At 40.1% G+C, this 144179-nt stretch overlaps 3 protein-coding genes across 13 annotated transcripts; 1 reads left to right on the forward strand and 2 right to left on the reverse strand.

Moving 5' to 3' along the window:
* Positions 1 to 38242: 38242 nt before the first annotated feature.
* TBC1D22B (TBC1 domain family member 22B) lies at positions 38243 to 81332 on the reverse strand. Of its 2 annotated transcripts, XM_058177452.1 has the most exons (13): positions 81022 to 81332; positions 75958 to 76014; positions 73049 to 73356; positions 71025 to 71204; positions 70512 to 70582; positions 69717 to 69845; positions 68384 to 68449; positions 64169 to 64283; positions 44678 to 44784; positions 43330 to 43405; positions 42258 to 42385; positions 41168 to 41263; positions 38247 to 40574 (listed from the first exon to the last, which is right to left on the reverse strand). In XM_058177452.1, the coding sequence occupies exons 1-13, from the start codon at positions 81075 to 81077 to the stop codon at positions 40446 to 40448; spliced, it is 1518 nt and encodes a 505-aa protein (XP_058033435.1). In that variant the 5' UTR covers positions 81078 to 81332; the 3' UTR covers positions 38247 to 40445. The 2 variants fall into 2 exon arrangements, with proteins under 2 accessions (XP_058033436.1, XP_058033435.1); XM_058177453.1 differs by lacking the exons at positions 75958 to 76014; positions 81022 to 81332 and adding an exon at positions 71708 to 71835 and having other exon boundaries at positions 38243 to 40574; positions 73049 to 73184.
* A 103-nt stretch (positions 81333 to 81435) lies between these two features.
* Positions 81436 to 106638, forward strand: TMEM217 (transmembrane protein 217). Of its 10 annotated transcripts, XR_009154600.1 has the most exons (7): positions 81436 to 81551; positions 82955 to 83104; positions 95830 to 95996; positions 96563 to 96679; positions 103024 to 103173; positions 104033 to 104117; positions 106499 to 106638. XR_009154600.1 is itself a non-coding variant. In XM_058178385.1 (5 exons), exons 4-5 carry the CDS (start codon positions 96677 to 96679, stop codon positions 104624 to 104626), a joined length of 597 nt encoding a protein of 198 aa, XP_058034368.1. In that variant the 5' UTR covers positions 81436 to 81551; positions 82955 to 83104; positions 95830 to 95996; positions 96563 to 96676; the 3' UTR covers positions 104627 to 104918. The 10 variants fall into 10 exon arrangements, 4 of the variants coding, with proteins under 4 accessions (XP_058034368.1, XP_058034365.1, XP_058034367.1 ...); XR_009154599.1 differs by lacking the exon at positions 95830 to 95996 and having other exon boundaries at positions 102932 to 103173; XR_009154597.1 differs by lacking the exon at positions 95830 to 95996.
* A 5464-nt stretch (positions 106639 to 112102) lies between these two features.
* Positions 112103 to 116756, reverse strand: PIM1 (Pim-1 proto-oncogene, serine/threonine kinase). The gene is made up of 6 exons (XM_058178185.1): positions 116466 to 116756; positions 116115 to 116221; positions 115897 to 115947; positions 115388 to 115754; positions 113798 to 113974; positions 112103 to 113413 (listed from the first exon to the last, which is right to left on the reverse strand). The coding sequence occupies exons 1-6, from the start codon at positions 116545 to 116547 to the stop codon at positions 113256 to 113258; spliced, it is 942 nt and encodes a 313-aa protein (XP_058034168.1). The 5' UTR covers positions 116548 to 116756; the 3' UTR covers positions 112103 to 113255.
* Between the last annotated feature and the right edge of the window lie 27423 nt (positions 116757 to 144179).

Genomic DNA, 144179 nt, shown 5'->3' on the forward strand with positions numbered 1-144179 from the left:
TTTCAGTGTTTAATATTTTAATACATTTGAGCTTGGTATTTAGTATATATGTGTGTATGACTTACAATCAATTGTAGATATTCCAATCACTAAATCTGCACTATTAATCTTCTCATCGTTCCCATCACCCATCTCCTTCCACTTATGACTGTATGACTGTAACTTTGTTGCTGATAATCCTTATGATAGTGATTGTTTCCTGATTGCTTATTTGTACCCTATGATTATCATTAAGTGTTGTATCATTAAATGTTAAATTTGTACCCTATGACCATCATTAAGTGTTGAATTTAACACTTAATTTAATTAATTGAATGTGTCCAGAAATATTTTACAAGAAGAGTTCTCCATTCCTCTGAAAACAACAAAATATCTTATCCCACCAGACTTGAAATCCTAGGCTTAGAAAACTTGGAACTCCGTCGCCTTCGACAAGACCTAAGTTTAACTCACAGAATCATCTATTGTAATGTCCTTCCTGTTAAAGACTACTTCAGCTTCAATTGCAATAATACTAGAGCAACCAATAGATTTAAACTTAATGTCAACCGCTTTAATCTAGATTGCAGAAAATATGACTTCTGTAACAGAATCATCAGTGCTTGGAATACTTTACCTGACTCTGTGGTCTCTTCCCATAATCCTAAAAGCTTTAACCAAAAACTCTCTACTATTGACCTCACCCCATTCCTAAGAGGACCATAAGGGGCGTGCATAAGCGCACAAATGTGCCTACCGTTCCTGTCCTATTGTTTTTCTTTTTTTCTTCCTATATACATATATGCTTATACCTCCTTATATTTACTCATATATGTGTTTATATATTATATAATCTTTTTGTATGATACCTACATATATTGTTATGACAAAATAAAAATAAATAAATACCTTGATGAAGGTATCTTTTCTTTTATGTACACTGAGAGTACACCAAGACAAATTCCTTGTCCAATCACACTTGGCCAATAAAAAATTCTATTCTATTCTATTCTACTTAGTTGATAAGATATAAAATAGCCTTGTGCTGATATCTGAAGAAGTAAAAAATAGAAGAAAGATAAATTATGCAAAGTATCAAGATCTACCTGGGGATGAGTTGAGTTGTCTACCTGACAATAAACATGCTAAAATGATATAAGTGACAATTTTGAGACAATGTAATGGCTTATTAAAGAGCACCTATGGAGTATTTTTAACTAGGATTTTATTGCACAGAATACTAGCTGAGCAATCAAATCTTCATTAAACATAGAAGCATGATCTCTCAACACTCTTGTAGTTCTATAATTTAAAACCTGGGCCTAATTTTCTGTTGGTGAGGGAGAACTTGTTAGATGGAAATATCTATTATGCTTTTGCTGAACAGGGCCTGAGACTTCTGCTCCTGTCCTAAACATATTCCTGCCTTTGAAAAATATTGTTCCTAGGAGAATGGTGTTTCAGACTACTATTTATTTAATTCACAGTTGCGAACTGCTTCCTCCTCTTCATCAGTATGTATGAAAACCTGAACTGCAATACTCTTCAAGTGATATACTATAGTAGTTAGGAATACTACTGGGCCTTGATTCTATCATTATCTGAGCTATAAATTCCCTGGCTATTAATTTGTTCTTCATTCGGTCATTTGTTCATTTTTTCCCCTCTAAAAAACAAAATAACCAAAAGCAGTTTATTGCGATAAAATATGTATTCCATAAAACTTAACCTGCAGAGTAGAAAAACAACAACAACAACCAACTTCAGAAAGTAAATAAAAAAACTGAAGATTACTGTAACAATAACCCATAGTCCACCTCTAACATATACAAAGGCAGAGATGAAGGAAAACAGCTGTAATGCACATATAATGAGACAAATGTGAATCAATGGAAGGCATTTTTCACAAACAGAACTTGGTCCCAAGTCTAAACATGAAACTTGATAAGGGTATAGTATAGGGTATAGTGGGGTGGCTGTCACAGGGCTATATTAGGTGCAGAAAGTGGATTCAAGTCCACCATCGACCATGGAATCACACTACATGACTTTGTCTCTTAATTCAACCTACTACATGAGATTTATGAATATGCAAAAATAATACTAGATGTACACTATTTTGAGATCCTGAAGGAAAAGTAAAAAGTAATCTAACGATTTGGCAAACAACTCTTTCCTCAGCCTTAGCTGAGTGTGTAGTTAGGCATGCAACATCTGGACTGCAAATGTTACATGGGTACTAAGGTGGCAGGATGCATAAGATTCTGGCTCATTGCTGCTACTAATAGACCTCAGATTAGCATCTGCCTACAAATAATGCTTTGTATACAGAGGCTTCTTTGTTAGAAAAAGAAGATTGTTGTTGCTGCTATTATGGACCAGAGACTAAACTAAACAACATATTGTTTTATATGGCATAGCTAGTGATTTGGATTATCTGGAAAAGTAACATTAGAAAGCAGGTACAGTAAATGTAGCTTTATGTCTCAGCATGTGGAAGCAGCTGGCTGATCTTTGTGGCTGAGCAGAATTCAGCTTGGTTGGTCTTGGCTGGGAGAGTCCTACAAAATGGAAGTAGAATGCATTTCTATATTGTTGTCCAGAAAAGCTGTAAACATGGCCATGAAATCATGAAAATCTAAGTTCAACCTGAAAGAGACTTTGCTTTAAATCAGTGTTTTTAAAATTTAACAACTTTAATATGTGTGGACTTCAATTCCCAGAATTCTCCAATCACATATCTAAAAGTTGCCAACTTTGAAAACACTGATTTAAATATAACTGGAGCTTCTCTTGATCTCTCCTAAACCCTGAAAACTATTGCACATTTCTCTAAGATTTATTAAAAATTTTGAACTTGGGTGAATAATGTTCAAGTCCTTGATGTGATCTCATCTGAAACTTGCTTTAGCTGCAAAATGGCAATATTAAGGAGATGCCTCATAAAATTGTTGTAAAAAAACCCAATGTTACATTTTGAGTCAAAATGAGTAGTAACAGCAATTCAAATCATGTATATCACTGCCCTCTGCTGCGAAAAAACCAGAACTGCTTTGTTGATCATTGGAAGAGGTGCTTGCCTTTTCTAGCATTTAGCTTTGTCATAACCTGAAAGAAAAAAATGTAGGTAGCATGCAGCATGCATATGATTTATCCTTTGGTTTAGCAAAACAAACACCACCAATCCCCCAATCATTCTGTTTGCCTAGAGTGGCAGCTGTTAGCAAGTGCCTAGTTCCCCTGCCAACCTAGCAGTTCGAAAGCATGCAAATGAGAGTAGATAAATAAGTACCGCTTTGTGGGAAGGCAACAGTGTTCCCTATGCCTTGGTGTAGGGTCATGCTGGCCACATGACAATGGAAGCATCTTTGGACAACGCTGACTCCCTTGGCTAAGAGATGGAAATGAGCACCACCCCTAGAGTTAGAGGTGACTGGACAGGGGAAATCTTTACCTTTAATTCCCCTACAGAAAGACCCCTGCATAGCAAGTAGAACAAAGAAGAGGACGCTTGATTTCAGTTTTATGAAATCTTACTTCCTTGTTGATATGTGGGGGTCCATGTCTTAAGATTTATTAAAATAAACCAGAAGCAACAGCACCCCAAACACTGGGTTGGGAGAGAAAGAAAGTGATTTGACCCATTATGACAATCCTGTCTGCTAGGGTTTGACATGTCCTTTTTCTGAACCTTTTGGAAGTGTCTAGCTAGCTGTTCCCAGAGGCAGAGTTTATTTTATTTATGAACGCTTTCCTTCAAGAAGGAATCAAAAGTTATAGCAAGTGTAAAAGTTACTGGTCTGGTAGGGATTCTTCCTGTATATATTTAAGAGAGAAGTTGAAGGCTTTCCATGCCTATCTTTCAAGCCACATTACAGAAATTCCTTTAGGTTTATAAGACAGAAATAATTGGCACCAGTTCAGGATCTGAGAAGCTGTCTGCTCAGCTGGTGTTCTACTGAGGTTGTCTTGCTGGCTTTTCATTGGCTTCCTGATGCTTAATATCCTTCATGGAGAAGGTTAGTCTAAGTCAGGGGTCGGCAGCCCACGGCTCTGGAGCCACATGTGGCTCTTTCATCCCTCTGCTCTGGCTCCCTGTTGCTGGTCGGCTCCACAATTGATAGGGCTTTCGGTTAAGACAGGTAGAGAAAAATGGACGCCACCCTAGGACGAGATTCTATGGTGGGGGAACCGGACTTCTGGTTGGCTCCAGAATTGAATGGGGGGCTTCTGGATAGGACCTTTGTGGCTTTTTGAATGTTTAAGGTTGCCGACCCCTGGTCTAAGTAGTGCCACCTACCCTATGAAATGAACTTTTTGGTAACACATGAGATTTCAGCATGAAGAGTTTCACCATCAACTGCACATTTGCCCATTATCCTTGACCAATGAATGGCCTCATGGAGGATAGTACAGGTAATCCTCGACTTATAGCAATTCATTTAGTGACTGTTCAAAGTTACAACGGCACTGAAAAAAGTGACTTATGACCACTTTTCTCACTTACAACCATTACAGCATCCCCATGGCCCACGTAATCAAAATTCAGATCCTTGGCACCTGGTTCATATTTGTTATGGTTGCACTATCCCAGGGGTGTCCAAACTTGGTCCCTTTAAGACTTTTGGACTTCAACTCCCAGAGTCCCTCAGCCAGCTTTGCTGGCTGAGGGACTCTGGGAGTTGAAGTCCAAAAGTCTTAAAGGGACCAAGTTTGGACACCCCTGCACTATCCCGTGGTCATGTGATCATCTTTTTTGACCTTCTGACAAGCACAGTCGATGGTGAAGCCAGATTCACTTAACAGCTTGGTTACTAATTTAACAACTGTGGTGATTTAGTTAACAACTGTGATAAGAAAGGTCGTAAAATGGGGCAAAACTCATTTAACAAATGTCTCGCTTAACAACAGAAAGGTTGGGCTCAATTGTGCTCGTAAGTCAAGGAGTACCTGTATTGTTTTCGTGGTCTATGGATTTTTATTAGCTTACTGAATTATTTGTGTATTTCTGGCTGTTTTCACTCTGAGGTTTTAAACAGGATGCAAAGCAGAGTATACATTTAAAAATAAATACTTTTTATTTATTTATTATTTATTTATTTATTTGATTTGATTTTTATACCGCCCTTCTCCCGAAGGACTCAGGGCGGTGTACAGGCATAATAAAAAACCGACAATACAATATACAGATTTAAAATACGATTTAAAAAACTTATTTAAATTAGCCCAGTGATTAAAATTTACCATACTAAAACCCCGTTTAAAATTAATAAATTTAAGATTAAAATCCCGATTTAAGCCAGCCCCGCGCGGATAAAAAGGTGAGTCTTGAGTTCGCGACGAAATGTCCGAAGGTCAGGTATTTGGCGTAAACCCGGGGGAAGCTCGTTCCAGAGTGTGGGAGCCCCCACAGAGAAGGCCTTCCCCTGGGGGCCGCCAGCCGACATTGTTTGGCGGACGGCACCCTGAGAAGTCCCTCTCTGTGGGAGCGTATGGGTCAGTGGGAGGCGTATGGTAACAGCAGGCGGTCCCGTAAGTACCCAGGTCCTAAGCCATTCCCAGAGAAAAGGAGAATTCAGAAAGCTTGTGTTACAACTTTGCACCGCATTTCAGGGAAATTATGCTTTAGCACTCATCACTGATTCCACCTGAGATGTTGAATTACATTTTGCAAGCTCTGAGAAACATAGCCTGGCGGAAAATAAGGAGCATCATCATTATCTCAGTAGAAAGAAAGATTATTTTTCCCCATCATCCCACTAAAAGCTACCTTGCTTGGGATCTCTTGTCTGCAACCAGGGAAGGGAAAGAGGCTGAGAGAATCAACCTGGAAGCGGTTGATAATAGCTTCCTTTCAGCAGAAACAAAATGGGAACTTAAAGACTATATTTGTTTTTGGGTTTTTTGTGGCATATAATTTTGTTAACTAGACTAGAGTAAATACATGGAGTCATGCATGTGCAAAATACAATGGGATAATTTTTTTGAAAAAAGCAATCAAACAAGTAAAAGGGAAAAACCATGAAATGGCAGCAGTAGCAATTAGAGAGCCTGATTTCCATGCCGAGCCTGAAGGGATAAGTCTGTCACATTGAAAGCTGTTTTGTAATAGCTTCATTTTACCATTATAATATCCCCAATGTAATGGACCTGGGTTTAGGAAGCTTTGGTTTCAGGGCAAAATTGACAGACAGTATGTTTTTGAACCTGCATAAAACTCCACTTACCATGTTACCTGTACAAAAAATGCATAAAATAGCATGCATAATATCCCATTCCCCTCTTTTGTATGCAAAAATACATAAAATGTGTGTTCTGTGCTGGCATAGAAATATGCAAAATATGGACTTAATGGACATTTTTGTGTGACCAATAGCCTTTGTTTCTATTTATCTGTTAAATAGTTCACCATACCACGGTGAGCTGATAGGTGTGATTTAAGAAACCTTGTAGCACTTAATTTTTGGCTAGGTAATCTAAAGTGTTAAATGTATGCTTGGAAGGCCAAATATTTTGGACTGTGTAGTTCAGTATACAATTCCCGAAGGCAGATGTACTGACAAAGGTAGACGTCCCAAAGCTATATTCATTCTTTCAAATATGGTGAATACATTAATTGCTTTTTAGGGCTGGCATTCTCCCAGTACAATTAAGATCCTAATAGATCAACAATTACAGCCATGCACTGTAGGGAAGGATTAAATTGATCTTAGTTAACCTCAAGGCTCTGAACTGCATCAAATTCTAATATCTTAGCTGTTTTGCTATTAATGGCTTGAAAAAGGCTTTGACTGAGGGGGCCTTTTTCTATCCTTTGCTGTGTCGGTTGTTTTCATCCATCCTGCAGGGTCTGAATGTCCATAACTCCAAGCGTCAACACACTTTCTTGCAACCTTCTCCAACCTGTATCCCCCATTCCAGATGTTCGAGGACAGCAGCTTCTAGATTTTCAAGTCATCCCAGGTAAAGTACACACTGGCTAAGAACTCTGACAATTGCCACCAAGAAAGTACTGTGAGTGAAGCTCTTAAGTTGTCTTTCCATCTTGATAGATCTGCCATTTGCTATTGTATCAACCAGTAGCCTTTCTTCAGAATTAGGCAAGATTGGATTTATTCCCCATAGCATTTGATCCTTGATCATGCTTCCAAAACAAAAACTGTGCACTCATTCTAGTGGCCCTCAGAAACAGCAGAAGTTGAGGTTGCTTAATATAATGGCTGGGTGTATTTTACTGTGTTAGACATAGACATAAAACAACTAGAAAGGGCTCCAGTGACGTCACCCTCCTGCTGGGTGCTCTAACAGAGCACTCCGTGTTAGAAGATTGTAAAAGTCAGTGAAACAGAAAATAAATCACTGTTCACTGAGCTTAGCATAATCTCTGGGTGAAAGAGGTTATCAGAATTGTGGAAGAGTGGCAGGTCTGACAGGGGGTTTGCTCTCAAGAGCGAATTTTCCTGGATTTATGACCCCACCGAATTCCACTCTTTCCAACTTCAGCACGCCCCTGTTTTTATCAGGGAAAAGGAGAGGAATGTCGCTTCTGCTCTAGAGGACTTATTAAATTGATTGATATTCCAAGCAGACGGGAATTTCACAAGTGTTCGATCTTTGATGCAGAATCAGCACGGCAAGTACCGACTCCCTTTTTGAAACTTGAAACCTTTCTTTGTCTTTGATTAATTGACTTTTAAAATGGCGTCTAAAAGTGAAAGTAAAAAATTTTTAGTACGATGAAGCAGCGTTACTTGTGGATTGTTACAAACGGAGGTTTTTAATCTGAAAGGAGGGAAGGAGAGTTATTAAGTTTGAATTCCTGATTTTTTTGAAGACAGAATGGCAGCTAAACCTTTAAAGCCTTCTGGAAGAAGGGGATCTGAACCAAGTCTTGAGGAAATATTGAAAGAACAATTAAAACTTTCTGAAGATAGGCAAAAAGAGATGATGGAGAATTTTAATGCAAAAATAAGAGAAGATATTCTTATGGCAGTTCAAGGACTGAGTAAAAAAATTGAAGGATTGGAAGTGGAAATGCAACAGATCTCTCAGTCAAATAAGCATTTAGAAGACAAATGAAAGGTGTTCAGAAAAAGTGGATCAAAATGAAGATCAGGTTGTGATATTACAATATAAACTTATGGAAGGAGCTCTTAGAATTCGTGGTATGCGAGAAGAGCGTGGAGAAGACTTAAGAAAAATTATATCAGAAGCATTGGCTGAATTTATTGAAGCGGACCCCCAAGAGGTAGCTTACCAAATTGATAAAATATATAGAGTTAATTCTTGGATTGCAAGACAGAGAAAGCTTCCTCGGGACATTGTGGTTTATTTTGTGAAAAGGACTATGAGAAATCAAATTCTGCAAGTTTCATATCAGACAACTTTAAAAATTGGAGAACAGGAGTTGAAGGTGTTGAAAGAGATTCCTTCAAAGATGTTAAGAGACAGGAAGGAATTTGCTTTTTTTACACAAGAACTTAAAAAACATCAGATTCAATTCGAAAATTTTTATAAGATGTTTTATAGATGGCACTTAGATCCCAAAAAATTATCATGTATGTATCCTAATATCCAAGCGAAATGTTGGAGATGTGATTGTGATGATGCTACATATTTTCATATTTGGTGGACTTGCAAGAAAATTAAGGTCTTTTGGATAAGAATTTGGTGGATTATTCAAAATGTACTGAAGAAGAAGATAAAGTTCCTGCCACAATTTTTCCTTTTGGGAATTATAACGGATTGTACAGGGATTGAGACTAAATTGATTTTGAACTTAATAACAGCAGCAAGACTATTGATTGGACAATACTGGAAGAAAGAAGAGATACCTACAATAGAAGAATGGATATTGAAAGTTATTAATTTGGCTGAGATGGCTAAAATCTCAGCGTTTTAAAAGACAATACGCAGGAAAGATATTTAATTGAATGGAAAAATGGATTGATTATCTACAAAATAGATATCAGATTAAGAAATATCAGATTGCCTTTGAATAATTAGAAAGTTATTTTATGTAATGGGGAGGGGGTTGGGAGACGAAAAGCTTTGGATGTGGTTATTTGGATTGGAAGGGAAAATTTTATTCTATGTTTGGTTTATGTATAACTTTACCTTGTGATTGACCCGGGAAGCCGGGGGGTGGGGGAGGGAGGGGGGTGTTTTGTTTTTGTTTTTTTGGGAGGGAGGGGGAAAAAAGGGGGAAAAATGTTTTTGTTTTTTTAAAACTCTTTCAATAAAAAAAAAAACAACAACAACTAGAAAGCTGTAATTGTATCACTTAGCCTTGCCAACTGCTCTCACTGCTGAGAAGTGACCAATACATAACAAAATAAAATATAAAATATAGTGGGTTCAAATAAGATAAATTTATACAACTGTTAAGTACATTGATATACTATAACAGAATTATGAGAATTAAGTCTATAAAATCAATATGACTAAACAGCAAAATCTAAGAGGATTTTTAACTGCACATGTTAAAACTAGTATTTATACTAAGATACATGAATACCTTGTTATAGTTCAAGCTGAAATATATAATGCTCCCCGTCCTCAAGATATATAAAAAAACTTGACCATCCAAAGTTGATTTCACCTTTCACATTTTGTAGGTTGCCTTCTATACACCTTATGGCTTCTTGTGGTACAAAATATTACTCCCACATACTTAAATAATTTGTTCAATGGCAGTTTAAGCCCATTTAGTATCCATATTTGGATTTTAGGGCACTTTGCAAAAATTATTTTCTTGGTCTTGTCATAATTGATCTCAGTAATTTGCTCTGAGAAGGAGTCCACAAGGAATACCAAGGATACAACACCATCTATGATGCCTATCTTGCATCCATAGATAAAGTATGTCCACTTCAACATATTAAACAGTTACACATATTGATATCAAGAGTTTCAGATATAGTAGAGTCTATTCTATTGCTGAAAAGGGACGCGGTGGCTTAGTGGGTAAGATGGTGAGCTTGTCGATCGAAAGGTTCAGCAGTTCGAATCCCTAGTGCCGCGTAATGGGGTGAGCTCCCGTTACTTGTCCCAGCTTCTGCCAACCTAGCAGTTCGAAACCACGGAAACATCTTCTGACAGCGCTGGCTCTTCGGCTTTGAAACGGAGATGAGCACCACCCCCTAGAGTCCGGAACAACTAGCACGTATGTGCGAGGGGAACCTTTACCTTTACCTTTTTATTCTATTGCTGCATTATCTGAAAATTACTGAGGTATCAAATATTCCAAAAGCAGTAGTTATATTTACATAATACATAATTCACAACAGGGATGAAATGCTCCCGGTGTGGACCGGATCGCCTGATCCGGTAGCAATGGCGGCGGGTGGTTCGGAGAACCAGTAGCAAAAATCCCTGCCCCCACTCCCTGCATGTCCAGCTGAGCTGCGCAATCATCAGAGGTTTGTGGGTTTTTTTACTTTTAAAAGCATTTTTTCTTTGGCCAAAAAAATGCTTTTAAAAGTTTTTTAAAAAAACCTCTGATGATTGCACAGCTCAGCTGGGATCATCTGAACCTTTTAAAAGCATTTTTTTCTCAACCTCTTCGGCCGAAGAGGCTGTAAAAAAATGCTTTTAAAGGGTTCTGGTGATCAGGCAACTCAGCTGGGATTGTCAGAACCCTTTAAAAGCATTTTTTTCTATGGCTGAAGAGGTTGTAGAAAAAATGCTTTTAAAAGTAAAAAAAAAAAGGTTGGGCACGCCCACCTTGTCACATTAAACCCCCCCATGTCCACAGAGCCAGTAGTAACAAATTTTACATTTCACCCTGATTCACAAGCAAGGAAGCATAATGTAGTCTTATCAGATGGCTGGTAGGACAATGCTTAAGTTTCCATCAGCAACAAGCTACTCACACTCACTTTAGCCAAGTTCAGTGTATTTTATAAACCTAGCCTATGTCAAACAATCTTCTGACCCATGTCACTCTTTTGTTCAAAAGCCAACAATGATTCAATATTGTTTCAAGGCAAAGTGAGAAAGACTGACTCAGTGAAGGAAATCCTGTAATGGTATGGTTTTTGTTCCATGACCAAACTGGTCCTTTTGCTCTCAGCTGACATACGTTTCATACTATTTAATGACTAAGTTTTTTCTGAGAAGGATCTTGTTGGTAAGACTCAGAGGAATGACAAGTAGCAATCTGAGCAGGTCTGCTTGCATGTATTTGAGCTATAGCTGCCCATGATATCGTGTTTGACTAAAGAACAAAAACATCTTTATCATGTGCAGCAGAGGTGGGTTTCAGCAGGTTCTGACCAGTTCTGGAGAACCAGTAGTGGAAACTTTGAGTAGTTCGGAGAACCGGTAGTAAAACTTCTGACTGGCCCCACCCCCATCTATTCTCGGCCTCCCAAGTCCCAGCTGATTGGGAGGAAATGGGGATTTTGCAGTATCCTTCCCCTGGATTGGGGAGGAAATGGAGATTTTATTTATTTATTTATTTATTTTATTTATTTGATTTCTATACCGCCCTTCTCCCGAAGGACTCAGGGCAGTGTACAGGCAAAAATAAAACAAACAGTGCAATATATAATTTAAAATGCAATTAAAAAACTTATTTTAAAATTGGCCTGAAAATTAAAATATACAGTGAGCTAAAAACCCCATTTAAAATTAATTAATAAGAATTTTAAAAATTTGATAAAATTCAATTTAAGACAGCCCCGCGCGAATAAAAAGATGTGTCTTCAGTTCGCGACGAAATGTCCGAAGGTCAGGTATTTGGCGTAAACCCGGGGGAAGTTCGTTCCAGAGTGTGGGAGCCCCCACAGAGAAGGACCTTCCCCTGGGGGCCGCCAGCCGACATTGCTTGGCGGATGGCACCCTGAGAAGTCCCTCTCTGTGCGAGCGTACGGGTCGGTGGGAGGCATATGGTAACAGCAGGCGGTCCCGTAAGTACCCAGGCCCTAAGCCATGGAGCGCTTTAAAGGTCGTAACTAGCACCTTAAAGTGCACTCGAAAGGCCACAGGCAGCCAGTGCAGTCTGCGCAGGAGCGGTGTTATATGGGAGCTACGCGGAGCTCCCTCTATCACCCGCGCAGCTGCATTCTGGACTAACTGAAGCCTCCGAGTGCACTTCAAGGGGAGCTCCATGTAGAGAGCATTACAATAATCCAAGCGAGAGGTAACGGGCGCATGAGTGACCGTGCACAAGGCATCCCGATCAAGGAAGGGGCGCAACTGCCGAACCAGGCGAACCTGGTGGAAGGCCCCCCTGGAGACGGCCATCAAATGATCTTCAAACGACAGCCGTTCATCCAGGAGGACACCTAAGTTGCGCACCCAATCCTTTGGGGCCAATAACTCGCCTCCAACAGTCAGCCGCGGCTGCAGCTGACTGAATCGGGGTGCCGGCATCCACAGCCACTCCGTCTTGGAGGGATTAAGCTTGAGCCTGTTTCTCCCCATCCAGACCCGTACGGCTTCCACGCACCAGGACAGCACTTCAACAGCTTCATTGGGGTGGCCTGGGGTGGAGAAGTACAGCTGGGTGTCATCAGCGTACAGCTGGTATCTCACCCCAAAGCCACTGATGATCTCACCCAACGGCTTCATATAGATGTTGAACAGAAGGCGAGAATCGACCCCTGCGGCACCCCACAAGTGAGGTCCCTCGCGGTCGACCTCTGCCCCCCTGTCAACACCGTCTGCGACCGGTCAGAGAGATAGGAGGAGAACCACCGATACACGGTGCCTCCCACTCCCAATCCCCCCAACCGGCGCAGCAGGATACCATGGTCGATAGTATCAAAAGCCGCTGAGAGGTCTAATAGGACCAGGGCAGAGGAATAATCCCTGTCCCTGGCCCTCCAGAGATCATCCACCAATTCGACCAAAGCTGTCTCCGTGCTGTACCCGGGTCGGAAGCCGGACTGGAACGGGTCTAGATAGACGGCTTCATCCAGGTATTGGGGTAGCTGTCGCGCCACAGCACTCTCTACAACCTTCGCAACAAAGCGAAGGTTGGAGACTGGACGATAATTACCCAAAATAGCTGGGTCCAGGGAGGGCTTCTTGAGGAGGGGTCTTTTACAGCATCCTTCTGCTGCCACTCCCACCAAGCCACTCCTACCAAGCCATGCCACACCCACCAAGCCACACCCATAGAACCAGTAGTAAAAAAATTTGAAACCCACCACTGATGTGCAGGGTCAACTACTTAAGGAAGTAATATATAAGATTCAGAAGAAATTAAGGGGAGGGGTTTTTTTTTTCATCCCATGGCAACACCCAGAAGAAGAAACAGATCATAGTGGGATCACAAAGTGGCTACCACAATTCTGTTTTCTGAAATGTAGCTGATACTGAGCTGGAAGATGCTGGGATGACTTTCATTCTTGCTTTTCTGTTATTGTTCATTTCCTAAAGACGACAAGCAACAGTCTGAGGGACCTGGGTGTCTGCCAGTTCTCATTCAATTCTTCACCCTGCTGCCTTCCAAATGTGCTTTACTATAGTTTCCACCAACCGTCTCAAAATCGTGGGTATGTTGACCCTGGAAGTTGGGAACTGTAGACCAATGCATCTGAAGAGCAGCAGATTAGGAAGTCTGGCTTAACTCAATAGGGAGCATAGATAATATACGTATGAAGGTGAGAAGCAGAAGGTTCGAGTGATAATACACTTTTCAAAACTGTTTTGGTTGGCAGATGTAGCTTCCAATATTAGTGGTAGCTGCTACAAAATGAAATGGGGTGTGTGTGTGTGTGTGGTAATTTTAAAGGGCAGCAAAAGATCCTTTTTGTGTTGCTCTTATTGACAGCCTAATTCCTTTTATATTGTCCAATGTCTATTATACAAATCATACTATGAACAAGGACTTTTTGTCATCAGTGTGAATAAGATAACCACAGTTTATTGAACAAGGAAGGATTAGATGCAGATAAAGAAGCCCTACTTAAATCATTGGAACTTTAAAGACATTTAAGTTAAATTGATTGATAGTGGTAAGTCTAACTCCATCAAGATTCAATCCATTTAAAATTGAAATGCTTAAAAATGGAAGCATTCTATGCAAAGTAGGTAATGCATACATATTCTATAGTCTTTGATCCGAACAGCTGTGCCTTAAATGGCCTCTAAGGACATTTTTATCATAGAGAAATATGAGAGCTGGACTTTCCTCCTTGAGGTGCTGTCTCTCCTGAACTGGCAAGTCTATAAAGTCATAATTTTTCACAAGGCAGAATGCCAACATTTGAACTTCTATAGTATGGATGTGTGTGATGTCATAGCACAATCATGGCATATTTTCAATATGTTTTTGCTTCTGAAAATGAACTTAATGTCTAAAGCCAGACTGCATTTCATCATTTTATTTGTATTATTACATGCTTTTCAATACCCTTTGGTAAGAAGCTGCACAATTTGCTAAACCAGCCAAAATATCTGTAATGATAGCTTTATGTCTAAATATAGTAGTATAGCAAAAGTGGAGGCAGAGATACTCTACATTTTTACTGATAATCCAATCAAAAAGATACCTTTTCTCCAGACATCAGTCCATATGTATTTAAAGCACTTCCAGCTTTCTCCTTCTTTTTCTGCCTCTTCAGAATAACAAAGTGCTGTTATTCAGATAACCACGTATACACATTTCAGCAGATGTCAACGCTCTTCTATATACAGTACATATTATACCACTGGAATGCCAAGTTTGCTGTTATCAGAAAATTATTTCCTAGCCTATTTTGAATTATCAACCAAATATTCTGGATTATTTTTTTATCTGTCGAAAAAAGGAATGGCCTTGTAAAAATATATTTGCTTGATAATATCGTGGGTGAATGGCTATAGGCTCAAAAGAACTTAGAAAATTAGCCTCTGTGCACTAACAAATGTTCAAAGTCCGCCCTCCCCCCCGTGGCAGAACAAAACTAACAGCGATGAGGACCATTTGGCTATAAATATATTTGATACAGGCTGTAGAAATTTTCCTCTGTGCTCTACTGTTGTAAATAAAAGCAGAGGAAATTAAAGATCTGTGCAGGGCACAACAGCAAAGTAGGTACTTCATCATAAAAAAACCTAGATTGCTTTGGGCATCCATTTTTTATCAAACACTTTTGGTGCTATCTTCTAGAGGTACAGCACCAAAATATAAGCAATTCCAAACCTAATCACACAAGGGAGCAGTATTTTGGGAAGAATTTTATTACTTAGTCACAAATGTGACAAAAATCCACCTCTAACATCAGCAGAAAACATACATTGCACTTTCAAAGATTTTTCTTTCAAGGAACACTCTTCATAGTATTCCGTAGTACTTTTTAATCAAAGCTGTTTGCAAAAATAACTTGATTTAAGCTATGTAAGCTAATTTCTGTGAGAATAGTATTCCCTCATGCCTTAAAAATTAAATGTATTCTCAGCGATTGCATTAATTTTGAAAATGTAATGTTGGTTCTCATATATTAACACAACTCTGAAAAGAGGATATGGAGAAATGAATAGAAGTCGTGGTGTCCAAGACAATACTCTCCCACAACACACACACACACTTAAAGGAAAGTAAAAACTAGGATAATTTATATTGCTCATTTCAAAATTTTCAAACTACCAGCTCATTTTATCAAGTGGGACCTGGACTTCCATGTTATCCCAATAGCATCAGTAACTAAATATCATGATAAATAGAAATATGAATAATTTTGAGTAAAGTTTATTGAATATCGAAATACAAGTGTTTTTGTGTGTGGGGGGGGGGCATTTGATGGTAATTGTCTTCAAAGAAGACAAATACTAAAGGCAGTGGAAAGAGAAAATATAAACTGAGCCAATTTATGAGTGATGGGTTGTGGGAATATCAGAAGAAATTCATTAGTCCTGTACACCACCAGAATGATATACTGGTAGCCAGTGGTGGGATTCAACTAATTTAACAACCGATTCTCTGCCCTAATGATTTCTTCCAACAACAAGTTTGCCAAACTGCTCAGAAAGTTAATAACCGGTTCTCCCGAAGTGGTGCGAACTGGCTGAATCCCACCACTGCTGGTAGCCCTTGTTCAGCAATCACAACTGGGACTGGCAACTTGATTGTTAAGTGAAGCAATTGGTAAGTGAAACCGCAATTGTGCTTATGACTTTAGCTTTCCTTTGCTGTATAGACTTGCAAAGGACTGATCATAAAGTTCCTTTTTCATCACTGTTGCAACGGTGAATGGAATTAAATGACATAGTCAGTAAATAAGGATTATCTATATGTAATTAGCATCATCAAGTTTCCTATGTCAGGTTCATACATATAATAGTATGCACCAAGCTTTAAGAAGACATGTTTTAAAAGTGAAACAAATCTTCATGTGATGTTATTTAATGACCTAAGAAATTCTCAAAATTAGAAATATAACAGATATTTTCTTCATAGCTACTACAAAGTTAGCAGCCCCAAATAAGAAATACTAGATCAGAGCTCCCAACATAGACCCATTCCTCCAAGTTCTTCTTTGATAGCATGGGAATGTAGGAATAAGAGCTTTTTCTGTTGATATAAGGAAAGCTAGGAAAAGAGCAGATATGCTGCAAACATATCTCTCAACAGAAAGAAGCATTGGTTATCGTTAGGAGTAAATCACCATAGCCAAGACCTGTTCAGGGTGAAGAGTGGTTTTCATAGATTTTCCTAATATGATTTGCTAATTGCTATTGCAATGCCTGTATGGGTGTCTGTGTGTCTGTGTATACATCACTGCATTACTTCACTCAAACCATGTGGCAGGTATTCAATTTAAATTGATTAAGGCTGATTCAACTTCTCCAGTTATTCTGAGCCATTGTCAGGAAATAGTTGACCATTTAAAACCAGAACAAAGGCAGGACACCTCTAAATTAAGTTTTATCTCATCAACAACATAGCTGCTGGGTTGATATGGAATATAGAATAGCATGTTGCACAGTTAAAAATTTGGCAAGGGCAGCAAAAGATAGTTGTACTACATGAGTAATTATGAAACTTATTAGGAAGAAAATACTAATAAGAAAACTTTTCCTAAAGCACAAGAAGACATTACATCAAATGAGGCTTTGACACTCTCTTCTGACTGCAATAGATTCTGAACAACCAACATTATTCTGGAAATTAATAAATGATAATTTGGGTGGAAAAAAAAACTTTTATAGGCTTGAGTGTCCAAAGACGAATGGGAGAACCATTATACTAGATCAGTGTTGGCAAACTTTTTCGCCACTGAGTGCTGAAACGAGAGTGCGTGTGCGTGCTGGAAACTGGAAGAGCAGCCGTCTGGAGTGCATGCGCTACCGGGAAGAAGATCTTCTGGTTTCCAGCATGCACATGGTTTTCCGGTTTCTGTGCAGTGCATATGCATGCACAGGAACCGAAAGAGCAGCTGCCTGGTGCGCATGCACGCAGTGGGAAGATGATTTTCCAGTTTCCATTGCACGGATGTGCACTGGCCATCTAGTCTTCCAGTTTCTGGCGCGAATGTAGCTGGCAAAGATCAGCTGGCTGGAAATTGGAAGATTATCTTCCCAGCGTGTGCATGCGCACCGGGCGGCTGCTCTTCCAGTTTCTGGCACTCCCATAAGGATGAAGACCAGCTGGCTGGCACACTGGAACCTGGAAGAACAACAGGCAATGGCTCGCGTGCCCGGAGAGATGCTCTGTGTGCCTCTTCTGGCTTGCGTGCCATAGGTTCGCTATCATGGTACTAGATTGTTTGCTTATCATCCCACTCCAGATAATTCTCCAATTAATCTAAAACTTTGTGATGCTACACCTTGGCCCCTTGTCTCATTAAAATAAATTGAACATCTGATACTGGTGCTGCCATCAGACAAAGCCCCTAGAGAAGACTATAACTTGGTGATTTATTAAAAGCTGATATATTGAGAATTTAAAATTTCATTTTTCTAATTTTTCAGCTTCACTTAATGCTTTGGGGGGAAAGCAATTCATACCCTGGACAGTGAAGATAGGAAACATAACATGATATAGCAAAATGTTATATGGAGTATGCAGATTTTGCAATCGGCGATTTCCTGGTTAGTGTCCACATTAGCATACGAAATTGGTTATCCTGAAGGATCTGAGAAGCAGGCAGTAGAAATATTGTTTTATGAGATGCACCTTTATCCATTACTGCCAGCAAGAATGAAGTGATATCAATGAACCTCTCAAAAAAAACCCCACCAAATTATAATGTTAGGAATACATTCAGTCAGGACAGCAATAATTTTGACACGTAATTCTGTTTATGTACATGACGCACAGTTTTCAGGTACATCTTTAATGTGAAACTTTAAGGTGGTTAAACATCTTAATACTTATCTGATCCCAAGAAGCACTTTTTAAACTACACGTTTCTCCCTTTGTTTTTATTAACACAACAGTTTGTGCATCTAGGCTTGTTGTGGTAATAAATGCCCAGTGTTAACAACCACTGGCTATTGGTAGACAACATAGGATCATGAAAGGATCTAAGCTGAAGAGAAATTACCACTTAACCATTTTCATAAAGGCCAATATTCTATAGGTGCTAATGGGATCAGAATTTTGCACATCTCCTTGATTTTTGTGGTATTTCTCAGCATCTATAAGTTACTTTTTACTATCCTTTTTGTTGTCAAAGAAGACAACAGCAAACCATGTTCATATTTCAATCAAGAAAACTGCATGGGTTTTAAGCTTCCTTTAAAGGACAGTTTACCTGTTGTAAGAAGTTTAATATCCAAATATATTTTATTCTTTATACTGTTTCCATCTTTCCTTAAAACACAGTGGTCTGGGAATCAGTGTCTCCACCTCAAGCTGAAACTAAATTAATCAAATAAAAATAGCAAATGGAGAAAATCCTTTACCCAAACTTCCTCAAACTTCCAAATAAGTTACCCAGACATAATCCACATATCAAAAGATAAGGTCTACAAACACAAATAGGGTTCATTAAATTAGGTCTCCCAGTGGAACTGCATGTTCACAAGAAGAGATAACCCTCCCACACTTATAACCAGGGCACGTGTTGTTTTACCCCCTTTCTCTGTAGCTGCCCCTAAAGGCAAACTGTTTTCTTTTAGGAATAAATATTTCTTCTTTCCTCACAGCTGTCTGGATCTCATTTTTATTTATTCTTGTGCAGCCCCAGCTCAAGTTGGAACCCCAAATTATTCTATTGGCAATATCCAACAAGTGTTTCTGTTTGCTTTTTTAATTTGCTTTACATATGCATTGGGGTATTCTTAATACAAGCCCTATTCATAGTTATTAACTCATTTAATCCCTGGATTCACTCTGTAATCCTAGCATAAAGGCTGGTGTTATATTTTATATATGGTAAATTAAATCTATAATTTCATCTCTGTTAAATCGTTATTGCTACTGTTATTTTAAGGAGTTTGGTTGCCATGATCCTTGAGCCGATTAGGAGTAACAAAATAGTAAATGTTCTTTAATTACTATGAATGGTCCACGGTTGAGCAATTCATTTCCATAGTGGTGCTGAGACCAGAGCTTTGCAGAGAAGTGGGGGAAAAAACCTGCAAGCTTGGATTTTGAAAGGGCAGACAGAACATAATGTTTTCAGATGGATTAAGGATGCCAGACCTGTTTGCCTCCATGGTACCTTGTTTGAACAGTAAATGTATAAATAAACAAGCATCGTAAAGACACTAGAACTCTCCTATATTCATGAATCCATTACCACCCACTGTTTTGCCAGTTGAGAAGACACAAAATGTTAATAGGAAAAACAATTTATGCTGGAACACATCTTATTAAAGCAACCATGAGAAGAACCAGCCAGGAGGTGTGGGGTGAGATTAAAAAAACATAAATGTGATTTATCTTGATTTATCAGGAGTCCCTCAAAAAATAAAATTATTTGTCTAAAGGCCCTAAAATAGCTTTCACAATTTGATACCTCAGAGAATGTCACAATAAAGCTCCTATCATCGTTATGGTCATTGGGTGGGAATGAGGTATAATAGGGTATCATCACCTGTTACAGAAATGTATGAAAAGGACAAGGAGAAATCTAGGCCTAACTTTCTGCTCAATCTCCTTTCTTCACAAATCACTTGAATATTAGACACCATAGTGTCCCACATTAAATTTTTGCTGCTTTTTTGTACAGAAAATAAAACAATTTATGTAACTCAAATTTAACGCTCACAGTAACTATGCCTTTAAACATTTCCACAGAGTACCTAAATCACATTCGCTTGCAAATCACATTCTGAGAAGCTCTGATTTATGCAATTTATTTATTTATTTATTTATTTATTATTTAAATTTTTATACCGCCCTTCTCCCGAAGGACTCAGGGCGGTTCACAGCCAGATAAAAAATACACAATAATACAATATGAATACGATTAAAATAGAATTAAAAAACTTATTAAATTGGCCAAAATTAAAATTTTAGGATAAAAACCCATTAATTGTGTCTCTTCATAGGAGGATGGACTTGCTTTCAGGATTAAAAGTAACCCCCCCCTTTTTTGGGAGGAAGCCACTGTCCCCCTACCTAAAACTGCTGAATGCTTCCTCCCAAAGGCAGCAAGCAACTCTTAGGATTGTCAGAGTTAGTTATGCTTTCTTCATAGTGTAGGGAAACAAACAAGCCAGTTTCCATGACAACTCCAGCAAAGATTGCTTCAAATGACAACAAAACAAGATAAAATTTCTACCGGAGGAGAGGGGAATATCTGCAAAACCATGAGGGGGAGATTAAAAACAAATAGATCTGGGTTTACCATTGGCGATTCTATAAAGTATCTGGTAATTGTTGTAATAGCAATTAGCAATTCTGTGGCACTTGTGAATCCTGGATCTGCAAACGGTCTTGAAATCATTAATCTTATATTGTAACGTGAGGCAGAGATTCTCCTTCCTCCTCCCATTTAGGAAACCTTTCCTTTGAGAAACTTCTTTGAGGTAGATTAGGACCTAAATGAGATAGAAGATCTTTTGCAGATAGAGCTCACTGTCTATGTGTAATTCTCACAATAACAGTTCACTCTGCAGAGACTCTGGAGGCCATTTTATGACATCACACATAATTGCAGAAGGACCTGCTTGAACATCATAAAGAAATATTCAAGGGATCAATTAATGGCACCAGTTAATTCACAAATGTTAGCTCTTTCTGGCCCCAATCTTGAGAAGGTTAAGCATCCTCAAACGTCTGTATGCCTGCTTAAAATATACAGTTTTTATAGAAGTATACAGTTTTTTTAAAAGTAGAGTATAAAAAGTAGAGTAGAGTAAGGCAGAGTAGAGTAGAGTAGAGTAAGGCAGAGTAGATAGAGTAGGGCAGAGTGGAGCGTAGCAGAGCAGAGAGTTAGTTCTACCAAAATGTATCTCAACTTTGTTCTTTTCACATGACTAGTATAATGAGGAGCTTCTTGATCTCAACAATGCTTTGATTTTGAGACCAGGAAAATCAGACTTCTGAATTAGAAGTGTATAACCTGAGGCGATGCTTATCTGCAGCACCCAAAATGTCTCTGAAAGTTGTGCTGAAATGCATTTTTATTATGACTGAGGAGAGATTAAATCTCTGGGGACTAACTAAAATTGTATTTGAGCTGTATTTTTTCTTTGTTGGTTTATTTTGTGCTTTTGATCAGTCTTGATTCCTTGCCAGGACAAGTCATGCAGATTTCTCAGTAAGGTTTTGAGACTTGATGTTGTCTCATTCTCAGGGCTGAGAGAGGGGAACTGGCCCAAAGCCATCTAATTGGCTTCATGAGTAAGATGGGACTAGAACTCAGTTTTCTGGTTTCTAGCCTGGTGTCTTAACCATATAACCCTTGTTCTTCACTCAAATGATACATGTCTTGTACCAGGGAGAGAATTGTGAAAAACCGAGAGGTTCCCCTTCTCCTTACCCTGCTTCCAATAGGGGGTTAGATAGTCTACAAGGATAGTCTAACTCTCCTTCTTTGTCTCCCTGCTGTATTTTGAATCTACAACTTTGCATTTGCCTAAGGTGGTTTTACTCCTCTTGAAATTTATTTGTTTGTATTCATTTTACTGGGCTTGCAGACCACTCCCATCACAAATGCCTCTAGAAATTCATTTTATCAAGTGTATTCAAGCACAGTTGGCTATTGCAGATTTCTTTTGAACCTATAAGGTCCTTCACATTCAAGGTTGAGTCAACTACATTTAAATTTAGTGCAGAACTGTTAACCTGGTGTTTCTCAATTTTGGCAACTTTAAGATATGTGGAGTTAAACTCTCCAGAATTTCCTAGTGTGGGAGTTGAAGAATTCTGGGAGTTCCAATCCACACATATTAAAATTGTCAAGATTGAGAATCACTGTGCTAAACATCAACCTTTCTCAAGGATCCACTTTAAATGTCTGGCAGCTAGATTTGGTGTATGTAGATGTCTGGGAACTGGAGCAATTTCTTCCCTGCAAATCCCATGATTGTAGTATGTTTTCCATGCTATGTAACTTTGTATATAATGCTACACATATTTTGAATTCCGTTTTTGAGGTTAAAAGAAATTGAAGTCTTATTTGAAATGGAAATTCATTGTCCTAAATCTACAGGCTTCTGTATTGGATCTTTCCAATGTCAGAACTCAGGTCAGGAAGGACTAACAGTGAAGATGAAGAGGCAGTACTCTGGATCTGCTGAACTGAAAATCCACATGCTCTTCTCCTCAAATTGGAATCTGGAGGTTTGCCTTTTTATAATTTAAGCTCAGATCACTTTTCTACCAGCATTCGCAAATCTTTGAAGTTTTTCCATTCAGTTCCCTATGTTTAGTAAGCAATCTGCCAAAGTACATACGTTCATCTACTTGCTCTAGCTTTTTGCATCATCAGTTCTAGTAACTACTGCCTACCTTTGGGCTTGCCGCTAATAACACATAATGTGTACACAGAAGCACAAATCATTCATATTCCAAACTAACACACTTCTAAATATCACATTCATACAAAAAGTGATACCAAATATATATAATATCATAAGCTTACCATATATATGTGTATGTGTGTGTGTGTATGTATGTATGTATATATATATATGTATGTATGTATGTATGTATGTATACATATGTATGTTCCTGGCAGAGCCAGGATGAGAATGGTGTACACATCTTAGTGTTCCTTGATTTCTCAACAGCCTTCAGTACTGTATCCTATTAGGCCATCTTCAGTATTTGGGACTGCGAGGCATTATTCTGCAGTGGTTCTTCTTTCTCTGTGGCTGGTTTCAATTGTTGTTAACAGGGGATGAGGCAGGGCTTGACTCTCTTTGTCCTTTTGTTTAACATTATATGAAACTGTCGGGTGAGGTCATCCATCAGTTTGGGTCAGCTATCATCAATGTGCTGATGACAGCCAATTATATATCTTGACCCTGGGCTGACCAAGTGATGTTGTTGAAGTTGTGACAGACTGCCAGGAGGCTATGTAGGCCCGGACATGGAAGAACAGGCCCAGGCTCATTGTTGACAAGACTGAGTGGCTTTGTTTGTATGTCCTCTCCCCCTTGGTTCTAGGGATAGTTCATGTTTAGTCTTTAATTGGGTTGGACATTCTCTGTTAAGTTCGGGCAATGACGAGGCAGGAGACGATACAAGTGACAACAGCTCTTTGGTTTATTGTGATCCCAGCAAAAGCCAACAGGCAAAGACCCCTCTTTAAATAGTATTTTGGCTGAGGCATCAGCCAATCAGCAACGTGCATGTTCCCGCCCAAATTTCCCTCCTAAAGTTCAAATACATTACACTCCTCCCCTCCCAGAACGCATTGTACCACTATTTACATAGAATTTGCATGTTATTTTTCCACGTAGTCACGCAGGTAGACAGGGCATCTCCTAACCCTTTCGGACCTGCGCAATTCATTCTCTGGAAGTGAGTCGAGCTGGTCGGAGGGACTGTTTGTTCCTCCCAGCTCCTCCCAGCTCCTCCTCCTCCTCCTCCATCCGGCCCTGGATTATTGGCAGAGTCGTTCCTGCTGTCCTCTGGAGGAGCCGGTTGGCGTCGCTGGACTTCTTCATACTCAGCTAAGTCTTCCGATTGCCTCGGGGTTGAGCTAGCTGTTGGTTCAAATATTGGATAGTCAGGGTCTGGCTGTTTGGTTTCTGGGTTACTGTGTACTCTTTTTCGTAACTGATCTATGTGGTGTCTCCACACTCGGCCATCCCCCATGTCCACTACATAGGATTTTGGGCCTGTTACTCCTATAATTGTTCCCTTTAGCCACGCTGGGCCTTCACTATAGTTATGTGCCCATACTGGGTCACCTGTTATCATTGCTCTGGTTTTTTCCTTTGTACCTTGGTACCCATCAGGGGAGTATGTTGGGTTTAACCGATCTAGGGGGCACCTGAGTCTTCTACCCATCAATAACTCTGATGGGCTGTGGCCGGTGGTCACGCAGGGCGTTCTATGTTGTACTGCCAAAAGGTATCTATTTTAGATTGCCAATCTCCTGGGCTTATCCTAGATAGCGCTTCCTTTGCACTGCGAACGAAACGTTCTGCAAGTCCGTTCGTCGCCGGGTGGAAAGATGCCGAGAGGACATGTCGGATGCCCTCTTCAGCTAAGTACCCCTCAAACTGGGTGGCCGTGAATTGTGGGCCGTTGTCGGACACTAGAGTGTCGGGCAACCCGTGTGTTACAAATAGATGCCTCAATACTGTGATTACGGCTTCCGCTGTTGTTGTTTTCATGAGCAAAATTTCTAACCACTTCGAGTAGGCATCTACCACAATTAAAAAGGTCTGCCCATGGAACGGCCCGGCAAAATCTATATGGATCCTGGACCAAGGACCCTGGGGTTTCTCCCAATCTCTTATGGGAGCTGTTGGGGGTAGTGGCCTTGACTCCTGGCATGCTTGGCATTTCCCCACCCGGTCGCTAATGTCTTTATCCATTAGTGGCCACCACACGTAACTTCTCGCTAGGCTTTTCATTCTTACAATCCCTGGGTGGCCCACATGCAACAGTTCCAACACATGCCCTCGTAATTTCTCCGGAATAACCACTCTATCCCCCCATAACAGACAACCCCCTTGTATCGACAGTTCCGAACGTTTTTTTGCAAAGTCTTTGAACCGATCCCCCGGTGCAGTGGGCCATCCCCGCTGCACCCAACCAATCACAGTTCTTATGACAACGTCTTTGTAAGATGCCCTAATCACTTCCTTAGATATGACTGGGCCAGAGTCCAAAGAGTCAATTAGTAAGACGGGGGTCCCTGGAGTCGGGTCTTCTAGAGTCTCTTGTAAGGGGCATCTATTTAGAGCGTCCGCATGCCCCAATTCCTTTCCCGGGCGGTGGAACAGTTTGCACGAGTATGCTGCCAGGAAAATAGTCCAACGGGTCAGCCTGGGTGATAGTGCAACCGGTGTCGGACGGTCCGCCACCAAGAGTCCCAACAATGGTCTGTGGTCTGTGACTATTTCGAATTGCCGCCCAAATAGGTACTCGTGGAATTTTTTAACCCCAGAAACTATGGCCAGGGCCTCCCTGTCTAGTTGGCTGTAGTTCCTTTCCGCTGCGTACATTGTGCGGGAAAAATATGCTATGGAGGCTTCTGAGCCGTTCGGTAACCTATGGCTGAGAACAGCCCCTACCCCGTAGGGCGATGCATCACAAACTAGCACTAGTGGCAGCATCCCATTGTACTGGATTAGGAAGCTATCGCTGGACAAGAGATTCTTAACGCTTTCAAATGCCTTAGCCTCAACCCTGCTCCAAGTCCAGACAGTTTTTTTCGCTAGCAGTTTATGTAGCGGTTCGGCTACCGTTGCCTTATTTTTTAAAAATACCGCATAGAAGTTTACAAGCCCCAAAAATGCTTGTAATTCTTTCTTGTTTTTTGGAGCAGGAGCCTTTCTAATGGCTCGCACTTTGCTCTCCGTTGGGTGGATGCCTTCTCTGTCTATATGGTATCCCAGGAATTCTACAGATTCAACTCCTATCTGGCATTTGTTGAGTTTAACCCTAAGTCCCGCAGACCTGAAAATGCTCAAGACCTTCCGTAGTTTGACCCCTAACTCTTCTAAGGTTTCAGCTGACACCAGTACATCGTCGAAATATGGGACTACCCCCAGTAGACCCTGTAGGAGTCGTTCCATCAGGTTTTGAAATAACCCGGGGGCTACGCTAACTCCGAACTGAAGTCGAGTGCATTTAAAAGTGCCTCGATGTGTGACAATAGTCTGCGCTTCGGCTGTGTCATTGTCTACTGGTAATTGTTGGTAGGCTTGAGCCAGATTGAGTTTGGCGAAAACTTGTCCTTGTCCTAACGAGTGCAATAAATGTTGCACTACTGGGACGGGGTATGCACTCTTTTGCAAAGCTTTGTTAAGCGTTGCCTTATAGTCAGCGCAAATCCGGACTGATCCGTCCGGTTTGACTGGGATCACTATTGGTGTCTCCCATTTTGCATGGTCGACGGGGACTAGTATTCCTTGGCTTACTAGTCTGTCTAGTTCCCTGTCAATCTTTGGCTTTAGGGCAAACGGGACCTTTTAATCTAATAGGGGCCACCTGGGGGTCCAAATTGAAAGAGATGGGGGTCCCCACGTACTTGCCCAGGCAGTCTTGGAAGACGTCCTCGAATTCGTTCAGCAATTCATCCTTTAGGTTGACTCCGTTTCTGTAAACCCCGGTTACTTCCATGCCCAAGGCTCTGAACCAGTCCAGACCTAGCAAACTAGGTAGGCTTCCATCTACGATGGTGATCGGCAGGGTTTTCTTGAAATGTCCATATTTCACTCTGACGGACGTGACTCCTCGACAGGGATTCGGTTTCCCTGGTAGTCTTGCACTCTCAGCTTTTGGGTTTGCAGCTGGCATTTCGTGACGTTTGGCAGGGACCCTCGCGATGGTGTCCCAAGACATAATCGTAATTGATGAGCCGGTATCCACCTCCATCTTACACGGCACTCCTTCGAAGTCTTGGTGAATATCTTCTTTTCCAGCCGTGTCGATGCGTGGCCCACTCTTACAGTGGTCTGATTCAATTTCGCGCCTTTTTTGAACGGACCAATCCCTGGCCGTCTCGCTGATCCGGCGCCCTGCTGATTGGCTGGTTTGAATTTTAGGCGGGAAGGTTGAGGGGCTCGGCAGGCCTGAGCTATGTGTCCTTTCTTTTCACACCGCCAACAAATTGCGTCTTTGAACCTGCAATTCTGTCATTGGTGTTGGCCTCCGCAACTCACGCACTCGTCCCGGTCGCCTCTCTCCGGCCTCCCGGTGTGGAAAACCTCTTCCTCTTCTTCACCCTCCGATTCAGCCTGGATTTCCTCGCTGTGGACTGGCTTTGTTTCGCCGCTGACATTGTGCGGGAAAAATATGCTATGGAGGCTTCTGAGCCGTTCGGTAACCTATGGCTGAGAACAGCCCCTACCCCGTAGGGCGATGCATCACAAACTAGCACTAGTGGCAGCATCCCATTGTACTGGATTAGGAAGCTATCGCTGGACAAGAGATTCTTAACGCTTTCAAATGCCTTAGCCTCAACCCTGCTCCAAGTCCAGACAGTTTTTTTCGCTAGCAGTTTATGTAGCGGTTCGGCTACCGTTGCCTTATTTTTTAAAAATACCGCATAGAAGTTTACAAGCCCCAAAAATGCTTGTAATTCTTTCTTGTTTTTTGGAGCAGGAGCCTTTCTAATGGCTCGCACTTTGCTCTCCGTTGGGTGGATGCCTTCTCTGTCTATATGGTATCCCAGGAATTCTACAGATTCAACTCCTATCTGGCATTTGTTGAGTTTAACCCTAAGTCCCGCAGACCTGAAAATGCTCAAGACCTTCCGTAGTTTGACCCCTAACTCTTCTAAGGTTTCAGCTGACACCAGTACATCGTCGAAATATGGGACTACCCCCAGTAGACCCTGTAGGAGTCGTTCCATCAGGTTTTGAAATAACCCGGGGGCTACGCTAACTCCGAACTGAAGTCGAGTGCATTTAAAAGCGCCTCGATGTGTGACAATCGTCTGCGCTTTGGCTGTGTCATTGTCTACTGGTAATTGTTGGTAGGCTTGGGCCAGATCGAGTTTGGCGAAAACCTGTCCTTGTCCTAACGAGTGCAACAAATGTTGCACTACTGGAACGGAGTATGCACTCTTTTGCAAAGCTTTGTTAAGCATTGCCTTATAGTCAGCGCAAATCCGGACTGATCCGTCCGGTTTGACTGGGATCACTATTGGTGTCTCCCATTTTGCATGGTCGACGGGGACTAGTATTCCTTGGCTTACTAGTCTGTCTAGTTCCCTGTCAATCTTTGGCTTTAGGGCAAACGGGACCTTTTAATCTAATAGGGGCCACCTGGGGGTCCAAATTGAAAGAGATGGGGGTCCCCACGTACTTGCCCAGGCAGTCTTGGAAGACGTCCTCGAATTCGTTCAGCAATTCATCCTTTAGGTTGACTCCGTTTCTGTAAACCCCGGTTACTTCCATGCCCAAGGCTCTGAACCAGTCCAGACCTAGCAAACTAGGTAGGCTTCCATCTACGATGGTGATCGGCAGGGTTTTCTTGAAATGTCCATATTTCACTCTGACGGACGTGACTCCTCGACAGGGATTCGGTTTCCCTGGTAGTCTTGCACTCTCAGCTTTTGGGTTTGCAGCTGGCATTTCGTGACGTTTGGCAGGGACCCTCGCGATGGTGTCCCAAGACATAATCGTAATTGATGAGCCGGTATCCACCTCCATCTTACACGGCACTCCTTCGATGTAAGTCTTGGTGAATATCTTCTTTTCCAGCCGTGTCGATGCGTGGCCCACTCTTACAGTGGTCTGATTCAATTTCGCGCCTTTTTTGAACGGACCAATCCCTGGCCGTCTCGCTGATCCGGCGCCCTGCTGATTGGCTGGTTTGAATTTTAGGCGGGAAGGTTGAGGGGCTCGGCAGGCCTGAGCTATGTGTCCTTTCTTTTCACACCGCCAACAAATTGCGTCTTTGAACCTGCAATTCTGTCATTGGTGTTGGCCTCCGCAACTCACGCACTCGTCCCGGTCGCCTCTCTCCGGCCTCCCGGTGTGGAAAACCTCTTCCTCTTCTTCACCCTCCGATTCAGCCTGGATTTCCTCGCTGTGGACTGGCTTTGTTTCGCCGCGACATTTGGTGTGTTCGGCTTTTGTAAGGTTTCCGCCGCTTTGGTGGACATCTCGTGTGCCCTGGCCTCATCCAGGGCTATTGTCAGGGTTAGGTTGCTTTTCGACAGCAGCCACCTCTGTAGTCGGATGTCCCTGACCCCACAAATGAGTTGTTCTAATAAAGAGTCCTCCAAATCTCTGTACTCACAGTGGTTTGCGGCTTTCCATGTACACGCTTATCGATTCGCCCTCTCGCTGAACCCTTTGCCTCAACTCGAACCGTTGTACAAACTTCGATGGCACCGGCGCGTAGTGTGCTTGTAGTGTTGTCTGTAGCGTTTACCATGGCACCGACTGTACCGGCGTTGGTTCCGACAGCGATTCGGCGGTATCGAAGACCTCTGGTCCGCAGTGGCTCAGGAAGTAAGCACGTTTCCGATTATCCGAGACTCCTTGCAGTTCATTCGCTTCGAGAAAGCACTCGAAACGAGCCATGTACGACCCGCATTTCTCCTTGGCTGGGTCAAATGGCGCTGGCGGTGTATAGCTTGACATCACTATGTTTCCGCCCTTAATACTGGCTGGGTTTTAAGGTCCGTTACTCCTTCAGCTCTTTTCCTAGTCTCGCTGCCTCAACATCCCATCCTCGTCGCCAATGTTAAGTTCGGGCAATGACCAGGCAGGAGACGATATAAGTGACAACAGCTCTTTGGTTTATTGTGATCCCAGCAAAAGCCAACAGGCAAAAACCCCTCTTTAAATAGTATTTTGGCTGAGGCATCAGCCAATCAGCAACGTGCATGTTCCCGCCCAAATTTCCCTCCTAAAGTTCAAATACATTACATTCCCCATTTGAGATTAGCTTGCAATCCATTGGTCCTGCTATATACTCACAGCCCATGCTTTAAAAATAGGTGGCTTCTTCACAAGAGCTTTGCAAAGGCCTTTGCACAGGAGCTCTGGTTGCATCTGTTCCTAAACTGGAAGGCCTTTCAGATCTTGGTCACTTCTCAAGTGAACGACTGTGATGCACTGTACACCGAGCTGTCATTGAAGGAAATTGCAGCTGGTCTGGAATGTAGCAGTGCAGACAGTCATCAGTGTGTCACAGTTGCCCAGGTTTCCCTGCTGCTTCATAAGCTGCACTGGTTGCCATTTGGCTTCCAAGAACAATTCAGGGTGCTGGTTATGACTTACAAAGCCTTTCATGGTATAGGACCTGGTTAATTGTGAGACCACCTGTCTCCATGTATTTCTGTCTGTATGGTGAGGTCAGCTACAGTGGGCATATTCCAGATCCCATTGAATAAGCTATTTCCTTGTGGAACCCAGCAAGTGAGTCTTCTCAGTGATGGTTTCTGCCCTAAGGAGAAATATTGCCCTTGGAAATCTGTACCACTCCTCCTCTTTTTGTCTTTTTGCAGATTGTTAAAGATCTGATTTTCTTTCAGGTTAGAATGATTCTTCAGCCCCTTCCTGTTATTGGCTTTTGTCTTCCAAGCTGCTACATACTTTTTCTATGATACATGCTATTTGCTGCTTTGGAATTGGGTGGCCTTAAAATTTAAACAATAAATAAAATAAAATAATAAAATAAATAATAAATTAAAATGAATCTTTCATAACTGGCTAGAGGCTGCAAAAGACATGTGATACATTAATATAGTAGTAGACTTTAGGAGGAATAACAGGGCAAGAACTGACTAATAACATCCTAGAAAACATTAACAGAGGAAAACAATCCATCCCCTTTTTCATTAACAAGAAGCAGCTTCCAGGCTGGAAGCCCTTTGCAGCAATTTTTGCTGACCAGATACTTCATTCTCAGTGTTGCTGTGAGCTTAACACAGCCTGACTCTGATGCAGTGACTGTAAAACACATGTTGGCACAGCTCCCAGGCTCCTGTGCTATCCCTTGCTTGACAGGGTTGGACTCTAGGCAGAGGGATGGGCTGAGGGATTAATAGGTGTGAACAGTTATTTTCTCAGCTTGTCTCTTTCAGGAATAATTGTCTTGACTTGGCTCTTCACAAAAACCCTCCCCGCTTCATGGCACCTTCGGCAACACTTAACACAGTTGGGCAAATTGTAATGAAGCAACCTGACCTTCCTACCCAAAAAAACTGAAGTTGCTGCAAAATGAAAAGACAGAGACCTCTTCTGTTCCCATGGTTACATCACGGGTCTTGCAAATTGTAACCCCTCTACTCTCATTTACCTTTTTGAACTGTTGGTTTCAAAGCACCTTCTAAAATGATTAAACAGTGATGATTTTAATTTTTAAAAAGCCGATCAGCATTAGATACAGCTGTTAATTTGCAAATCATTTAATCGTTACCCTTTTTAGCTTAATTAGAAGCCTGAAAAGTAGACTAGCATTATCATTCTTGTTGTACAAGTTACTAGAGGATGTTAAGAGAGTACAAGTAGTTCAAGATAATTCAGTGAGAAAAGAGCAGCGGTACATTTGGAACAAGGTCTCTCACTGATGAGAAACTATTCCAGGAAATCTGAGGTGTGTGGAGGACATGAACAAAAAAGGTAGGATAACTGTTGAAGTACAGATTATAAAGACTTGTCAGGCTTAAACTACATCTGTGGTCTCAAGGAGACAAAGCACTCATAAATCATGAGATGGTAATCATATTCTGTGCCATGTTGTGGCAAGTGATTAGTCAATTTCAATCAGTAATATATTTGATAGATTTCTTCCACTAACTCTTTTTTCTTTCTTGATTAATTTATAAATTAGTTTGTCCAGTAAAGATATCACTTGAGTCAAATTTCCAATCTTTCTGGTGTTAAGTACAGACAAAGATTGGTGTTGGTAATACCAATTCTTTAACTCACCTTCTGACTTCCACATTAAACATAGGGGAGCTTGCTATTGATTTCACAGATAAGCTTATATCATTACAGTAAGTGCTTAATTTTCCCAGGACATTCAAGAGGACAGCAAGTACTGCTGCCTGGCCCTAAATGGGTAATATGCTCTCAGGAAGTCAAGGGCTGGATCTGAAATGTGGTAGATGCTATTACTGGTTTCATTAACTAAACATTTTTCCCAATATGAATGCTGAGCCAAAGGCTACAAGCTTATTGAAGTTAAAATTTTAGGATGGGAACTCTGGGAGAAAATTAAGGTGATGGTAGGTCCAGCAGGGAATTTCTGTGAAACAAATTATGCTATGGGCTAGAAATGCCACTGTTGTTAGTAAGACATATGCGGAATACCTGTATATTGTGGCTTCAAAGGGTTTGAAGATAAACAATTATGAGCTAAGATTGGCAGTTGTGAGCACCTCATCTCACAAAGGGTTTTTCAGAGCAAGATTATGTGTTTCCAACCAATTGATTGGTATCCCAATGAGCCAGTGACTGTCCAGGGCATGATGTCCCAGGATGAAAACATCAGGTGGGTGCCAGCAGCCTGAGAAGGTGCAGAAGTGAAAGGCTGGTATTTAGAAATCCACCTGTTCAGACAGATCTGACCTTTAATTGAGAGCCGTGCTGACTTTTTGTTATCATGTCAGAAAACATAATGCTTGCCTGACTAAGTGCAGGCAGGGAAAACACACATCAAAATAGCAAAATATAATAATGATGATGATGCTATAGGAAAGGTGAATGAAATGTCAGGTGCTTGTGACCTCCGGAATGGAACTCTCCTTGCAAAGTAGAACTGACTTTCACTGCATCATGTAACTTTCATAGCATTTGTGCAGTGTTAATATGATTTCTGGAGTCATGGAACCATCTCGACTTCTGGCAGTTCTCCCATTTTCCATAAGCTTGGAGATGATGATTTTGCTTGCTTTTGTATAAGTTTGTGGATCATGGATTGTTTTGTGCTTATCTAATTGATGATTCAATTGAGTAACCTTCTCTCAAGTGCCTGCTTCTCATACACAAACATCTGAGTAGATGTCAATACCAGATCAGGATGATATCAGTTCTCTGTGAGGTCCTTCTTTTTTGCATAATTTGGAATTTCCACATGTTGCTACATAGAAAACCACATGCGACTTGCATGTAGATTGTGAAGTAGCACATTTGTTCACATGTTATTTTTTAAAATTCAGTTACTTCTATTTCATAAAATGAAACTACTTTAACCTGGTTTCGTAGTACAAAAGCAAACTATAGCAGCATAAAGTTAAATACAGGTATGCCTCAACTTTCAACCATTTGTCTAGTGACTATTTGAGGTTACAACAGCACTGAAAAAGGTGATAAATGACCAGTCCTTGCACTTGCAACCACTGCAACATCCTCATAGAGACATGATCAAAATTTGGATGCCTGGAAACCAGCATGTTTTTACAACAGTTGCAGCATCCTGGGAACTTGTTATCACCTTTGTGACCCTGTGCAGGAGAAGGAATGGCAGAACCTGGAGTTGGAGTCAAAAGAGGGATCAGTTTAAAATCCCTACAAAGCCACAAGTGAACTAATTGCCCTTGTGTGCTATTGACTTTTATCTAACACTAATCAGGTGCTGACCATTAGTTGAGAAGATTCCTGCACAAAGGCTTTTAGCTTAATTGAACCTTTACATGTGGACCTAGGCTTTTATGCCTGATACCTTCTCAGCCAGCTTCGAGCAAGCAAAGTCAGTGGGGGAATACTGGACTTGCTTAATGAGGATGTGACTAATGACTTAATAACTGCAGTGATTTGCTTAACAATCATGGCAAAAAGCTCATAAAATCTGGCATGACACAATTATCAATTGCCTTACTTAGTAATGGAAATTCTGGTCTCAATTGTGGTTGTAAGTCAATGACTACTTGTAGTTCAGAACCAAGAAGCATCTTAAGACAAGCACCCATACAATTTGTCTATGACTGGCCACCACATCACAGAAATCACTTTAACGTGTTGTCTTGGCATGAAAATTCCTTTGTTGAATTAAATTAAAGCATAAAAATAATACTTTACAAGGATATCTACACATGGTACCTGACAATTATAAATTATCACTCCAGTACTCAGATTGTAATCAAATAAAGAGAATGGTACAGCCAGAAAAATGGCAAAGTGAATACTGGATTAGAATCCCGAGTTTATAGTTTTGGCAAGTTAACATTCCTGAGACCAGAAACTGATTTTAGCAATGATTACTGAAGCAGGTTTTATATTTTCTGTATACTAGAACAAAGATTAATTTATTGGAAATATGCTACAAAGATAGTTAGAGCCTGTCTACACCAGAGGTGGTATTCAGCAAGTTCTGACCAGTTCTGGAGAACTGGTAGTGGAAATTTTGAGTAGTTTGGAGAACCGATAAATACCACCTCTGACTGATCCCGCCCCCATCTATTCTCTGCCTCCCAAGTCCCAGATGATTGAGAGGAAATGGGGATTTTGCCGTAACCTTCCCCTGGACTGGGGAGGGATTGGAGATTTTACAGTATCCTTGCCCTGCCACACCCATCAAGCCACGCCCACCAAGCCATGCCCACGGAACCGGTAGAAAAAAATTTGAATCCCACCACTGGTCTACATCCTACCAGGAGAATGTAAAAGTATGTGCTCTGTGTATGTGTGCCTGAGGAAAAAAAGCAGGAAGAAGTGACTTCAAATTAGCCACCTCTTACAGAATAAGCAGACCCAGGGCTAATGAACATTCCCTATATGCCTCAGCATGAGGATGGACCACCTACTATTTTAGGAGGGAAGGACTGGATGATACTCCCTTTGGCTACTCTAAACTACTGGAGGAGCACTACTACAAGAAGTCTTTTTCCTTCTGAATTGGTGCAAGTACAGCAGTCCAGTATTATCTGTTGCACTTCATTGTATTCTATTGTATGCACTTTTAATGGGTGAAATTGACATAAATTCTGCCAAGTTTCCCCTTGTAGCCAAATATATGGAAAAACTATAAAACTGTTTATTCTATCAATCCTCAAAGAACATGCCTACAAAAGGAAAAAACATTGGCACTTGTTATTTCAGCATGGATAGAGAAGTAGAGGAATTAGGAAGAGGGCTCCGTAATGGCTGCCTGGGCTCTCATTGTGGTAAATGCTAATTTACCACCATGGTGATGGCGCAGTGGTTAGAATGCAGTGTTGCTCACTGCTCGCTGCCAAGAGTTTGATTCTGATCGGCTCAAGGTTGACTCAGCTTTCATCCTTTCAAGGTCAGTAAAAAGAGGACCCAGATTACTGCGGGCAATATGCTGACTTTGTAAACCGAGGGCTGTAAAGGACTACGAAGTGGTAGATAAATCTAAGTGCTACTGCTAGTGCTGTTGCTAAAAGTAGAGGAAGGGGTTGAAATCTAGAAATACGGCTCATAAACTGCCTTGATTTTCAACTGACTTATTCAAAGAGAACAAAACATTTGAAAGCTGTTGTATAGATCCCCGGCCTACTATCCTCTTGTGACCAGTAGCTCAGATGGGGCTAATAAGTCACTGAATCTGTAAATGAGTACTAACAGTGTAATGTTGATACCTTAGCCCTTGGATGGCAGATAACCTCACTCACTGGTTTCATGTATTTGTTGGGGTGGGGGAGGGGAAATAAAGTCCTCAGACACTCCAGAAAGCAAGGCTTGAGAGCTGGACCTGCCCTATTCCCAAATTACATCAGCTAGTCTATTTTAGGTTGTCTAGCTGATACAACAAGGAGTATGGATCTCAAAATTAATACACTAAAGTGATTGGGTTTGCCAAGAGATCTGAACGGTTCCAAATTACGCATAAATGGTGAAAAGTTAAAGCAAGCAGATAAATTTGTTCTCTCTCTTGATAGAAAGTTCATTGCAATAGGAAAAAGAAGAAACCTGAGGATATCTGTGGTCATTTGACTAATGAATTTTTGCTAAAATAAGTGAAAATAGCTGTATGTAAAAGTGAGTGCTGCCTATTTTGCTACATGGCAGTTTGCTAGATAATTCCTAAGGTACCTTTCAAATTTTACATTCAATTTTTCTGATTCTCTATTTTTTTCTCTTATGGCGTGCTTTGAATTTAATTTGCACATTATTTCTTATACCTTGTCTGGATTGTATAACATTGCTTACCCAGAAAAAAATAGGATCATGGGGATGTAGGCATATATGTAAACAATAGCTTTTCTCAAATTTTATTACAGATAGCGTATGTGTGATTGGCATGATTTCCTTTCTCAAGGAATATTCTATACAGCTTTATTAGTTCTAACCATTGTTCATGATCGGACAAGCCGCTTTTCAAAATTAAGAGGATATTTTTAAAAAGGTGTTTCTAGGTAGTCCCTTTGTGTGTGGCATTCTATTATAATTATTTATAATAATTATAAAGAGCACATTTATCTATAGCAAGATGGACTTTCACAAAAGGCACCAACATATGCTGTAAACTAACTGGTTTAAGAACAAGCAAAAAGTAACAGATGTATTAATGGCCGCTGCACCTTGTAACCATATGAATCATTAACATCTGATGACCACAGAGCCATCTGAAGACCTGCCAAAATAAATGACCCATCATGAATTAGGCCCAAGAAACTAAACATTCCTTTCCTTGTTCAAAAGCAAGGACATCAGCTCATATATTTAACCAACACATTGAGTAGCGAAGTGTGAAATCCGGTTAGATACATACATTTGTGAACAAGACATAAAGCCTGCAGCATCATAGCTGTGGATTTGCTTTCAGCAACAAAAAAGTTGTACTGCAGAAACAGAGCGTAACACAGCTTTTCTAAGTAGGTGGCCTACAAAAAGATGGTACCTGGAGGGCATCTGGCTGGTCTACTGGCATTAATATGGCAAGGCACCCAAAACTAGGAATGTAGACTACTCCAAGAAGGCACTCGGGTAAAACAAAGGGAATACAGCTGAGGTACCCAAATGAAGACAACTGCAATCAATACCACAGGACACTTGCATGTTCAAATAGAATCTGTTTTTTTCCCCCTGGTAGAGGTATTAATTAGATAATTCCAGAGTGAAGCAGACCATTAGCAATCAATTACAACAAAGCACTGGCAATAAATGCATATAATTAGGCTCCCCCAAAAGTAATTACGTTTGTTCCACTCCAATGAACTTTTTATTTTAATAGTAATTAACTCAGGGTGGGGGAGAGAAAGTTTGAGTGACCCATTGTGCCGTCCTGACTGCATGAAAAATATAATGATACCCCATCATAGTTATGAGCACTTTTCTCTAGATTAAATATATATTTATGTTTTAATTATATCTATTGTATGTCTATATGTACAGTACATAAAAGCTATTCTGGCTAATGGGCAGTGGGAAAAAGCGAAGGGAGCAATACAATAAGACTTACTGCAGCATAGTCATTCCTGTATTTGTTGTGTGCAGTCAAAACAATGTCGAATGCCGACTCCTCCTATCATCTTTGACCATCTTTAGCTCAGACCAGCAAGCCTGAGCAACAAAATCCACAATCTAATGAACATTGCAAGAGTAACGGCTCCATTAATGGGTAACCTGAGAAAGGAATGATCCTTCATGCTAAGGTTCTTTCGAGATCTATTGAAAAATGCTGTAGCAACGTACCAGCAATGTAGAACTGCTTTCAGTGAAAATGTTTAGCATAACTTTCTCAAGCCAGTTTACGCTGTTGCATATTACAGAAGCTTAGAATCAGGTAGGATTTTTGATAAGACTGTGTGGACTGACAAAAGCCGCTGCCTTTGACACCTAAAGTTTTCTTCCACTTAGCAATCCTATTGCAGGAGAAAGGAGGCGGCGGCTAAATTTCAGGCAAGAGATATTTTCTTGCTTACATTTAGATCTTAACAGAATTCAGACATTCACCAATTTAAAGCCAAATGTAAAAAAAATAATTCTGGGGGAAACTACCTGTTGATTCACAAGATGTTCATCAGGCTCACCTGCTTGCATGGATGCAAATCTTCTTATATACAAAAAATTAGTATTGATCAGAGATCTTAATTGTCTAATGTAGGTAGTATGTTTGGTATTGCTAAACTAGTAGAATACACAATTAACTACCCAGAGATCTACTCATAAATATTCCTTATCTTTGCTAAATTACGAAATTGGCAGGCAGAGAAATCAGATTTTCTCTGATTCCTAAAAATGGTGTCACTATTCAAATAATTCTGGCAAGGTACTGAAAAAAACAAGGCACTTTGCATTTTCCCTCCTCTGCCTCTTTATCTAGTATCAGAGAAGGAAAATTTATATGAAGCAAAATGATTAAAGAGACTTTTCCTGATAGAAATGGGCCCAACATGAATTTTAAAAGTTGTCAAGGAATACTGAGAAGCAGAAATATTTTGGCTTCTGCCTGGTTGGGTGCTCTAAAAAGACTTTGTAGATTCATATGTTGGGCATCTAATGTGTAATATTCTGTAGTTTATACGGAAGAATTTTCATCACAAGCAGGAGAAAGCTTAGAGTGAAGATTTTCAAAGAAAATTTTCACTAATAATAAGCCACTCAGAATTGATAGAGAGGAAGATTCCCTACATTCTGGTAGCTCCACTAATAACCTCATGAAATCCTAAGAAGAAAAGACTGGTGACACAAGTAGGATTATTTTTTAATCAGTCATATTAAACTAATGACCACCAGGTTGTTGTCTGAATGGAAACAACAAATTCACACATACACACTTACAAAGGAAAATCCAGTCAATGCCTGAAAAAGCAATTCCCAGTTAGGCAAGCAACTTGCGAAACACTGTTTGGTGTCTGAATTATGGCAAGGGTCTTGTGTTCTTCTACCTCAAATATCCACCCACCCACCCGACACGCTCACTGAAAAAAACACAGGAGATTGCTTTTCCTTTTTTAACTCCCAGAAGAAAAACAAAATGAGGTGGATGCAGTTGGAAGTTTGATGAGACAAGCCGAAGTCAGCCCGGCACAATCTGAAGAATTTGGCCAATGGAAACAAATGTGATCTGAGAGGTCAAAGCTTGGCACTAATGAGATTGTACTGCTGCCTGCATAAACCAGTCAATTAATATATATATATATACTCCTTTTTTCACTGGAAATCACACTGCAATAATAGTGGAAAGGAGAAGAAGTGGTATTAAAGCTGCTGTCTCCTCAGAAGAGGTTGGAGCCTTGAAAGAAGAGATCTCTGCCTGGAGAAAGGGTGGGTATAGCTGAGCATAGACATCCAGAAGATACAGGACGGGACACAAACCCTGTCAAAGACATGCCCATAGCCATGTGCTTTGCCGCAGCTGGAGGAGAACTGCTTTCCACAGGGGCAAGCTCAAGTGCTGTTTGGGAAGTGCAGGTACCCTGCAGAAAAAAATTCCATGAAATTCATGGTTCAGCAGCAAGTTTTTAAAATCTTCAGACCCTCAAATTCCTTGGCACTGGAGGTCATGCAATGTCATTCTGCTTTGGAGTCATTTTTTTTTCCTGATAAAAATGAAATGTGCATTCTGGGGAAGAATAAATGTGCTAGTGCAGATGTGTTGACAGCTTTAAAACCTGATGGACAGAGGAAGCAGGAGGCCCATTGTTATTTGTAACCTGGGCAGCATTTGTACGCCAGAGAGGCAGACTATAAATATAAAATCATATCTGCTACAAACAGAAGACTTATATTGTACAACCTTTACCCATATACACAAGAACACAATTTACATATAATGCCTTACAGGAGTGTCATTGTCACAGAAAGGATTTTTTTTTTCTAAAAAAGAAGGGGAGGAAAAAGCACAGCTCTCCCCCCTTCCCCTACGTTCAGTGCACATACCAGGTTAGGCAGTCCAACAATCACTGGTGGAGTTCTGTTTCATTCACTTGTATTTTCCGAATTGTGCATGAACTAAACAGCCTTTTCAATGTGTATGGACCATCCTACACAAAGATGCTGCACAAGAGGAATGTGGCAGCATGCACATGGAGTATATATGTCTTTTGTTAATGCCTGAAATGCCTCATTTCTTCAGACATGCAGAGTGAAGCTAAGGCCTGAGAGTGTCTTGCGTTCAACAGCACTGCCTTCTCTTGGGCAGGACTCTTTGTAAGGCATCTTCATTGGGGAGTTTAAACAACCGCCGAAGAAGAAACAGAGGGAAACAAGAAAAAAAATAAAAACAGGCCAAACAGGAAGTGCAGGAGTTTGTCTGTGCTTAGCAGGTTAACAAGAGGCTGCAAGACTTAAGACTATCTAGGCTGAAACTTGGAGGGCATTCAGAAGTTCTGTTTATTCATTTCACTTCCATCCAAGCTCAGGCCACCATCACAGCAGGACACTAATGGTTTCTGGAGTGGCACGTCCACACATGGAGTGGCAGGCAGGCACACACAAAAGTGAAGACAGAAGTCTGATGGGAGCGTTTTTACAGCAAAGATTGGGCTCCTGGTCAGTGTGTCCGAGGGCTTAGGTGATCAAATGCCACAGTGATTGAAACTGTGCCAGCACAATGAGAAGCAAAGGCAGAACTCGACTACCTATCGACGATAGTGATTGGGAGCATCTGCAAACATGTACTTTAGTCTGTAGGCTTCAGCAAGGAGGAGTCCAATCTCTTCATTGCCCCAGTGTATGGTCGGTAGATTTTGTAGTAACATTAGAAGGCCCTGAAATGTGGAAAAGAAACAGCTCAGAGACGTGACCTTGACTTTAAATGTGCAAAAGTGCTTTATGTGTTTGTGGCATTGCATTTCTGTTCCGTTATTTTATTTATTCAAAGTTATTATCGTGGCCCAACTTCAATGGACTCTGGAAGACATACCAAATCAAAACACCCATAAAAACAGATAAAACACAAAACCACGCAGGCAGCCTGGACCAAAATAATCTCAAAACCTACATTTAATTCAATATGAACTATATCAGATCACTGGGGATATGATTCAGGCAGTATTGAACCTGATAACCAGTGGGGGAAAAAACACTGTCTCAGGATTGGGGTCGAAGCCTTAAACATGAAATCTTCACTTCCTGCTTTACTTACAGACAATCAGATATTAGAAAGTCAGATATTACAGCTGTGGAAATTATTTTACTAAAGCACTCAGAGAAAATGTCTGCATCTCTGGGTAAAGTAATCACAGACCAGAAACACTGCTGTATATATTCATTCTATTCTCTTCCCTGAAATAAATATGTTTTCAAGCAGGATAATTACACTGCATCCTTTTCTAAATGTGGTTGCCTGCTGATGATTTACCTGGAAGTCCTCTTCATCCAAAATCTCTTTCCGCCACTTAATCAGGAATGCAGCACAGACGTATAAATGGAAATGAGAGAATCCCTCAGGCTCAGACTGAAAAGAACACATCACTTGGGGTTACAACCACTGTTATCAGCATGCTTTATTTCTCACTGCTTTTCTACATTTTATAGTGGATATACATGTAAGTTACGTGCAAGGAGAGTGGCAGAGCTCTATTTTGTGATGATCTTATACAGATAGTCCTTGACTTACAACAGTTCATTTAGTGACTGTTCAAAGTTACAACATCACTGAAAAAAGTGACTTAGAACCATTTTTCACACTTATGACTCTGACAGGATCCCTATGGTCACATGATTTATATTTGGATACTTGGCAACTGGTTCATATTTATGACAGTTGCAGTGTTCTGGTGTCATGATATGCCCTTTTGCAAACTTCTAACAAGGGAAGTCAATGGGGAAGCCAGATTCACTTAACAACCGTGTTACTAAATTTACAGCTACAATGATTCACTTAACAACTGTGGGAAGAAAGATCATAAAATATGGCAAAGTTCACTTAACAACTCTCTCATTTAGTAGTATAAATGTTAGGCTCAGTTATGGTCATAAGTCAAGGACTACCTGTAAAGACCTATCCTCTAGAATCCTGGGAGAAGACTGGCCCAACCTTACTGGCCTTCCAGAAGGCACTGAAAAGTTGGTTTTGCCATTCAGAAATATGGAGCCCACAAATTGGTTCCATTGCATTTTAAGAGTCTGAATGCACTTTCGTGTGGTGTTTTGTTTGTTTGTTTGTTTATAGTACTTTAATTGTTTTAATCATTTTTAATGGTTTGTTGTAATTGTTTTGACAGTTTTTTGCTCTTGCTAATTCAATCGTTTGAGCTGTCCAGAGTTACAAACGTGAGATGGGTGGCTAACTAAATCCAATAAATAAATAAATAAGTGATCTAAGTATACTACTGCCTGCTTCCATGTAAGATTATCGCTAGGAAAAGGTATCTGGGTAAAGTCACATGGCACCATTTTTATCAAGGTGGGCTTCGAACAGTGAACTGTGGTAATCTAGGTAGTCAAACCTGATAAGTGTCCCAAAGGCGAATGGTGCAGCGAAGAGGAAGCTCCCTCATCAGGAGATTGTTCATCCAGCGAAAGGCAAACTGCAAGTACTCCACTTCATATTTCCTAAAGTGACTGTGTACCTGCTCTGAAACAGGACATTTTATTTGCAAATGGCAAATAGTTGATCAATTTGCTGTCATTAGCAGAAATCACATCTCCCTGAAATAGTATCTTTGCTTGCTGTCTCTATTCTACTTCTGAGTACAATTCAACATGCTGGTTTTGACCTATCATGTCCTGCAGGGCTGCCTACTTCTATCCATCTGGTTCCTGCATCTCAGATAGGATGTTTAGCCTGCATTTGAGATTTGGGGAATGTGAAAAACGTCTGTTTTTCTGTCCGGTTTCTATCAAGAAACTAGCAAAGGAAAAAACTATATTTCTACCAACAACATTGGAAAGGCAAGCTACTGTAGGTAAATAGGGAAAAAAACCCATACTGATTTGCAGTGATGATGTTATCTAGTTGGGTAATCAAATGTCTTACAAATAGCCAAGCTCAGAGAGCACTAAGGACTCCACAGATCAACCCTGAGCTAGATATATTCTACTGTATTCTATTTGAATATGAGAAACACCTGTGTGTGTTTTTTCACTGGCACCCACACTATGGAATAGCCTCCCATTAGAATTTTGGAAAGTTCAAATGCTTGAGTTCTTAAAGTCTTATAAACAGAGCTGTGGACATAGCAATTATTTAAAGCCTATCATCAATGTGGCCATTTTGGGGGGGGTTGCCCATACAAAATGCCTTTTACTTAACATTTTATAAATTTTAGCCCTTTTTCTGCTATTTTTTTTTCTTACGAGCCTATCAGCTTATGATTTCCTATTCACCCCTTCTTCCCAAGAGTATTCTATTTCTAACAAGCCTCCCAGTCTGACTGTCACCTAAGACAATTGAGAAAAAGAGCCTATGACTTTGGTCTCATGTCAACTGTTTGTTTTCCACACCCTATGTTTTTCTCTCAAGTGAGAATCCATGAGTGTTACAATTCAGTTGCAGATGTCAAACTCAAATTCACCTACCATCAATACGACTGACAAGTTCCTCCAGTGCTTTGACTTTTTTTTGGATCCCTGGTTGTGCAAATGTGTAATTGTCCTGAAGCAAAGATATATTGTGTGTTTAAGAGGATGCAAGACCAGCAAACAGGTTTATACCTTTTTAGTTATTGAAAATGGTTTTCCAGGGCTTTCAAGCAGGCCATTCCAAAAATGCCAGAAATAAGATATGAAACTCTATATATCCAATAGACCCTACCATAAATTTCTGATATTTGGGACATATCTGATGGATATGCTCCTTATGGAATGTTCATATGCAATAGCAAATGATGGTGAGAATTGGGTATTAACCATTTCTTGCCCTCTTTGACTGCCGGTAACATAACAACCTGATGTTCTCAGTTTGTTTAGTCAACACAGCATGAACAGATAGGAGAAACCGCTGATTTCATCTGGTTATAAGACATTCTGGAAAACCTGGTTTTCCACGAATTACAGAAATTATTTCCTATGTATACAATATCTTCACAATTAAAGATACCAGTATATTACAAAAAAGATCTCCTACAAGATTTTCAAAAATTCTGTTTTTGAGGTGACACACCTTAAAATAATATAAATTTAAACTGCTACTATAATTAGCGTGTTCCTGTCAAAAGCAGTAAAATTCCCTCAGTAGCCCACTTGCTTATCCACATACATAAAAATGTATGTGGCTAAATAACTTCTATTTGTACATCAAACATTTTTTGGTCTATATGATAGTGTCTGATCAAATTGAGCTACATTGTATTGATTTGAATATAGCTTTTGCACATTATGGATAAAACCTGCATAATGTTAAACTAGGAATTCAATTAAGTTTCTTGAGAATTTTGTATTAGTTTTACATTATGTTTCTAGCCCTTAGAGCTGTGAAGATATGCCTGACTGTACATTTGTAATAACTACAGGAATTTAAGCAGAGGAAAGCATTATTAAGATTTTCAAGGACTAAAAAATGCTGTTTCAGTATCCATGTAATTCCTTCTCTTTCTCTAGAACTAACAAATCCAGAATAAATTGAACAAATATAGAGAAAATGAAAAAACAAATGATTGCATAGTAATAGATTGCCATGATTCAAATTGAACGTTTGGGAGACATAATATTTAAATAACCAAAGAATTTTTTTTTAAGCATGACGTGCGCTTGCTTTTGTACATTGCCTTCAGTGTAGAGGCCAAAGCAGGTAAAATTATGAAAGTGTAGACTTCACATTATCCTTGGGTGGCCATGAAGCAGCAGAAATGGCTGGGAATAGCAGAGGTTGAATTATCCAAGGAAGAGGTCCCCTGGAGACCTGAGTCAGTATAGATAAATGTCCTACCTGGATCCCATCCAGCAGTTTGCTCATACACCAAAAGCTGTCAGCTTCGATGCTTTGCAGCACATCTTGAGACAGGTTTGTTACATCAAAGTTCTCCACATCCTCTTCTAAAAAAAGAAAGTGTACCATTGTAGAATAATGCTTAGGGATATACGCCCCTTGTCTGTCTCTATTATTTATTTTATGTCTTTCTAAAAACAGAAGTGATATCCTATCAGGTCTTCCTTTTGTTGGTGGAGTTCTGTTTCTTTTTGTTGCATGTGAAAGTCTACAATGTGAAAGTCCATACAAAGGTGGAGGGAGAATGCATGGGCAGTTAGATCACTCAATGGCTAAACACATACTGGATTTTGTTGATTTATAACTACATTTATGGCCATTATGATGGCAGAAGTAGTTCAAATCTCAGAAGCTGGAGAAGACCATGACTACTCTGAATTGCTATTGCTCAGAATTTGACAACATGCATGACTTAAGTCCCATGACTATCACAGCCGAAAAGGTTCTGCAAAATATGTATATGTATCTGCAAAAGACATGCAAAATTGAAAAATGACAAGACTTTATCTGTTCTTAGCAAAGTTGTGTGTTGCAATAATACCACTTTTTGGAAATTTATTTGCTCAAAGAACAACTGGTTTTCTTGTATGATCTCCTAGATCTATTTCATTTGATAATGAGGTCTGGATAGAAATAGATTCCCTGCAGGATGACGTTTATTAAGAGAGACAGAGACTGTTGAAGGGAGAGGCAGAAAAGGTTGTGGTTGAATGGAACTGAGGAGATTCCTAAAGAAGTTTAAAAAAATAAAAGTTCATGTATGAGTCAGTGTATTAACTTGATAGAAGCAGGGACATGGGGAGGAATAATGAATAGTGCTAGTATAAACTACTTCTATGTGTTTTTCTTTTATCTTGTGTCTTTAATTTATTTGGTTCAGACTTTCATATCTGTGTTCTGCTTATTCTGACAGGAAGTAGTATGATGAGTAAATACAGTGTCTATGCATACAATATACAAATGAGTCCACAGTCACTCTTTGTCCAAATATATTATCTTCAGATAATATTAAGCTCAGGCAATTGTCATTATTGATGAGGGGAAATGGCAAGACAGGATTACCATGTTTAAAAAGCATGCTTTAATTTCTTTTATGGCAAACTGCTATTCACAAATCCATTCAAGGCAGAAAAATATGTACATCTTGCTATTCTTTGCTTCTCTTAATAGCAGATGCTTTGATCACATCTATCTGAGTGTTTTACTAAGAAACACTTTGGTTGGCAGCACTGAAAAAGAGCTATAATGCAATGGAGAAATCATTCAAACCTCCCTCAATAGTAAGAGCTCTCTATTCAGTACAAGAGATTGACAGCTCTGTATTCTGAAGAATACTTGTTTTTAAAACGCAGGCACTAGCCTTTATGAAGTGACATCAGGATAGGACTAACCAAAGTTGTTTTGGCCTCTAGTTCCTTGCCTTGGATATGGCTGTTCCTCGAATCCTATTAACCAGAAAGATTTTACCATCCATCTCAAAACTAAAAACTTGACAGCAGGACTGTCACTGGTTCTTTCATAAAGTCAGATTCAAAGATGCCCCCCCCCCCAATATTCTTGGTTGCTTTCCAACTTTACAATTGCTGCAATTTAATCTGGAAAGTATTTTTTTTTCTTTTCTAAAATTAATTTCAGTGACTAATACAGAGTTGGACATGACACCAGCTTTGAGTAAATGCAATAGAAACTATAAATTTCAGGAACAAGAGGTGAAGAATACATGATATGAAGGATCAGCAATACAATCTCTCAGCATTTTTCACTTTGAAATAATTATGCAGGATCTTGAAATCAGCAGGATTTTGGATTAGAGGGATCAGCAATTATTTGTGTGGGTTACCCCCACCCCCACCCCCTTTCTGAGCTGCTTCTTATTCTAAACCACTCTCACAACAAGCTACAGTCAGCCTTGTAAGGGAAAAAAGGCTGTGTGATAAACATCTATATTCCCATATTGGCTCAGTATTACCCTCTCTGGTATGAAGGACATCTTTATGGTGTTTGAGAATAGCCTTAGTAGGCAAATCTTTCTTTTTTTATCCATAAACATTTTTTTTACAATAACATGGCTTGTGAAATGTAAATGTGGAGTTCTTAAGGTAAGCTCAGTAGCTAGTACTTTTGGGTTTGTTATCCAGGCAGCTGACATATTGGACAAAATAAATCAATTGAAGGGTCAGCATTCACTTTTACCCTAGCCTCATAAATGTGGAACTCCACTCTGCTTGTTTCCCAGGGACTTCTACCATGAGCCAAAGATGTTCATTCCAAAACTAATCTTAGTGATCCACACAGATACAAAATTAAAATTATGTTTAAATAATCAAGACACACCTTCATGCACATGCTTGGTATTGTAAGATGCATATCTTGAAGTAAGTAGCCTTTCACCCAATAATTCATTTTCTTATGTTCTGAAGTTCCAAGCTTGCTATGTCATAACTTAGCTACATAAATGTCTGTAATATCTTTCACAGTAGTGATAACACTTAGGCTTATATATTGCTCATAGTCCTTTATAGCACTCTTTGGGCGGGATACAATGTCATTATATCACTCCCAACAAACTGGGTCCTCATTTTACCAACCTCAGAAGGATAGAAGGCTGATTCAACCTTGAGTCCATCATGATCAAACTCCAGACTGTGGGCAGAGTTAGCCTGCAATACTGCATTTTAACCACTGTGCCACCACGGCTCTAGAATTTCTAGAGCTAATACGTAGCTACTGCTATATATGTATATTCCCAAGTTAAGTTTGACTGACTGAATTACTTGATTTTGTTAAAGTGAATTTACCACCAAAATACGTTTTAAACAAATTCCAATAACTTAATTGGAATGGTGAATGAAACTGGACTTCATTTGATATGCCCTTCATTCCATTTAATTGAACCTAACACTCAACTTGCTGAAAAATAACAACCTCTATCTTTACTGCTTCTCAAGATTAACCATCAAGTTTAGAAGAAAACATATTACTGAACAGCAAGGAGGTACCAACCCTGTGGCAGCCCAGTAGTGAACAGTGTGTAAGTAGCATTAGTGTAATGGAAATGGCTGTAGGGGACACAGTGAGAGAAGCAGAGATAAGAGATGCTTCTGGCAGTTCCCTGAATCTATGAAACATATATTGTCACCAATGCTTATTGCTAATTTATGAAAAGACTTCAGACTCACAAAAGCTTAACAGCTTTTAAACAGGTTTTTTTATCCATCAGAGGTCGGAAAATGACATCTAACTCTAAGTAATTTGCATCTGCAGCAATTATTAACTGTTTCCCCACACCTCTTTCACCAAACTTGAAAGGAGAACACTATTCAATGAGACTGGCCTAAGGCATCAGCAGAATCAAATGAACAACCTCTTTAAGAGAGAAACCAGAGTTTCTGCCCAATTCTTCCAATGCTAGTTAATTCAGTTTCTAAAGGAAAGGAAAGTCCTCACAGAATCAGAGGGATTTTCCACACACTCAAAAAAGCAAAGGCAATGGGCCTATGTTTGAGTCAAGTGACCAAGGCTGAAATCATATATGCCTACCAATCTAATCAACCAGTTTTCTTTTTAATAGTACCATTGTCAGTGTTCCAAGTAATACATCCCAGTTCAATAAGAACTCCGAAGCAAGCAAGTTCCTCAGATAAGATTTTATTAGGACATATCAAATTGGCATATTCCTGGTGGAAAACCAGCTCTAAGTTGGAGCTGGTTTTCCCCCCAATTAAAAGTAAAACTTTATCACTTCCCCCCAGAGTCTCAGTCATATGGTCCAATGAGCATAAAGCCCAGTTGCTAGATGACCTCAGTCTCCATCCTGCGAACATCTGCACAAACATCCTTGATTCCCGGGGAAAAGAATTTTATTTTGAGTACAACCCCCAGCTAATCTCTACAATCCCCACTCCCTGGACCCTTCACTCCAGGTTGTGTCAGCCCTGAAGCAGTGAGAAAAGAAACCTCCCTAGAGTCTACAAAAAAGAAAATGGCCACAGTTCAGCCAACTTCAGAGGTGACAACCATTTCAAGAAAGCTATCTTTTGGGGAAACATTCAAATTACAACATTAAACACATTTAATGCTGTTTTTAATTGATTACAGGAGCACTTAGAACTCTTTAAAATTTTTGCTCTTTGCTTTCAGTTCTATGAAATAAAATCCGCTCTGTCAAATACAGCACCACTTGACAGTCAGTAAATTGTTTTGAAAATTGTAATTTACAAACTGAGTATTATAACCCTATATTATATCTAGATCCTAGTGGAGGAGAAAATATCACAATACCTAACTTCTGAAATTCCTTAACTCCTAAAAGTAATAGAAGCTAAAATGTTATCAGAAACTTCTCTGAAAGGCAACAATAGCATAATGGAGGGTGGGGAGGATGCGTGTGATTCTCAGATTTTCTCTTTTTTTTAAAAAAAAAATAGGATTATTTTGTATATAACTAATTCTATTAGGAATGGGATTGATTATAGTCAGAAACTTGGTGGAAAGCCTTTTCCCTGGTACCAATCCAGCCTGCAGGATTATTCAGGATATGCGTAAATCAATAAAGACATTCTTAACGCCCCCTCATTAAGCATAAAAGTATTCAAGATTTATACTGCATTATTGTTTATATTGTAAGTTATTATTTCATTCTAAAAGCAAACTGCCTAATTTTAGAGCATGCAATCACAGAATACAATTGCACAGGCAACTATGAATAATATTTACCTTCTTACAAACTTCAATTTTTAAAGATTTTAAAAAGAGGCAGAATATAGGATTTTATGTACTTTGATTCCAGATACAAGTAGATTTGGATCATCAGATTTTTTTTGCCACTTCTTCGTATTTTTTTGCTTCCTTAGGAACAAGAATTTGAGGTCAGGTTTCTGGGGAGGAATGGCAAACTGAGGCTCTGTGGATTAGCGGGAGGCATTATGTCTGAAAAGGCAACTGGATGCTGGATCCAGAGTGCTGAAAATTCTTCTCTCCAGATCAAGGAGACATCTTCATATCCTGACCGTTTTGCGACAATAATTTCTGCTGCATCCATCTATCTTCCAGGATGTTCTCCATCTGACTTCTAGCCTTTAATTCCAGTGTCACAGAGAAATAGGGATCCCACAGCCTATGCAGTTTTTCTATTGATTTAGAGGTTAAAAGGCAACAAGCAGAAGATTATCAATACTGCAGCCTCCTGGCTATGCAGCTTCTTAATTTTTTTCCTCTTCCCACTTCTAGAAAATTAAGGCAGAACCCAAAAAAGCTTTTATTTATATGGGTTTCATTTATAAATATTTGATGTATTAAAAATTAAAATAGATGCATTCGTTGTCCCTGTAGCTTCTCATGATTGTTTGATAGGATTTTAATTTATTTATTTTTCAACATGGATTGGCAAATAATTTTGATCCCTGAAAGGGTCTTAAGAGGATCCCTGAAAGGGTCTTGAGAGATTCCCGGGGGTTCTAAGACCATACTTTAAGAAACACTGGTCTAGAAGAATAGGATTAAATGTTTCAGTCTTGCTGCCTCTTCTTGGGAGACAGACAAATCTCATCAGAGATAAAAAATTAAATTTTATTGAAAAGGATAAAAAGACAAATACTAACTTTAAGTATTACATTGTACAATATTTTTTTAAAAAAAATAAAAGAATAGAGTTCCAGAATTGTCCAGATACAATAAAAAGCCATTTAAACAAAATATAAGATAGCGTTCGTCTGCAAAAATAGTGATTTTAGCAAATTTCTTATAAAAGAAGCTATAAAATATTTTCATATTATTTTACAAATTACAACAATAGTCTAAGGCAGAGCTGTCAAACTCCCGGCCCACGGGCTGGATTTGTCATGTGCTGGCCATGCCCACACCCAGTTTAGTGAAGGAAAAAAAAGTCCCGATAGGTCACATGATGCCGCCATGATGACGTGAGATTGACACCCCTGGTTCTCCTCTAAGAATATTATTTTTGTTCATGAACAGTCCAAAGTATAAATAAAAAGGCTTGAGAAAACATATAATTCCTGCTCTTGAACAGAGAAATAAAAGACAATTTGATTGGACTTATCATCGCACAGTAGGAAAACAAATCTAACCTGAATTCTTGACTACATTGGCTATCTATTTCTATTTTACTAGCAAATTTTTGTTCTTCTACTATTCCCCAAGATTTTTAGGGCAAATCTGCTGAATTTGCTTCACTCATAGATTTCACCTTGAGATCCATTTTCCAGTTCTGGTCTTCAATTTTAAAAAGAACCATAAAGCTTTTCTCTACAGCCAAGGAAGGGGCTGAGGCAATCTGAATGTGTATGACCAAGAGCCATGCTTCATTTTTGAATATGGATTCTCTCAGTGCCTATCTGGCATGTAAAGTGGCCAGCTGTGAATATCAGAGTAGGCAGTTTGTATGTTAACAATATATTCTGAAATATAGGCAATGTGTGAAGCAGTTCTTGGATTGATAAATGTTTCCCAACAATTAATGGAGTGTATATGTCTGAAAATTCCTTTGGGTTATAATAGATTGAAATTTAGATTGGGAAGGGTAATGATTTTATTGCCAAGGCTTATTGCCAAGGCTGCATTTTAATTTCTTTAGTATCTAAAGGTCATAAATGCCTTGGGTCAGTGACATCAGCAGAATAGGGCTGGAGGTTTCTGAAAAGTATCTTGCTTCTTTAAATCAATCATTTTCCAGATGTTTATCAGAATTAATGATCCGAGAGCTATAATGCCTCTGTAGACAATAGATAATTGGTCTTTACATTAATTCTGATATCTAAATTTTCTTGCCTTCCTTGAACACTGTGATAATTTTTGTTTCATCTTTTCCCATATTTTTTTTTAAAGTCATGCCACCATATCACTTTTCCAGATCCTAATCATAAACTCTTACCTAATTTTGAACCTTGGAATGAGGTTGAATTGTAGAATCTGCAGAATCCTTAGTTTTTCATTTAAATTCTTAGCAAATCTTAAAATATGAATAGCTGCTAACATTATAAAGAAAAAAACAATCTTTGCCATGGATGCTTATTTAATGGGCAAGCTTGACAACATTATTTGAATGCTCCTGAGCCTTTATAATATTTTTAAAAGAACTGTAATATTTTTAAAAGTATTAACACTCCCAGTCTTCTCAGTTTAAGACAGAGTTTTTCCTGTTTTTTCTCAGGTCTGAATAAAATTTATCCATTTTTAAATCTCATTTCCCTTCTCCTCCACACAAATGTTTCCCAAATTAGCTGCAGAAGAAATGGACAGAAAATGTTTGTTTCCAAATTAACTCCTTTCTAGCCCAGTCACCTCAGTTTCATCACTGCCGTTATTTAAGTGACTGCAGTTGTATACTTTGTTAGTGTCATAACAACAACAACAACAAATTCTTGGCAACTGGTGTGCATAACGTGTGTGGAATTGCAAACTATCTTCTTATCTCACAAATAATTTGGCTATTCTGATGGTTAACTAAGCAATTATTAAGGGATTATAGAGAGAGAGTTGGCATCGTTGTTAAATCTTTTCCCCAACCCAATAATCCTTCTCATCTGGTAAACCAGTAGGGAGCATCATCTACAATTTCAGCCTCAGTAAACCACTCTAAATTATCCATTACATTTAACAGATGTCAGGTTCCCTTAGATTCCTGGTGGTATAAACCCAGGGCAGCTGGATGCTCAGATGACTTGGTTGACTTAGTATGTGACAATAAACAAAAAACAGTAACTTTTTATATCCAGATAACAAAAAAAATGAAAGGGGAGGAAAAAGCACTTGATCCCAAAACTTGCTGCTATTTATATACAGGTATTCCTATATTATGCTATATTATTATTTGTTTAATCATTATTTATTAAATAAATAACAAATACATTGGTTTGCACAACATGCTAAAAAAGCAGCTTAAAAACTCGCTGTAGTTGGATTCACATAACTTGCCACATCACTGATTGAATTGATGTGTTTATTCAGCTACAAACTGAGGTTGCATTTGCACCACATGTAAATCCAACCAAAGCAATTTCTGTTTTATCAGATAAAAGATCGCTGCATTTTCCAAAGGCCAGCTGGTCTGATATGTCATACTCCTACCATTTCCAAAATTAAGGCAATGGCTTTACCCATAAATTTACACACAACTGTTGCTTAGTTTGGACATTTGAAACTTGATTTATTCAACTATGATATGTACAAGCCTTTTGGTTACTCATCTTACTATCTTTAGCTGCAATTAATGTAAGAAGTCACTAAGTTTTTCATTTTTGCCCAAGCAAGGAAACCATGTTATTTGCCTGAAAATAAGCAATGTTATATGATGATTGGAAATTTAAAACCTTGGCTTGATCCAAAATGAATATCCATCGTTTCCTGGTTCAGACAAAACAGGATATTATGCACTGAAATTTTGTGCATGGCTACCATGTATTATACACATAGGAAAAAGAACAAAGGAACAAACAAATCAGTGGAACAACTTGCCTCCAGAAGCTGTGAATTCTCCAACAATGGACATTTTAAAGAAGAGCATGGACAACCATTTGACTGAAATAATATAGGGCAGGGGTGTCAAACTCAATTTCAATGAGGCCACATCAGGGTTGTGTTTGACCTTGGGGGGCTGGAGTGAGTATGGCCAGAGTGGGCATGGCCAGCTCAACATCACTCATGTGGGCGGCACTTATGGTGGCCAGAGCACTCTGCCAGCGAAAACAGCTCCTGAGCTCCCTTTTTGGCTGTGACGGCCTCCTAGAACCCTCTGCTAGTGAAAAGGGAGCTTGGGAGGGCTACCCGCTGCTGTTTTTGCTGGCAGAGGCACCATGGTCCAGTCCTTTGTTGTTTCCAGGGCGGCCATGCAGGCCAGATCTAAGTACCCTGTGGGCTATATCTGGCCCCCGAGCCTTGAGTATGACACTGCTGGTATAGGGTTTCCTGTTTGAGCAGGGGCTTCCACTAGAAGACCTCCAGGGTCCCTTCCAACTCTGTTATTCTATATTCTAAAGAAGACTGCTTGTAAGCCAAATATTATTATACTTCTTTTGAAAGAAAATACTTGCTGCATTTAGAAAATCAAATTTTCTCCACCGCCTTGAAAGGGGTTTTCCCTGCTGCCTTGAAAGAGGTGGTGGTGAGACCCCTCCTCAAGAAGCCTTCCCTGGACCCAGCTATTTTGGGAAATTATCGTCCAGTCTCCAACCTTCGCTTTGTGGCGAAGGTTGTAGAGAGCGTGGTGACATGGCAGCTTCCCCAGTACCTGGATGAAGCTGTCTATCTAGACCCGTTCCAGTCCGGCTTCCGGTCCGGATATAGTACGGAGACAGCTTTGGTCGCGTTGGTGGATGACCTCTGGAGGGCCAGGGATAGGGGTTGTTCCTCTGCCCTGGTCCTATTAGATTTCTCAGCGGCTTTTGATACCATCGACCATGGTATCCTGCTGCACCGGTTGGAGAGTTTGGGAGTGGGAGGCACCGTTTATCGGTGGTTCTCCTCCTATCTCTCTGACCGGTTGCAGACGGTGTTGACAGGAGGGCAGAGATCGACCGCGAGGCACCTTACTTGTGGGGTGCCTCAGGGGTCGATTCTCTCGCCTCTCCTGTTCAACATCTATATGAAGCCGTTGGGCGAGGTCATCAGTGGCTTCGGGGTGAGTTACCAGCTGTACGCTGACGATACGCAGCTGTACTTTTCCACCCCAGGCCACCCCAACAAAGCTGTCGAAGTGCTATCCCGGTGCCTGGAAGCCATACGGGTCTGGATGGGGAGAAACAGACTCAAGCTCAATCCCTCCAAGATGGAGCGGCTGTGGATGCCAGCACCCCGGTACAGTCAGCTGCAACTGCAGCTGACTGTTGGGGGCGAGTCATTGGCCCCAACAGAAAGGGTGCACAACTTGGGCGTTCTCCTGGATGGATGGCTGTTGTTTGAAGACCATTTGGCGGCCGTCTCCAGGAGAGCTTTTTACCAGGTCCGCCTGGTTCGCCAGTTGCGCCCCTTCCTTGACCGGGATGCCTTATGCACGGTCACTCATGCTCTTGTCACTTCTCGTCTGGATTATTGCAATGCTCTCTACATGGGGCTACCCCTGAAGTGCACTCGGAGGCTTCAGTTAGTTCAGAATGCAGCTGCGCGGGTGATTGAGGGAGCCACACATTGCTCCCGTGTAACACCGCTCCTGCGCAGTCTTCACTGGCTACCTGTGGTCTTTCGGGTGCGCTTCAAGGTGTTGGTAACTACCTTTAAAGCGGTCCATGGCTTAGGGCCCGGGTACTTACGGGACCGCCTGCTGTTATCTTATGCCTCCCACCGACCCATACGCTCACACAGAGAGGGTCTTCTCAGGGTGCCGTCCGCCAAGCAATGTCGGCTGGCGGCCCCCAGGGGAAGGGCCTTCTCTGTTGGAGCACCTACCCTCTGGAATGAACTTCCCCCTGATTTGCGTCAATTACCTGACCTTCGGACCTTTCGCCGTGAATTGAAAATGCACTTGTTTATCCAAGCGGGACTGGCTTAATTTTTTAAACTTTTGAATTTTAATAATTTTAATTGGGGTATTTTATGAATTTTATGGGTCAAATCTGACGGTTTTAAATTTTTGGCCGTTTATAGAATATGTTATTTTAATTTTTGTTTTAATTTGTATATTGTACTGTTTTTTAATCTGGCTGTACACCGCCCTGAGTCCTTCGGGAGAAGGGCGGTATAAAAATCTAAATAATAAATAAATAAATAAATAAATAAATAAATAAATAAATAAATAAATAAATAAATAAATAAATAAATAAATAAAATTCTCTGAAAGGACCCATTGAAAGTAACCATATTCAAACCCAGAATCACATTTTTTAAAAACAAAAGAAAACTCCTCAGTCATTAGCTTTATATTAGCTTTGTGCACATTCCTGTACAAATTTGTTTCTTCCTTTCAATGATTTGGTAAGTTTAGGCACCATAGTGACTATAATTACAATTATCATCAAACTATGGTTTGATATCTGGGGATTCCAAATCATTGTTTCCAAGTTCATTGCAGCACGTTTGGACTTCTTTTGCTAGATCAAGACTGTAAGAGTGTGTGTGTGTGTGTGTGTGTGTGTGTGAGAGAGAGAAAGAGAGAGAGAGAGAACTTAGAGGCAGAGCAGACTATCTAGAACAGATGTTACTTTGTTAAATTCATATTTTTAAATATACAATTTTAAGAATGGATGCTAGAATTCGTTTGCTTTCCAATTCCATCTCATTTCTTTTTTCTGTCTTATCAAATCCTTTAGATTATAAATACTGTCTGTTTTGATATCCATATATATTTGAAGCATTTAGGTATTTTACATGTGATGGTTACACAACAAACATGGTTTGGGAAATAACATGAATGCAGTCATAATGGTTGTATATGAAAGACAGAAAAATGCGACAAACAATATAGTTCACTCTCGATCAGCTAATTTGCCCTCTCCCAAAGGAGAAGCAACAGTGGCGGGCTGCCTCCGGTTCGGTCCGGTTCTTGCGAACCAAGGGAGGGCTCCGCTCACCCACCCGGATGTCATCATAGACGATCTGCACATGCACAGAAGCTCGGTGTGTGCGCGTGATTCCATTGCGAACTGGTAGTAAAGGTAAGTAGAACCCGCCCCTGAGAAGCAATGACTACGACAGCACAAGCAACCCTGAAAACTGGAGGTAGGGGTTTCTGGCAAAAGAAGAAGAGAGCTTCGGAAAATCCTCTCGAGTATATTGCTCAACACTAACATCTGTTCTGCAAGAGCCTTAGACAGAACCAGCATAAAAAAACCTGGATATACAACATATGGCTCTGACAAGAACTGAAAGGCAGCCAACAGTTTTGCAGCAGCCACTTGAAGCTGGCATGAAGAAGAGTCTAATGTGGCTATGATTGACACTGCAGCTCAAGGCACCACCGAGCTAGGTTAGGAGAAGATTAGTACGCACAACACTGGCTCGCTATGCATGTGGCTGCTGGGAACAGCAAAGATCTCTAGACGGCATTCAACCAAGAAGCTTGGAGATTGCTAACCAGCAAATGGAGTTAATTTACAGCAGGACTAGAGGCCAGCTCATCTTTCTGCCTGCAGACACTGTCTAAAATATGTAGGATCCTGTCAAAAAAAGAGATGTACTTTTTCGCACCTTACTGGGAAACCATCCATTTATACAATGACAGTATGAAAAAAAGCTATGGCTATTTTGAAGGAATGGATTTTTGGGAGCTTCCTTATCTTTTATTTCAGCACAGAAGTGTTGAAATAAAACTGAAACAATCATATTGAAACTGAGACAGTCACAGAGGAAGACAAATTACCTTCTAAGTATGGATATTTACTGTGTATGCCAGCAGCAGAGAGTGTCGTCTTGACAATGTGATTACTACAAGCCGCCCGCAGTGAAGACACCAAGGTCCCCTACCTTTAATATTTTTTTAAAATTTAATTTTTGTTTAAATTTGGAGGCTCAATGCACTGAAAAATGAAATGTTGGATTTCATCCCACTACTTTTACTTCTATGTGGGCTCAAAGCATCCACCTTGTAGCCCAACCTGATTACCCATAAAATTATTTAAGGAAGTGTAGGTTCTTCATAGCCATTATAATCTATCATCTTAGTTGATGCAGGGATGTAACAATGGGCCAGTGGAGACTTACAGGGTGATAGCACAGTGGGGATCCAGGCTGGAGTGAAGAAGGTAGAAGAAATATGTATCTGATGCACTCATTCTGTGTGTACATGAAGTAGGGAGCTGAGATTTATATATGAGAAAAATGTGGCTCAGTTCAAATAGCATATTTAACTCAGTCAATATCAGAGCAGTTTTATGAATTTGCTAATCCATTCCAAGTCCCATCTAATAACTCCTTCTGGAAAAGACTGTAGATAGCAATAACATAACATAACATCAGAGTTGGAAGGGACCTTGGAGGCCTTCTAGTCCAACCCCCTGCCCAGGCAGGAAACCCTACACCATCTCAGTCAGATGGTTATCCAACATTTTCTTAAAAATTTCCAGTGTTGGAGCATTCACAACTTCTGAAGGCAAGTCGTTCACAACTTCTGAAGGCAAGCAATAGCACAGACTTATATTCTGCTTCACACTGCCTTACAGCCTTCTATAAGCAGTTTACAAGGTCAGCATATTGCCCCCAACAAACTGGGTTCTCATTTTACCAACCTCGGAAGGATGGAATGCTGAATCAACTTTGAACCAGTGAGAACTGAACTGCTGAAATGCTGGCAGCCGGCAGTCAGCAGAAGTAGCGTGCAGTACTGCATTCTAACCACTGTGCCACCACTATTAGTGTAGACTATAAAGGGGCTTAAAAAAATCATAACCATACTAAATGCAGTAGTAAACGAATTCTACTGTTTGTCCAGGCAAGAAGGAAACAGCTATTGACCATAATGAAACCTCACCCGCATTCTCTTGGCAAAAAGGGAATACCAGCCAGGACTGAAGAAAATGAAAATAGGTATTCCCCCAAACAGCAGACTTTAAGCTGGTGAGGGTGACTCTGCTGCCAGATAAAAAATAAAGAACATGGCTTGATTAACAGTTGACTGTACTCAAGAGTATTGTCTGGACATCATATACGGAGTGGGATTGAAGGAATAAACAAACTTGATAATAATTTGTGTGGGTATGTGGATGCATATGTGAACAGATGTTTGTGATTTCAAAGGAATCTTTTTTAAAAATGAAACTCAAGATTCCAATTTGCCTCACAGATTATGTGATTTGATTTTTAACAGGTCAAGTTTTTCTACTGTAGAATGGGATGGTTTAAGACTGGTTGTTGCTCACTAGGACAGCAATTCTGTGAAATAACACCATTCTCCCCTTGTTGTGATTTTGTATGGCATCTATGACAGAAAATCCCAAACATTGCCATTAGTTCTAAAAGGAGAACTCTCCACAGGATTGTAGAGACAGATCCTGGCGCTTGACCTTGCAAACATAAGTCAGTTTAATCTTCTGAAAGGAACGAGAACAGAAATATTGACTAACAGGCAATTTCCTAATCTACATGTCCCCCAGCAACTGAATCAATGTAAGATTTAGAAACTATATTTACTGTCTCCCATATCTTCAATCAGTAAAAGACTATAATGGAATGGAGAGGAACTGGAATCAGGTGATTATAGTCCACTGGAAAGCTCTATTGCAAGGTTGATACATATTCTAGGAGGGGCTCCTACATTAATAGTTGTAAAATATTTTCAAGAAGTTGTGAAATGTTAAGGGGTGCAGTGGCTGAGCGGTTAAGATGCTGAATATGTTGACTGAAGTTTGGCAGTTTGAGTCCCAAGTACTACATAATGGGGTGAGCTCCCATTCTTGCCCCAACCTAGCAGTTCAAAAGCATGCAAATGTGAGTAGATAAATAGGTACCATTTCATTGGTAAGGTTACAGCATTCCAAGTGCTTTGGCGTATAGTCATGCTAGTTGCATGACAATGGAAGCATCTTCGGACAATGCTGGCTCTCAACTAGGAAACAGAGATGAGCACCGCCCCCTAGAATCGGTCATGGCTGGATGGGAGAAACATTTACCTTTTTTTAAAAAGAAAGTTTTTATGGAATGATCAGACTTTGATTTTCCGTATCAAAATTATGACTTTCATTTGAAGACTGAGGTTTTAACGCTCTTCAATTTCAAGTATACCTTTGTGTATGTATTTTGACCTTATTGCTTCCTGTAATGGAAGGATTAAAAAAAACCAATTATGAACACAATTGTAAAGCTAATGTCTTGCTTAATCTCTTGGAAGTCCTAACTTTGTTTTTAGTTACAATTCAGTTGGTATCCCAGATAGCAGGTACAGCAACAGATAAACAGTGCCTGCAGGCCTCTATACTTTCTCATCTCATGAAAGTGGGCAACAGTGAGCAGATTCTCAATGAATTACTGAAAACTATACAGCAAATAAGATGCTTTGAATTTTATTTTTATTCACAACTAAAGAGTTGTATGAAGATTTGGCAAACTTGTGGATAATTTGGAATAAATTGGAATATCCTCATTTAATAAATTATTATGGTTGGATTTTAAAAAAATACTATTCATCCAAGTATAAAGGCTGGCTTTCCAATTCTTTATGTTGGAAGTGCAAATATATAACTAACTATCCTTTTGACAAACCAGGCACTCTCTGCCCACCTGGATCTGAGTCTCTGCCCACCCGGATCTGAGTCTCTCTGCCCGCCTGGATCTGAGTCTCTCAGTCGAGGGCTGGCGCTGAAGTGCCTCCACTTGATGGTGTTCAGGGGAGTTCAATCTCACGGCCTGGAAGCTGAGTCAGGGAAAGCCACGGGGTGTATATACTCCATGACAGCCATGGGTTTGTTCCAATAATCTCAAACACATTAGTGGACATATGTCTGACTTTCCCTTCACTTGAGGGCAGTTTTGTGGTGATCTGAATCTAGTGAGCATTATATCTAGTCCGCTGTTGTGGTTAGATCGACTTCTGGTTCAATTAAAATTGATGTTCAAAAGGGAATCTGAGCATGGGGACAAGCAAAAGTTCAAGACATGAAAAAGGGGAAACCTTTACTTTTTTACCCTGTTTTCCCCAAGATAAGACATCCCCCAATAATAAGCCCAATCGGGTTTTTGAGCGCACGGCAATAAGGCCAAGTGCTTATTTCAGAGTTCAAAAAAATATAAGACAGGGTTTTATTTTCGAGGAAACACGGTACTTTCCCTACTTTATTGCACTGATGGAATGTCAGAAGCAGCATACAGATGTAATCATTATTGTTAATAACATAACCTTTTTTTTTCCTATGGATTTTTTTTGTTTGAGTTTTTCTTATACTTCGGTTATATCTGGTTTAGTTAGTTGTTATTTGGTTCCTATTTTCTTTTTATATATTATGCCATTGCTTTTTAATTTTTTTAAAGGCATAATGTGGTTGTTTTGGCTTTGGCTAATACAGCATAACTGCTATAGATATAATAGTTCTATCATCCAGTCAATATAGTTTATTTAAATCGCATGAAGTTTCACATGAAGGTAACATGGTTACTATCAACTAGATTGCGCCAGCATTTAATTAATACAACTTAAAAAAAATCTTTACCAAATGATAACAAATTCTGTCTTGTTTTTCCCTTGAAAAGTTTGGTTGAAGTTGACTAAAACTGGTTACTGAATATATTAGGAACAGTAACACATGTGGGAGAATAAATGGAATGCTTACCAAATGTTTATTTTGTGAACCATAAAATCTCTTTCAAATGAGCATTCAACAATTCTGCCAGTTTGATAAGCACCTTTGGGACACTAAAATTTTACTATAGTTGTAGCTGTTATAACCCCCATAAGCCATTCTGCCAGACAGCACTGGCTGAAACAAGCAATGCTCAGCAATGTTCAATGGCATCCGCTGATCTGTTGAGAGCAGCAGATACACCATATATGGATCTGACACTGGCACAGATCCCAAAATGCTCATGAGCTCCGCAACTTCATGAAGGCAGCTCCCTTTGTGCAGCAGGCTAACAGTGAACAATTTGAAAAAAGGGCAACAACATACAAGAATAGGAGAAAGAGTTTGGTCCTGTTCACTAGCCAGGTATTTGACCACTGATTCAGGAAGAGTAATTTTGGCCTGATGAGAGCTGCCATGCTCAGTTGTTAGCTTTTAAACAAAGAGAGAAATGATGTATGGTATGGTATGGTACGGTACGGTACGGTACGTATAATAGTTGGTGCCAATGGATGATTTCAGAAATAACATCCTTTGTAAACTCCTGGGCTGTTATCTGTAATTTAATTCACTGAATGACCATGAACAAATATAGACCTCTCTCAAATCGCCAAACAAATGATCTGACATATATATCAAAGAGCTAATCTTTGGTAGACTTCTCAAATTGATCTAAAATGAAGGTGTCAGCAACCTTATCTCTACTAAAGAAGGATTAATGAGCAGCAGTGACCTCATGTGCCAAGGGTATTCATCACCACACAAGGATAAGGCAAGAATCCAGCAAATACAATGTTGAGAGGTACAAGTGTCAGATCCAGTTCATTTTTATTGGAGATAACTAATTAAGAATGCCTATCTCCAAATAAAGCAGTGATTTTCCTACACAAATGTCAGGAGAGTGCTTGCTGGTTTGCTGATTCAGCCACTGGAGTATAAGCTAGATAAGGGATAGATATACCAGAAACAGTTCAAAGCATAGTTGATGGGCGGCTATTCAAGGAAGTCTACCGTAGAAAGAAATAGCGGAAAAGCCGCTGTGAGTTCCAGATTCTGAAGCTTCACATCTCAGGAGAAGGTACATTATTATATGCAAGGAATAGTTAAATTGTTTGCCCAGGAAAATAACCAGGTAATGGCCTTTTTAGTAAAAGCACTATTCTTGGGCTACCCTCCTCATAGTGAGGCCTACTTTTACCATCAGTCAGAAGTGTTTTATAATAATATGCAAGTTAATCATTCTATTTTTTTTCCATGGAGGGCCACTGAAAATTGACTGGGAAAGAAATTGGTAGTAATTGAAATTGATAAATTTATTGTTTAATCATTAAATGCCACATAGAATATTTTGAATGCTTCTTAAACAGAATTATTACTTCCATAAAATGAAATTCAAATGGAGCATTATCTTACAAGTTCTACTGATAAGACTGTTAAGAACAGTAATTGACATAAAGTCTTCCTAGAACAGACCAAAGGCCTAGTTAGCCCTCCCCCCCTCCCCTCCAGTAGCCAGCCATGAAGCTCACACGTATAAATGAAGAAGCAGCCATGCTGCACGGAAAGTTCCTCATCAACCATATTTAGAACATGAACAGTCACATCATTAAATACATGCTTAGAATAGCAAGTAGAAGCATGTCATGAAAATCAAAAGACTAAATGACCACATTTCCAGGCTTAGAAAAATAAAAACATAAGGCACAATATACCAATAACCAAGGGAGCTGAATATTCAATTTCCATGCCATTCTTTACTAACCATTATTTTCACAAGTTCTATTTCATCTCATTTATACTTAGGAGAGAACACCTACTGTATATATTTAAGACACGATCTCAAATAATCATCAATATTCAAAATACATCTCTTATCAGATTTCATTGTTTCCAGTCATTTATTCAACATGCACAAAAAATGAGTTATTCCATTCTCCAGGAAATTGCAAAAATTGGATTACTAATCTTTGATGCATAGTAAAAAAATAATTTATGAAGACTATCAATGCAGGTCAATTGCCAATTACGCAAATGACTAGTGTATGAAAATACCTGTATAAATAAGTATGATCAATGGCAGGAGAATTTGTACAACGTGATTTTATTTTTTCATTATTTTTTAATGAAATAAATCTTACAGATCATGTAAATGTTTGCGATAGCATCAGTCTGGCACTGTCATCATCAGAGAAGTTTTTTTTGACCCTTCTGTATCTAGCATACAACTTTGGTATCCCTTGTAGAGTTTTCAGGTACTAGGTATACCTGATGCTGCTTTGATTCTGAGCCAACACAAAAGCAGTCAGATTTCTTTAAACCAGCTTTTAAACTAGTAATTCTCTGAGTATATAATTTGACCCATAAAAAGGCTGCGTTATTAGTTCTTCATTTCCTGTGCTTTTTCTGATGTTTTTTGCTCTAAGTCAAAAACACATTGCTGTTATTATGTGTTATGTCGTTTCTCTGAAAACCTCTTTCCTTTCCTAAATGTTGTTCCTAAATTCTATTCTCGAAGCCAATTTTTCTGCATGTTAATATTATTAAAACTGATAGAATGTGCTACCTTGTTCAGTATTAACTGCTAATAGGTATTTTTGTTTCCACTGTACAGGGTAAAAGAGGTGGACTTCAATTAGAAGCACTGCTTTAATGTAAAAGAAAGAATCTGTTCCATGACTAGATCTTTTAATTCATTAAGCATTCCAAATTATTCTAAAAGGAAGGTGGAATTATCTCCATGTACCCTACAAGATACAAAATTGTAATAAGGGGTAGTGCCATTCTACACCTTTCTAAACAATTTGAAAGCAGAGCCCTCCTAGTACCTGATAAAATTTGACATTTGCATAATACATCTTGATTGCACAATGCAATCTTTGGCAAACAGTGTAAGTCTGACACTAACAAAGTCATTACTCTTTGTGGAGTTATTCTCACTAATGACTTGTTTTACCTTACTGACAATCACAGCTAGACAATACTCTGCTTCCCCCCATCCATCCCGGGGGAAAAAAAAACTTTTTCTGTCAGATTTAAGACATGATTGACAAAAGGTAATCCGGGGTAAGAGAGATGATGGTGAATCAATTTGCAGCTCTACCTTTATATACTGTAATGGCAAAGCATTTCAGGGATGATGAAGTTGATTCAGTGATGACAATCTGAGCATTCAATAGCAAGAGCTAATCATATACTTCAGCCATCAAGCTTCGCTTACCAACATATTCAGAGAGGAACACAACAAAGAATGGAGTGACCAGGTCATTAATCCCTTGCACGTAGCCGCTGGCAGGGTGTCGGATGGCCCAGATAAACAGGATTCGTTCAAAGATCTAGAGAAGAAGAAGGAAAGCCAGGTGCTTGAGTTAGCCATGCCCAAGGAAAGAGAAAGAAGGAAAAAGCCTGAACAAAAGCAGGGGAGGAAGAGGTTGTGATAAGAGTTAGAAATGCAGAGTGACTAAAGAAATAGCTAGGCTTGAGGTTCTTAGCAGCAAAAGAAGATTCAGCATACAGTGTACCTGACTCCTAGGATGCCACGTGCAGAAGCCAGCAGAAATTCAGAATTATCATAGATGAATATTCTGCTCTGAAAAGAGTTTATCTATCTTTTTCCATTGTCTATATGATTAAGCACCTAGAGGGTTACAAGCTGAAAGGCAAAGGAGATGCTGTTTGGGGATTACCTGGCTTCACTTCCTCCAAGGACATATATTCATGGATGGAACCCTGAGGTTGTTTCAACCCAGATCTGCAGCCATTGGAAGTTCTGGGGAAGATCAGATACCTTCTCAACTTTTTAAAACCTTTCCTTATAAAATCAAAGTTGCTTCTTTTTAAAAGGAGGGGGAAAACATTGGCCAATTAAGCTGTATGCCTACTTATTTGTTTAAATATTTCATCAAAGGGAACAAAAGGCACCAGGGTGGCAGCACTGTCATTAATGTGAACTATCATTAAGCAAATGGTTGTAAATTGAGGATCTTTCAAACAGATGTTTGGGGGGCAGCAGTTTCATAACAAGTTTAATAAATGTCACGCCTAGTTCAAAAGAGCAGATAACAAAAGATTTTTTAAAAAGCACTTCTGGACATCCCGGAGAATACAAAATGTTGGGCTAAATTCACAAGTATTCTGATGTGGATTAAGGCAGTTTCCTGTTGTTCTAGTCCAGCGGTTCTCAACCTGTGGGTCGGGACCCCATTGGGGGTCGAATGACGATTTGCCAGGGGTCGCCTAAGACCATCGGAAATATGGAAAGTATACTTGCAATTCAAAGAATCGCGCTCCAATGGTTGACTCCACAAGCCAGCTGCAGGCTCTTCAAATCGCTAGCTGAATTCGGCTTCGGGCGCGATGAATTAAAAAAGAGAGAAATCTTTGCTCTGATGTCTCCCTCTCAAGCCAGCTGCATTCACTCCCAATCGCTAGCCTAATCTGGCTTCAGGCGCGATAAACTTAATAGGGGAGGAGTCTCCACTTTAATGCCTCCGTCCTCAAGGCAATCGCAGTTCAGATCGCTAGCCAATACGGCTTCAGGTGCGATAAATTCAAAACGAAAATAATTTTATGGTTGGGGTCGCCACATCGTGGGGAATTGTATTAAAGGGGTCGCCACATTGTGGGGAATTGTATTAAAGGGGTCGCAGCACTATAAAGGTTGAGAACCACTGTTCTAGTCCAACATGTCTCCTACCTCTGTTATGTAAGAGTCTTTCCAAAGTCACTATCACATATTTTGCAGATGCTCTTATATCTACTGTTAAAAGTTCCTCATTTTCTGCAGTGAGGTTTCTTGTTTATGGATTAATATAGGCAACAAAAGGCCTTCTCACAACTATCTGGTATGGCCGAAATTCATGAACCTTAGGATGAGGCTACTGCTAATATGTACACAGCAGCCCCAAAACATACTGTCAAGTTCAATAAATCACTTCTGCAAAATCAGCAAGGTCTGACAGACCAAATATTGCATCTCCTTGACAGAGGTGCTCTAGATTCTCTTGTTTCCTTCAAATATAAGAATAGGGCTCAGACTTGAGGCCCCTGATAGGTTTTCTAGTTGCACACCAGATCTAGAAACATTAACCCCAGCATGCTTCAAGTCCTCATGGTGATTTCTGTAATTGAGAGAACTGACATTCTCCAGAATGTATGTTGTTCACACTTCTCTGTTACATTTGCATCCACAATGACTGAATTCAGTAGACAAGCATCTGAAGTCTGTTGCTTCGAGAATACAAAATCTTGATGGAGGTATTTATTGCTAGTTGTAGGAAACTTGTTATAGCAGAACAATCTACGCAATATATCAGTGCCCTTGGTATAAATTCCCTGACCAGTTTTCCTTTCAAAAGTCTGCACAGGTTATTTTATAACTTTCAGGATAGGCAGCAATGGCATTCAACATAATTGTGACAGATAGCTCTCATTAATCATACTTTGAACATGGCTGTTTGTTTTGCAGCACTACCACTTATATTAATGGTTAAGTATTCTAGCTCTTAAACTAATCAAAGCTTTTAAACAGTATGTACAGGCCATTGTCTGCTACAAGGAGAAAAGGGACATACACCAGAAAACAGCTATGACAATGTGCCTATTCATTTCAAGGCCAAAAGCACAGGACCTTGTTAGGTATTTATTTATGCTTCATAAACCTGAAGAACTGAATCAATCTATTATGGTTTTAGACAGACCTTGCATTAGTAATCATAAATTCCCAAACCCAATCAATCCTGACTCCTAAATATAGAAAACCTCATCTCTGCTATACACAAGAGCTAGAAATGGATTAAGATCACTTAAGATTGACTGAAACAGCATGATTTGCAGGCATCACTAAATAATCAGCAGAATCAGATTGGTCAAAGCTAAAATAATTTATACCTTATAACATGTTTCGTTATTAATATTTGGAATTCAATTAATCTAGCCAGAGGTCTGCCATTTAAAACTCTAAGATAGTTTATGTTCTTAGGCAAGTCACCTCATTGCTACAATATGGACTTAATGCAGTTTTGCTGGTGATATACATTGAGAGGACACTTAAAATTCAGAGATTATTCCTTCACGAAGTCACTTCTTTCTGTTGAAGAGTTTCTAAAAATACTGACTTATCCTCTACACAGCCTTATCACTAGAGAGCATCTAGAAAGCCCACACAGACCCCACCCTTTTACTCATAGTAACTTCCTAGATACTAGTAGCATCCTCGGAAGACTTATTCTGGGTACTTATCACTGAAAGGAGGATTGAAAATGCCTGGAGAAACGAATCCCTTGGTTTTCACGCCTTGATTTTAAATTCTCCTTCAAAGGTATTCGAAATGGCATACTATATGGTCAATTTTTCTTCATCAGAAAAAAAAAATCTTTCCAACGGTACCGTTTTTATTGTTCTACTTATCTTACTTTCATTTTACAATACTGTCTATTCTTCTAATATTGTCATATTTTTCTTCTGTTCTATTGATTTGTAAGCCACTTTGGGAGTCCTTAGATAGCAGGATATTGGGGGCTATAAACAGACAGATAATATCAGAACATTGTACCCTTGCAACTATCTAAATATAACTGTGAATAGGAAAAACACTTTATCCTATCTAGTGCATTCTAAAAAAAATTTAAAAATATGGAGAAGTTGCATCTTTTTCTGTTGAAAGTTTGTAATTTCATGCAATATTTGAATATATGGATTCTTATGAAAAGTTCATAATTAGACAGTACTGAAGCTATCGGGCTGCAGATTGAAATGTTAGTCCTGTATAGTTCTTCCTGTTGATTTGCGTGCATCATCTAGTAATATATCATATATAATGCAATGCCATTACAAATTCCTTTATCTCCACAGCAATGGCTGGTAAAATAAAAGGAAACAGAATGCAACATTATCCTATCATATGCTTATATTAATACATATACCTAAGAAGAAGGAAACAGGGAAATATTTATCTGGTGGCAATGTGCATTCTTTTATAATTTCATAATGATTTTTGCATTTCCCAAATGGTGCGCTTAAGTAGAATATTGATAAAATATTCCTCCAAAAATAAGTGTGCCTGCATGATTCATTTATATTGCATTTTGGAAATGCAGCATATACCAGATAGCCACCTAACTTTTAGAGTAGAAAGAAAATACTTAAAAGTGTGGTTTAAAGAAAAAAATCTATCAGAAATGCCCTTGAATAATACAAGGCAGTTAACCCTAGAATACTGTTTCTTGATTTCAGCAACTTTATGATGTTGGACTTCAATTCCCAGAATTCCCCAGCCAGCTGGAAGTTGAAGTTCACACATCTGAAACAGGTTGCCGCTGGGTAACAGTTCTCAGAAAATCAGTAATAATCGGACAAAACAAAAATTTCAGTAAGCATCCTTGGTCACCAACATCAAGAGTTAAATGGCTTATTGGGGTGGGGGGAAACTTCTCACCTCTTGAACTAATGGTTGCTGGAACAGAGGGATGAGGGGATTTGTCCGTGGAATGTCTATATGGATCTGAAAATGATTTTTAAGAAAATAAAAAGAAATTAAAGACTGCAAACAAATCTTGCAATCTGCAAATACAAGGCAATATTTCCATGGCCTAATCTAAACAGAAGATAGAACGTTGTCACTGATTCACAGAGGACCAATATTATAGCACGTTCTTGCTCATCCAACTTAATAGACCTGATGACTCAGGGATATATGTTAATGATCCAGCACAAATATGCATGCCTTGCAGGAATAATCCATTCAAAAGACTACCCAAAAAAACCTAGGTGATTTCCCCATAGTAGCTTATCTCTGGGTCAAGAGTGCCTGCAACTCTTGAAAGACGCCCAGGCAGCAGGTGCACCAGCCTGATGGTTATGAGGTTCCAGGGATCAGTTCTGTAGGCAGCATAGTGAAAGCTTTTCTCCCAGCAAAAGAGCAACCAGCCCACACTGTCAATGGCAGGAAGGATACAGTACTAAAGAGCTGCTTCAACAGGAAGGAGTAGGGAAGTCTTGTGTAGCTTTTTCTTTCCAGTGAAGCAACTCCAGTGGCTCTCTCTGGAAAGAAGTGGAAGAAAGCATCCTATTTCCTAGAGCAGGGGTCTCCAACCTTGCCCTTTAAGACTTGTGGACTTCTACTTCCAGAGTCCCTCAGCCATCAAAGCTGGCTGAGGAACTCTGGGAGTTGAAGTCCACAAGTCTTAAAGGGATCAAGGTTGGAGACCCCTGTCCTAGAGCAAGGTGTGTTGATGACTAGACCTCACCTCACCTCAAGCATGCTTAAATTTGTGGATTTCCCCAGAAGCACTGACCTGCAAGCAAGTTCTTGGAGAATGAACACAGTTTCTTGTGCATGCATACATTTATTTGTCTGCTGGGTATATATGTATGTCTGGAATATATGGCCTTCAATATCTGACATAGCTCTGAAAAGCAAAAAGGCTATCTATTCCTGTTTTAGGGTCATTAGTCAGATCACTTTCATGTCTGCTGATTAATGAATAACACCTAGGAAGTATATATTATTATCTATTATATTATTACCAAAGTTGATTTGGGAATCTGGAACGGGAAGACCCATTCAACTACAGAACTCACTGAGTGACTGAGTGACTTGCCCAGAAACTGTCTCAGCCAATCTATCTCACATGGCTATTGTTCTGCAGGTAAATTAACCTCACTTTCCAAATACATGCTTTGGAGCTCAAATAAACAAATAATGGTCAGAATTACATGCAAATCGGTAAGGGGGCCGATCTCAATCTAGAGATTAGAAGTCTGAGTACCTGCCGATAGGTATCTTGATGATGTTCCTCATTTCTGGAGTCATAATACTGTTCAATGAAGCCAAAATACTCTTCTCGTTTTCGTTGTAAAGTCAGCTTCCTTCGTTCCATACTGGCAGGGAGATAACCCTATAGAAGACAAAACCTGTCAAGTCAAAATTCTTCCACTGTGTTCCACATTCTTATCCAATTTTCACTCCAACCTGCCCAATGTTATCCCACAAGAAAGTATTTTAGGAAAGGATATAGGATTTAACAGGAGTCCAACAAAATGTTATAGAACCAAAAGTTTGAAAAATGTAGCTTCTTCTAATCAAGTTCTCCTTTGGGGGATGAAACTGCAACTATCAAGATTTTTCCTTGCATTAAATGCTTAAAAGCATTGGAGACAGTCTTACTTTGGAACCTACAATTCCAGCATTGCATAAAGACTTCTTGGGAATAAGGCTTTTTGGAGATCAGAAATACTGTTGCCATGTAACTTCTCTCATTTTCTAGAGAGACTGATTTTGGAATTCATTGACATTCTTGCTTTTTCATGGCATAACTATTATAACATATGGGCTATTTTTATTTCTAAATCAGTGTTTACAAACCTAAGCATAAAATGTACTGTTCTCCCATGCTACAGTGTCATATTCCTCTCAAGAGATCTCAGGCAGCTTGGTTAAGAAAGACTTGGGCTAAAAATCCAACCAGGAGCTGTGTTTGCCTGGAGCCCAGTTATGCATCTCGGATACATTTTCATTATGTAGATGACACAAGTTGTCCTAGGTCAGAGGATGCAGCACTCACTGATAAAAGTCGCCAAGTCACAGGACGAACCTCTCTGGGGACACCAGGCCAGCTGCATTTCCTCAATTCATCTGCAAAGGGGTAACAGTGAATTTATTCATATTAACTTTTTGGCATTTTTAAAGATGGCAGAAAGAATATACTTTTCTCCCCTCTGGGTAAGTAACTTGCTGCTTAGATATGTATGGCAATAGTGACTATGTTTCTTTTTATTTTAATTCTTTGAATTAAAATTGGATTTAAATCTGTATGGAAATAAAATAATAAATATAATCACTGGGACTCTCTATAGATCTACAAATGTACTGCTTTAGTCCTCAATCCTTGCTTGATCTCCTCCAAGACTATAACATTAAGATTCTTGGCTAGCTTGGCTAGGGATGATCTCACACTGGAATCTCATGTTACAAACATACTTGCGCCACAATGGGAGGAATGTGATTGTTTATTTATTATTTCTAGAAACCACAAAAGTTCATGATGTAATTTTACCATCCCAACACCTGGACTTACCTAGATCTGTGTTTTGGCTGGACAGAAGCTGCCGGAATTTTTCCAAGCGTGTTTTCTCACGCACCGTCATGGGAGGAGCCCCAGAAGCATTTTGGTCAGAGATGCGAGCAACAAGTGGAATGATGGGTCGGAGTGGGAGGGATTGCTGCTTGTGGAGGGGGTTGCGCATACAGGCATCTTCTAAAAGAGTTTAAAGAGGTCCATCAGGAGTATACTGGGCAGCAGCAAACACTGGAGCTTCCAGAATCCATTGTTTTCTTCATGCCTCCAGAATCTCCAATTCCAGGAAGGCTGCCACACCTTTAAATACACACATGGCAAGGAAAGTCTCCATACCCGTGAATTTTCTCTCCCATCACTGAATGATGGCAGAAGCTTCACATGTTGAACTGTTTCCTGCCATGCTGTTATTGAAAAGGTATGCAAAGAACTTGAGGATTAATCAAGATAAACCATGAACCAATCCATTCCTGCTGACCAAGTTATCAAACTGTTCTGCTTCACTCATTCACCAAGAACCCCTGCACAGGAGTACCCTGATATTTTACAGTTTTCACTATGCTTGACATAACTCTTAAGGAAAGTGCAGAGATCCAATGATTGTAATGGTAAAAGTAGAATGTTGTATTGTTAGCAATTTAGATGGCTGGCTCTTAAACCACTTTCACTGATATCAAGATTACCTGGCCTGTCCATCAACATTATATAAAGCCAATGCTCTCTCAGCTCTTCTTCCATCGTCTCCACCTGTTCAATCCCTTCCATCTGTTTCCAGATTTCAGGCTCTTTCATTCCTTCTTCCTTCAGCATGCTAAACAACAAAATCAATAGCACAGAAGAGGAAGCACCACACCTCAAAAGCAACCTACTACCCCAACTTCCTCTATGCTTCAATGCTAAAAAGCCAAACAATTTCCAGAAAAGAAATAGAATGTGGTATGGGCTTTAATGCCATCTGGTGGTAGCTTTGCTATCAGATGGCTAACATTTCAAAGCCAGAAAGCAGAATATACTTTGCTCGTCATTGCAATATGCAAGATAAGGCATGCATTATCTTAATTGTTTGATTAATATTAGGAGTGTACAATTTCTGGCTTGAGGATGCCATTAAGTTTTGTGGCAGAACCCATTTCAAGGGGAATTTCAGGGACCATGCAGGGTAAAATGGGTATCTGTAAAGATTAAGGCACTGATTTTATCCTCTAATCTTCCCAAAAGTTCAAAGCCACCAACGAAGCTGTCAACATTTTGGGAGTGGAACACAAAAAGAATTCTGGTTGGCTGCATGACGACTTCAGGCTGTATATTTTACACTCATACCTGACATGCAATATTAAGATGCTGTGGTCAAAACTCTATGTTCTTTCCAAAAGTTTCAAACATTTTTGAGAACCAATTCACTAACCAAAAGGCCTTTATTTACAGAAAGAGCAAACACATTCACCCCCACCCTCCAATAAACATGCAATGACTATACTTGATATCAGTTAGTAAGAATGCTCATAAGAGCATATCAGATCTGTGTGTGCTCTGTAAAGGAATTTGCTTCTAAAATAACACCATTATAATTTCACTAGCAAGAAAAGTCAAGGTCTACCAACTACAGTACATAATCAGATCCCAAGATTCACCTTGTCTAGCACTCAAATATATCGTAACCAATGCTGATAAATAAATACGAAGTTCAAGAACATGTTTATATATCTGCGTAATGTATTCTGTTCCTGCTAAATATGGGACAAAATAAAAGCATGAAAGTCTTGTTTCCTGGGATATTGTACTTAGCTAGTCACCAGCTTTTAGGATTTCATCAGGAATTAACCACACACATAAAAGGCTATTTCTTCGTCCATAAGAAAAGAAATGCATTTGTTGGTTAAAACAGATCGAAGGTTTTGAGAATATTCCATTCTGCATTTGCCTACAAATGCAGCATTTGTACAGAACTGCAGAATTCACTCACACAAATTTGATGGGATATGGCGATACACTGCAAAAAAAGCCAAGAGCCACAAGCAACGTACCAGGTCCTCTGGATAGCTGGGCTTCACTATTAGATTTGATGACTTTACAATTGATTGGTGTGTCACTGAGAGCTGCCTGGGGCCACTCGGGTTTCATACGCTGTGATTTTCTGCTGTGATTTTCCAAGACTTGTGCTGCTGTGGCCTTGGCCACTTTAGAGTTCAATGTTTGGAAGGATGAGAAATCTTCATCTTCATCATCCCCAATATCCCAAGCGTCACTAGTGTCCCGAGCAAACTCATGAAAACTGCTGGCCTTCTTATTTTTCATAGATAGTGTATTGATCTTGGAGCGTTCCTTGATGAAGCTAAAAAAAGTAAAGTGATATACTGTATTGAGAATTGCCTCAGTTTTGATATACAAATTTTCCTTGCCTATGATAATCTTTCATCATTATTTTCATTTAATGTATCAGTTGCTTTCCCTCCATCCCATTGTTCCCTCTCTTCCCTTTCAGTGAGCCAAAGAACAAAGAATGGAAAATAATTTTAGGCAATCTCCCCCAAATACAAACTTCAAATTCTAAGCCAGAACTTTATAGATTAGCAGGCAAGAAGAAAAAACTTCTGCCTATGTTCAGGATGTAAAGGGCAGTCCATGAAACTTCCTGTGTGGTAAGCAAAGTAAAACTCTGGTTTTATGTTATATAAGTAACATACTAAAGAAGTATAAACCACGCATATATAAGACATGTGAAAATAGAAATGTTAATATACTATCACCCAAATTAACATGTATATTGAATAAAGACACAATTAATCCCTTTGCTTGAACAATACTGTTAACTTGCACTTGCTTTATTTTCAGTTTTATGAATCATGATCCTAGCATCAAGGAACCCAGAATAAAATCTTTGTCTATTCAGATCAAGAAACATAAGTGAATTCCAAGAAAGTAAGGTAGATCAAATGGAATTTTAAATGCAAAAAAAGGAATTTCTTAAGAATACATCAGGAATCCCTACCAATAATCCAAAGCTAATGATGGTATTGAGCCCCCATTAGTTCCATTGGTCTTTGCTTTAAAAAAAAGAGAGAGAGAGGAGGCACAGGGACCTCACATGTACTTTTTCTGTCATAAATTTTAATACAAAATGAAGTTAACTACACTGACAAGTAGAAGTAAATTCTAAACAGTTGCATGATAATCCAGAAGTCCGATGTCCATAACAATAACAAAAAAAAGACCAAATTTAGCCAATCACTGTACACAGACCAACAAAAAAGGAGGAACATATCACTGACACTGATTTCTAGGTACAGTGTTTCTCAACCTTTGCTGGCTGGGGAGTTCTGGGAGTTGAAGTCCACCCATCTTCAACTGGTCAAGGTTGAGAAATATTGCTCTAGGTGGTGGGATAACAATGATTGTGCCCCTGAAATTCTCAACCATCTTTCCTCACTCTAGGCTTTATTATTTAAGAACTAAAATGAAGATGTTAAATCAATGGATCACAGCCTATAGTCTGAGAACATTACGCATGTTGTCTTCATTGAAAATTCCAAAACAAAAGTGGTTAAATCCCTTATATAAATTTTAGTAAAGAATTTTTCATACAATAAAAGATAAATCCAAAGAAAAAGAGAAAAGTTAGAAGAAACAAAAGTAAGAAAGACAGAAAGAGAAACAAAGGTGAAAAAATAAACAACTTCTGATCTAATTCAGTGACTCCAATACAACCACTTCAAAGTTCAGCAGTTAATATTCTTGAAATAATCATCCTTATCCTGATTGACACTAAAATTGGCCTATGCATGTCTTTGGTCTTCTTAAATCCCACCTGTCCTTTCCCTTTACAAAGTTTCAATCAGTAACTGAAACAGTGATAAGGATTTACAATAGATGACTTAATGTTGTATAGACCATAATATAAATGCGATAGGTTAAATGATATCAGTGTGAATGAAGGATAGCCAAAAGCAAAAATAAATAAATCTCAAAAGTAAATCACCACAGAATTTATGTATTTATGAAATGAATATTTCATTTCTTCATAAAATGATATTCACTATATAACTTTGTTGATTTCCAATGATGGTAATTAATGGAGACATATTTCCTAAATTAGGATCAACATGTGGAACCAAATAGAACCCGATATCCCTGAGACAGACCAAGCAGAATTGGATTGCTTCTAAAAGTGTAAATAAATATTTCAATCAAATATTTTGATCAGTCTAATATACCCATTTACATTCCTCATGTTACTCGCACATAGATCATGTAAACCAGACTGACACTAAAACTGCACTACATATGTCATTGCCCTTTTGAAATCCCACCTGTTCCTCTCCCTTTACAAATTAACATAGATGTTCAGTTTTATAAACTATTGCTTTCCTGACTCAGTTAGGGCAATGATTGTGAAGATGTCATCCCATAATGATTTAATAGTTAAACCATCACCTCACCCCCGCTTAATGGCCAATAGTTTTTTCAAGGAAGCAAAATATCAAAGGCATACTAATGGTTCAAATATAGTATCCAAGTACTTCAGTAGAACATCATCAACCAAGACAATATATTTTCCTATTGTAAAAATGCCTTCTCATAGAAGAGATAGAATAATTTGCCATTTTTACTACATACAGGTAGTCCTTGTTTTACAGCCATTCGTTTAGTGACTGTTCAAAGCTACAATGGCACTGAAAAAAGTAACTTGTGACAGTTTTTCACACTTATGATTGTTGCAGCATCCCCATTGGTCACATGATAAAAATTTGGGTGCTTGATACTTGTCATGTATTTATGACAGTTGCCTTGTCCAGGGCTCATGTGATCACAGTATGTAACCTACCCAGCTGGCTTCTGACAAGCAAGGTCAATGGGGGAAGCAAAATTCACTTAACAACTGCAGTGACTTGCTGAAAAACGGTGGCAAAAAAAGGTTGTAGAGGGACAAACTTACTTTTTCGTGAGCCGTGGGTCCAGTGGAGGATGCTGAGCTCCATAAACAGGTTGAATACTGTAAAAGAGACAAGACACACAGCCAATATTAGATGTATATTCTGCCTTTCCTTCAAGAGTTCAAGGCAACCTCAATTTTCCTCTATATAACAATGTTTCTATGAGACAGAATGGGCTGAGAGATTGGGTCTGGCCTAAAATAATCCAGTGAGCTTTGACGGCTGAAGGTGAATCTGAATTTGGGTCTTCTTCACACAATGCAACATGCAGAACTGGCTTTGAAAATAACCGTACAGTACTTCAATAACCACAGACACAACTTCAGCATCCTCAAACTTTCATAATAATTCAGAGTTGAAGAGTGGTTCTTTTAAGATTCTTCAATTCTTTTGAACTGCTATGGTAATATGAGATTAAGAGTGAGGTTGTGAAAAGTTAGGAATTAAATGCAGAACAAATCTTCAACTCCAGTCATAGTATTAAGAGTGGCTGGCTTTGGTGCTCTATAGCAACTAATGCATGAATCTTGCCTTTCGACATTAGAACTATTACAGAAATAGTTTAAAGAATTTTTAAAAATCACTTTGGCGTTGGTTACATGAGAATCAGACCATTATGGCTTATTCAATAAACCAACCCCACACAACATAAAAAACCTAGTATATAAAAGAAAAATGATGACCTAATTTGATAATTAAGCAATCAGAGAGGGATTCTACTTAACTGGACACCAAAGGCCTCTCCAGTCCCCAAGGGGGGAGGGAGCCAGATCTTAACTGCTTTTTTAAGGCAAAAGAATTGGGGTCTGTTGTATATTGGGGGGGGGGGATTGTTCCAGAGAATAAAGGCAGTCATAAAAAAAACATGCAAATCCTGTGAGTTGGGAAAGTTTAAAAGCAGGAACTTGGAGCATACTCTCCCTATGGGAGCATGTGGAATGGACATAAATTCTTGGGAGAAGACAGTTCCACAAGTAACTCAGCATCCTGAATCACAACCAGGAGCCTATTATAAGCAAGTACAGCTTATGGAATAGTGGTGTTATTTGGGCGAAATGAACTGCACTCATAACTACCTGTGTTGCTGCAATTGAAACTTCCAGATGGTCTTCAAGAGGAGTCTATATCCCGCAGTAGTCTAATTGGGAGGTGACTAAAGTGTGAGTGAGCATGAATAAGGGCTCCCAGTCCCGGAATGAATGCAACTGGTGCACAAGACACAGTTGTGCAAAAGCCTTCTGGGCTACTGCTGCTACCTGCTCTTAGGGTTAGAGTTTGAGTCCAGAAAGGCCTCCAGGTTGCACATCAAGTCTGAATGGGGCAGTTCCAACGCAGTTTAGAATGAAAGATGGAAACAACCAGATCCAGAATCCATAAACACTCTGCCATGGCAGGATTCAGGCACAACCTATGTTTCCCTATCCAGATCCTCGACAGTTTCCAGAGATTTTTGACAGTTTCACTTGGATAGATAGGGCCAGAGATATACAATTGAGAATCATGAGTGTAAGCCCCAGTTTATTTTATCTAGACCTTAACAGGAGAAGTATAATGACAAAATTATGCAGAATTTTAAGGACCAATTCAGTAAGCATTTTTAATAAAGCTATCCAGCTACAAGGAAAAGCAGTAACAGAACTGATAATCCATTGTAAACACCTCTCCTTTACTTCCTGCCAAGTAGTCATGTGGAAGTGATTTCCCATTTTAATAAGGAACTCTTTGCTAGTTTCCAGGACATTTTGACTCAAATCAAAATATCTCTTCTATCCCTTTTAGCAGATTTAACAGAAGCCAGCTGACAGAGCTTTATGTATGCCAAATGATTTTTTTCCTGCTTAGTCTAGAACTAGCTGCCTGATAGGGAACAAATCATATGCTCATTTTTTTCTAGCCCATACATAACATGTATATAAAATTGCAAATTATGTCTATTATAAACAATTTATGCACATTCACATTGCACAGTTCTAGGAGGAGTAAGATAGCCATGCTTGGAAATCCTGTATAAACCAACTATTATCCGATAAAAATTATCAAGCTTTAGGGTGTCATAAAATAAGGGGGAACCTTGCACTCCCTTCTGCTGATGTAAGATATCACAGCATTGATGATGTTGCAAAGTACATCAAAAATGGAAGAAGTTTATATTTACTGGTTGGCTCAGGTTCAAGTTGGCTGATTTGCCTTCCTCAAACCAGTTTAGCTGGTTGAGTCAATTTTACTATTTAAAACAACTGTAGATGAAAACTGTTTCACAGAAAGGCAGAATTATGCGCAAGCAGGATGTGACACTATGATAAGACATCCAAAACCAAAAAGCTGCTACAGCACTTACAAAAATACTGTTTCTTTCTTTTCAAGTGCACATATTATACATTTATCTGCAACGTTCCTAGACTTCTGAATTGTCCAAGTATTCTCATAGCCAGAGAAGCTAGTGTAATAAAGATAGAAACAAGAATTACCTACTTGGGAAGAATTTAAAGCTAGCAAAGCATTCCAGATACCTTATAGTGGTAGTTACATGGTCAAGATGAGGTGAGAGGACCAGTCTATGAACTATACACCTTTTGCCTCAAATTGCTATCCATGAAGACTGGTTCTTAGTTTCTCTACAGTTTTCTCAGTGGCATATTTATTTCTGATTTTGTCAATTCATTATTTCTTAATTCCTTTAAGATTGCCCAAAAAAGTTTTCTCACATTTAATTAGTAAAAGGGAGCAATCTAATCAAATCTCACAATCTAAATGATGATGTAATTAAAGATAAAATATTGGAATATTCCAAAATTTTGAAATATTGGAAAATATTCCACTACTGATATTCAAGTACCTCTATGCCCAAAGTAGTAAAAGAGGAAGTTAATAAAATAATGCTCTTGGTATCATGCAGAATGAAGAAAACTTGGTAAAACAAATTATAAATCAAACTCAGGCACATATAAAGAGATTGTATAATGTGTTGATAGAAATAGACTCTGAAAGGGATTTAATAAAGGATTGTATGATAAAATGGGCACAAAATATTCAAGAACCAATATTTTTGGAAACTTGGGAAAAAATTTGGGTCACAAATGTTAAATTTACGCAAGCACAGAATCTGAGGGAAAATTTTTATAAAATGTTTTATAGGTGGCACTTAGACCCTAAGAAATTATCATGTATGTATCCAGATATACAAGCGAAATGTTGGAGATGTAATTGTGATGATGCTACATATTTTCATATTTGGTGGACTTGTAAAAAGATTAAGGTTTTTTGGATAAGGATCTGGTGGATTATACAAAATGTTTTGAAAAAGAAGATAAAGTTCCTACCGCAATTTTTCTTATTGGGAATTATTATTGACTGTACAGTAATTGAGAATAAGTTGATTTTAAATTTAATAACAGCGGCAAGACTACTGATAGGACAATACTGGAAGAAAAAAGAGTTACCTACAATAGAAGAATGGATATTGAAAGTTGCTAATTTGGCTGAGATGGCTAAAATCTCAGCCTTTTTGAAAAATACTACACAAGAAAAATACCTAACTGAATGGAAAAAGTGGATTGAATATACGCAAAATAGATATCAGATTAAGAGATATCAGATTGCTTTTGAATGATTAGGATGTATTTATCTTTGATTTGTATGGGGGAAGTTAGGGTTTGAGAAGAAGGGGAGGATTATAATTTGTGTTAGGGAAAATTTAGGGAATGATTGTTTTTTCTTTTGAACTATACCTTGTGTTTGTTCTGGGAAGTTGGGGGGAGGGAGGAGGGTGGTTTTGGAGGAGGGGAGGGATGGAGTGGGGGAGGGAGGAGGGTGGTTTTGGAGGGGAGGGGAGGGGATGGAGTGGGGGGAGGGGGAAAAAGGGGGGTGAAAATTTTTGCAAAAAACTTTTTCAATAAAAAAATTAAATAAAAAGATGCTCAAGAATATGATCTCATATGAGAAAAGCACTGAAAGTTTATGCATGCATACATTTTAACAAAAGTCCAAACTTTGCTAGAAAGACATTGGTTTGAAGAAGATAAAAGAAACCTACAGTATATTTGTTCAGCACTCGTTACACATAGGACTTATGGGAGGAGGAAGAGAAGTAGGGGGACAAAAATCCCTCTTAAATCTTAACTCCTTATGATTCAGATATTAGAGCTTTCCGCTTAAGTTTTATGGGTGAGATGTTACAACAGGGGCTGGTTGCATCTTAAAGATGGAATAACTCTCTAAGAAAATTGAAAATTCGAGTCTTCTGCTCCAACCTTGTGTTATGGAAGTTCTCCGGAGGACTTTCTGGACTGATGATAGGGAAAAGTTTTGTAATCATTGCTCTACCGACCTAACACGGCTACCTAACACGGCTGTTCGGTTTAAACACGATTGATTAATTAGGGTTTTTTATTTCAACTTTAACCGGAACTCTTCGCAAAAAAGCATTGGCCTACTAAGCATCACACAGAGATGCAAACCGATTAGCCTTGCACACCAATGAAGCACACGGGCGGCTTTTCACTTTCTCAGGGAAAGCGGCACGAACTGCATCTGTCTAAAGCGCTACCTCGATTGCCTCCCTAACCACCAACGCGGCCCGCAAGGCAGAGGTGACCAGGGCATCGTATTCCCGGAGGCGGGTTTGGAACCTGAGAACCGATCAAATTAGTTGCTCCACCACTTTGGATTAAAAAGACCGGGAGCGTCACATATCTCCGAGTGGCAAAAGGGGAGGGGGGGTTTGTCAGGATTGCAGGATCCTGCCGATGAGGAGAGGCAGCCCCACGGCTGGAAAGATCCAACTCTTGCCCTCGATGCCAGGCAAGGGGAAATCCCCCGCTTCAGACCACCTCCAGGGTTCTCCCACTTCCCTCTTCCCCTGCTCCTCCTCCATCCACAGGAGCGAGCGACTATTCGCAACTATTAGCTTCCAGAGCCGAGAGGCTCGACCCTTCAACCGCACTTCCGAGAAATGAAGGGCGACAAAAACTAGGGAGCCAAGCCGGCTTCGCTAAGTCAATCTCTGCTCCCCGGGGAACAAACGGATCGGTCGGCATCGATGCCAGGACGGAGCCGCCTTTACTCACCTGCCCGGTAGCTTCGCGCTCCGTTTCCAGAACTGCTTGTTGCTTTCCGCCGCCATGCCTCGGACAGAGGCCGAGACCCTCGCTGGCCCGGTAGCGAGAGGGGGACAACCCGGGGCGATGGGGCCCGAATCCTCCGGCCGAGACCGTTTCACCTCCTCCTTCCCGGGGTCCCTTTGCCAGTCCCCAGTGCCGCCATCTTGGATTCGGGCGGGTAGAATGCACCCATTGGCTGTTGGACGGAAACCCCCAAAGCTCGACCAATCCTGAGTCCCATCTGTAGAGCCACGTGAAGCACGAAGGGAAGAAGTAAAACCCAAATCGGAGGAATCAGAAGCCTGCCAGAGAATGAGAGGCGGGACAAGAGATCACAAGCGATAAAGGGGCGGGGGCGCGCATGGAGGGGAACAGGGGGGCGAGTCATATGAGCTCCAGGGAAGGGGAAGCGGGAAAGGCGGTTTAACTGTCAAAACCAGGCGCGGGAAGGGAAGAGTTGTGTATAAAGCAGGTCCACCGAAAGTCGCTCCAAGAAGGTATCGATTTGAATATTCAGGAAGTGCTTGAGTTTTGTTTGTTTTTAAAGAAAAAACGAAAAAAGCGCCGGTTACTTGGCCATATAGTCACATTTGAGCGTACATAAGTTTGAAATGGACCTTCTTCCCCTAGCGCTTTGAAACCTAGGGATAAACAGTTCAGCGAGTTAAATAAAAATATAAATACAAAATCAGGTGGAAACTTTAAAGAAATTCATGTTTTGACAGATGGATGGATGGGTGGACAGACAGACATATATTTTTTCTCTATTCAATTATATTCAATTTCTGGCAAGATATTTTTTCGGAAGTGGTTTGTCATTGCCTCCTTCCTAGGGCTGAGAGAAAGTGACTGGTTCAAGATCACCTAGCTGTTTTTTGTGCATAAAGCCTGATTAGAATTAAGGACTCTCAGTTTCAAATTTGATGCCTTAACCACTGGATAATTTTCGACTTCCGTGTGTAATTGACCATGCAATTTTGCTCGTAAATTGTGACTGTTAAGTGTGTTGCCAGTGACCATGCTTGAATTTACAGCTATTATTGGGGTGGTCATTAAGCAAACCCGTTTAATGGGGCATTTTTTTGCAGAAAACAAGAAGTAAACACCGGTTTCTGGCTAAAATACCATAAATTGCAGTCATGTGACTGATGTGTTGCAAAAGGCCATGACTGCAGGCCAGTTGTGTCTTCTGGGATTGGTGGCTGTTGGAACTTTGAATCTGGGTTGTAAATAGTTTTTTTTTCATAATTTTGAATGGTTGCTAAGCAACTGCCCTTGAGGATTACCTGTACACCAAATTGACGCTGGTCCATTATATAGCTTTCTTGTAAAAAGGAAACCTTCTCCTGTTCTTGTAACTACAGTAATCATAGTCCTCAACTTACGACCATAATTGAGCCCAAAATTTCCATTACTAAGCAAAACAGTTGTTAAGTGAGTTTGCCCCCTTTTATGACTTTTCTTGCCATAATTATTAAGTGAATTACTGCAGTCGTTACTGGTAAGTTAGTAACACGGTTGTTAAGTGAATCTGGCTTTCCCCATTGTATTTGCTTGTCAGAAGGCTGCAAAGGGTGATAGCATGATCCCAGAACCCAGCATCTGAATTTTGATCACATGATCACAGGGATACTGCAATGATCATCAGTATTGAAAATGGCTATAAGTCACTTTTTTCAATGCCATTGTAACTTCAGTCACTAAATGAATGGTTGTAAGTTGAGAAGTTTACATGGAGATATGCTTTTTTAATATTTATATGAGTACAGCAGAGGTTTCCCATTGCCTTTTTCTGGGATTATTATCTTTCTTACAACTTCTTAGTATATAACTCTACAATTTCTGGTAATCTTTCTCATTCAAATATTAATAAGGCCTGAATCTGCTTAACTTTTTCAAGACAGTCATCGAAATGGAAGCCAGCATTTATCAGAGTATCCATATTTGCATGGAGAGTTAGCCAGAATCTGCTTGATGTCTTAGCCCTATTTTCCGGTGACCAGCAGTTTGCAAGAATGGATCAGTGGCTGAAAACTGTTTCACTGAAATGGTAATACAAATAATGTAGCAGTACCCTGTTGATGATTACATCTTTAGAAAGATTGAAATTATTTCCATTTAATTTCTTACGTCAGTTATACCCCCTAAGAACCATATCGGAAGTGTCTTGTGTGTGCCTTGTTGTATGACATAATATATATAAATGGCTCAGTGGCTAAGATACTGAGCTTGTTGGTCGAAAGGTTGGCAGTTCAGTGGTTCAAATTCCTAATGCCGCATAACAGGGTGAGCTCCTGTTACTTGTCCCAGATTCTGCCAACCTAGCAGTTTGAAAGCACGTAAAAAATGCAAGTAGAAAAATAGGGACCACGTTTGGTGGGAAGGTAACATGTTTAGTCATGCCAGCCACATAACCTGAGATGTCTTCGGACAGCGCTGGCTCTTCAGCTTTGAAACAGAGATGAGCACTGCCCCCTAGAGTCGGGAACGACTAGCACATATGTGTAAGGGGAACTTTTACCTTTACCTATGACATAATATATAGATGGTTCTCAACATACAGCCACAAAAGACAGTTGTTAAATGAGTTTTGCCCCTTTTATGTCCTTTCTTGCTAGAGTTGTTAGATGAATTACTGCAGTTGTCAAGTGAATTATTTGGTTATTAAGCAAATCTGGCTTCCCCGATTAACTTTGTCTATGGAGATTCTTAATCATCCAAGTCATGGTTGTTCCAAAGGTGCTTTTCCAAAAGGCAAGTGGACTTTCTTGGTTTTTTTCTTTGGAACCATTTCACTTTCTAAAGAACAAGCTTCTTGGATGAGAAACAAAACGTTGTCAAAGAAAAAAAAAAGGCCATTTCTCTTTTGGAAAAGTAACTTTGGAGCACCTATTGACTTTCCTTGTTGGAAATCAACTGGAAAGGCTACAAACAGTGCAATATTATAAATACATGCTAGGTGTCAAGCGTCTAAATTTTGATCACCTGACAATGGGAATGCTGCAAGTGGGAACAGGTGGTCATAAGTCACTTTTTTCAGTGCCAATGTAACTTTGAATGGTGAAAGTCAAGGGGTACCTGAACAGGGGAAGAATTTTTGCTTAAACGTAATCAGACTTTTGAATATATATGATTAATTTTGCCATAATTGCCTATTTTCCAAGTTTGGAGATGACTTGATCCAAGTCTCTTAGGATTTAAAGATTTCTCCTCAAGAATATAATTCTTGACCAGCAGGCTAATGCTAAAATTTGCGATAATGGTACTAAGTACAGTATATAAAATAATTCATGTGATAAATAAATCCTAGCTTATCCCTTTAAGTTTCTAAAAAATGTTGTGTCAAAACCTTGATTGACCAAAGCCATAATAGGTAGTGAAGGCTTGTATCTGTTGTCCATAAATCTATAAATCTAAATCCAAGTCTCATAAATTATGGCTACCATTAGGTATTAAATATACGAGTGACTGAGGGTATGTGTTTGTTTTCCGATGTTGCAGAGCTAGACTCTTATCAGTATAAAGGACATGGAGAATATATTTTCATTATCCACTATTCACTACCATCTGATAAGTACATACTGGTAGTTCAAAAGAATATAAAAATCAAAAATATTAACAATTATTACAGTCAGATTAATATTCCTTATAACTTTTTCCTAGATCATAACAATTTTAGGATATCACAAAAATGTTTTCAACAAAGTATTCCCACTTTATTTATAATAACCCAATGATTTACTCATTCCTTTTCTATACAAATTCCAAAGGTAATAATTTTTAAATATTACTTTTTGTTCAATAGTCTAAGATCTATTAACATTTTTATACAGTTATAATACATTTTCCCATTGTGTACTAAAAATGGGGATCTCTAATTTCTTATTCAATTCAGTCTTTAAAATTTGTATATCATATTGATTTATTGATCAGAAATATTTATAAAAAGTAGAGGAGGAGAGAAAACATCAAAATGCATCAAGAGAAGATGAGACAAAGCATCAAAATCTAGGCAAGATGGGCAGTATATACATTTAATAAATAAATACATTTTCTAGAAATAATATTTTAAAAGGATATAATGGTGATAGGAGATACATTTAATCTTCTATATTTTCAACCCTAAACAGAGCCCAGGAAGGAGAATATATGATAAGTGAAACCATCTGAAATTTGGAATAAGAGAAAGGTTAGGAATGATGATACAGTATACAGGTAGTCTTCAACTTACGACTGCTTGTTCAGTGACCATTAAAATTCACAATGGTGTTGAACAAGGGGGATTTATGATCAGTCTGCATAGTTGTAGCTGTTGCAGCATCCCCAGGGTCATGTATTGGTGATCTGAATGCTTGGGTGCCCTGCTTGCAATTATGACAGCTCAGTGAGCTATGGTCACATGACTGCCATTTGTGACCTTGTCAGTTTCCCAAAAGCAAAGTCGCCCTTACCATCTTTCTCCCAAGGAGGCTGTTAAGGAGCATGAGATTTCAGAGATCTTGCATTCTTTAACACACACACACCCAGCCTTGCCATCCAGCTTGTACATATGAAAAAACAACAACAACAACAATTGAGTTTTAGCTTCAATCTAGGGGCCATATTCCACATCTGGAGTTATTTTATTTTTTATTTTTATTTTTTTTATAAAAAAGTTTTATTTTTACAATCTTATCAAATAATTCATCCAATGTACAGTTATATACAATTAGTCGGGCCTGCCCAGTCACCACCCCCCTTTTTAACCTTCTTCCCTCTTCTACCTTCTTTTACTTTCCAAACCTTCCTCTCCTTCTCTTATCTACCTCCTCTCCTCCCTCCACCCTACACTCTTCTCCCTCTTCTACCCCTCTTCCTTCCTCTTCTCCTCTTTCCTACCTCCTACTCTCTCTTTTTTCCCTCCCCACCGTTCTAAAATGGCAACTGGTCAGACCCGACCCTACATTAATTATATTTATACATCTTCAATAATCCCTGTACATTAACCATCACTCCATCACTAACCTCAACCCCCCAATTCCTTCCCTTTACCCCCACCCCCACCCGACTTCCCAGAACAAAATGCAGGGTATCAAAACTAACAATCATAATCTAAAATAATTCCTAAATTATAATCTCTAGTCTCTCCACGCTTATTCACACTCTCAATTCCCCTCTCCTTCAAAAATATATCTAATACAAATTATTCCTAAATTTACTCATATGCTATTTGATATTTTTTATCTGATACTTATTTTGAATATAATCAATCCACATTTTCCATTCTAAAATATATTTTTCTTGTGTATAGTCTTTCAAGTAAGCAGAGATTTTGCCATTTCTGCCAGATTTGATACTTTAAGAGTCCATTCTTCAATTGTAGGTAATTCTTCTTTCTTCCAATATTGAGCAATCAAAAGTCTTATGGCTGTTATTAAGTTCAGAATCAATTTAGTCTCTATAGCTGTACAATCCATAATTATTCCTAGTAAAAAGAACTGCGGGGTAAACTTAATCTTCTTTTTCAAAATATTCTGCATGATCCACCATACTTTAATCCAAAATGCTTTAACTTTTTTGCAAGTCCACCATATATGATAATAAGTAGCATCTTCACAATCACATCTCCAGCATTTAGCCTGTACATTAGGATACATACATGACAATTTTTTGGGGTCTAAATGCCATCTATAAAACATCTTATAAAAATTTTCTCTCATATTTTGCGCTTGTGTAAATTTAACATTCCTCACCCAAATTCTTTCCCAAGTTTCCAACATTATTAGTTGCTGAAAATTTTGTGCCCACTTAATCATACAATCCTTAACCAAATCAGTCTCTGAATCTATTTCTACTAATACATTATACAACCTCTTAATATGCTGTTGACCTTGATCTCTCATTTGTTTTAACAAATTATCCTCAATTTGCTTAACACCTATTTTTTGATCTAATTTCCATCTAGCTTGTAGTTGTCCATATTGGAACCATGTATAATTTTTCCCTTCTTCCCCCATCTTTTCTCTAGATTTTAATTGTAACTCCCCCTTTTCCATACAAAGAAGTTCTTTATAAGTAACTACCGTATATACTCGAGTATAAGCCGATCCGAATATAAGCCGAGGCACCTAATTTTACCACAAAAACTGGGAAAAACTATTGACTCGAGTATAAGCCGAGGGTGGGAAATGAGGCAGCTACTGGTCAATGTAAAAAATAAAGATAGAGCCAAGTAAAATAACATGAATATTTATTTGAACGAAAAACAATAAAAGTGCAAAAGGGGGAAGGAGGATTCCCAGCTTTAGAAAATTTAGAACTACGCCGCCTTTGGTATGACCTGAGCATAGCTCATAAAATTATCTGCTACAATGTACTTCCTATCAATGACTACTTCAGCTTCAACCACAACAATACACGAGAACACAATAGATTTAAACTTAATGTTAACCGCTTCAATTTAGATTGCAGAAAATGTGACTTCAGTAACAGAGTTGTTAATGCCTGGAATGTGCTACCTGACTCTGTGGTCTCTTCCCAAAATCCCCAAAGCCTTAACCAAAGACTATCTAGTATTGACCTCACCCCATTCCTAAGAGGTCTGTAAGGGGCGTGCATAAGAGCACCAGCGTGCCTACCGTCCCTGTCCTAATGTTCCCTTTAGTTGTATTCCTTTTATGTATTCAATTCATGCTTATATTTATATAATTATTTAATATGTATTTGACAAAATAAAATGAATAGAATAGAATAGAATAGAATAGAATAGAATAGAATAGAATAGAATAGAATAGAATTTTTATTGGCTAAGTGTGATTGGACACACAAGGATCTACCACTTCTTTGGATGCCCTTCCCAAATTGAACACTGCAAGCATGAAAATGAGTCCTCCTTTAGCTTCCAAGGGACCAGGGTGCCTCTGAAGGTCAGTGCTCTAAGTACTAAGAACCCAGCACAAATCTAAGCCTGTATGCACACCAACAGTGAAAATACCCTGCACAGTGTCTCTTGGAAGAGAAGGTTAATTTTCATAGACGTTGGGGTGGCTCTTTTTTTTTTTTTTTGGCAGGGCAATAAGGGTCTCTAATATCATTAAACCCACTTTAGAAGTCTCTCTGTGTGTGTGTGTGTGTGTGTGTGTGAGAGAGAGAGAGAGAGAGAGGGAGGCTCCGGCTGAGCAAAGCGGCGGCGGGGAGGCCGCGGGGGAAACGCGGGAAGTAGTCGGAGATCTGCTTGATGGGGCGGATGGGACCTGGGCAGACGTCGATGGCCATGTGCTCCTGGATGCTGATGGGCGGCTTGTCGCCTTTGCGGTGGCTCATGCAGGTGGCGCCCGGGGAAGGAGGCGGCTGCGGGGGCTGCTGCGGGAGCCGCTGGTGCTGCTGGTGCTGTTGATGCTGCTGCCGCCGTTGCTGCCGCCAGGAGAGGCCGCCGCCAGCCCGGCCCTGCGCGCGGCGCCCGGCCACGCTGCTGGCTGCTGGAGGAGGCGGAGGGAGGGACGGAGGCGAGCAGCGGCGGCGGCGGCGGCGGACAGCGGACGGCAACGGGTGGGCGGTGGAGGGTGATGTCACCGGCTCTGCCCAGCCCTGCCCAGGCGAGGCCAGCAAAGGGCCGGGCGGGGCGACCGAGGCGGGCTCGCAGCCCAGCTGAGCCGCTACGGAGGGGAGGGAGGCGGGCCGGCTAGGCTCGGGAAGGCAAAACGGGAGGCGTTCGTCACCGGGATAGACTGCTGGGATCCACCGGGATAGACTGCTGCTGGAGCTGGAGGCTCAAGGAAAGGAAGGGAGAGGAGGTGGTGGAGCTCAAGGTTCTTTAGCCCTAGACACCTGCCCCGCTAGAAGGGAGGAGATCGGGCCGCCAGTCTCCGGAAGGTAGACGGGCCGGATTCTTACTCGGATAGACTGCTGCTGGAGCTGGAGGCTCGAAGGAAGGAAGGGAGGCGGCTGAGAACGGCTCGTTAAGGCTCTTCCAAAGCAGCCCTGCTGAACCGCCACGGAAGGGAGGAGAGCGGGCCGGCTAGGCTCGGGAAGGCAAAACGGGAGGCGTTCGTCACGGGATAGACTGCTGGGATCCACCGGGATAGACTGCTGCTGGAGCTGGAGGCTCAAGGAAGGAAGGGAGAGGAGGTGGTGGAGCTCAAGGTTCTTTAGCCCTAGACACCTGCCCCGCTAGAGAAGGGAGGAGATCGGGCCGCCAGTCTCCGGAAGGTAGACGGGCCGGATTCTTACTCGGATAGACTGCTGCTGGAGCTGGAGGCTCAAGGAAGGAAGGAGGCGGCTGAGAACGGCTCGTTAAGGCTCTTCCAAAGCAGCCCTGCTGAACCGCTACGGAGGGGAGGGAGAGCGGGCCGGCTAGGCTCGGGAAGGCAAAACGGGAGGCGTTCGTCACCGGGATAGACTGCTGCTGGAGCTGGAGGCTCAAGGAAGGAAGGGAGGCGGCTGAGAACGGCTCGTTAAGGCTCTTCCAAAGCAGCCCTGCTGAACCGCTACGGAAGGGAGGAGAGCGGGCCGGCTAGGCTCGGAAGGCAAAACGGGAGGCGTTCGTCACCGGGATAGACTGCTGCTGGAGCTGGAGGCTCAAGGAAGGAAGGAGGTGGCTGAGGACGGCTCGTTTAAGGCTCTTCCAAAGCAGCCCTGCTAAACCGCTACGGAAGGGAGGGAGAGCGGGCCGCAGTAACTGAGAAAAGCCTGACGAGGCGGCTGGGCTACCTTCTGGCCTCATGAGTCGGCCGTCTGTCCGTCCGTCACTTCTCGGCTCGGCAGCGGTTTTGAAAAAGGTTCGTCGCTGGGTTTCGGGACTTTTGTTTTTTTTTAAAAAAAAAAAAACACCACCTTCCCCTTTTCTCCCTAGTTGGGGGCGTTTTCCCAGTTCCCTGTTTTTTTTTCCCCCTTGCCTGTTGAGGTTTACCTGGCAAGGTTCTTGCGCTTCCCCTCGACCTCCCCTCCCTCCCTCCGTCCCTTTCCCCTTCCCCCCTCCCCTCCCCTCCCCTGTCTTGTTTGTAGCCCCAGCGTCCCCTTTCGGTTGTATTTAAATCCAGAGCTTGAAACCTCCTCAGTGGGAGGAGAGGAAGCGTCTTGATTTGGCAGCTGACCGCACTTGCACGGGCTGGGTAAGGAGAGCCCTAGACGGCCTGCGGCGCCGGGGAGGAGAAAAGAAGCAGCCAAGAAAAAGGGGTGGGGTGGGGTGGGGAAATGAATTTAGGAGGCGGCGTGTGTGTGTGTGTGTGTGTGTGTGTGTGTCTGCGCGCCGTCCCGAGGAATGCCAGCTATTTCTTTGAAGGGCGGTGTGTAGCCAGGCGCCTCCTTCCTTCGCTTGAAACCCGGAGGGTTTTCACTCTTCGCTCCCCGCGTGTGTATTTGTCAACAATTATAACTCTTGATCGGGTCCCTTGCCTTGCCTCGCCTCCTCGTGCCCTCTCTGTCAACGCTGTCAACAATTATAACTAACGCGGGTAATTGTGCGTGAGGGGTGTGCGCGTGTGTCCACATAGGAATAAATGCATGCGCGCACTAACGAGAGCTAGCTGCCTGCGGTAGAAAGGACTCGCTGCAAGAGGAAGGGCTGAACGGCTTGGCTCGAGTATAAGCCGAGGGGGCGCTTTTCAGCACAAAAAACGTGCTGAAAAACTCGGCTTATACTCGAGTATATACGGTACCTCCATCTTTTGATATATATTTATATTTTCTATCATGTGTCTCGGGTTTGCCCATATTGGAATCTTTCCCTCTAATTTGTATTGATATTTCCTCCAAACCCTCAATAATGCATTTCTAATTATATTATTTTTAAATATTTTATCAACTTTCTTATCATATAATAAATAGGCATGCCACCCATATAACAAACCATAACCTTCTATATTCAGAACTCTTTCTTCAGTTAAATTAATCCAATCAGTAATTAATGATAAAACAACTGCTTCATAATACAATTTTAAATTAGGCATTTTAAGACCCCCCCTTTCCCTTATATCCTGCATTACTTTTAATTTTATTCTTGGTTTTTTGCCCATCCATACAAATTTACTAATCCCCTTTTGCCATTCCTGTAATTTAATATCATTCTTAAACACCGGTATCATTTGAAACAAAAACAAAAACCTGGGCAAAACATTCATTTTATAGCCGCTTATTCTTCCCAGCAAAGATAGTTGTAACTTCTTCCAACTCTCATTTCTTTCCATACCTTCTGCCACAATACCTCATAATTATTTTTGTATAATTTAACATTTGAAGCTGTAATATATATTCCTAAATATTTAACCTTTTAACGATTTCAAAACCTGAAGTTCTTTCTAACTCTTCTTTTTGTTGTATATTCATATTTTTAGTTATCATCTTTGTCTTTTGCTGATTCACCTTAAATCCAGATACTTTACCATACTGACCAATTATATCTTTTAAACCAGTTATTGAGTATATTGGTTGAGATACAGTAACAACCAGGTCATCTGCAAAAGCTCTTAATCTATAATCTTGATGTTTAACTCTAATTCCCTTTATTCGATCGGAACCACGTATGTTATTCAGAAGAATTTCTAAAGTTAAAATAAAAGTAATGGGGACAAGGGACATCCCTGTCTCGTCCCTTTCTCAATTTTAAAAGTTTCTGTTAACCCACCATTTACTATTATTTGTGCTGTTTGCTTCTGATATATTGCTTTAATTGCACGAATAAAATAATCCCCAAATTGCATTTTTCTATTACTTTAAACAAAACTGCCAATCCAATCTATCAAAAGCTTTTCAGCATCCAAAAAGGAATGCCGCTGATACTTGGTTGTTTGTTCCAAATATTCAAGTAAATTTACGATTTGCCTCACATTATATCTCATCTGCCTACCCTTAATAAATCCTGACTGATCATTATGAATTATTTGATTCATCACTGGCATTAATCTATTAGCCAATATCTTGGTAAATATCTTGTAATCAGTATTTAAAAGTGATATAGGCCTATAATTCTCTGCTTTAATACCATCTCGATCTTCCTTCGGTATTAACGAAATAAAGGCTGTCCTCCATGAAGGGGGAACATCTCCTCCCATTTGAATTTTATTAAATAACTCTTTAAGTGGTTCAACCATCTCATTTTGTAAATTTTTATAATAAACAGCTGTTAAACCATCTGTTCCTGGTGCTTTACCGATTTTAAGTTGTTTGATTGCTAAGAAAATTTCCTCTGAAGTAATTAATTGATTCAATTCTTCTCTTTGATTTTCTGTAAGCTCACAAATATTTTGTTGTTGTAAATATCTTTCTATTTCTGTATCATCAACCATATCCCTAGAATATAACTTACTATAATACTCTAAAAATGCTTTTTTAATCAAGTTCTTTTGATAAACTTCCTTACCCCTATATTCTATTTTATCAATCGTTCGTGATTTCTGTTTTTCCTTATTAAATAGGCAAGCCATCTTCCTGGCTTATTGGCATTATTAAACGATTATGTTTTACATATTGTAAATTAATTGCTACTTGATCTGCCATCAACATATTAAACTGACCTCTCAATATATTTATTGATTCTTTTATTTTACTATTTCCTGGGCTATTTATCAATAATTGTTCTTTCTTTTAATTTCCTCTTCCAGTTCCTTTTCTTTTCTGCAATTTATTTTGTATTTAATATTCATTTGTATAAGATTTCCTCTCATATAAGCCTTACTGGAGTCCCAAATCATCTCTATAGATGTCTCTTTTTTCATATTCATAATAAAAAATTGTTTCATTTTGTTTTTACATTCATTTACATTTTGTTCATATTTAAACAAATTCTCATTCAACCTCCATGATCTCCTAGCCTCCTTTTCCCGATCAAATTCAATCCAAACTGGACTATGATCAGATAAAGTTCTTGAACAAATCTTCGTCTTCTTCACTCTAGAATACAAATCATTAGTAATCAAAATAAAATCAATCCTCGAAAATGATTGGTGCCTATCAGAAAAGAAGGTAAAATCCCTCTCTTCTGTATTATGTTCTCTCCAAATATCTCTTAATTCCAAGTCCTCCATCATATCAAAAAAAGCCTTTGGTAATTTCGCCCCGCTTGATATCTTCCTTAAGCTTTTTTTGTCTTTTTGAGTATCCAACACACCATTCCAATCACCCATTAATATATATGATTTATAATCCCAAAATACTATTCTTTTATGTAAAAACTTGAAAAAATTTTCTTGTTGTTGATTTGGAGCATAAACTCCTATTAATAATGTCTTCTTTCCCTCCAACAAGAGTTCAATAGCAATGTATCTTCCTTGCTTATCCACCTCAATTAATTTTGCTGATATATCCTTCTTTATATATATAACTAAACCATTTTTTGTGTCCAAAGAGGAGGCAACAAATGTACTCCCAGTTTTGAATTTATCAAATATTTCTGGTCTAAAGATCTAATATGTGTTTCTTGTAAACAAGTAATGTCATTTTAAATTGTTTCAAATAGTGAAATACTTTCCTTCTCTTCTGCGGTGAATTCAAACCATTAACATTCCAAGATAATAGTTTAATTGCCATTATCGGCCAAAGGAAACTTTTGGAACACTAGCCGCAAATCACATTTTGCTTTAGGCCTTGCTCCTCCCACTGTTTCCGTTGTAGTAGTTGCCAGTTGTTGTTGTGCCTTCATCTCTTGTTCCTTGCGTTTAGCTCTTGTCAGCCTTTGTTCTTTTGAATCTGGACCCGTCATAGGTATTTCCAACACTTGTAATAAATCTTCTTCCATCGCAATCTGTTCTTGAACCTGCTTCACTTCTCTTTCCTTCACTTCAGTCTCCTTTCTTCTAGCATCCAGTGGAGAAAGACTTCCAACTTTTAATGCCTCAACATAAAATTCTCTCGCTTTTCCAACTATATTGAGACGATGTACTTTCCCTGCATAATATACTATTATACCAGTTGGAATATCCCATCTATATTCAATCTGACGTTTTTTAAGTTCATTCACCAGGAAGGCAAATTCCTTTCTAGCTCTTAACATTTTTGGTGGAATTTCCTTTAATATTAAAATATCCTGACCAGCAATCTGAATCTTCTCCCCCTTATATGAGGCTTGCAAAATCTGATTTCTCACTGTTCTATTTGTAAAATAAATAACAACATCCCTTGGCAACTTTTTTTGCCTTGCTATCCAAGAATTCACACGATATATTTTATCAATTTGATAAGCCACATCTGCTGGACGAGCTGCTAATATCTCAGCAAATACTTCAGAAAAAATTTCCCTTAAATCCTCTTCTTTATTCTCTTTCAGACCACGAATTCTTAGAGCAAATTCCATATTTCTGTATTGTATCAAAACTATTTCATCCTCTGTCTTTTCCATTTTACTTTGAAATTCAGCCATTTTATTTTCTAATTTTAAATTACATTGCTTAATTACTTCAACCTCCTCTTCTAATAAAATCACATTCGTTGCCAAACTTTGTACTGCCATTACAAATCCTTCTTTAACTTCTTTATTTCCACTTGAATTTCTGATATCTGCTCTTTCATTTCAGACATCTCATCAGTTATAACTTTAAATTTTCTTCTATAAAGCCTTTTAAGTTCTCTTGTAACGCCTCTAAATTCAATGTTCTAGTCTCTGCTGTATGAGCTGGAGAGGCACCAGCTGATAAAGTTCCAGAGCTCTTTGTTACAGTAGACTTTAATTGTTTGGCTGCCATCTTCTATAAAATTATTTATTTATTTATTTCCAACTTAATATTCACTTTAAATCTTCTTAACTTCTGAAAACACAGTCTTTTAAAGCAGTATTTAAAAATCTCCTAGATTCTATCAGCAGGCAGCAAAGAGTTAAAGCAGCAAGTAACATGCAAATTACCAACTGCAGAGGCACACGCTGAAAGTATCACTTTCGCTTTCCACTCGTTAACTTGTTAACAATTCGCCTCCATTTTCTTGCTGTTTTCAAGCTTGTTACAAAGTATCGGGGAATCGGCTTGGCTACTTGCTTAAAGTTCTCCCACTTTCGTTCTGTCCGGTATAATCCTTTATTGTCCAAAATAAATCTCGGCGTTTGGTCGTGGTGATTGGTTCCGCCAAAGCAGAAGAATCCTCGGATCTGGAGCACTTCGGGTTACTGGAGGGAACTTAACCCTTCAAACCCCTTTTTTCTCAGGGGCTTTAGGGAAATTCAACCTCTGCCCTCAGCTCACCCCTTCTCCTTCTCCCGAAGAGGGGGTTTTCCGAACCGCTGGACAGCAGATTTAAGCTGTCCTAGCGATTCCACATAATCCAGAGGTTGGTGATCGTAAAGATCACCGCCATCACCTACGGTGCCAAACCGGAAGTCCACATCTGGAGTTATTTTAGAGGGTATATAATTTACTCAGAGTCTTTTCGGGTATAGAGCAGTGTATGAACCCAAATAAGTAAATAAAAAGTTTCTGTAGCTGTAAGTATACAGACAGTCCTCGCTTAGCAACCACTTGTCCAGTGACTGTTCAAAGTTACAATGGTGCTGAACAAGGAGACTTAAAACCAGTTCTTGAAATTGCGGCCATCATAATGTCCCTGCAGTCAGACGATTGTAATTTGGGCACTTGGCAACCTGCATGCAATTATGAGGTTGCAGTCTCCTGTGGGTCACATGATTGCTATTTGTGACCTTCATTGCTGGCTTCAGATAAGCTGGCGCAGAATGCGGCAGAGCAGGCTGTCCTTAGGACCCCTATTGTGGCTCATGTCTCACCACTGTTCCTCAAGCTGCATTGATTGCTGGTTTGCTTTGGGTGCAATTCAAAGTATTGATAATCACTTATAAAACCCTTCATGGCATGGGTCCAGGTTACTTGAGGAACCGTCTCACTCCAATGGGACTGGCTCGCCCCATCTGTGCCGGAAGTGAGGGCATACTGTGGATCCTGTTGGTCAAGAAATTTTGATTGGTGGAGTCCAGAAGAAGTGCCTTGCTGGCCATGGCTCCTACCCTTTGGAACATCTTACCCCCTCAGGTGAGATTGGTTCCCAGCCTCATGACTTTCCATAAGAGCCTTAACACCTGGTTCTGCCAAATGGCTTGGGGTCCCTATGTTTCACAGTGGAGGTGGTTGACTAATTAAAAGCTAATCTCCTCTGCTCCCTTGTGTATTCAACTCCCTCTTTCTCTTATCTTATGTTAAAGATTTTATTTTATCTGCTCTGTCATTTTAAGGTAAAGGTTCCCCTCGCACATACATGCTAGTTGTTGCCGACTCTAGGGGGCGGTGCTCATCTCCATTTCAAAGCTGAAGAGCCAGTGCTATCCGAAGACGTCTCCGTGGTCATGTGGCCGGCATGACTCAACGCCAAAGGCGCACGGAACGCTGTCATTTCACATCCAATGATTTTAATGTTTTTTTAATGTTTATTATGCAGTAAGCAGCCCAGAGTAAATTTGAAATAATAATAATAATAAAAAAGTGAATGTGATAGCTGGCAAGAAGTTGCAAGTTTTGGTCACATGATGTCACATTTAATGAGTGCGTGCCAGAACTGATCACATGATTTTTCACTTTATAACTTTTCTCTTCCTTTACAGAAAGGATGTAAGGATGATGTTCTGGTTCTATAATCCAGCAGTTAAGTAATCCAAAAAAGGAAATGCCTAGGACCTGATAAATAATGATTTTCTGATAACAGAATCAGACTTACCATGGTGAGAAAAAAATTAACTTTAATTTTGCAAGAAATTAATGAAAGCTGAGATACATAAATCAGTAAAAATTCTGAAATGCAAGGAGACCAATCTAGATCTGAATAAGAATAATCTTAGAGTGAGAAAGGGATATTCTCACTCTAAGAATAGAGTGGGGATATTAATGATTTTGATTCCATTCCATTCCATTCACATTTTTAAAATCCAGTTTGTTAGATGCAAAACATAGGACTGAAAATTTTAAATATTCCACGATTCAATTTAAAAATATGAGTTGTAATGATTTCCACCTTAAACAAAAGAACGAGTGAGTCACAGTAAAGCTTTTATGAGATTTTGATGCAGTTTACAATTCAGAGTGCCTACCCATTGGATGCAAAGATAAATATAACAAAGTGTAGACTGAAATTTTAATTTTTGTGGTGTCATACATCCATTTAAAAAATTTTTTAAATTGTTATATCTCCGTCAAGTCAGATTTCTATAAAGTTCTGGGGATCCCTTAGGACAGGGACAAGCAATTTAGGGCATCAGATATTTTGGAACTACATCTGCTTTAATCTGACAAACATGGGGATCATTGGATATTTATAAATTAGAGATTTTCAGATGACTTATGTTTGACTTAAGATAAAGTGCCCCAGAGGTTAGCTTGCGATCCTATAAACTACCATGCCTAGATGGCATGGACTGTGCCCATGATGGTGAACCTATGGCACGTGCAGGCCGTCACCCCAGTTCATCTCCGCCACGCATGCACACACATTTCCCACTGGACAGCTGGTCTTCAGGTCTCTGCCGCGCATGCTCGTGGGGGTGGGGCGCGTGCAGGGGGCGGTGTCTGTGTAGGGGACCACGCATGCATGGGGACGTGGCACATGCAGGGGCGTACATTTGCAGGGATAGGGCACATGCATGGGGCCTGCATGCACATTGCATTTTGGGGGTGCGCGCACACTTTGGGCACTCTGTCCAGAAAAGCTTAACCATCACTGGACTACGCCTTTGGTTTTTTCCCCTGTAATTTCTGAATTTGAGAAAATGTGATTGTATTTCAGGAAATGAAATTTGCTCTGCTCAAATAAAAATGTCTAAAATATATTTTTATTTGTCCTGTAAAGTTACAAGAATTCTGTTCAATATTATGTATATAGAGCAATGCTTAACACTGATTTAGTTAGGATGGCTCTCAGCCTCTATGATCTACCGTATATACTCGAGTATAAGCCGATCCGAATATAAGCCGAGGCACCTAATTTTACCACAAAAACTGGGAAAAACTATTGACTCGAGTATAAGCCGAGGGTGGGAAATGAGGCAGCTACTGGTCAATGTAAAAAATAAAGATAGAGCCAAGTAAAATAACATGAATATTTATTTGAACGAAAAACAATAAAAGTGCAAAAGGGGGAAGGAGGATTCCCAGCTTTAGAAAATTTAGAACTACGCCGCCTTTGGTATGACCTGAGCATAGCTCATAAAATTATCTGCTACAATGTACTTCCTATCAATGACTACTTCAGCTTCAACCACAACAATACACGAGAACACAATAGATTCAAACTTAAAGTGAACCTCCAATCTAGATTGCAGAAAATGTGACTTCAGTAACAGAGTTGTTAATGCCTGGAATGTGCTACCTGACTCTGGTCTCTTCCCAAAATCCCCAAAGCCTTAACCAAAGACTATCTAGTATTGACCTCACCCCATTCCTAAGAGGTCTGTAAGGGGCGTGCATAAGAGCACCAACGTGCCTACCGTCCCTGTCCTAATGTTCCCTTTAGTTGTATTCCTTTTATGTATTCAATTCATGCTTATATTTATATAATTATTTAATATGTATTTGACAAAATAAAATGAATGAATGAATGAATAGAATAGAATAGAATAGAATTTTTATTGGCTAAGTGTGATTGGACACACAAGGAATGAATGAATGAGTGAGTGAGTTACTTCAACAACATTGTCTCACAGAAATTGACAATACAACTGCAAGCATGAAAATGAGTCCTCCTTTAGCTTCCAAGGGACCAGGGTGCCTCTGAAGGTCAGTGCTCTAAGCACTAAGAACCCAGCACAAATCTAAGCCTGTATGCACACCAATAGTGAAAATCCCCTGCACAGTGTCTCTTGGCAGAGAAGGTTAATTTTCATAGACGTTGGGGTGGCTCTTTTTTTTTTTTTTTTGGCAGGGCAATAAGGATCTCTAATATCATTAAACCCAAGTGTGAGGAAAAAGACAGCAGCTAAAATGTTAAGGCCAGTTGTGTGACCTTCTCCAATACAGTTGGCCTGGCTGTTTGCCAAAACTTAAAACACCCTCCCATCCCCCCCTCCCTGCTAAAGCTTCTTTCTTAAAACAATTGTGGTCTTTGCCTTTCATGTCGCTCAACCTTTCACCTGCCAGGTTCCTAGCCCTTCACCCTTGACCCACTGCTGTGTTTGCTTAGCATTGTGCCAATCGACTTTAGAAGTCTGTGTGTGTGTGTGTGTGTGTGTGTGTGTGTGTGAGAGAGAGAGAGAGAGAGAGGGAGGGAGGGAGGGAGTGCAAAAGGGGGAAGGAGGATTCCCAGCTCTAAACAAAGGGAAATCCCGGAATGCCAGCGCGAAAGGCGGTGCTCGCCTCCTCCCTTGCTCAAAAGCCCCAATAACCTTCACCAGCAAGGCAGACCCCACGGAAGGAAGGGGCCGGGCTGACTCAGCGAGCATCTGGCTGAAGAGCAGCTGCCCCAGGTCGCCCAGCACGGTGAAGCACGGAGGGAGAAGAAAGAATGAAAGAAGGGGAGGAACGGCCCCTCCTTTCTCTCTCTCTCTCTCTTCCAGCGCCGCGGAAGAGAAAGGGACTAGAGCACACAGGCGCGCACACACACGCCCAGCTTCTGAAGCACGGAGGGAGAAGAAAGAATGAAAGAAGGGGAGGAACGGCCCCTCCTTTCTCTCTCTCTCTCTCTTCCAGCGCCGCCCAACAGAAGGGGACTAGGGCGCGCACACGCACGCCCAGCTTCTGAAGCACGGAGGAGAAGAAAGAATGAAAGAAGGAGGAACGGCCTCCTTTCTCTCTCTCTCTCTCTTCCAACGGGAAAACGCTCTTCGCTATGGGGAGAGGAGGGAGGGAGGGAGGGAGGTTGGCTTGCTTATTCAACCCTTCCCGGCTAGCCATCCAGCCCTTCCCAGGAGAAGGCGAGGAGTTTTGGGCGAGCGACCTTTTTGCTAGAAAGCAAAAAGCGGCTGCCCCAACACCACCAGTTGGGGCGGGAGCCGGCTGAGCCGCAGTAACTCCCGCCAGGCCATGCATTGGCGCGGGGAAGCCCTGGCGGTGCAGTCCTTCTCGGCTGAGGGAGGGAGGGTTTCCCCGACCGCGCGAACTCGCCGCCGCGAGAGCCACCCCAAAGGCCAGAAGAAAAGGTCATTCCATCGGAGTAATGGAGCGAAGGCTCCTTCCTCTCCCGCCTTACCCATGCTGTGCGAGCCCGGCTGGGCTGCAACCCCGCCGCCGCCGCGCCTTCCTCAGCCTCCCGGGGCTCGCGCTCTAGCAGCCGCCAAGCTCAGGCCGGACTCGGCAGCTCCCCATCAGCACTCGCACGGCGCGATTCGGGCAGGAGGAGTCGGGCTCGCTCCGTGGCGGTGGCGGCGGCGGCGGCGGCGCCACCGCCACAGAGCGAGCCCGACCTCCTGCCCGAATCGCGCGTGCGAGTGCTGATGGGGAGCTGCCTTACCCATGCTGTGCGAGCCCGGCTGGGCTGCAACCCGCCGCCACCGCTCCTTCCTCAGCCTCCGGGCTCGCGCCTAGCAGCCGCCAAGCTCAGGCCGGACTCGCAGCTCCCCATCAGCACTGCACGGGCGCGATTCGGCAGGAGGAGTCGGTCTCGCTCCGTGGCGGCGGCGGCGGCGGCGGAGGCGCCACCGCCACAGAGCGAGCCCGACCTCCTGCCCGAATCGCGCCGGCGAGTGCTGATGGGGAGCTGCCTTACCCATGCTGTGCGAGCCCGGCTGGGCTGCAACCCGCCGCCACCGCTCCTTCCTCAGCCTCCGGGCTCGCGCCTAGCAGCCGCCAAGCTCAGGCCGGACTCGCAGCTCCCCATCAGCACTGCACGGGCGCGATTCGGCAGGAGGAGTCGGTCTCGCTCCGTGGCGGCGGCGGCGGCGGCGGAGGCGCCACCGCCACAGAGCGAGCCCGACCTCCTGCCCGAATCGCGCCGTGCGAGTGCTGATGGGGAGCTGCCTTACCCATGCTGTGCGAGCCCGGCTGGGCTGCAACCCGCCGCCGCCGCTCCTTCCTCAGCCTCCGGGGCTCGCGCCTAGCAGCCGCCAAGCTCAGGCGGACTGGCAGCTCCCCATCAGCACTCGCACGGCGCGATTGGGCAGGAGGAGTCGGTCTCGCTCCGTGGCGGCGGCGGCGGCGGAGGCGCCACCGCCACAGAGCGAGCCCGACTCCTCCTGCCCGAATCGCGCCGTGCGAGTGCTGATGGGGAGCTGCCTACCCATGCTGTGCGAGCCGGCTGGGCTGCAACCCGCCGCCGCCGCTCCTTCCTCAGCCTCCCGGGGCTCGCGCTAGCAGCCGCCAAGCTCAGGCGGACTGGCAGCTCCCCATCAGCACCGCACGGCGCGATTCGGGCAGGAGGAGTCGGGCTCGCTCCGTGGCCGTGGCGGCGGCGGCGAGGCGGCGGCGGCGCCACCGCCACAGAGCGAGCCCGACTCCTCCTGCCCGAATCGCGCGTGCGAGTGCTGATGGGGAGCTGCCTTACCCATGCTGTGCGAGCCCGGCTGGGCTGCAACCCGCCGCCGCCGCTCCTTCCTCAGCCTCCCGGGGCTCGCGCTCAGCAGCCGCCAAGCTCAGGCCGGACTCGGCAGCTCCCCATCAGCACTGCACGGCGCGATTCGGGCAGGAGGAGTCGGTCTCGCCCGTGGCCGTGGCGGCGGCGGCGGAGGCGGCAGCGGGCGCCACCGCCACAGAGCGAGCCCGACTCCTCCTGCCCGAATCGCGCCGTGCGAGTGCTGATGGGGAGCTGCCGAGTCCGCCTGAGCTTGGCGGCTGCTAGAGCGCGAGCCCCGGGAGGCTGAGGAAGGAGCGGCGGCGGGGTTGCAGCCCAGCCGGGCTCACAGCATGGGTAAGGCGGAGAGGAAGGAGCCTTCGCTCCATTACTCGATGGAATGACCTTTTCTTCTGGCCTTTGGGGTGGCTCTCGCGGCGAAGCTCGCGCGTCGGGAAACCCTCCTCCTCAGCCGAGAAGGCTGGCGGCCCTGCCCAGCCCTCTCACTGCACCACCAGGGCTTCCCGCGCCAATGCACAGTCCGCCAAGTTTGCGCCGTCCGCCCACCAGACACGGGAATGGGGGCCGGCCTGGGGCGACAACCCGCGAGACCTCGGCGGGCCCGCTCCCGCCCCTCCCATGGGAGTCCGCTCGGTACCCCCTCCTGTGCGGGGTTCCCGAAGACGTAGACTCGAGTATAAGCCGAGGGGACGTTTTTCAGCACAAAAAACGTGCTGAAAAACTCGGCTTATACTCGAGTATATACGGTATTTGTTTACTTCACGAGTCATCAATAAGAGCTTGATGTAAAAGACTTATAGATAGTATAATTCTTGCTAACAACTAAGTATCAGGAATGAGCAGAAGTATAATCCTTCCATACATTTTTTCTGAGTTGAGTCTAGAAAAAAAATTGCCAAGAATGTTAAGGGAAGTACCTTTGGAACAAAAAAGAGGAAGTGTCGTATCATGTATCTTGGATAATGACAAAACGTATCAGAAATAGTATGCTTTGTGTAACTAGGATTTTTTTTTTGTCCTCATGCACTTACGAAATTTGCTGATTGTGAGCAAATGGCTTAAATGTATGTGCTATGCTTATAGGTTGAATTTATAATAAGTAATGGCCTGTTTTTAGAAGCCGCTAGACAATCCCACAAGATCTTGTTTCAGGCATCTCAACTGGACTTATTCATGCCAATCCGCCCAAACTCTGAGTGGATCTGAGGGATTTTATGTGCAGATAGCAAGTATATTCTTCACAGCAGCCCTGCAGATGTTCTTGAAGCCCTTACTTCTTCAGCAGGGACCATGTCTCCTTAAACAGGGCTTTTGAACAACTATCAGCAGGTGTAAAATATGGAGAAATAGCAATTGTTCACTGCCCTTATTACCACAATGTAAACCATAATATGGGTTTTTACTTTTGCTTGGGCAGATTCACTCTTCATCTTCCTACATTGCCTCTCCAGACATGCCTCTTTTGCTTCATCTCTCACAGCTCCTCAAATAAAGTTCACATTGGGATCATCACAGGGGGAGAGACTACACAAGGGCAATCGGGTTGAAACCTGTTCCATTTGCCCATTCCAGGTTGCAACTAAAGCTTCAGCTCAATTGCCCACCAGATTCTTGGGGAAAATCCCAGGCTCCCTCTGGAATCCAGCTGGATTCATCAGTTGGAATGGGCTAATCTAACAGGCCTACCAACAACTACATCATGCAGGAAAGCAGGACCAAAAGGTGGGTAGTGTTAGAGAATCTCCAGGGACAACTAGTGGAGATTTCTTCCTACTTCATATTTGGTATGGGCACAATCTCTGATGCAACATAACAGCAATGATAGTATCAGCCCTTCTGCTACACAAGCCTTTTCCAACATGATGCCTTCCTAGTTTTATTGAAAATGTAACTTCAGTATTCCCAAATATTACTGGCTGGAAATTCTGGGCATTAAAGTCTCAAATCTAAAGGCATATGATTGAGAAAACTTGTTTAAATTGTGAAAAAATAGTGACACACTCTGGTAGAGAGAGGTTCCTTGAGGATGGTCTCCAACACCAGTCTGAAAGCTCAGAAGATGAACCCTCTGGTCCTGGTGTCTGACCCAGATTGAATCCTACAACATTGTCCTGGGACACATATATTCGCCTTCATTTGTGTGAAAAAATGATACAAGTAAAGACTACAATTTTAAAACCTATAGAAAAATAGCATATTCATATATTGTGCTGAGCCATAACATGATTTGTTTGGTTTTGATAAAAGGTTACGTGGTGTTTTTAAATCATCCTTGTTAGGTTTAACATATAGCAACCAATTGTAGCTAATTGATCATAATTAAAACCTAAACAATTCATTAAATACTTCCCTAGTGGCAATCTCCAAATAGATTGGATCATATTGGCTATCATACAGGATAGAAATTGTGCTGTTGAAAGGCATCAATTTGGGAAAACATTGAACAGTAGAATGCAAATAAAACAAATATGCAACTCACATTTTATTTTTTATACTAACGTATTTAATTTTTCTCCCTAGATTTCTTTATGTAGCTCTGGTAATTTTTTCCATATTACGTGGATCCTATTTTTTTTTCCAGGCAATTATTTCTCCAGACACAGTCATTCCCCTGTTTGGTGATGGCATCTGTGGCATAACACCGAGAGCAGGATCAGTTGTTGCTGGTGTGTACATGATCTTAATGACCAATATGTATCTTATATTTGAGTTTCGACACTTAAGCCTTGCATCAATTGAATTGTCAAAAATTAAAGTAAAAGGCTTAACCTGGATTATTCTATATTGCTATTATACAGCAATAGTTTTGGCTTTTATAACTTATCCCATATGTTTTTATTATTTATATTGCATCTATAAGAAAAAAACTATAGGTTTTTATGTATACTTTAGTTGGATAATCTTTTATGATGTAGTCAACATAGTTATTGTAATCTTGACTAGCCAGATTGGACATCTATCTACATTTTCAATCAGTCCTTTAGAATGGTTTGGATTGGCCGTTAGGATTCCTGTGGATTGTTTTTGGCTTTGTTTTATTATAACGTATGTTATGTTGCTTGTTGAAGAAAAACATGCAGGGTGGATGTCAATGAGGCAAAGGAGGACATCTAGATATATTACCGAACCTCCTAAATTTAGACTCGGTGTAAGTGTCAAGAGAGTTCAGTGGTAGCTATCAAAATACTGTTCTATGCAATTATGAACATCAGGCCTGCACAATACCTGGCATATGAAAAAGTGGGCAATTAATATATTCCTATCTATTAGTTATCCAATATCTTTGCCTATTCAGAATAATGAAATTAGGGTGACTGTCAGAATATATTCTAAGTTCAGAACCAATATATGTATGTACTAAGTAATGCTTCACATTGTTTTACTTCATTATCTTATTGAGTTAATCTAAATGTCTTTAATAAAGATAAATTTCATAATTACTGTACTTGGGTCTCTGGGCTTTTTTGTACCATTGAGGACAAGGATTTAATTAGGGCAGGATGACCATTCTGTTTCCAGCCTATAATTATACTAGATGTATCTTTGAAAAACAGGACAAGAGATTTGGTGGAGGAAAAATACCTCTAATAACGTGAAATATTTTGATGTGTACATATACAGATAGTCATCGATTTACAACAGTCCATTTAGTGACCGTTCAAAGATACAGCAGCACCGTAAAAAGTGACTTACAATCATTGTAGCCCCCACATAATAATATGATCAAAATTCAGATGCTTGGCAACGGACTCATATTTATGATGGTTGCAGTGTCCGGGGGTCATGTGATTACCTTTTGCTACCTTCTGACACACAAAGTCAATGGGGAAGAAAGATTCACACAGCAACTTTTCACTAACTTAACAACTGCAATGATTCATGTAATAATTGTGGCAAGAAAGGTCATAAAATGGGGCAAAATTAACTTTAACAAATGCCTCACTTAGCAACCAACTATGGCGGCTCAATTGTGATCATAAGTCAATGACTACCTGTATTAAAGACACAATGGGAATATTTTACTGCTAAATGCTTAACTTAGATCAACTACGGGTAATTTGCTTTCTATAGGTCAAACTCACATAGTCTTATGTTTTTATAATAAATACAATATATGGGTTATTTACAGAAGAAATGTAATTAGTAGGATTAGGTATGTAATCCTTTAGAATAGTTTCCTAACAATTATTTTCCCTTTGGCAGAATGTACTATAAAAAAATGTTATACGGTAAATACAAGATACAGTACTGTTGGGCAACCCTTGACTTCCTATATTTTTTGAATTTCAATTCTCAGTATGGACAGAGTCCAGGAAAGAAGGGCAAAATGTAATCCCCTCAAAATGATTAGCTTTTCTATAAAAATACTTTTCCTGTTGCTGAATTAATGATTTTCAGCTGACAAAGAAATGTGAATCCATGCAGAATTTTGAAAGTGCAATGTAATTTTATGCTTATGGTAGGTAGATAGTACAGTATATGGAACAGGTTTTGCACTTCAATAGATCCTTGAGAAAGGTATGAAGGTGACAAAAAGAATGTCTATTGTATATGTATTGATTTAGAAAAGCATATAAAATTAATAGTTTTTAATTATAAAATGTTTTATGTGAGTATCAAATTGGAGTTTGGTTGCCAAATGTGGTAAGGACAGATGTAGTAAAGGCAATCTGAACTTGTGTGAGGATAAATGGAATACTTAGCAAGTAAGATAAGGATGTGTGATGTTGTTTAATATTTTTATGGATAAGTGTACAAGGAATGCTGTAAGCTTAGAAGTGTATGAATCAAGCATGTGAAAATATTTGTACTTTTGCTACCTATGATGTTGTGTTGCTGGCTGAGAACATGAATGGTAATCCAACTCACATTGGAGGGCAAATACTTTCGTGGATTTTACTTTGCAGCAGATTTATTTCACACCAACCTTGAGTTTACCAGAAGCAATGAAGACTAAAGTACCTGATAGTTCAGCCATACAGATTCAAGTTGCAACTGACTTAGAAGAACTGTCTTGAACAAATAAGTGAGTCTTCCTTCTCCCTAGAGCGGTGTCTGCAACCTGCGACTCCGGAGCCACATGTGGCTCTTTCATCCCCCCTGCTGTGGCTCCCTGTCGGCTGAACCCACCACTGGCTGGCCCTGCCCCTTGCCCTCCCCTTGCAGTCACTCCTCTCCTGGCCTGAGAAGGTAAGGGCAACGGTGGGGGATGGAAACTCTCTCCATATTCCAGAGCAGGAGCAAAGTACCCCTGTATTGATGATTCTTGATTGAAATATGGTAAAAAGCATCCAAAGAAAAAAAAACATCAGCAAAAAACAAACAAACACCAACCCTCACCACTTTTGGAAATGGTTCAAGAGGGAACACACACACACACACACACACACACACACACACGCGCGCGAGAGAGAGAGAGAGAGAGAGAGCGGGCGGGGGGGGGAGAGAAAGAGGGATATCTGTTTCCCACAGAAAATGCCAGGAGCCACAATACCTGGGTGGGGGTGGGCATGTGACTGGATAGGAGTGAGTGACTTCGAGTTGGCCATGACCATCCAGGTTATGAGGCTCCTGGTGATGTCTTTTGTGTGGGAAATGGGTTCAAATGGCTCTTTGAGTGTTTAAGGCTTCAGACCCCTGTCCTAGAGTGACCTATCTAGTGTCCTCCATTTCAAAAAGAAACTGGCCCCCTTAAAAATTTCCTGTTGTTGAAAAAAAAAATCACACCAAAGAGAATTAGTTTGTTTCCTATAAGTGGGCAGCAGGTGGTGCAATTTGCCTGCAAGCAAGAACTGCTAGGACCATAAAATAGAGAAAGTCATAGAAAATAAAGAAGTTAAATTGTTCTGGGACATTAGAATTCAAACAGACAGGCACCTGCTACATAACACCCCAGACTTAACAATTATCTAAAAGAAAGACAAAAAAAGTCTAGATACTGGACATGACAGTACCTGGAGACAGCAGAATAGAAAAGAAAGAACTGGAGAAGATAACAATTTCAGATTGTTTATTTTCAGATATACAAAGATCTGAAAATAAAAATAAAATGACTGCAGAGGGGAAAAAAGCAAAGGTAGTAGTAGTAATAATCAGTGCCTTGGGTGCAATCTCAGAACAGCACACTACTTGAACACCATCTTCACTGATAAATTCACCATCAGTTAACTGCAAAAGGCAGCTTTACTCAGAATAGCTTATCATATTTTTCGGGCTATAAGACATACCGGACCATAAGACACAGCTAGGTTTAGAGAAGGAAAACAAGAAAAAAAAAGTTTTTTGCCTCCGCCTGTCCTGTTTTTGCCCTTCCTGGCATCCAGAAGCAGGCCAAATATGGGCTCATATTTGGCCTTCCGGAGGCCTCTGCGGGTCCTGTTTTTGCCCTCCCCGGCATCAGAGGGTGCCTGCAGAATGCTTCTGGACACCGGGGAGGACAAAAACAAGATCCAGGAGGCCAAAAATGCACTTGTTTTTGGCTGCAGAGTGCTTCTGGACACCAGGGAGGCAAAAACGGGATGTGCGGAGAGTTCGGGAAGCCAAAAACAGGCCCGTATTTGCTCTATAAGATGCTCTATAGTCCGAAAAATACAGTACATTCTGTGACATCTCAAACACCCTCAAATGTCAACATCTGCCTATTCCATATCCTCAGGAAGAATTCGATGGGTGGGTTAAAATGCCAAAATCCAATCTATACATCTGGATGTGCAATGTACCATAATAATCTATTGTCTTTATAGCAGGCAAACATGTAGGTAGTAAGAAGAAACAAAGCAGTAGTTTTTATTTATTTTCTGTGGAGGAGGTTTGACTGTGGAGGCCTACATTTTGTTCTCACATACTTCCCAAACTTTCTTCAAAGACTTCCTTTACAAAGGATTGGCTGTGCTGGTACACATTCTCACATTGCTCAAGTAGCAGGGGTGTGACTAGATTTGAACCAATCATTATTCAAGCTCTGCTGGCATCTACCCAATGAAAAAGTGAAGCACAGCCCAGGAGGGTAATTCTTATAGAGATTTGTTTGCTTTTTAAACATTACTAAAAGGTCTGGAACTTGGATGTGTTTATGCAGAAAGGTTTAATTGTCCTTAATACCCTACTATATTTATATTGTATGCAATACTAAAGGTACTTCATTGAATGAGCTATATTTTAACTGAGAGGAACTGGGAATAGATTTGGGAATTGTGCCTTCTTTTCCTTTCTGCAGAGAGAAAGTCCCAGGTGAACTAGGACAGCAGTCCCCAAGCTTTGCGGTGGGGGGGGAGGGGGAAGAGAGGATCTGGGCAGTGTGAGCGGCTGGCTGGCATGCATGCATGCACATGTGTAACTCAACTTGGTGTGAGGTGTGCCAGCGTTCATGCACATGTACACACAGCTCGCCCTTCCAGTTGCCTTTTGAAAAGCATCTTTGGGACCTCTATACAAGTCCTGTTCCTATATATACTGGTGCTGGAGAACTGGAAATCTGCCTCATTGGGGATTTGGTTGCATACCAATCTCAATTCCCAGGTAAAGAGGAGGATTGGTGTTAATAATCTGTAAGAATCTGATGGTGACCAGCTCATAGACTCAGTGGTTGGGTGTGAGGTCCTCTATGAGCCGTGGTGGCACAGTGGTTAGAGTGCAGTACTGCAGACTAATTCTGCTGACTGCCGGCTGCCTGAAATTTGGCAGTTCGAATCTCACCAGGGTCAAGGTTGACTCAGTCTTCCATCCCTCCAAGGTGGGTAAAATGAGGACCCAGGTTATTGAGGGTAATATGCTGACTCTGTAAACTGCTTAGAGAGGGCTGTAAAGCACTGTGAAGCAGTATATAGAATAGAATAGAATAGAATAGAATAGAATAGAATAGAATAGAATAGAATAGAATAGAATGGTAAGTCTAAGTGCTGTTGCTATGAAGATAGGTGCTGGTAGTCCTAGTGTACTATATACCCTGCTGCCCAGCTAATTTTCTACCTGAGATCCTCAGCCTTAAATAAATTACCCCAACTATGTGCCTCGGTTACCTATGTCTTGGAGGCTGGCTGGGAACGGGTTGGGAGTTCTTGGGTGCCATGACAACCATAAGCCTGCCTTAAGTCATATCACCAATCATTTGGGGAGGGGCACACATTGGACTTGGTAGTTACCTCAGAGCAGCTAGTTTGTGATCTGAGAATGGAGAACATTAATAGCAGCCTTTTTGCATGGCTAGATCACTATCTTGGCAGACTACACTAATGCCCATTACTGGCCTCTCTAAGGGAGACAGACTTCAGTTGGTCCACCCCAGACAATTTGGTTTACAGTGAGTGCCTGGTAATTTCTCCATAATGAAGCAGGCAATCCTGTAACCAGTCTAGTTGAATTCTGGAACAGAGATAGTTATGGTGCTTGACAGGGTTGATATTCCTTATTCTATGATGCATAATTAAGTTAATGGTACTCTGGGAACTGCTCAATCACCAGTAAATTAGACGCTTGCCATTCTTAAATAATACTGGCAGCCGAAGAGGGTACAGGGTGGGGTGCACAAGGTGGGCACAGGAGGATCAAATACACTACATGATACCTGTTAAAGATGCTATATATCTAGTTTCTTCTATCATATCAAAGAGAATTTCTTATATATTGCTATTAGTCTGTTAGACTAATTAGACTATTAGAGCAGCAGAGGATAAAAATGGTATCGGAAGAAAATTCAAGAATAAGAGGTGAAGTTGATTTAAAAAAATAGTATAGCAATAGAAATACAACAATTGTAAGATGTTTTAAAGTTTTGCTCAATATCAAGATAACAAAATAGCTGCCTCACAATCTATTCTTTAAAGAGCATTTCAGGCAATACAGCATGGCAGCCATGTACAATATTTGTTGTACACTTTCTGTAAGCAGCCTTATCACACAGACCCATGGGAGTTAGTATTCTTCAGCTGATGTAAACCTATGCACATTTTACATAACGTGCATTTCAAATACTGTAACTGATATTGCCAAAATGAATTGGAAGTCTGAAGGACACATGTTGTTTATTCATACAAAAACTCCACAGATGGCCATAATCTTAATAATAAAAAGAAATGAAACATAGAAGGAAGTTGCCATAAATGAATCTGCTTTTATCACATCTTGATTTCCTGGTTTTGCTTTGTCTGCACTGTAGGAAGATTACTTTAACAAGCATTTATTGAGACAAAAGTAGACTTATGTTTATAAGCTTAAATGTGTATAAATACTAGATATCATCCACAGTGTATAGGAAAGAACATTACTCTTCATTGCTAAAGCAAATAGGCTGCTACATAGTGTATATAGTTTTATTTTGTCTTTTAAAGAGGTAGATCCAAAGTTCAATTATCATTTACCAATGCAATATATACCTATAGGCTATAATCATAAATAAAATAAAATCCTGTCTGGATGCAATTTAGAGAAGAAAAATGGCAGGGAACATTACATTCTTCTGTCATTTGATTCAGTGCTCTTAGTAAGTAGTCAATCCAGTAAGAATTTATTTTGAACTTCAAATGGCATATTAAGAATATTTCTAAATAAAACTGACATGCAGTTCTGAGAACAAGGAGTCATTTAAAATAATACTAAGTTGTGCATTAAAGTGTCCAAATACAAATAGAAAAACAAGAAATTAAAAAAATTGCATTTTGGTTACTATTTAGAAAATAAGTAAGTGCTTGTAAGACTGAAATGCTATGAGTTAACCAAGAAAGAAAACCATATTTTCTGGAATATTATAGTCCTGTCCAATTTTAGAAATTTGTTGGAATGTAAATGCTGCCAATGAATTTTGTGAATTTGCATGAATAAAAATGGGGAACAGAATGATAGCATGAAGAACAAGTCAAGCGTTATAGGAACTCTGAATCACAGCCAACATTCATAATTAAGAAAATTCCTGTGTTTTAGAATAAATAGCAAAAGACAGCAGCTTCAATTAATGAAGATGAAGAATTCTGAAGGGTTTTTTAAAATAACATATCACAAAGAAAGACTTTGTTAAATATATTCTTACTACACAGTAATTTAGGCAAGTCTCACAAGAAACTTTAACCATTATTTAATGGGACCCAGACCTAATAACGCATAGGACTTATTTGAATGCCCATGTATAAGATAATTCATTTATTGTAAACAAGAATGAATACTAAATTGTCATTTGGCTCTGGATACATTTCCCCTGTTAATTACTTTTCTATTGGAAACCATTGTCTTTTCAGAACTGAGCAGCAGATAAACTGCAGAAATTAATTTCTGTCTGGTAGTATTATAATGGGCTGTCCAAGGCCTTTCTTAGATGCTATTATTCCTGCTGCCTCTCAGGGGATATTGACCATTCAGGGTCAATATTCTGTACAGAGAAGAAAAATCTGTAAGCTCTGATAATGATAGTCTTAAACTCAAAGAAATACTGCAGAGTAAATGTCAGGTTGGATTTCATCTATAAGGTGAGATAGTGCAGTAGAAACTAAATATTGGTAGCCAAGGCAATTTATATCTGAAATGTCATCACAGGAACATCATTTTTTTGCTGAGAGTTTATAGTCAGAGGGATGACAGTGATTTACTATACAGTTAGAACTAAAGTTTTTATACAACTGAATGTGAGACATATAACCATTAAATATCCAGTAGACCGATTAAATCAAGTGATTCCATTTTTATTTAAAACAGTATGTATAAAAAAAATAGCATTTCTGAATTCCCTGTACAGTATTACCTATTAAAAAAAAACAGCAGACTACACACCAAATTACTTAAACAAGTTTTGACAGTGTTGAAGTCCGGAACATCTTGCTCCCTTTCGAAGTACAGCACTATATACACATGCTATCTATACATATCCTCCCCATCAACACCAGTTAAAGTCTCAAACATTTGGAGAGGCTGAACAGCAACAGTTGGAAATATTTACAGGTGATGGGGAAGGGCAGTCAGCTGTTTCCTACAGAAGCAAGATATCAAACAAAAAGGCAGATGATAACCAGAGGGTTAGAATATGAAACAGAAGTAGATGCAACATAGCAGAACAGGTCAACAGCTATAGCAGTGAGGAGTATGCCAAGAATTTGCATGATTCATAAATAAAATAAATAAAATCCTACCAGTTAGGATATTCAATTTTTAAAACCCTAGAAATAAATTAAAAAACACTGAAGTAAAAATATTATAACTACAATCTTCTGTACACCAATTTTTGTTCTTATATTCTGTACAAATTTACAGTTTACAGTTGCATTGTTTGTGCACTGGAGGATGCCTTCATGTTCAAAAGGCAGCAAAAGCAAACACAGAGTTTATACTGGACAGCAATTAGGGTTGCTAATATTATCTCCTTCATTCTGAAGTAGTTCTTTTGAAACTGGAATAAATTTTAAGACAGGTAAATCTGTGAGAAAGCAGCAGTGAAGGAATGTTCAAGTATTTTCCTCCAGCACAGCTCAGTTTGCAATTGAAGGCACTCAGAACATGGTAGTAGTAACACAGTGAAGGCAGGTAGCCGATCCAAATCACTAACTCCCTCCCTTCTCTTGTACCAAACATCTCTAGTTCTTTGCACCACTCATTTCATATTCTAGGATTCGGCTTGTCCAATTCATCTAGTGGTGAGAAGATTTATAAATCAGGCTCCTGAACAGCAAGTCCACTCTCCCACAAGAAATGGGTTTCTTCAGACTTAGAAAGTCATCAGGCAGCCTGTGTCTGGAAAAAGATGAGTCACATTTCTATAAAAGTCTTCACTCCACCAGATCAAATACGGCAAAATTTTGTTTTGCTCCTCAGAAGGATGAGACACACTATTTGCTAGATTCTTGAATTAGACTATGCAAGTGGATCTCAGCTGTTTCCTGAGGCAGGAGAACATCTTGCATCCAAGAATGATTCAGAAGATCTTCAAAGGATGGCCTGTCAGAAGGCCTCAGAGCCAAACACCACTTAATGAGATGCTGACATTCTACAAAAGAAAATACAAAATTAGCAAAGGTCCACTGATGAAGAACATCTACAAAATGGAACATTATAAATGCTGTTGCAAAATTGCCATACGTTATTTAATAAAATGAGATTGCTTTACACAGCTGAAAACTGTTGAAGCTGAAACATCCATTCATCCATGCTTTATTACTTTGGCAAGGTTATGTAAAATCAAAATTTCTCAGAGTTTTCAGGAATGCTAGCTTCTAAACCTTGGCTAAAAACAGTCATCAAAAATTAAAATCCTAAGATGTTGCTTTATGTGATAGTGGCACGTGCATATTATTGCTTACCAATATACTAGACAAGTTATTTGTGATCAGCATTCTAGACAGAATTTCACTCACCCCAAATTAACTCTTACCTGAAGAAATCCTTTGACGAAAATAGACCTGGCCTTTTATAATCTCTTCATCGTGCTCAAAAGGAATATCCCCACACACCATATCATAGAGTAATACCCCAAGTGACCAGACAGCAGCAGATCTGCCATGATATCTGTGATATCTGATCCATTCTGGAGGACTATAAACTCGAGTGCCTGAAAAGAGATGGTAGATCATCAGGAAAATTTTTAAAAACTACAGAATTCAGACAGAAGTACTCTTAAATCTTATGGTTAGATATACATAGGTATAAATTTAGACAGTCTCCATGGACACTAATCAAGAGGCATAGGAATTAAAAAAGATATAATTTTCAACCATGAAAAGATTAGTATGTATTTTATCTTTAAAAGGAACTTTTATACCATTTGCCTATATCTTAAAGAAACTTAGACTGCAGCTTGTAAGTGGAATGCCAGAAACCTCTCTAAATGTCTTTGTTGTAGTGCTTGATCTCTCTCCCTCCTCCTCCCACTTGGCAGGAAGCAAGGATACTGAGGTCAGAGCTGCTTGCCTGCTTTCCATCCACGTGACTGTTGTTTACAAACTTTGAGTTGTAAAAAGATACTTCATAATCCACAAGGGGGCACTAGAAGCTTGGGAAAGCGCCTGAAAGAAGGCAGCAAACCCATCCTGGTTATTAACCGTTAAATTAAAAACAAAACAAAAAATTCAAGGCAGCGCGTGCCATTTGGGAACCCAGACCAAAAAACACAAACAAGCTGCAAGCCAGCAGTGATTTTTGAGGTAAACGGTCTTCCAAGAGTCTGTTAGCAACACAAGCAGTTTGTGTTTTCTGGGAACAGTTTGAATGCACAAGCAGATCATATTTCTATTCTAATATTAATGCTTAAATCCCTATCACTACAAACTTGCTTTCAAAAGACCTTTATTTGCATTTCTAGCCCTAAGATGAGGTTATTTTAAAGTGATCGCTCCTAGATCAAATTTCACAACATTCATGACAAAATGCAGCTTCCCTATTGAAATGATTAATTTAGTGAGTCTGCAAATACAGCTTTTAACAGTAACCTTTTCATCTAGGCTTCATATTCAGACATCACAGGGAAAGACAAAATACAAAAAACCTCTTCAGTCTTGCACACAGAAAAATTGCATGATGTCTATTTTTATTTGAACTTTTGACTACCATTAAAACATAAAAACTATTGCATGAGTATTTTACAAGCAGCTTAGCATACATCCATTATATCTAGCAGGTGAATTAGTAATCATAACTTGAAAACAATCTGCAGTAGATTTTTTCCCAAGGCATTTCCTTTCCACATTTTTAAGTAAGGTTGTGAGCCCATCAGATTTAATAGAAAAACAATCTCATCAGCAGTAGGTTAGCCACAAATAGGCATTAGTTCTCTGGGCAAGAGCAATTTTATGTAGGGAATGGTTCATGAGAATCAAATATACTTCAGAGAAAAGACAAATCGTTAAAATCACAGGAAGAACTTGTTCTATTGCTGTGAAGTTACCTAAAACACAGCCTGGGGAACACTATGTTTCAGAAATGAAACCTCCTAGCTCAGTTTTGAATTAAAGCTAAGAACACTCACCATCGAAGTCTGTGTACACTGTGTCCTTGAGCAGTGCCCCAGATCCAAAGTCTATAAGTTTGAGCTCTCCATTGCTCAAGTCAATCAAGATATTCTCATCTTTGATATCCCTGTGCAGAACACCACAACTGTGGCAATGTCGAACTGCTTCCAACACCTGACGAAAAAAGCTACGGGCCAAATCCTCAGGAAGAGCACCTCTTTCTGTGATGAAGTCAAATAGATCTTGAACGGGATCTGGCCTTTCCAAAACCAAAATGAAACTGTCTGGCCTTTCAAACCAATCCAGCAGCCGGATCACCCCTCGAAATCCAGAGCCAACCTTTTTCAGGAGCAAAATCTCCATGGGTACCCTCGTTCCACCAGGCTGCATAAAGAATGGGAAAAGGGGTGAGAAAAAAAATGATTTGTGAGAAGGCATACAAGTTGAACCTCAGCATCCAACACTGACTACGAAGATCTTTCTACAGCAACAAACCCCAAGGATTCCTCCCTTCCCCACAACTTACCAGTTCTCCCCATTCAGAAACCCGGTCCCGGGACACATGCTTGATAGCCACCTTCAAATACGGAGGGGGGAGGAGAGAGAATAAAAATTAATATAGATAGCAGCCAATGCTAAAGAAAGGAGAATATACGAGTTTACTGGGGAGGGGGGAAGGGCAAAAACAATAGGTAACGATGGAGGCTGCGAGAGGGCACACTCCACTAGAAACCCATCACTCACCGGAGCTCCATCTGCCAGCCTGGTGCCTGAGTAGACAGAACCAAAGCCTCCACTGCCGAGCAGCGGGCCCACTTGGTACAGCTTCTCCAGGGATTCTTTTTCCTTTCCTACAAACAGCAGGAAGGAAAGATCATTTAAACCCTGTCAGACATGTCCTTGCCCCCCCCCTCAAAACAAAACAAAGCAAAGCAAAAAAACAAACCAACCCCAAAACAAAAATCAGTCCACCCCAATCCAGCCTCTTAAACCGAGGTGTTTCCAGGTCATCCATCCATCCATCCATCGACCATTCCCGGCTGGTGGTTCCAGCCTCCCGCCTCCCATCTTCCTTCCCGTCCTCTTTCAGCTGACCTGGCAGCGGCTTGACGGGGTGCAGATCCCCGCCGGGCGTCGAGCATAGGTGGGCCAGTGAGTTGATCTTCGAGAGCAACATCCCCGCCCCGTCCGCGTGTTCCAGGCAGGCCGGGGCTGGCAGCAGCGGCAATGTCTCGGAGGAGGAGGAGGCGACGGCGGCAGCGGCGGCGGCACAACTGCCGTCTCCTAGGCACGGGCGGGAGCTGCGGGCGGGGTCGTGCCGGGCCAGCCTGCTCCCTCCCGTGTGGCGCGGCGGCCCGGCTTCAGCCGCCTGTAGTAAAAGTGGGAGGGAGCAGAGCTGGGGTGGAGCCGGGGAGAGCCGGCGGGCAGGTCTCCAGTCCGGGAAAACCCCGCCCACTGGCGCTGCCTCGGCCAATCCCTGCTGCAGCTGGCAGCCCGCGCCGGGCCTCTTCGTCAGAATGGACTGCTGAGGAGGCTCGACGTGGCGGGAAGAAAACGGCGCCAAAGAAGGGGGGGAAAGAGGTGGGGGGGGGGAGAGGGTAAGAATGAGAAGCTGGAGGAGGGGGCTGGAAAGGGCTGAGATCCTTGGCGGGAAAAAGGAGAAAGCAGCGAGGAGAGGGAGTCCTTGGAGGATTGCTTTTTTTTTTTTTGTAAGAAAAATGCATTCGTGGTTGCCCGTCTTTTTCTCGCCATTGTGTCATTGTCGGAACATGAGGGGTAACATTCAGTGGGTGCATATCACTTCATCTCTGCTGCCTACTGTGCAGTCGTTTTTAGGCAGGGAGCTCCCTGCCACACGTAGATACGTATGGCGGGGAGCTCCCTGAAACGGCTGCAGATACACCCACGCCGACTCTACTTGAAGACTCCTCCTAAATGACTCATGGCTTCTGATGGGGGGAATCCTGTTCAGAACTTCCAAGTGCAACACTCTGCTTTCTTCCGAGTAAATGCCATTACATGCAAGAAAAGAAAACGATAAAGTAGCAATTAAATCGAACGCCAGTCCTTTCCACAATAAGGGATAAAACCTGTCCAATATGCTAGATTGCTATTAGTTTATCCATCAAAATTAATAGGCATCTTGTCTTCCATTCGCACAACATTTCACTGGAATGTGTAAGAAAAATAGCAGATATTGATTTAAAGGGAAATAGATTAATGAAACATAAAACAAGCAGAACAAAACCACCATAAAATCATAGATGCTTATGTGGCCAATTGGTTTCTAGTGGAACCAAGTTCAACAAAAAACTAAGCTTCCAGCACCAATTCTGTGAATTCTACAAAAATAGTTGGCTGACTAATCTTGTTTATGAAAGATCCTTCAGTATTTTTTCAGGTATGCAGAATAGCCACCCAGTTCAGATGGTATAGTTTTTAAAAAATGTTCTAATCGTAACAGATTTTTTTAAAAATAGAATGAATGTTATCAGCATCCAATTGGGCCATGATTTTTGTTATGTGAAACTACACAATAGTCAAAATACTTTTATGTTAATTTGCTGCTAGCTATAGGTGCCAAGGGAGAGGTATAACTTAGATAAGAAGAACGCATATTGTCAACAGAAGCTTCTCTAATAACTACTTAGTTTTTAATTTTGGAGAACTAGTATAACAACATTCCTAACTATTTACAAAAACTACATTGTGATGACTCTTTATTTGAGCAAGTATAAATAAGCTTATAAATCCCTATATTCGACACGGTGTACTACATTAATTTTAATTAGACTTTATTTGTGTACTATACAATATTTTGCAATTACAGCAATTTAACAGAGTTCCTTTGGTTGACTGTTTTCATCAGCTGGTACTGTTGCCAGTAAGGGTTTTGTTTTGTTTGGGTTTTTGTTTTGCAATTTTTGTCGTCTTCTTACAGCAGTATGGGCATTGTACAAAAATAAAAACCTGCAGATGTTGAAGGCAAGTTGTAAATTTAAGTTTGATATTGATTTTACTATACAGGGGAGTTTGCACAGATAATTTAAGAAGCTGTTGTGCAAGATTTCATTTTCCAATGAAGTTGAAGAGGAACAGCTGTTTTAAAAACAAGCATCACTACTTATTTGGAAGCCAGTTATTACAGTAATCTGAAAGTGAAACTCTATAAATACTAGTGAAACTGACAGATTATTTTCATGTAAGAAATAAGGAGTACATCCCATGGTAAAGAAGAGAAATGGGAGGGAAATAGATTGATTTTGGGATTGCACTTCCAATAGTATTTAAACACGTATCAACTGGGTATAAAATGTTCTGAAGGCAGAATTCTACATTTATTAACTCACTTTGCAAAAACTATATGAATGTGGAAGGTGATGTGAGATTAGAATATTAATATGATTTATTTGATTTCATTTTCATCATCATTCTGTTGTAAAATTTGTATCTTGAAAAAAAAAAGAATCCAAATTTATAAAAAGAATGTACCTGGCTGGCTGAATACAAATGACTGTCTGAGATGGAAAAATCATTTCGTTCCTGAATAGGAATTTAGGTGGTGGTTTTTGTGTTGTTGTTTTTTGCTTATCCCAGTGAGCAGTTAAGATTATGTTTATGAAATATTTCTGGATGTAAATCCACCACATAAATAAAACAAATAAAATAACACCAAATAAAGTTTCTTGGATGAGAAGCAAAACATTTTCAAAGAAAAAAACCAAGAAAATCCAGTTGCCTTTTGAAAAGCACCTTTGGACAATCATGACCTTGGATGATTGAGAATCTCCATAGATTTCTAATCCTTAATTTCTTTGATTCCACTACCATTATGCTAATTCAGCTTTGCACAAAAGAGCTCAATATAGGCCCTCCATTAGCGTATCAAGCCTGGCCATTGTTGACAATGGATCTAATACAGAATTCCTGATTAGGAGTGGCTGTGCCTTAGGGTCCAAAATGGTTCTGCCTTTGAGCAAAAGAAAAGTAACTGAAAATCACATGATCCTCTGCCATTTCAATTCCAGTCACTATCTCCAGTCTGTCTAGCGTTGACAATTAGGAATTGGCAGGGAATTATATCTAAAAGTAGTCTTTTTAAAGAAATATTTTAAAATTATAATATGGATATATAGTGGAGTGGGAAACTTAAGTACAAGCCTGAAGCTTAATTTTCCTCCTGTTTTGTACAAATTTAAATAATGCTGTATTGGATCCAACTCAGTCTTTAATGCACGGTTATCTGGAAGCATGATGGCCGTTTCTGATAACAACAAATGTCTTTGTCATCAGCATCTGCGATGTTTGGCTGAAGTCAGCCTCATTGGAATTCTTCTGCTAATCTTGTCATGACTTCATTTCTTCCTGAAAATCTGATCATGGAAAATCTGTCAGATGAGCTTCTTATTTGATTAAGTTTTACTCAGTAAAAGGAGGAATCCCTATGAGAATTCTTGACCAGAGTGTCTTTTTACAGAAGTTGGCTGATGAGATGCTTTCCAGAATTCCAAAGATAAGATAAACAATTTACCAGCATAGATTTCTGATGAGTCACTCTATTAACATTTATAGAATTTCAGATGCTAACATCTAAATTGCTACAGATGAAACCCAGCATCCCTCTGTGTGTATGAGTAGGTGTGCAGTGTTATTTCTTTATAAAAACACTGGGTGTTTGTACCATTCCACACATATTTTGAAGACTGATTAAATAGATTGTGTTTTACTAGAAATTCCAGTAGGGTGTTAAGTAGGTTGTGTGTGTGTATATAAATAATGGTACATCTAGAAAAGGGAGCAACTGATCCCCTGAACTGATTCCCAAAGTCCCAGGAGTTTGGATTTAACTCAGAATAGCGTCCATTTGGCATAGGATTCAAATAATTCTATCCGGTCAGCCCTATTATGGAAACATCAAAACCCAGTTAATTACCACATATTGCTCCACTACCTAGTGTTCCAAGAATTAAATAGAAAGAGCAGCTGTAAAAACAACCCTCTCTATTACTGAACTCACTGTCAAGACTTAGCAGGATGGAACACACCTCACAGACCCTGGCCCCAGTAGTCAAGCCACACAAACCTAGGCATGCCTAGCCAGTAGAGGAGGGCTAATGAAGCCTTTGCAATATTTTTCTGGTTAAAGAATTCCAGGAAGTGCTGTGGGCAAGGCTCCAAGCTGTTTCTGAAGAAAGTGGGTGGTGACTTTTGACCCAGTTCATTAATTTAATTGTATTCTGCTATAAGGAGATTTGTTTGAGTACTAGCTGACTGGATTAAATGTGTCCCGAAAACAGGCCCATGCACATGTACACAAACAGAAACAAAAAGCATCTGACCACTTTTCCAAATCAACCTAGAAACTGATACTGATTGTGGCATTACATCATCATTCACCATAATTATCCTATGAGTTATTTCAGGAAAAAATGGAAAATGCTTCATAATAGAGAGGTAATATTTTCCTAGCCCTCAACACAATATAGACTGTCACTCATATAATATGTACTTAAATAGATGCTTAATAAAATTACATGTAACTTTGTAAACGAAAAAGGATAATAAAGGTCTAATATCTTTGGCTAAAATAGGTTAGATAGACAGATGATGAACATTTTTACTATTTAATACAATAAATAGTGGTTTATGTTCTGTATAAAATATAATCACAGGAATATGTGGTCTTATATTCATTTATTCATTCAGTAAGCTGCAAACATTTTATGCAGCATCTTTGCTGTTTGTAAATAATAATAATGTCAAGAAAAAGCATGTGGCCAATTTGTACAACATATCAAGGGGAATGTGCATAAAGATAAAATCTGGCAGTGCCTTACAACTGGAACATTGAAAAGAACTTAGATCATTAAAAAAGATTTTGGCTGTTTAGGAGCTGTCTATTCAAACTAATGCAATTAAGACCAGAATTGAAAGATGATCAGATAATTCAAACTGCTGATTCTGCAAAGAAGCAGAAGAAACAATAGATAGTATATTCGTCTCATGCAAGAAGATTGCACAAACTGATTGTAAACAAAAATATAGTCATCAAACTGATTCACTGGAACATCTATAAAATTGTGTTAGTAAAGAAAAATTGCTGGGGAATTGAATAAATAGTTGAAAATAAGCAGGTTAAAATTTAGTGGAATTTCCGAATACAGACTGATAAAATTCAGCCTCATAACATATCAAATATAACTGATTAAAAAGAGGAAAATGTGGATAATTGATGTGGCAATGCCAGGGAATAGTAGAATAGAAGACAAAGAATTGAAGAAGATCATAAATTATTATTCCTTATGCACAGTCACTCATGCCCTCGTCACTTCTCGCCTAGACTACTGCAACGCTCTCTACATGGGGCTCCCCTTGAAAAGCACTCGGAGGCTCCAACTGATCCAGAATGCGTCTGCGCAGGTAGTGGAGGGAGCAACTCGAGGCTCCCACATAACACCTCTCCTGCGTAGGCTGCACTGGTTGCCAGTGGTCTTCCGGGTGCAATTCAAGGTGTTGGTTACCATCTTTAAAGCGCTCCATGGCATAGAACCAGCCTGCTGCTTCCAAATGCCTCCCATCGACCAGTGCGCTCCCATAGGGAGGGCCTCCTCAGGGTGCCGTCGGCCAGACAATGTCGACTAGTGACCCCCAGGGGGAGGGCCTTCTCTGTGGGGGCTCCTGCCCTCTGGAACGAGCTACCTCCAGCGATCCGTCAACTCCCTGACCTCCGGACCTTTAGACGCGAGCTAAAGACATTCTTGTTCCGTCGCGCAGGGCTGGCCTAATAGTTTTAATGGGGTTTTTAATGGAGTTTAACTTAAGTTTTTAGTTTTTTATTGAGTTTTAGCTGTTAGCCAAATTGAATAAGTCTTTTAATAATGTTCTTAATTTTTATATTCTTGTTTTATTCGGCTGTAAACCGCCCTGAGTCCTTCAGGAGAAGGGCGGTATACAAATCAAAACAATAAATAAATAAATAAATCAGGATCTGAAAATTGAAATTGAAAGATTATGGGATAAACCTCCTGTGGCAGTCCCAGTGGTTATTGGTACACTGATTGCCATGTCAGAAGATCATAGACAGCATTTAGAAAATCTGTACTTGGAAAAAAAAATTCCATCAGTTAATTGCAAAAAAGTCACACTGCTTGGATCTACTTATATAGCACACTAATACATTACAACATCCTAGGTTCCTGGGAAAAACTTGATGTGTATGAAGGCCAACAACAGCTAAAAAACTGGCAGCTGTGACTTCACATTGTTGTGAGTGGATAATAATATCAAAATTGTAGGAGCAAGTAGTAGAGAAAAGTGATTTAGTTAATACCTTTGAATTCACAACTATTTACTGAATTTAAATTTACTGAAATTTTTCTCAATTCTACTACATGAAAACTAGGAAGCAGCAACAGAGTCTACAATTATATTTTCTTTCAGCATGCATCTTTTAAATGTTTGTAGAAAATTAAAAAAAAAAAAGAACCTTCCATACTCTCAGCATTCGGCATTATAAAAACAGGTGACAGAGTTATGTTTAGGTACACTGCTGAGTTTTCTTCAATTTCTATTTTGCAGAAGAATTGTCTCCATCTTCTGTATGCAATTAATAGGCAATATTATATCAAATTTATGCAATTTTAAATGCAAGCAGGCTATTTCCTTCAGTTTAATAACATTCAAATACAGGTAGTCCTCGACTTACAACAGTTCATTTAGTGACAATTCAAAGTTACAACAGCACTGAAAAAATTGACATGACTATCTTTCACACTTATGACTGGCAGCATCCTTATGGTCACGTGATTTACTTTCAGATGCTTGACAACTGACTCATGGTTGTATGAGTGGTTGCAGTTTCCTGGAGTTATGTGATCCCTTTTTGCGACCTTCTGACAAACTAAGTCAATGGGGAAATCACTTAATCATGTTGCTAATTTAAGAACTGCAGGGATTCACTTAACAAATGTGGTGAGAAAAGTTGTAAAATGGGGCAAATTCACTTAACAAATTTCTCACTTAACAACTTAAATTTTGTCATGGTCATAAGTTGAGGACTATATAATCTTTCCAAACCTGAGGCTCTTCATATGTCTGGGTCTATAAAACCCATAAATCAGCATTATCTATGGCTAATCTTGAAGATTGTGGAAATGTTGACCCCAAATATCCAGAGCGCACTGGGAACGTTGTACTAAAAAGCATAATTCTTCTACATCAGGAGTGTCAAACTTGTGGCATCACATGACGTATCGGGACTTTTTCCTCCTTCGCTAAACTGGGCATGGGTGTGGCCAGTACGTGATGCATTCAGCCCACTGGCCAGGAGTTTGACAGCTCTGTTCTACATTATCAATATTTTTTTAAAAAAAAACTTAAAACTTTATGTATATTTGGAGTGGTAGGCTCCATGATTCTATGAAAACATGCAGTTAATTCTTAAATTACAGAATTGCAGTGAGGATATCGAGTATACAAAGCAAAGGATATTAAACATTCATAATAAAAAACAATTTATTGATAGAAACCCTGCAAGGAGGGTGAAATGAAAAAAGTGAAAATTCTAGTAATTCATATATTGACAAGTTGCCCTGAGCTTTATTCTCTTCCTTAGTTCATGCTTGGGAAAAACTGGTACTGTGTATAAGGAACAAAACTACACTATAACAATTGGCTGGCAGCCTTGGGCATTTCAAAATTCTCTGTAACTTCCAAGAGACAATTTTTCAATCAGAATATGAAAAGTGATTTTAAAAAATCAGTTGCCCAACAAATGATTAATTTGCAATTGTTTAATGAGAGAAAGTTACAAAACAGGTGACTCAATCAGTACTGAATTCATGATAAGCATCTGTCCCTACTGAAAAAAATAGCAGGAAGTCAGATTCAATCCATGGCAAACAAATTAAGCAAGGGTCACATTTAAGCTATGACCCTATACTGCTTGTAACTGAAGTAGCAACAGAATCTGGTAACGGGTGATAATTGGTGGATTAATACTACTTCCGATATTTTAATTTAGAATGGCAAAATATTACCCTTGCTCTGTGGAGTCTCCTTTGACTTCATCATTCTTTTTCTCTTGCCATTTTCTATAAGTTTAATAGTCTGTGTAAATAAATACATTTCCTGAGATAGGAATCTCTCCACTATAAGTTTGGGATCACTAGCAATTGTGGGTTTTTGCTTATAGAAAGCAGCTCTGATTCATTCATTCATTCATTCATTCAATCCTTTAAAAAAATATTCTACTTGTATATAATCCCCATAATAATTCATACCATGTGAATTACATTGTGTGTAATAAATGGCGAATACGCAAAATATTGTATTCGTGCCAGGTTTCTTTTAAATCACTAAGGGTCACATCTGAGCCAGTATCTATTTCCTGACTGCAGACACTTTGCAAGTCCACTAAAATTATGCATATTAAAAAAATTAAGTCACTGGGGAAGCATAAATAGATGAGATTATCTCTGTGCCCCATTTCTTAGACCAAGTGTTTAATTTTATATTATATTTTAGAAGTAGGAGAGTATGGCATACCAAAAACTAAGAAAAACTGTTGGCAATTTTTTAGCAGCCAATTAGACCAGTAAAATGGTATACCTTTTCCACTGAAGATACACAAGCTGACTGGGTTGGTAGATGAGTGTTTTTCACCACTAAAGTAAGACCACCACAATGTTTTTCACGATACCTGAAGTTGCAGGATAGCCTAGGGAGGCAGCTACACGTAACTACAGTACTGTACATATGTCAAGGGACAAGGTTTTCTCTTGCAATAGAAATGGATAATCATTGCTTTTAGGAATATGTTGCTAGAAGTACAGTAGTTGCTCATTTTGCCTAGAGATAATTTTGCCTTTGCCTCCCCACAAGCAGCCTCTTCTGGTCCTTTCTTTTATCACCCATTTGAAATATTCAGCTAAAGTCAATCAGAGTGGATATATTAACCTGAATGTTAAAACCATTCAGCAAGAACAACCCCCCCCCCTTTGTAAACAGACACAAAACTCAGGGTGAAAAGGAATAATTAAAAGACAAAAGTCAGAGCAGAGAGACTTCCTTTGCGTATGTATTGATGAGCATTTATATCCTTAAATGAGCTGTCCTGCTGGCTTCTTTCTGTTAGCAGTTGATTATCAGCACACTTGCCTGATTAGATGGTTGACTTCCTTTGTTTTCTGCCTAGATTTCAGACTTCTGCCTGGGAAAGGGGTCATGAGGGGATTTCACTGTTGGCCATGCGTATAGTTGTGTTTTTTGGGACAGCTGGAACTCACATGACCTGCTTACCTTAAGTAAACTTCAGACTACTCTTTGAAAGTGTCCAATCTTCTTGCTCTAAGCTGCCATGTGAATCAACACCAAATAGCCTGTTCCTTGTTCTGAACAGATGATTACTGAATTCTTGAAAAGGACGGCAACCTGACAGTCCTTGAGCTAATCTTCTATTTACAAACAGGAGACAAATCTGTCCTACTAACTGGCATCAACTGACTTGCACAGATATATAATCAACAGAAAATTCTCCAACTGTTTCCTGTGATCTATATGTCAGCATTGATTTGTGTCAACATGCCAAAGAGAGTCCAATAAATAAATAATTAAGATAAATGTTTCGTGAGTATCACTAGATTTGTCTTAGTGAAGGACAGTTAGAGATTGATTTTGCAACAAGAAGAGGTTCTTATTACCCCAAGGCATTATTTTCCCTTGGGTATTATCCTAAGGACAGCCATTAGTTCCAGATGAGCGTGTACAGGAGTCTTTTGTAAACAGGCGTTGCTTGTAGCCGCCCAACAGCACAACTTCACTGAAAACTGATGGGAAGTTAGTCTGTGTCCTGGCAAATAGACTGCCCCAAATCAGAGCAAATCTGAAATGTGACATTTCATAGAAGCAGATGTCAATGGCAGTTTCAGTTTCCATCTTTCACTGATGTTCCTTCGGTCAAGTTTACATATCCAAGGACTTATTTACATGTACAGTTCTTTTCTATTCACAAAAGCCTCTCACTTCTATAAAGTTCATGGAATTGATAAGAGAATACAAGAAAGAAAAAAAGTATTTGAATATGGTCTTTTGATTACCGCTGTAATTTAGGTGAGTAGTAAGTGGCCCCTGTTGGAAGAAATATCCATCTGGGTTCAGTTCCAAGTGGGGATAAAGACACTGGAAACATGGAGGTTGCTTGGAAAGATGGTTTAATGGTGGTCAGGATTACATGGCTTGAGTTCCTGAACAGAAAAGGGGATGAGATCCTGTGGACTCCCCGGCTTTATGCTTTTTCTGAGCTTTGAACTTTCTGGGGCACAGGAAGAGTATCCTGATTGGTTGTCAGACTCTCGGGGTGGGAGTCTTAGCTAGCCTTGCTGGCTGATGTAATCTTCCCAGGTGTCATGTGGTGAGTTTCAGTTGCTAGATGGGTCCTATTATGTTGCAGATGATGGCCCATTGACAAAGGTGGGGAGAATGAGTTTCTGTCTCTGACCCACTGACAAAGGTTGGGGGAGTCAGGAAGCTGCTTTGTCTTTAAAACATGTTTCTCCATTTCTCATCCAGGGAAATATATTCTGCCTTTTTAAATATTTTCTAAAATATTTCATTCTTCTAGGAGGGGGGTGGGTGCTAATTTCCTACACCCCTTAATAGGAAACAAATCTAAATGGCACACTGATAAATGTATTTTACAGCAATCCTAGTCCCCAGATTTTTTTTTAAGTGACAAAAGATTAGGAGAGGGAAGGCAAATTCCAAAAGAGGACAGGTCATATCTACCCCAGAGGTGCCAGTACTCTTTGTGCAGAACTTGACCATTGGCATTGGTTCTACATACTATGCTTTGAAATAGGAAAGGCTCCTTGCCAACATCAGCATCACACAGTTCAGGAACTTTTGAGAGGAAGAAAAAGATATGCCTGTTCCCAACACACACTATTAGTCTGATATTAAGCAAGCATCGCTTTGGAAAAGGCAAAGGATTTCCTTCCTCAAACAAATATTGTTGCTCTGTTTGTCTGAAAGCGCTTATTTTAAGATTCATGCTTGGGGTTCCCTGTCTATAAATACAGAGTACTGATTTAGAGCTGTTGGGAGAAATGTCCATCTGGGGTTCAGTTCCAAGTGGGGAAAAAGACACTGGATTCATGGAAGTTGCTTGGAAAGGTTTATTGATCAACAGGATCACATGGCTTGAGATCCTGGGCAAAAAAAAGGGGGCAGAGATGTTGAGAGTGCCTGGGTTTTATGCCCTCTTTTGGGCTTTGAATTTGAGCTTGTGTTCTGATTGGTTGTCAGACTCCCATGGGGCCAATTGCAGAGGTAACTTTGTAAGTTGACTTTTGAGTTCCAGGCTTGGTTGACTCTTGCTGGGTGATGATGTAATGAAAGGGCTTTGGGCAATTCCTACTATGGCTCTGTCTGAAGGAGGTAGATCATTGTTATGTAGAATAGACTGGCTCAGGCCTTAATGGCCCATTGACAAAGGTGGGGGGTGGGCTGAGTTTCTGCCTCCCTTTTAGGGGAAATATTCTGCCCTTGTAATACTTCCTAAAATATCTCATTTTCCTAGGAGAGCAGTGGGTGCTAACTTCCTACACAGCCAAGTTTAGGCTAGAAAATAAATCTTGCTTTGCCTCCAGTGGGCCAGATGCGTCAGGCGCAGGCCATGCCCACCCCAAAGGGAAAAACATCCCGATACATCACGTGATGGCAAAATGATGCTGTGAGTTTGACACCCTTGATATAGGGAAAAGTTCTCTTAAATTAGTGAGCTATGAAATATCATTTAGCATACTGCTGATTGGATTTCAAGAGAAGAGTTTCAATTAAAATTTTAAAGCTTCAAAAAGTCCACTTTTTCCACAATAATGCTCTTAATGGTTGGCCATACTGTAATTGTATCTTTTCCCATGGCTTCAGAGGCATTGGACTCGCCATTTCTATCTACTTGCATCTGGAAGGCACCAGACGGAAGAAGGCTGTGCTATTATAGTACAGGACGGGAAACTGCTTAATTCTCCTAAGAGGTTTGTAGTCTCTTAAAATCCATTAAGAGAATAGCATCCACATAGCTTAATGCTGTTGTCCCTAAAATAACAGTGACCAGCAGAAAAAAACCCCATTTTTTGTTTCCTGCATGGAACTAATTGTACATAAAATTCTCCTTCCATGTTAATTTAGGTGTTCATAAATAACCGTTCATTTGCTTCCTTTCTCCAAGTTATTAGAGTGTTCCAGTGCACAAAAGGAATTCCAGATTGATACCTTTTTTTGCATGTGCTACTTTGGAGTAACCTACTTTTCTAGGTGATATGTTCACAAACCCCTCCTCTATTGCCACCTCAAATTACAATAGAAGCTGTCAAGGATGGTTATAAACTATTACACTTCCTTTAGCACTTTTGGTAGGGTGCTTTTGCACAGATATATTTTCAGCTCTTAAATGCATTCATTCACTGCCCTGCAGATCTGGAAAGCACATATGGTCTTCCCTGACTCCTTAGTTGTCTTCCAAGCAGTCTCTCAGGCATTGGATGGACCACACAATCCAGATATATGGGAAAGTAAAAAGTCATTGAAAGAGATCTACCTTATTACATTCCTACTCCAGTTCTAATTGCTCATTAAAGCATGAACTGGGAAAACAAGAAGGATGCAGCATGCTAGTTTATTGCCAGTTCATTGAGTATTGCTCAGTGGTACCAAAGGGTGTCTTTTTGTACTGGACTATGTAAACATTTTTTGCTGTTGGCATTCCTCTTATTTGCTTATGTCTCCCTGCAGTGATGCTATAAGGACATGACTTGAAGCCAGAGCCCAAAGACAAAACATAGGCGTCTTAAGGGCCCAAATGCAAAAAAATATGCATTTGCAAGTAAAATAACCAACTTAATAAGAAAGGGCATTCATTCAGAATGTCTAAATTATCTAAACGGCCTTGTCTTTAAGTTCTTACTTTCTCAAACTGACCCATATCTGCAACTTTGAAATAGAGGCTGACTTCGCTGGGCTGATTTATTTAGTTGTTTTTTAAAACTGTCAAATTGAATTTTGAAAAAGACTTCAAGATGAGACAAAATTAGGATTTTGGGCATGTGAAAACCCTTCCTCTAATCCAGCTGTCATGGTCATCTCTCTGCTCTGCTAGTAAGGTGTTAAGTTAAATACATGATATTTGCAACCAAGTTTTATGTTTCTGTATGTTCTCCTGGCTGAGAAGCAGCTTCCATACAGGCATCAAAGGGTCAGTTCCTAACACTGGAAACAATCCATCCAGTTCTTCATTCTCTTGAGCTGCATTTCACTCTAACCAGAGTTGCCTTGCATGATAATCAGGCCTAATTACGGCTTTATCCCTCGATTGTTCTGCTGGGCCTTTGGAAGTATAATGTCTCTTTCTCAGCTTACATGTACATTTCTTCCTGTCTCCTCACCACAAGCCTCTTTCTTTAGAGCTACTTAGATTTTTTTTGGCCCCCTTGAGAGTTCGCCATTACGGTTAACAAATTGTTTAATAACTTTTTAAAGGTGGGAACAAAAATATTCTCTGGTTTCGATTCACAACACATATTACTGAGTATCTTTCCTTGATAGTTAGAATGTTCTACTGTTCTGTCCATCCAATCCTGAGGCACTGCTTAGTTTATTCCTAAAATCTATGTTGAAATCATTCAACCAGACATATTGCTATTATGAAATATCAGCATTCTGTCTGGTATTGTAAGGTAATCCTCTAATGCAGGAAAAGTAAATAAAATTTTAGATGTTTTAGAAATTATTGTTCATAGCCAAGCAATTGGAACATTGCTTTATATCAACCTTTTAAATAAATTTTCCATTTCTTTTTTGATTCTAAGTGTATTTAGCTTAGACATAGATATGGTTCATGCATAATCATGAATGAATTCTTAAACCACTGCTTGTTCAATAAGCCATAGTTACATAGCTTACATAGAAATGATACCATAATGGCTAGCATCTCATATAATACTAAACGAGAATCAAACAATGTAGACCAGGATTATGTATTAAATGTTTTAGGCAGTATACTTTCTACATTATATACCCATCAAAATCATGAATGAAGGGAAGAAGTACATGGATATAAATGATGGTATTGTCTTTTGCCACAGCTTCAACTCTTATTTATCCCATCTGTGAATACGACCTGATTAAAACTTGCAGCCGAGCCCTACATGTTTGCTGAAAAGTAAGTCATGTTGAAGTTTGCAAGAACATGTGCCTAGATTACATATGAACATATGTATTTTCCTTCTTGTTTGTTGATAGATAGCTCCCAATGATTGGAGAGAGAAAAGTGAAAAAACAAGAATCAACTCGGTGTAATCAAAAAGCAGGTATCTAAAATCACATTGACCACACTTATTCTGAATTGCTATGGCTTCAATTCTTTTGGTCATCCATTTCTTTCTAATCATCTACTCTTTGATGAACTTTTAAGATTTCCCAGAGATTTTAATATCACCATTATCTAAATGTTAGATACAGAAAATCCATCATTAGATTTATTGCTTTAATTCAATAGCTGCTCGAGACCCAGATTCTTCTTGTAATAAAAAGGAGAGGAAAGCCAGATTTTGTAGTGGTTTTTTTCCTCCCCCTTATTGGAGAAGAAAAGGACCAAAGGGGAGTTGAATCCTCTGGATAGCTAATATTTCTTAGGAACCTCTCTCTTTTTTCTTCTTTTCCTTTTGTTGGGGAGGGGGTGGCTTGTGAGGAGAGAGAGAGAGAGGGAGACTCAATGGAGGCCTTTTTGCCATTGCTAATCTGCTTTGTGAATGGAGCCACATGGGGGATTGGGGGAGGGAAAGAAAGCCACATGCCTGACATTCCTTTCTCTGGGTGGGCTTCTTCTCGCCAGACTCTCAGGATGTGGGAAATGGAAGATGAAAGAACTGCATTTCCAGCCTATCAGGTTACAATGCCTGAACCAGAAAAGAATGAAGGAGGGGAGGGGTGGATTTGCAGAGGGAGAGCCCCACTTTATTAGAAAGTGTCACAGGGAGAAAAAGAGGGTTTTGGGGAGGAGAGAGTTTGACTGAGACCTAGGATGGCAGCTCATGTTTTGTTTCACATCACATCAGAGCTGAGGAATTTCCTCTGTTCTGGAGGTGCCTTACAGAAAAGGGGCAGAGTTTAAGGCTAGGCTGGGATGAATAATGGTCCAGCAGAAACCGATTAAGTGTGTTACTAAGTGATGGCTGTTTACAAGCAAAACCTCCTGCAGTGCTGAGGAAAGAGAGCCTGGCGAGGTGTGGGAGAAGCATATTTGTGTGATTTATACGCAAAATCTATTGGAGATAAAGAATAGGAGCCATGGGTTTATAACCCCCCTCTCTTTTTCTGAATTCATGTGGTATAGTTATAATTTGGAGGGCTATATTATAATCACACCATAATAGATTAACTACAGGAAGAAATGTGGAGTCCTGACTGATTTTTTTTTACCCTCTCTGCTGCTCAACAAGAGAACAAAGGAAAGCAGCACATTTGTTGATTATCAATACTTTGTCAGTAGATAGAATCATAGAGTTGGCCATCAAGCCCGACTGCAGTGATCAGTTAACATGCCATTCCTTAATTATGGAAAAGTTTTCACAGTGCTAATCTAAAGTTTAAAAATAAAAACGGATATAGCTATATATTGAGTTCTACAAAGCTTTTTACTTGATTTGCTCACTGAAGCCTTCAAAATCCCCAAAGCACATTGCAGTAAAAAGCATCGCATTATTTCAGTTTTTCCTTAACTATCTTCCTACCAGATTTTTCTGCCTTTCTATGTAGTCAAAACTCAAGGACTTTAAAAAAAAAAAAAAGAATCAAGTTTTCAGGGTGGAATGACAAAGAAAAATTGGAAAAGTTTACATCTCACAAGCCACCATTTCTGAGGCTTTTAACACTAAATAACCCAACATGTTAGTGCATGCTGCTCAATTGCTTCCACTTGGCTCCAGACCAGAGATGTTACTTCCATAGTGTGTTTATTGTACCATATGAACTAAGACCTCTTGCTTGACTCTCCCAAACCAGAAATCAAAAGCTCAAAGGAAACCGTAACTTCCAAATCAGACTTGTTAAGATGGCGATAAACCAGAGAACCACATTTCGCTATTGGATCTGAACATTTCATGTTAAGTTAGGGTTTTGCATTTTTAATCCTTGTATAAAGTGTAGTTAAGATGCTTAGAATGTTACTTGATCGGAAGTAACATCTACTAGGTTGCCAAATATGACATCAATGGAGCCTTATTTTCCTGCATTGCTTGCCCGGCATTTTCTGTTACATTTCATGCTCTGTACCCTGCAGCACTTACATAAAGAGCAAAATAAATTCCACAGATCAGCTGTTCAGGAGAGCAAATACATGCGTATGTTAAAGCTTTCCTATCAAGCCTGCCTATGATTCTTTAAATGGTGGAATTTATATTAATAGCCTATTTTCCTAATTTTTAAAGCTGAAATTTCCTTTTGGTACTAAAATAGAACTGTTTAAAATGCTTTGCTTGAGGTTGCTCTAGGAGTTGCAGTAATGTGTCTCCCATATTAAACTTCCCTTTGGGATGTGCACTGCAAAGCTGAATTTGTTCTGCATTTTTGGAAGGTATTTTTCCACAGAAAATTGTTCTGGGCAGGTGGGTGGAGCCTCCCGCTGTCGCTGCTACTAGTTCATCTGAACCGGGGTGAACTGGTAGCAACCCACCACTGATGATTGGGTACAGGAAGGGATGGGTGGAGTGTGGTTATGTTCTGAAACAGTTTTTTAAAAATGTGTTGGTTCCAGAGTAAGCCTAACTGTGGGAGAGAACAAAAATGAGGTTGAACTAACATAGCATAACATAACATAACATAACATAACATAACATAACATAACATAACATAACATAACATAACATAACATAACATAACATAACATAACATAACATAACATAACATAACATAACATAATATAATATAACAACAGAGTTGGAAGGGACCTTGGAGGCCTTCTAGTCCAACCCCCTGCCCAGGAAGGAAACCCTACACCGTCTCAGTCAGATGGTTACCAACATTTTTTTAAAAATTTCCAGTGTTGGAGCATTCACAACTTCTGCAGGCAAGTCATTCCACTTATTAATTGTTCTAACTGTCAGGAAATTTCTCCTTAGTTCTAAGTTGCTTCTTTCCTTGATTAGTTTCCACCCATTGCTTCTTGTCCTGCCCTCAGGTGCTTTGGAGAATAGTTTGACTCCGTCTTCTTTGTGGCAGCCCCTAAGATATTAGAACACTGCTATCATGTCTCCCCTAGTCCTTCTTTTCGTAAGACTATACATACCCAGTTCCAGCAACCATTCTTTAGATGTTTTATCCTTGAATCTCCTGACTTTGACTTTGTTGCTCTTCTCTGCACTCTTTCTAGAGTCTCAACATCTTTTTTTTACATCGTGGTGACCAAAATTGGATGCAGTATTCCAAGTGTGGTGTTACGTTGGGTGAGTAAAAGACTAGACAGGCTTCAGACAACAGCTCTTTATTCTGCAAATATCTATAATCCAGCAGCTTGCCTCTCTGACAGCTTGCCCTTATATAGGGAGCTGTCAGGGTTTTCAACCAATCATGTTTGAGTATTCTTCCCGCTTAAACAACGGACCTGAGTGAAACCTTCAGGCTGTCAATATCTAACATGTGGTCTTACCAAGGCATTATAAAGTGGTATTAACACTTCACTTGATCTTGATTCTATCCCTCTGTTTATGCAGTCTAGTACTGTGTTGGCTTTTTTGGCAGCTGCAGCATGCTGCTGGCTCATATTTAAATGATTGTCCACCAAGATTCCAAGATTCCTCTCACAGTCACCACTATTGAGCAAGGTACCACATATACTCTACCTGTGCATTTTGTTTTTCTTGCCTAAATGCAAAACCTAACTTTTTTCACTATTGAATTTTATTTTGTTAGATAGTGCCCAATATTCAAGTCTGTCAGGATCCTTCTGTATCTTAAGTCTATCTTCCGGAGTGTTTGCTATTCCTGCTAGCTTGGTGTCATTTGTTATGGGAACAAAACATGTTCAGTGTTTTGTTCCCATAATCCCCTCTTGAAACTGTTTAAATGTTATTGTTATTTTGCGGGCAATGGCTGACAATTGTGTCACTTTCTTCCCTAAAATTCTGCTTTAAAATTGTTTTATTCCTAATAGTGTTGCTGGTGGAAGTGGAAAGGGGATTTGTAATCTCAGAGATTTCCCTGGGAGGAAAATAACTGAAGATGCTTAAATCCCTACCACACTGCCTCTAGTTTTGCTCCCCAATTCCTCCAAAAGAGTCTTAATTTAATTTGCAGTTGGTCCTCTCTGCCATAAGCCATGACACACAGAGAACATGACCTAAGCAATAAGGTGACAATAGAAGATCACAAACTCAGCACCCAACTAAAGCATCTCCCTATCTATGGTTTGTTTTATTTAGTATTTAAAACATCTGAGTGTTGGCAATCGGGGCTACAGAGCCTCCAAGGAGTAATTCCTTTGGGCAGTTATTAAATCAGCAGAGAAATTATAATGTGGAGTGCCTTAATCACTGAGGACGCAAGAAAGTCTGAAAGGTGAGGCAAGAATTCCCACTAATGGGGAAAAAACTGCCCCTAAGCTCACAGTACTTCAGCCCTTTCGTTGAAGACCAGATCCAATGTGTTCCTGTTGAAGCACAGCTGATCTTGGAAATGTATCAGTTCAACTGCCAGAAGCAATATCCTAGGATCACACAGTAATGAAACTACTCTGAGAGCAGTGCAAACAACCATGTGTAGATGCCCTTAGCCATGAGAGTAGAGTTCAGCTCACTTCTCTCTTTTCCTAGGTTGATATTTAAATGCAGTCCACTCCTCTGCATGCAGACTGAATGAAATAATGAAGGTTTTGCCCCAGTTCTGCTACCATTCATCTTTGCCTTCGCAAGAGTCTCCAAATCAGACTTGAGGCAACACAGAAGAAAGAGCTGCTCTGCTGGTGTTTATGGTGCTCATCTCAATGGACAGGCACAATTAGATCTCAGGTTTTTTTTCTCCTATAGATTTTGTTACCTATTTTTCCCCCCTCCTATGTTTTTTTATCCATTATTCCAAGAGTAGAAATTTGTTTTTAATTTTGTTAAATATTGTGAATTTCCATGTATTCTAGACGGGTGGGTAGCTCTGTTAGTTTGTTATAGCAAAAATAACTGAGTCCTATGACACCTCAAAGCAGCTTTTCCCAGATCACGGTCCTCCAAGTATGTCCCAAAGGTGCTTTTTCAGGAGGAAGCTGGACTTTCTTGTTTTTTCCTTGAAGACATTTCGCTTCTCATCCGAGAAGCTTCTTTAGCACTTCTTCAGTGGGGAATGGAAGGATTTATATTCTTTGCAGACAGCTGGTCACTTGCATCCTTTTAGAGGGTTGCTGGAGGTTTATTTATGTCCCCAGGATCACCTGAGTAGTGCTCCTGGCTCCTATACTCTGCATTTTTCCCCTCTGGAAATCCATTCCTACTCCACACTATTCAAAGAGTGTTCATCCCAAATTGTATAGCTAAAAGTCAAGGAATACCGTGAAAAAAATTGGACTCAGTTTAAATATAAAGAAGACTAAGCTAGTGACAGCAACAACCAACCTCAGAAATAACAGCAAAGTTGTTGAATTGGTGGAGAGCTTCTGCTTTTTAGTATCAACTATCAGCAGAAAAAGAATAAGCAGTCAAAAAATTGCTGCTGACTTGCACTTGGTAGAGTAGCTATGAAGGTCTTAGAAAAGACATTCAACTACTGTGATGTGTCTATGCCTACAATATCAGAATAGTGTAAGGTAAAAGTAAAGGTTCCCTTCGCACATATATGCTAGTCGTTCCTGACTCTAGGGGGCAGTTCTCATCTCTGTTTCAAAGCCGAACAGCCAGTGCTGTCTGAAGATATCTCTGTGGTCATGTGGCTGGCATGACTAAATGCCAAAGGCGCACGGAACGCTGTTACCTTCCCACCAAAGGTGGTCCCTATTTTTTCTACTTGCATTTTTTACATGCTTTCGAACTGCTAGGTTGGCAGAAGCTGGGACAAGTAACGGGAGCTCACCCCGTTACGTGGCACTAGAAATTCGAACCGCTGAACTGCTGACCTTTCGATCAACAAGCTCAGCGACTTAGCCACTGAGCCACCGCATCCTAGGCAATGGTATTCTGTGTGACAGTTTATGGAAGCAAAAGTTGGACTTTGAAGAACCAGGACCATTGGCACACCTTTGAACTTTGGTGTAGGAGAAGACTCCTGAGAATACCACAGACATTTAAGGAAACAAATGGACCCACGAATAAATCAATCCAGAGTTCTGATTTGATGTACAAGTGATCAGGCTGAAAATACCTTACTTTTGATGCATTATGCAAAGATCTCCCTCTAAGTCACTGGAGAAGGCTGAAAAAGGTGGAAAGAAAAAGAAGACTAGCAGCAAGATAGTTGGACTCATTTATAGTGGTGATAGGTGCACCATTGGAAGACTTGAAGGATCAGAGTAGGGACAGATTGCTGTAGAGAAAATCTATGTGTTCATTAAGAGTCAATGCTGACTTGAGGGCACAAAATACAACACCATTGGTCTGTGGATCAGTGATGTTCCAAACCAGCATTGTGGTTCAATTTTCACTAGGTAGCTTCAATGTTTTTCAAAAAAAAAACACCCCACCACAACATTTTTCAGTTCATTTATGCCTGGTATCAATAGTTCTGTCCAAAGACACTACATTAGTCAAGTGAATATTTCACTTCACTCTCCCCCTCCCCCGAATCTGTAAAGCAATCCAAGCCATGCTTTATTACAGTGCATTGGGAGAATTCCCAACGGAAGCAGCCACTTTGTTTTGTCTCATGCATTTAGTCATAGTATCTGCCTATCACTGACAATCCAGCCTTTAGCTAGGATTTCATTCAATATCCTTTGGCTTAATTCCAGAATTTACTCCCTTCAATTGTGCAAGGCTGACCATATTTCCTAGATGCCTCTCTATGTCTTTGCTGTTGTCCATTCATTTTTAAAAAATAGAAATACATAATAAGCCTGCTGAGTCTCTGGGCTTGGCCCATTCAATTGGTAAACAGAGCACTATAATTGTCAGAAGGAGGAGTCATTCAGAAAGAACTAGCTCTCATGTGGAGTTGTTGCCAGGGTCTGCCTTAATGAGCACCAGTCTTGCTAGATTCTGGCCATTCAGAAAATTCAGGCATGTGTGTCAAGTGCAGTGCTAGGATACATAAACACCACCTTACCAGTGGTGACGGCAAGCACTGGGTAGAAGTTTCAGTTGTATCCAACTTAAGTTTAAGAGCAGCACACAGACTGCACCCTTGTAGCCAGAGTGTCACAGTGGTGGGTTGCTACTGGTTCGCACTGGATCGGGCGAACCGGTAGTGGTAGCAGCGGGAGGCTCCGCCTACCCACCCGGATGCTTCTGTGCATGCACAAAAGCGCCTGTGCGCATGAGCGAACTGGTAGCGACGGGATTTGGAACCTGCCCCTGGAGTGTCAGCAACTCCCTATCATTGTTATAAAACATGCTACATATTCTTAGACCTGAGAGAAAGTGACTAGCCCAAGGTCACTCATGTTCCAAGGGAAGGGGGAAAAGCAAGAGAATCAGAGGCCGTGTTTGCATGACAAGACACAAGCATCTCTCAATCAAACGACTCCTTTTTGCATGCCAGAAGCTCTAGTATTGGGTCACTTAAAATCAGTCATCAAATGGCCATGTCACTGTTCAAAGGAGACTGACAGGTTGTTGCTTCCCTGTTCTCTGGTTTTATTCCTCCTCCTCCCCCTGCCACTTCTCAGACATGAGGAAAAAAATCTGTGATTTGGGTCACACCAACAAAGAGAACAGGGTGCGGGGGAGAATCACCCATTCCTGAGCCCTCTTCCCTTGTATAGTTATGGGTAGTTTAAAAAATTATAACTGAAACAGAATATTCAAAGTCTCTCTTCAGAACTCTTCTTGATTTTCTTGAGGTATCAGAAATCACATTTAACTCTAAGCTAATAGATTTCATGACTTGGGAAATTTAGCTGATCACTAGATTAGGTCTGTTTGAGGCTACAGTTAACTTCCTTTTCTTCTCTTTTTTTTTTAGAATAGAATAGAATAGAATAGAATAGAATAGAATAGAATAGAATAGAATAGAATAGAATAGAATAGAATAGAATAGAATAGAATTTTTATTGGCCAAGTGTGATTGGACACACAAGGAATTTATCTTGGTGCATATGCTCTCAGTGTACATAAAAGAAAAGATACGTTCATCAAGGTACAACATTTACAACACAATTGATGGTCAATATATCAATATAAATCATAAGGATTGCCAGCAACAAGTTATAGTCATACAGTCATAAATGGAAAGAGATTGGTGAACTATGAGAAGATTAATAGTAGTGCAGATTCAGTAAATAGTTTGACAGTGTTGATGGAATTATTTGTTTAGCAGAGTGATGGCCTTCGGGAAAAAACTGTTCTTGTGTCTAGTTGTTTTAGTTTTAGAGTTGCCCGGATATGTTTATGCTCCACATAAGGCTATGATCGGTTGACTTTTTCTCAACAACTCTGAACCCACTTATTATGATTTAATATTATGTGTGAACCAGAGGTGGGATTCACTTACCTTCCTTACTGGTTCGGAAATGTGAGCACGTGCATGCGCTTCACACGCACGCACCACCTCTGCGCATGCACACGGCCTTCTGCACATGCGCAGTAGTCGTGTCCGGGCAGGTGGGCGAGCCTCTTGCAGTCATCACTCTGGTTTGCACAATCCGGACAGAACCGGCTGAATACCCCCACCGGTGTGAACTGAAGTATTCAAATATGTTTAAGACACTATGATAGAAAAAGATGTCTTGAAGTGTAAAATTGATCAACAGATTGTCGATCAGGTACAAAGTTGTTTCCTGAGTTATAAGCAAATATTTTGGAAATAATACCAGATGTTTCATATCTAGTTGCTCTTTTTCCACTCTCCTTGGGAGTCAGAGCTTTGTAGGAAATATGTCGCAAATGGATACATAGCAAAACAGATATTTGATTCTTGCACTACCTTAACCAGATTTCCTCTGAATTCATAGTGAACCGAGCAATTATCTCCTTACTCAAGGATTGAATACAACGTGAAATGAGACCACTGAAACAAATTATTTTTTCTCCATTCTGACAGTTCCTGCACACTAATCTTGGCACTGCTAGGCTAGAATATCATAATAGCATAGCATAATGAATAGCATAAATCAGCTATATCAGGTTCAACAATACAAGCACCTTAAGTAACTACTGGGGTCTCAAAGACTGGTAATGTCCACTTTTTTACATTAATCCATGTCCTGTCACCCTTTGTCATATGTCATCATTTCATTTCTCTATGCCTTAGAATAATGTTACAGTGGAGGCATAGTAAAAAATTCCAATACTATGTTTTAGAACCTACTTTCTGAACTATTGCTACCCATTTCTATCCCAAGGGGAATATTGAAATCAGAGGGTATCTTTGTTAAGTATTTCCCCAAACCTGGACTTGGTCCTGGATCCTAACATAAAAGCTATTAATAGCTTTTTTCTGGATGTAATCACATACCCTTATACAAGAGATAAACATTTCACAACTACATTCTGTTTTGTATCACTGCATTTTTATAGTGAGAAAAATTCCTACTGGTTGATTTTTTGCAAGTGGCTACCTTAATGAAAATCAATAGAATTAATCATATTGTGTCAAGCATCTCATTCAGTCTTTTCCAACCAGGTGCCTTGCGAAGGTGCTGGAATAAACTCACATAATTTCTAACTGCTATCAAAGTGGGAGGAAGGTGATAATCATCACAGTCGATGCCAGAGCTACCAACACATGCAAAAATAAAGTGCTATGGAACATTACCACCTTTTAAAAAAGAACTGTGTTTCTTTGCTGGCAATCATCTTTCTGCATAAACAGATTGTCCACATTAAGAAGAGGAAAACTGAGGAAAGGATGTTAAAAGACGGCATGAGAATTAATAAGCTAACATAGCATCCAGGTGCTCCATAAAATTGCAATAATATATTGTGCATATCGCAAGTTAAAAGGTGTGCCGGCAAGCCTGCTGAATTTTAATATATATATAGTAGCTGTACTAAATGGACCATTTTTGAAAAAAGGATGATTTGCTCAGTTTTATTTACACAGAAAATATCCCTGGAAATAAGGAATCTGGAATTAGAGGGTGGGATGATATGTCCCTTTACCAAGGAAATCAGCTGCAAAAGGGGTTGGCAATTCAAAAATGGCTAGTGTCAAATGAACATAGGATATGCTAGATTACTTTCCTGCTGAATACGTGAAGCCTGGGTATCATTTTAGAGCTTTTTAGACCCGCTGGACTCGGTGCTCAGCATGATTGTCTTCAACAGAAGTACACAGGCCGTGTCCTCTCCCCACTCAGATGGAGCTGGGTCAATTTTCATTGCATGCCCTTGAACCTGTTTCAATATAAATAAGGAGGAAAATGGCTCTTCAGCTGTTCCTGACTGAAAGCCAACTGTGAAAAATGAGGGCATGTGGATGAACCCCAGGCATGGGGTTAGGGGTTGGGATGAAAAGGAAGAAAACACAGAGGGAGTGTGCAGTAGCAATGCCTTGTCTCTGAAGTTTAACTCTCATGTAGGACTAAGACAACAAGTGTGAGATCAGGGAAACTTTACCTCATGTCTGAGATCAACACTTCTGTTTCAGAAGAGAGACACAGCCCAGACCCAGTTTATCACACTAATTTCCATTCACTGACAGTGGCAGGTAGTTGCCTCTTGGCTTGGCTTTGATCCCCTCCTTCAAAAAAAAACCAAAAAAAAAAAACAACCACCAGCAAAACCTTTGCAGGAGAAAGAATTCCAGCCATCCCACAAAATGGCCTTTTAAGGGGCTGCTTCAGCATGAGAGTTGCTCCCTTGTTTATTTTTAGAGTAGGAACAGAGATAATGAACTGCTCTCTGTTTAAACAAGGCCTTAAGGTGAAAAAAACCTCACTGCATGGCTTGAACATGTATGGACTATTAAGCGGATGCCACCAAATGGGCTGTATTGGAGAGGGGGGAAGCAAATGGCTGGCAACCCAAACTCCAGCTTAGATAAGCAATGATGGGAGAATAAGGCCATTGTCAAGGAAGGAGGCAAAGTGAGAATGCAATCGGGATCTACTGTGGATCACTTTGTATATACAGACAATATCAAAAGAATAAAGCATTGCTGGAAAAAAAACCAGGAAAGCTCAGTTGTCCCCCAAGTTTGGGGGAAAGTGAATGGATCCATGTTTTACAAATGAAAAGACTATGATTGATGCTCCTACAGCACTGATCTTGCTCTGAAATGGCTTCATATGAGCTCTTCCGCATGGTCAAATTGAAGCTGATTCAATTAGCCTTGAACAGCAGAAAAATACAGCATACATTGTGTGCTCCCCATTGTCAGTCCCTCTTCCAGGCCAAATTAATGGACCAGGTTGATGAATTTCCCCTCCAACCAACTTCACCAGTTGGCAGGACACAACCACCAATCACTCTTTCTAATGGGAGTGGGTTGAATTTAGACTGATGCCTAGAATGGTGGGTTTAGCCACCTGTTGTCCTACTAACAGGTGGCAAGTGGAGAGAACTGTGTGATGTAGTAATAAGGAACAATGTTGATGCTCTTCTCCCCTCTTCACATCTGTACTATAACTCATCAACCAGGTTATTTCTGAAGACATGTACATTGCTTTTCAGAGTTTTTTTAACAAAGTAAAACAATATGGCTATCTGAAACTCCTTATCAGCACTGTAGAAACTTTTCAAAAACAATAATGCACATCACTAATAGAATGCAGTTGTCTTTCCTAGCACTTGGATTATGCTCTTACAGAAGACAAAACCATGTTTAAGACCTGTTAAGTGTTATGGAAAATGTTGATTAGGAATTATATAGATAAGGCTTGTTGAGAAGCCAGATATCATATCTCTCTTGAAGCCCAAGGCAAAATGGCCCTTTACTTATGGTAAAGTGGCCAATAAAATCTGGGCAGGATCCAATCTCCAGCTATCACTGAACACTTAACTGATGAATTGTCCTGAATTGATCACATCCATGGCAAAAATTTAACCTTAACACTGGAACAGGTAAAGCTTTAAACTACTTCAGATGTGGGCTGGGCTGAGATGAAGGCAATGAAGCTATGGAAGAGAAAAAAACAGTTGCCAGGGCATATGGGAAGAAAGACGCATTGGGTATGTATAAACAAATGCAAAATAAGACAGAAAACTAAACAACTACTGGAATTGCTTAAAACATCTTCTTAACTGTAAAGAAGCCCTATCTTCCTTTTTATTAGGCCAGCCCAGTACTAGCCAATCATAGTGTCCACTAAGTTTTTTCAGTGTATTGAGCATGCAGATGCCAAAACAAATAAATAAATAAATATTACAACCTACTTTGTTTGAAAGAGAAGAAACATAATTTCTTAGCAAAGCTCTGATTTGGCAAAAAAATGTTTCAAATAGCAATGTGTAGGCTGCGGACAATCTACCCCCAGTGAGGCATTTTACCTTGTGAAACACCTTGCTCTACTCCACAATTCATCAAGTTCCTAAAGAAATTTGAAACTTTGCCTTGACAATCTGAAACAGGGAGCAGCTTTGTGAAGTTGCTTCAAAGGAGTGTTTCACCACTTGCATCTCCAAGAAATTGAAGCATCCCTATGAAGATCTTTACTACTCCACTTTGGAACTGTAGCAAGTTCAATTCAATTGCTTTCCATGAACTATAAATCATAATCCAGAAAGTGAACAATCGATAAGGACCTTGGAGGTCTTTCTGTGATTATCAGAAGCTAGCATGGATTGACAGCAAGAGGTCAAATATCTTCAGGGTTACAGGGACTTTTGCCTCACCTAACCATTTTAAGGCCAATTTGGATATTGTGGTAAGGCAGAAAGGAAGACAAATTAGATTTTAAATACTAACTAACTAGGAGGTTTAAAAGAAAACGTCATATCTTGAAAATGCATCCAAGACCTGAATAAACATGGACTTGTAAAGCTATATTGATACAATACAGGCAGAAGCCTGATATAAGAAACCTGATGCTAATATGCAAAGAAAACCTTGCTCTAAAGATTTCCAACCAATCAATGGCTTTGGGGCTGATTTAAGGTTGTTTTGAGACTGGAATTGCAGATGATCTGTGTCGTCTAAGAATTGTGCCTACGTCACCTAGCTTGTTCTTCTGAAAGCCACATTATTGAAAACTTCCTACATAAACTTCCTCTTTGTCCCCAGAATTTCTCACTGAAATATTTTTGTCTCTGATGTTTTAGATGTTAGAGATTTAGTTTCTCTTTGTCTTGAGTGTCCTTGTAAAATAGCAATAGCAATAGTATTTACTTATATACCACTTCACAAAAGCCCTCTCTAAGGAATTTAGATTCAGCATATTGCCCCTAACAATCTGGGTCCTCAAAATCCTAAAGAGTTTTATAATAACACTTTTCTTACAGGGTTCAATTCTGTGACACATTGCCCATTATAGTTCTGTTATAGAAATCACATATATCCATATTCCTCAATATAGTGTTTTCTATGTGGCTTTTATAAGCTGGGTTTGTGAAATCTTTTGATTCTGTATCAGTGGAATCCAAATTTTGCAGCAGAAGCAGAAAACACACTGAATTTTGGCCATTGTGTAAATATGCATGAGTTGTTTCATTATATATAATCATTTCTCCATTTAGGAAAGAG

The sequence above is a fragment of the Ahaetulla prasina genome, chromosome 3, assembly GCF_028640845.1.
Source record: "Ahaetulla prasina isolate Xishuangbanna chromosome 3, ASM2864084v1, whole genome shotgun sequence".
NCBI classification, from domain to species: Eukaryota; Metazoa; Chordata; class Lepidosauria; order Squamata; family Colubridae; genus Ahaetulla; species Ahaetulla prasina.

Bases quoted from the DNA above. Each gene is read 5' to 3' on its own strand.
- PIM1 (XM_058178185.1), bottom strand. From the start codon at position 116,547: ATGTTGCTCTCGAAGATCAACTCACTGGCCCACCTATGCTCGACGCCC. The intron at 115,755-115,896 runs GTAAGTTGTGGG...TTCTTTATGCAG, and splicing joins TTTCTGAATGGGGAGAACTG to CCTGGTGGAACGAGGGTACC. The intron at 113,975-115,387 runs GTGAGTGTTCTT...ATCTCTTTTCAG, and splicing joins AGTGTACACAGACTTCGATG to GCACTCGAGTTTATAGTCCT.
- TBC1D22B (XM_058177452.1), bottom strand. From the start codon at position 81,077: ATGGCGGCGGAAAGCAACAAGCAGTTCTGGAAACGGAGCGCGAAGCTA. The intron at 76,015-81,021 runs GTGAGTAAAGGC...TCTCTTTTACAG, and splicing joins AGCGCGAAGCTACCGGGCAG to TATTCAACCTGTTTATGGAG. The intron at 71,205-73,048 runs GTACGTTGCTTG...AAACTCTTTTAG, and splicing joins CCAGCTATCCAGAGGACCTG to AAGATGCCTGTATGCGCAAC.